The sequence below is a fragment of the Heterocephalus glaber genome, unplaced genomic scaffold (assembly GCF_053883595.1).
Source record: "Heterocephalus glaber isolate CG9 unplaced genomic scaffold, H.glaber_assembly_v1.0 deba00001479, whole genome shotgun sequence".
NCBI classification, from domain to species: domain Eukaryota; kingdom Metazoa; phylum Chordata; class Mammalia; order Rodentia; family Bathyergidae; genus Heterocephalus; species Heterocephalus glaber.
Genome location: NW_028258316.1, coordinates 7,776,720 through 7,895,019, shown reverse-complemented (window position 1 = coordinate 7,895,019; position 118,300 = coordinate 7,776,720). Strand labels below are relative to the sequence as shown.

The window sequence follows — 118,300 nt, the reverse complement described above, 5'->3', positions numbered from 1 at the left end:
GCCCTTGTCTTGAAAAACAACAACAAAAAAAGATAGACAAGAAGAGGGGGCACCAGGTGACAGTGCCAGGGGGAGCAAAGGTGACCCTGTAGGGCCCTGAGAGGCCAGCCACTACTAGGCGGGACAGATAGGAAGGCCCAGAAAAGAGCACCCACAACGGAGTGCTCTTTGTTTTCTCCTTCATTCTGGGAAGATCGTAAAGGTCTTTAAAAGTTTTCAGCTGTGTGCGTTAATAAATCAAGGCCGTTATGGTCTTTGGGTGAGTGTGGGGATGGTTTCTGCTGTTTGCTGCTTTTATTTTTGTGTTGCTGGGATCAAACCCAGGGCCTCACACAGGCCAGTCAAGCACTCTACCCCTGTACTCCACTCCAGCTCTGTTTTGTTTTTTTTTAAGGAAAGAAAAATTAGTATAGTCATCAGCATTTTGAAGAGTTCCAGGAAGTTAGCAGTGAATTTCTCAACTCTACAATGCCTCAGGCCATTTTAATGTTCACCTTTTAGTTTTGAGTCAATTAAAGTCTCTTTCCATACATTTATTGGTTATTTGTGGTTTGTAAAATTAATATCCTCTTCCTGCTTTTCTATTTATTAAAGAGCCCTTTATTGATTTGTAAGCTCTTTTTTCTTTCTTTCTGTGGCTTTTTGAGACAGGGTCTTGTGATGTAGCCCAGGATGGCCTCAAACTTGTGAACCTTCTGCCTCAGGCCCCTGAATGCCAGGATTACAGGTGTGCACCCTCCTAGCCAGCAAGAACTCTTTATAGGCAAGGTTTCTCAGCGCTGCAGAGCAAGGGATAGAGAGATCTCAGTCTCTTCCCAGGACTCCAGATGCTGTCTCTACCCACCAGGTAGAGTGGGGAGAGTGAAAGGGGCCTTCCCTTGGCTGACATGAGGGATGAGGGATCTCGATCAGGTGCTGGGCCTGGCCCCTCCTGAACACAGTGCCACCTACAGCCCCTGAGTCATCAGTCCTTTGTCAGGAAGTGGCTTCTGCCAAGCTGGCTCCCTGAAGGGCTGCCCCACCCTAAAGCACATTTGGAAACAGGACCCAAAGGTGAAGCTGAGTAGCTTTCGTCTTCGAGGCAGGGCCCAGCAGACCTGAGCCCCAGGCTGGACTGAAGCCCAGGGATGGGAAGGGGCTTGACCAAGGCCTTCAGTGGGGCTCAGGCCAAGACCCCTTCAGGTCCCCAGGAAGAAGCAGAGTCCTCCTCGGCCCTCTCCCTCCCAGTTGGCCCTGAGCCCCAGCTCTTCGCTCCCCACAAACCTGTCAGACCTGAAATTGAGCAGGAGAAAGAAAACAAACACCGCCAGTAAACAGCAGGGAGCTGAATGAATCAGGATTTTGTTTTGAAGGAGGATCATCTGTCCACCTCTGTTTACCCCGTTGGCATGGCCTGTTGTGCAGAAGGGACCCTGGCACCCAGCCCAGACCTCCCCTCTTTTTAACTGTTGGGTGGTGGAAGGAGCTGCAGCTCACAGCCTGCCCATCTGTCACCTGGCCCCGAGCTGTAAACTCCCTTCTTGCTCCTTCAATGGCTAAGCTGTCACCTCACAGCTCCAGCCCCAAGTCCAGGGCCCTGGGACTCCTGACCTGCACAACTGACCAGCCCTTCCCTGTCCTCCCGGCTCCAGTTTCCCATGTATTCCTCTCTGGGCAGTTGAATGGGTTGTTCTAACCCACAAATAGCTGTGCCATTCCCTGCCTTGAACCTTCTGTGGCTCCCACTGTCCTCAAGATAAAGTCAGATTTCTAACTGTGACACTGGGGACCCTGCCAGCCTGTGTTCTGTCCCTCTTTCCTTCATCCTTCTCAAGCCACCCTGAACTTTTGCATCTTTGAACTAGACATGGTCCATCCTACGTTGAGGTTTGCCAAATACGGATCCCCTTTCCCCCACCCTGCTCTTCCCAGCATCATTCATCCTTCGCGGATAAAATCACCCCTTGTTGGAGAATCTTTCTTTCCTGACCTGTAGACTAGATCAGGCCCACAATTATTGCTCCCGTAGCACTGTATACTCCTTCACCACAATCAGCTGCCTCAAAATCTTTTATTTGGTTTTTAAATTTCTTACAGTTTTTTGATTTTGGGGACAGGGCCTTGTTATACATTCCAGGCTGGCCTTGAACTCACTATGTAGCCCAGGCTGGCTTCAAACTCATGGCCATCCTCCTGCCTCAGCCCTCATCCCCAGTACTGACCTGGAATTACAGGTGTGCACCACCATGCCCAGCCCATTATCTGTCTAACTAGATCTTCCTCTCTGAGGACCAGGATTGCCCTCCTTCACATGACATCCCTAGTGTCAGATGTACTAGGCGCCAACATACAACTTCAGACCAGTGGGCATGGGGAGCAATTGACCACGAAGGGGCCTCCAGGTGCCGGGACTCACCAAGCTTGTCACAGACCTGGGTATAGTCGTGCCTGCCATGGCCAGGCTCACCTCACTGGGTAGCAAAGTCAGTCCCACAGAGTCTCTGCCACGCACACCTCCAAGAGGGGGCGCTCGCCACCTTCTGAGTCTTGAGTCTGTAGTTGGACCCAACAGCTCTGAAGTCAGGTAGAGGTGCCAAAGAGCCAGCCCACAGGCGGGGTGGGAATAACAACCCACCGGATGATAAAGATAAAGCAGCCTTTGATGTCCCTTACTGCTCTGAAATCTGTCTCACATGATGGCTCTTTGGAGACATGCATCTTATAGGTGACAAAACTGCAGCTCAGGAAGGTTAAGGTGCTTGTCCGAAGTCCCCTTAGTACAAGATGAAGATAGGACCATTGGCAGTGTGTGCTCAGCCTATATGAGGCCCTGAGTCTGACACCAAAAAGGAAAAAAAAAAAGACCCCCATACAGCTCTGCACACTTCCAGGCTACGATGTGCCACACATGTGCCACCATCCTGCCACTCCCCATCTGTACGCTCAGCCATTCCTCAAACCCAGGGCGGCTTCTCTGCTCCACCCACTACTCACCCGTTCTCCCATATCTTTTAGCAATGCCACAGGGAACCCTTCCATGCCCATGAATAGTCATTTACTTCTTTTTTGGTGTTGGTAGTACTGGGGATTGAACCCAGGGCTTCTTGCACTGAGCCACATCCCAGCTCCCTATTTTTTAAGTTTTTTGAGACAGGGCCTTGCTAAGTGGCTAAATTGCCCAACTGTACTCCAACTTGAGTTCCTCCTGCCTCAGCCTCCCAGAATTCTGGGATTACAAGTATGTGCCACCATGCCCAGCTTCATCTACTATTTTTTTTTTTTTTTGGTACGGGGGATCGAACTTGGGACCTTGCGCTTTGGAGGCAGGCGCTGGAACCACTGAGCTAAATCCCTGGCCCCCATCTACTATTTTTTAATGGCCATGTACCAATTATTTTGGGCCTGGAGATGTAGCTCAGTGGTAGAGCACATGTGAGGGCCTGGGTTCAATACCAGAACTGTAAAAACAAAAAGCAAAAAAACCTTCCTATTCTATGACTGAACACATATAATTATTTTCTGAGGATAAATTTCTAGAAGTGAAATTGTGGGGCTAAGCCCTCTATGTGAGGCTTTGATACATGGTGGCACTTTGCCCTGCCAAAGTAATTGTAGCAGCCGACAGACCCCCGAGCCTTTGCCATGTGCCTGTCATATGTCCCTGGTGACGCGTGCACAGGTCTTAGCCCAACCCAGCGAATCATCCTGGTTCCCAGCCCTGGGTGACACTGGACGCCCCCTTCCAGTTCCTCCCAGACCGCCAGCCCTGCCCCCCTCTTCCACTTTCCACTTGGTTTCCTGCCGGGCTGCAGCTGCCCCTCAGCAGCTGGTGACTCAGAGCCTTCCAGGATGGCAGCACCACAGGGCCTGCCCAGCCCTCCTGTGACTAAGCTGGGGGTGAGCTGGGTGGGTCCTACACCCTGGCCTGGCCCTCCTTCCTGTCCCTGAGGATGCACTGAAGTCTGTCCTCTGGGCTTTGTCGAGAGAATGAGGAGAATGCCGGATTCCAAAAATATTCCAAAAATTCCAAAAATATTTCCCGAGTGCCAAGTGTGCCAGGGGTACTGAGTCTTGGTCCCCACCCTCCTGGGGGCTGCAGTCTGGTAGGCAGATGTTGTGTCATGGGGAGGAACAGAAAGAAGCCCAAAGAGGAAGGTGGGAGGGGAAAGGACAGAGATGAGGCTGGCAGAGCCCAGAGTGGGCTCAGGTGGGCACCGCCAGGGTGGCAAGGACTGGCAGGGCATCGGAGCAGGCGGCTGGCATGGGCTGGCTGCCCTTCCCTATTCGGTGGTTCTATGAGAATTGGAAAGTTGGGGCAAAAGTCCGAGGCAATCTTGTGCCAGGGTCCCAGCTGGCTTGGCAAGTTTTGTGTGGGCTGGATTGGGTCCCTGTCATCTACTGCACTGGACGCACTTGTGCAGCGAGCCCTGAGAGAGGAGGTGATGGTGGTACTTCCTCCCCAGGCCGGTGGGAATGCCTACATGGAGGTGTTTTTGTTTGTTTGGTTTTGTTTTGGTACCAGGGATCAAACTTAGGACCTTGCACTTGCGCTTGCGAGGCAGGCATGGTGGCACTGAGCTAAATCCCCGGCCCCCTGGAGGTGTTTTAATTGTCACTGTAGCATCTATGTGGGGAAGGGGGATGCTAATTTATTTATTTATTTATTTATTTTGGTACCAGGGATCGAACTCGGGTCCTTGCCCTTGTGCAGCAGGCGGCGAAACCACTGAGCTAAATCCCTGGCTGGGGATGCTAATTTATAATTGCATCTGAAGGAAAATCTTCTTTAATTTTTTTTTTTTTTCGGAGATAGTGTCTTCTTGATATGTAGTCCAGGCTGGCTTTGAACTTACTATGTAGCCCTGGCTGGCCTCAAACTCTCAACAATCCTGCCTCAGCCTCCCAAGTGCTGGAATTACAGGTGTGCACCCCATCCCTGACTCAAAATCCTTTTGATTCCCCCCACATCCAGGGCCAAGACCCCTGTGCTGCCTAGTTATACTGTGCAGAGGATCATGCCGACCGTGATCTTAGGAGAACCTTCCTAATGTTCTTAGTGCTTGGAAGACACATTGTCTCTATAGACTCAGACCTCCCCTTACCAGGGAGCCAGATGTCTCCCTGGTCATTTGAGGGTTTGCATTGGTCACTTAGAGATAATGATGGAACAAGGATATGACATAGAGCAGCCCCTGGCTGCAGGGACCAGGTGGCCTTTGAATGTTTTATCTTCATGACAGTCCCATGAAGGCTGGGCCATTATTAGTCCCATTCTCCAGATGAGGAACTGAAGCTCAGAGAGGTGAGGTCGGTCATGAGTTGGGAAATCAGACAGCCAGTTTCCCAACCCGGGTCTGCTTCACTCCGGGGCACTTTAAGCCCCTGCTGGTAGGACAGAACTCGGTGCATTTGACAAATGGGGAGAGGGAGGGCCAGACCAAGGTGTCCGAGCCTGTTAATCAACCTCCTCCCATAGCTGGGCGTCTCAGTTACTTCCCTTTTCCTGGGACAAAACACCTGCCACCTGCAACCTAAAGGAGAGGAGGTTTATTTTGGCTCGTGTTTTTAGTCCATAGTTGGCTGGCTCCAGGGCAGAACGGCATGGCACAGAGGCATGGTGGGGAAATAGCTGCTCCTCAGGACATCCAGGAAGTAGAGAGCAGGAAGGAGGACCTAGGGAAGGAGATAAACTCTTTCAGGCCATGCCCCCGGTGATCAGACTGCCCCCCAATAGCCAATCAGCTATAAATCATCATAATCCATCACCTTCAAAAAGCCCTGGGGGCCCAGGGATTTAGCTCAGTGGTGCCACCACTTGCCTCGAAAGCGCAAGGTGCTGAATTTGATCCCCGGTACAAAAAAAAGCCCAAGTCCAAAGTCTGCGCTGAGATTTAAGGTAAACTCTTAGCTATGAGCCTCTGTAAAAATAAAAAAAAAGTTAGACACTGTTGGCCTACAATGGCACAGGGTAAACACTGCCATTCCAACAGGGAGCAGCAGGAAGATAAAAAGGAATGGGACCAAGGCAAGAATGAAACCCAGCAAGGCCGGGGATTTAGCTCAGTGGTTCTGCTGCCTGGTTAGAAAGTGCAAGGACCCGAGTTTGATCCCCGGTACCAAAAAAAAAAAATAATAATGAAACCCAGAAAAGTGAACATTAAATCCTGTACTTTCATGTCCAGCAACCAGGACAAGTTGTGACAAGGAGATGTGAATGCCAAAGGGCTTGGGTGGCCCCGCCCCTATGGCATTGCCACAAGTAAGAGCCCTCATGGTTTCTCTCTTGGGCTGGCTTTCCTCAGATGTTCCACATTCCTGGTTCTCCAAATTCCTGCAGTCTCCAGTGCACTTTCAACTTTACTCTCACAGCTTTACACACTACTTTTTCAGGAGCACACTGCCTGGCCTTTCAGGCTTTCTTCTGAAATCTGGGTGAAGGCTCCCTGATCCCACAACCCTTGCATTATCCAGGCATGTAAAACCAGCACCATACTAATGATGCTTAGATCTGTGGGCAGCTTAAGCAGTACCAAGGCCCCCTTGAATCACAGCTGCAGAGGCCCACAAGTGCCTAAATGGCTGAGGGAGGTGAATTCTAGGGAATAGATGCTCATCTTCTGGGATCCAGGAAGCAGAGAGCATGAAGGAGGATCTGGAAAGGGAGACAAACCCTTCCAGGCCATGTCCCTAGGTACTAGACCCCACCTCCTAACAGCAAGTCAGCTCGAAACCCATAGGATCTAATCACCTTCAAAAAGCCCCATCTATGAGCACATGAGGCTCTTGGGGGAAATCTAGATATAAATCATAACCCCAACATTGTGGCACATTCCTGTATTCCTAGCACTAAAAGAGTCCAAGGCAGGAGAGTCACAAGTTCAAGCCTAACCTGGGCAATTTAGCAAGATGTCTCAAAATAAAAACTAATAACAGGGTTTGAGATGCAGCTCAGTGTGAAGGCCCTTAGTTCAACTCCCAGTACTGAAGAAAAAAGGCTCTTCTCCCTCCACCACTACAACAGGGGTTCATGCTGACCTGTGCTGTTTTCCTGCCCTGGAAAATTATTGGGTAAAGCTTTTATCTTACAGGACCAGTCCCCCTTCCTCCCTGTCAGGTATCTTCTGTGTCTGGCTGCCCTTGGGGTGAGTGGACACTGGGGTAAGCATGTTCGTTAGCCTTCCCGGGGCTATGAGACCTGGGCTTGGCTCTCACAATTCTGGGCCTCAGTTTCTGTAGTGGAGCCAATGATGCCCATCAAACTGGCTGTTATCAGGAGACACTGAAATCACCCATGCAGAGCTCTTGGCTCAGGGCCTGGCATACTCAACCAGTGGCAGCTGCTCTTATGAGTACTGTCAGCACCCAGTGTAGAAGACAGGCAGGGCTACACTGGATTCTGACTCTTTATTTATTTTGGGGATTGAACCCAGAGTCTCCTCATAAGCTGCATCCCAATCCTATATATAGTTTTTTGAGACAGAGTCTCACTCTGTGGTTCAGGCTGGACTTGGGCTTACCATGTAATCCAGGCTGGCCTCAAACTCACAGTGATCCTCCTGCCTCAGCCTCCCCGGTGCTGGGATCACAGGCGTGTGCCACCACATTTGGCTCCTGCTTTTTATTTTTTATTTTGAGACAGAGTCAGTAAATTGCTAAATTGTTCATGTTGGGCTTGAACTTGTGGTCCTCCTGCTTCAACCTCCCAGAGTACTTGGATTATGGGTATGCACCACCATGCTCAGCATTTTATTTTTTTTGTTGCTTTTGAAACAGGATCTCGCTATGTCATTCACGCTAGCCTTGAACTCATCTTGTAGCTCAGACTGGCCTTGAATTTGTGGCAGTCCTCCTGCTTCAGCCTCTCGAGTGCTGGGATTATAGGCGTCTGCCACCATGACTGTCTATTTTATTGTATTCATTGCAGTACCAAGGATAGAAACCTGGTGCTCATGCATGCTAACCACTCCCTCTACCGCTGAGCTACATCCTCAGTCCCACTGGAGTCTAACTCTGGTGAATGGGCCCCATGATAAATGTCCCGAGAGCCAAAGGTCCCGAGAGGCCCAACTGAGACAGTGTGGCTTGAGACAGGAGAGCATCGGCCGGGCGGGGAGATGCAGAAGCAGAACATTCAGGAACATTCAGGGATGGGAAAGAAGCCCCGTGTCCTAGGTGCCTGCTGTGCTTTGGGCGCTGATTGGTGGAGATTCCCCGCGGGAAGGGGCTTCAGGGAGTGAGCAAGAGGAATGGGGAGGGGGCTGGCTGAGGCCGGAAGTGCCCATCCAGAGGTCGAGGGCAGGCACGCGGGCGGGTTTCTTCCTTTTGTTGTTCTTTTGTTTGTTGAAATCTAATTTACACCTAACAAGTGGACAATTCTCAATGAATTTTTAAAATATGTTTTGGTAGGTGGATGGGAACAAAATTGATGGATAACAAACTGCATGTATTTAAAGTGTGTGGTTTGGTGATTTGGGATGTGTGTATGTATGCACCAAATAAGCCCGCAGTCACGCTATCTGATCCATGGCTCCCACAAGCTCATCCTTATAATCCCCGCCTTCTCCCTCCCGACACACATCCCCAGGCAACCACTGATCTGATTTCCATCATTATCGATGAGAGGATGTTTTCTAGAATTTTCTTTTTCTTTTTTTCTGGTACTGGGGATCGAGGCTGGGATGGCACCACTGAGCTGAATCCCTGGCTCTGTTTTCTAGAATTTTATATAAGTGAAATCATCCAGTACTACTCTTTTTTTTTTGGTACTGGGGATCGAACTCAGGTCCCTGCGCTTGTACAGCAGGCGGCGAAACCACTGAGCTAAATCTCCGGCCCCAATCCACTACTACTCTTTATTTTCTTTCTAATATTACTCATTGTGCCTGGCTTTTTTTTATTGTACCAGGGATTGAACTCAGGACCTTGGCCTTTCGAGGCAGGCGCAGTGCCACAGAGCTAAATCCTTGGCCCAATGTGGCTGGCTTTTAAGAAAACAGTATTGGGGCCGGGGATTTAGCTCAGTGGTTTCATCACCTGCTGGGCAAGCACAAGGACCTGAGTTCAATCCCGGTACCAAAAAGAAAAAAAAAAAAAGAGAACACTCAGTATCATTATTTTGAGATTCATCATATTATTCATCATATTATCAGTTCACCAACACTTCTGTTTTGAAACAATTTGGCTCACAAACAAAAGCGCTAGGCACAATTTTGCTTTGGTTCAAAAATTCCACATTGAGGGGCCGGGGATTTAGCTCAGTGGTTCCGCTGCCTGCCTTGCAAGCGGGAGGATCCGAGTTCAATCCCTGGTACCAAAAAAAAAAAAAAAAAAAAAAAAATTCCACATTGAGTGACAAACACGACCATGGCCATCTTCCCCCAAATCGTAAAACAAATTCAGTTGGTAAACTGAGGTACTACTTAACAGCTCATCTTTATTTACTGCTGCACTGTATTATACTGCCTAGAAGTACCAAAGTTTATCCACTTGTCTCCTAATGGGGATCAGAGTTGTTCCCCACTTGGGGTTATTACAAAGGAATGCTGGGGTGGACATGTATGCACAGCTCAGTGGGCTTTTATCTGTGTCTACACAGGTGCAACTATCATCCAAATGAAGATACGGAAACTCCAATACTTCAAAAAATTCTCATGTGCCAGGCCTTATTGCTTCAATAACTGCTGTTTTGACTTTTATCACAGAAAGTTGTGTTTATCCTAGAACATCATATAAATGGAATTAAACAACAATGCAATCTATTTTCTTTTGTGTCTGGCTTCTTTTGCACAACATTATGTGTCTGAAATGAATTCATGTGGTCACCTGTGTTGGTAATGCCTTCCTTTTCACTGCTGTGTAGTACTCCATTCACTGGATATACCGTGAAGTATTTATCCCTTCCCTTGTTGATGGACATTTGGGGTTCTTCTAGTTTGGGGTCATTATGATTAATAATATTATCTTATTAATGGGGCCAGGGATTTAGCTCAGTGGTTTCACTGCCTGCTGCACAAGTGCAAGGACCTGAGTTCCATCCCTGGTAGCAATAATAATAATAATAATAATAATAATAATAATAATGATATCAATATTTGTGTACAAAGCTTTTTGTGGACACATATTTTCATTTGTCTTGGGTCAATATCTAGCAGTGGAATTTCTGGTTCCTAGAGGAAGTATCTTTATTAATAGGAATTGTCAAACATTTTTTCAAAATGCTTGTGCTATTTTACACCCTCACCAACAATGTGTACTCTGAGAGTCCCAGGTGCACCACATTCTCGACAACACTTGGTATCCTCAGGCCTTTTCATTCCTGCTTTTCTGGCAGTGGGCAGTGGTTATGTCTTGGATTTATTTTGCATCTCCCTAATGAGTAATAAGCTGTAGTACTGAGCAGCCTTTCATATGCTTCTTGGATTTTATTTTTATTTAAATGTTGCATCACTTATTAGAACCATAAATTTTATAAAAGAGGAAATTGTGGCAGCAGGGTTCTATGGTCCTTGCTTGTAGGCCCAGCCACTCAGGAGGCTGAGTCAAGATCACCTGAGCCCAAGAGTTCGAGGCCAGACTGGGCCACGTAGACAGATCCCATCATGAAAAAAGAAAACAGAAAAGAGAAAAACAAAATATTTGACATCCAGCTACAGGTGTGTGTAAACTACAACATGAAAAATTTTACCTTCTTCCTCCAGTCTCATTCCCTGACATTAACTACCAATCGCGTAGTTATTAGCTCATCACAGAGCCTTCCATGGATGAAGTTTTTTCCATATATGCATCCTTATTTTTCTATGCCTACAAAAACAAATATATATATATATATATATTTGTGGGGGTTTTTGGTACCGGGAATCGAACTCAGGTCCTTGTGCTTGCACAGCAGGCGTCGAAACCACTGAGCTAAATTTCTGGCTCTCAAAAACAAATATATTTACACCCACAATTTACCTTTTTTTTTTGGTGGTATGAGGAAATTGAACCCAGGGCCTTTGCACTGAGCAACCTCTACAGACAACACCACTTTTTTTGTTGTTAATTTTGAGCCAGTGTCTTGCTAGACCACCCATGCTGGGCTTCAACTTTCCCTCCTGTCTCAGCCTCCTGGAATGCTGTAATTCCAAGTGCACACCACTGTACCCAGCACAATTTTCATTTTTTGGTTTGTTTTTTGTGACAGGGTCTTGCTGTGTAGTTCAGGCTGGCCTTTGACCTCTTGGCAATCCTCCTGCCTCAGCCTGCTGAGTGCTGGGATTTACAGATATGTGTCACCAGGCTGGACTAGAAGAATCTAAAAGGGGAAGACAAGGAAATTCAATGATAAATCCCCAAACCCCAGAGGCTCCCCAGGCCTGGAGCCGTTCCATGGTTCCTCTTCTCTCAGGAGGGAGCCCGGCCTTTCCCCTGCACCCAGCCAGCCTCTGCTGGCTGGAGGATGGAGCTGTCTCACAACCTGGTGTTCCTCGACCAGGTGGCCTGCTCACCCCTCCCATTGCCTCCTCCAGGACCCGGCCTGACTACAACCCCCGTCCTTCCACCACACACCTTTCTTCCTAAGTTAGAACCTACCTAGTGGGAGCCTCAGCTCATCTGTGGCTTTGAAAGACAGGCCCAGGCCCTCATGGGCCAGAGGGATATTTGTTAAGTGAATGAAAGAGCGAGTGAGGCTAAGGTGGTAAGAGGATCGCATCCCAGCTTATCAACTTGGGGTCTTGAAGTCAAAGAGACCAGAGCTCCAGTATAGGCCTTGCCATATATGAGCTGTGAAACCTTAGCAACTCTCTTGTGTGCCCCATCTACCCGCACCCCCTTGCTGGGGATGGTACCCATGTCTTCATGCTACACCCCAGCTTGTTTTTAAATTTTAAAAAAGCTGGCTGTGGTGGTGCACCTATACCTGCATTCAGGAGGCTGAGGCAGGAGGATCTCTGTAAGTTTGAGGCCAGCCTGGGCAACAGTGAGTTCAATTCTAGCCTGAAATACATAGCTCCTGCCTCCAAAAAAAAAATTTGTTTTTTTTCTCTTGAGGCAAAGTGTCACTAAATCTCACAGGTTGGACCTGGAACTTGCATTCCTCCTACTGCACAGCCTTCCGGAGCTCTGGGATTTGTTTTTTTGGTACCGGGGATTGAACTCAGGACTTTGAACTTGCAAGGCAGGCGGCAGAACCACTGAGCTAAACCCCTGGCCCAGTTCTGGGATTTGTTATGCTGCCACACCTCTCTGAGCCCCAACCTCCTCATCCATGTATTACAATTTTGTTTCGGTTCTGGGTGCTGGAGTTTGAACACAGGGCCTTGTGTTTGCTAAGCATGCGCTATTACACGATTACAGTGGTGTGCTGTATGTCAGTTCCTTAACCCATAATGTGCATATAGTGTATGCTCAAGAGGTGTGTGTGTGTGTGTGTGTGTGTTTGTGTCCTCCAGTGCCCTAGGGGCAGCCCCAGGGGTTCCCCACTCAGGCCCCTGCACAGGGTTAGGCAGCCTGGTCCGTCCTGAAGGACTCCATTGCCCCCTGGTGGTGGTTGAGATGAAGCCAGGAGGGACTCAATGGGTGAACCAGGCACAGGGTCAGAGGTCCTGCTGCTCTCTCAGACCCCGACCCCCTATTTCACACACCAGGGCCGCTCCCACACCTTGTGGCTGAAAAAAATTAAAATGTGTAATGAACCTGTACCAACTCCCCCGGAATGAATGTAATCCTTGTGCACTGCAAACGTATAGTGTTTTGGGGTGTTTTTTTTGTGGTACCGGAGATCGAACTCAGGACCCTGCACTTACAAGGCAGGCTCGGTGCCACTGAGCTAAATCCCCGGTCCAAACATGCATAGTATTAATGAAAAAAAGATTAAAATTTTTATTTATTTATTTTTATTTTGTCAGCTTTTTTTGGGGGGGGGGTACCGGAGATTGAACTTGGGTCCTTGTGCTTCCAAGGCAGGCGGCGAAAATTTTTATTTTGAAACAGGCTCTCCCCGGTTTGCCCAATCTGGCCCTGAACTGTGTCATTCCTTCTCGTACTCCTGAGTAGTCAGAATCACAGGCATGTGCTACCGTGCCTGACTTTCAGTATTTTTTCATACATAATCACTCACTCAACACACACTTAGACTGCTGTCGGGAACATTTCTAGTCCTTCCAGTGACTTCTCACTGCTCTTAGGAGAAGATCCATGGCCTACTAAGCCCTCCGTGACCTGACCCCAGACCTCTCATCACTTCCTTCCTCTCCCTTCTTCTCTGGGTTCCATCCACCCCATCTTCTATCTGTTCCACAAACTTATTCCTACCCCAGGGCCTTTGCATTCCCTGCTCCTCTATCTAGAAGTCTTCTCCCTGATCTCCACTCCATAGATCCCTTAGCATTCACATAGCACCTTATGGTGCCCCAGACAGGCTTCCTGGCCACCTGGATTTTCTATCACAGTACACCCTCCTTTAGTTTTGCATTTTCTTATGTGAAATCATCTTATTTGTCTAACTACATGTTTATTATGTGTTCCCCTTTCCAAAACGAAGGCCGCGTGGGGGAGCCATCTTGAGCTGTGTTCCTGCCTACTGTGTCCCCAGTGCCGAGGACAGGTGCTGGCATACACAGGCAAGCGACAGTCTTTGGTGAGTGCACAAACATGGGCTAATGCGTTCCAGAATGGGCTTTGTGTTGGGCAGACCGCAGGTTCCATCACTGCTCTGCTACTGCCAGCTGTGGGACTCAGCCTTGCCCTTCACACACCCAGGTGAAAACCAGAGCCATGCGGCTTGGGAGCTGAGGCTTATGGAAGGCGACTGGTTGAGGCTGGGCACGTGGTAAGAGGCCCCGACTTAGCACCTGAGGCTCAGGTGTGGACAAAGCCAGCAGCCTCTTTCCCTTCTGGGATCCCAGGTGCGGTCTTCTATTGAAGGCTCTTGTCTCTTTCCCTCCCTCCTCCTTCCCTTCCTCCCATGGTTCTGGGGATCAACTCCTGGCCGTGCCCCTGCTGCCAAGTGCCAAGCACCAAGCTGCTGAGCTGCAAGCCCCAGCCCTGTTGTTTGTTAGCGCTCCCCCTCCTTATCCCTGAGATGTGGGGAGGGAAGGAGAGAGGGTGCTCTTGTCTGTGGCCTTAGGGAACAGGAGAGTCCCTTGGAGGTGACAGGGCTGGGCTGGAGAATAAACGAGACTGGGGATGAGGAGTCCAGGTTTTAGGAGTATAAAGTCATGTGAAAGGAGGTGAACAAGATACTCAAAATTCACAGCATGCGAAATTTAAGGGGGTACCCAAACCTTCAGAAACCAAGACAAATAATTTTTTTTTGGTACCGGGAATCGAACTCAGATCCTTATGCTTGTGAGGCAGGCGCTAGAACCACTGAGCTAAATCCCCGGCCCCAGACAAATAATTTTTTAATGCATTACTTTTTATTTATTTATTTATTTAGGTTTTTTGTGACAAGGTCTCACTATGTAGTTCAGGCAGGCCTTGAACTCACCATGTAGCCCAGGCTGGCCTCGAACTCACAGCAATCCTCCTGCTTCGGCCTCCTGAGTGTTGGGATTACAGGCATGCACTACCACACCTGGCTTTTTTTTTTTCCGATGATGGATTGAGCCCCAGGAGTGCTGAGCTACATCCCCAGCCCTTTTTACTTTTTATTTTAAAACAGGGACTCTCTGCCAGGTATGGTGGTGCATGCCTGTAATCCTAGCACTAGGGAGGCTGAGGCAGGAGGATTGCTCTGAGTTCGAGGCCAGCCTGGGCTACATGGTGAGTTCGAGGCCAGCCTGGGCTACATGGTGAGTCCAAGGCCATCCTGAACTACACAGTGAGACCCTGTCTCAAAAAAAAAAAAAAGACAGGGACTCACTAAATTGCCCAGGCTGACCTTAAACTTGCAATTCTTTTGCTGTAGCTAGGATTACAGACATGTGCCACCACGTTTGGCTAATGTAATACTTTTGAAAAATTGAAATTAATGGAAAAAATGCCATGATGAACAAAATATCAAAAATTTAAGATGGAGTCAGGCATGGTGGCATATGGCTGCAATTCCAGCATTTGGGAGGCTGAAGCAGGAAGATTGAGGTGAGTTTGAGGCCAGCCTGGACTGGATTGTGAGACTCTGTCTCAAATTAAAAAACAAAATTAAGGGCCAGGGATTTAGCTCAGTGGTTCTGCCACCTGCCTCGAAAGCGCAAGGTCCCGGGTTCAATCCCCGGTACCAAAAAACAAAAAACAAAATCAAGATAGGAGCCAGACATGGTGGCACGTGTAATCCTAACACTGTGGAGGCTGAGGCAGGAGGATTGCAAGTTAGTGAGATCCTGTTTCAAAATAAACTAACTAAATTTTTAAAAGCCAAGATGTAGTTCAGTGTGAAGGCCCTGGAGTCGGTTCTGAGTACCATGAAAACAAACAACAAAATCACAGCAGGGACCGGGGAGGTAGCTCAGCGATACAGTGTGTGCTTAGAACACTAGAGGCCCTGGGTTCCATCCTCAGCACGCGCGCGCGCGCGCGCGCACACACACACACACACACACACGCACACACACACAATTAACCCAAACCAGGATGAGTAGGGGTGCTACGCTCAGCCACACGGGAGCCTGGTGGATATTGGGCGCTCACCCCTGCTGTTCCTCCCAGCAACCTGCAGGTGGCGGGGTCGGCGTGCTCCTGGGTCTGTGCTCTGCTGGCTCAGCCTTGCAGAGACAGCCTTGGGATAACCTACGCAGGTCTGACTGCACAGCCTTCTGTGATTTTCCACAAGCGCCTCCCCACTCTCAGCCCCAGATTTCCTGTCTGTAAAGGGCTGAACTAGGCACAATGGTGCACGGCTGCAATCCTAGCATTCAGGGGGCTGAGACAGGAAGATCGCTGTGAATTCAAGCCTGGGCTACACAGTGAGTTCAAGGCCAGCCTGATTACATAGTGAGACCCCCATCTCAAAGGAGGGAGTTGAGTTGGCTGAGACCTAAGATTTTATTTCTAGCTGGGACATGCCAGCCTGAGTTCTTAATCATCCCCAATATTCATGTGACATCATTTGGAATGCCATGGTTTCCCATCTACTGTGCAATTGCCATCTCTCTCACGCCAGCCTTCAGTGCACAGAAGAGCTGAGGACAAGAAACCTGCGAGTTTCTGACAGCCAGGAGCTCTAGCATAGGTCCTGTGTAGCTGCCCTACTGTGTGCTGCATGCTCCGGGCACTTACTTGGTGTGATACATGCTGGGGGTGGGGAGCAGAGGGTGCACTTGGCGTGTGCAAGGCCCTGGCTTGATCCCTAGCACCAAAAGACACGTTTATGGGCTGGGGACATAGCTCAGCGGTACAGTACGTGTTTATCACAACACACATGCAGGTGTGCGCATGCACACACAGTATTTTTTCTGGTTATAAAGCTATTCATTTTTTTATTCTTTTTTTTTTTTTTTTAGACAGGGTCTCACTTTGTAGTTCAGGCTGGCCTTGAGCTCACTGTAGCCCAGGCTGGCCTTGAACTCGTGGCAATCCTCCTGCCTCAGCTTCCTGAGTGCTGGGATCACAGCCCAGCAGTTCTATGTGTTTTATTTTTTTTTTTTTTCCAGTACCGGGCATTGAACTCAGGACATTGCACTTTTGAGGCAGACGCGGTGCCACTGAGCTAAATCCCCTGCCCTAGTTCTACATGTTTTTAAAATTTTTATTAGTATATATTTATAGTACAGGGGAGTTGGCACATGTATGTAACAGATATTAATTCTTTCCACTTCTCCTCCCCCCTTCCTCTCTCTGTCCATTTCTAGATTCCCAGCCCCTTTGCAAAAGTCCTGTTTCCTATTACCTAGCTTTTATTTTTCTCTTTATTGGTAATTTGGGTTTCTCATGTGAGAGAAACCATGAAATATTTAAGCTTATGTGTCTGATTTACTTTTCTTATCATTATGATCTTTTTTTTTTTGGTAGCGGGGATCGAACTCGGGTCCTGGCGCTTGTGCAACAGGCAGCGAAACCACTGAGCTAAAGGCCCAGCCCTCATTATAGTCTTAATGTGCTTCCTTTTCCTACAACTGGGCCAGGGATTTAGCTCAGTGGTTCTGCCGCCTGCCTTGAAAGCAGAAGGTTCCAAGTTCAATCCCCAGTACCCCAAAAACAAAAACAAAAACCATTTTCCTACAACTGACTTGAGTTTATCCTTCTTTATGCCAGAGTTGTACTCCACTGTGTGTTGTCACCACATTTTCTTTATCCATTCATCTTTTGATGAACATGCACTCTCCACTTTCAAGATTTAGCAATTATGAATTGTGCTACTATAAACATGTTATGTGGGTATCGCTGGAATATGATGTCCTTAACTTTCAGGGATATATGTAGCAGGGGAATAACTGAGTCAAATGGAATTTCTAGTCTTAGTTTTTTGTTCTTTTTTTTTTTTTGGTACCGGGGATTGAACTTGGGTCCTTGCATTTGGACAGCAAGTGTCGAAACCACTGAGCTAAATCCCTGGCCCTCTAGTCTTAGCTTTTTGTGTAATCTCCATACTGATTTCCACATGATTGTACTAGCTTACCTTCCCATCAACAATCTGGAAGGAGGGTTCCTTCCATCCCCCTGCTCAGCCCAATTTCTGTAGCATTTGTTATTATTTGATTTCTTGATGATGGCCATTCTTTCTAGGATAAGGTGGATTCCCAGTATCGTTTTAACTTGCCTTTCTCTAATGGTCAGTGATATTGAAGATTTTAAAATGTTTTTATTGTCCATTTGTACTTTTTCTGAGAAGTGTCTATTCAGCTGCCCATTTTTTGACTGGGTCTTTTATTTTGAGGAGGTCTTATCTTTTTTCAGTTCTTTATATATTCTAGATGTTAGTCTTTTATCTGAGGAATAGCTGGCAAAATTTTTCCTATTCTGTAAGTTGTCTCTTCATTCTGTTGTTTCCTTTGCTGTGGAGAAACTTTTTTTTTTTCAGTACTGAAGATTGAACTGAAGACCTTGCACTTGCTAGGCAGGTGCGGTGCCACTGAGCTACATCCCTGGATCCCACCAGAAACTTTTTAATTTGACATGATCCCATTTGTTGATTCTTTTTTTTTTTTTTTTTTTTTGTACCAGGGATCAAACTTGGGACCTTGCACTTGCGAGGCAGGCACTGGAACCACTGAGCTAAATTCCCAGCCCTAGTTTTCCCTTCTTAAAAAAAAAAAAGATGAAGCCAAGCATGGTGGCACTTGCTTGTAATCTTAGCGCTCCAGGAGGCTGAAGCAGGAGGATGATAAGTTTAAGCCCAGCATCAAACAATGGAGGCTGAGGCAGGGCTATCCTGGGCTACTTACCAAGACCATGTCTCAAAAAATATTTATTTTTAAGGGCCAGGGATTTAGCTCAGTGGTTCCACCCCCTGCCTCACAAGCGTAAGGATCCGAGTTCTATCCCTGCTACTAAAATAAATTTATTTTTAAAAATGTATTTATTTATTGGCGGCATTGGGGATTGAACCCAGGGAGCACTGAGCACATCTACAATATCTCCAAATTTTATTTTGAGACAGGATCTCACTAAATTGTCCAAGCCAGCCTTGAACTTGTGATGTTCCTGCCCCAGCCTCCAACCACCCCTGGCTGGAACATCTACCCACTGTGCTCCACCGTCAGGAGGAGGGCCCCAGGCTGTAGCTTCTCCAGGCCTTGCTGGGTCTCCTTCTCCTGCTTCACTGAGACCTGTGCCGAGTATGAGTCCATTCTATGGCAAAGAACACGGTGCTCCTGAGGTCACCTGCAGCATCGAGGTCGAAAAGGTTGTTTTTTGTTGTTGTTGTTCCAGAACTGGGGTTTGGATCCAGGTTCTTCACACTGAGCTAAATCCTCAGCCTTCTTTATTTATTTATTTATTTTGGTACCGGGGATTGAAGTCGGGTCCTTGCGCTTTCGAAACAGGCAGCGAAACCACTGAGCTAAATCCCTGGCCCCCTCTTTTTTTATTTTGAGACAGTCTTGCTAAGTTGCCCAGGCAGGACTTGAACTTGTGATCCTCCTGCCTCACTCAGCCTCCCAGAGTGCTGGGATTTTAGGTGTGCACCATCACACCTGGCCTTGTCCTGACCTTGTTCTTCCCCCCACTTCACATCCACCTCTCCTTTCCAGCTGCCAGCAGCTACAGGAGCCTTGTACCATCCAACCCTACACCAATCCCTTATTCTACACCACTCAGAGCGACCCTGCTACCCTGGGTCCAACCCTAACTGATACATACGTGCATGTCCATAAATGTTAAGCATGTTTGCTTGGCTCTTTGAAAGGTAAAATGAAAACATTCAACTACTACTATTACTACTACTACTACTACTACTACTACTACTACTTCTTTTTTTTTTTTTTTTTTGTAGTTTTTTGAGACAGGGTCTCACTATTCCAGGCTGGCCTTGAACTCACTATGTAGCTTCAGACTTCCAGCTGTCCTCATGCCTCAGCCTCCCAAGTACTAGGATTATAAGTTTGTAGCACCATGCTCAGTCCAAACATCCAACTCCTAACTGTATTTTAATTTTTTTCTAACTGTATTTTTAAAAATGCATCTTCTAAGATTTATCATAATCTTTTACAGAAGCTAAATTCCATTATCCTACCCAAGAAAATTGTATTACCTCTCCCAATAGGAACTAGTATAATAATATTATCTTGCACATTGTCTATGTTCAAACTTCCCTAATTGTCTCAATAATGTCCTTTAGTTTAGTTTTTCCTTTTTTTAAACTACAGAATCTAATCAGAAATCCTTCCATGTACTTGGTTGTCATACCTCCTTAATTTTTAAATCTAGAACAGTTCTGCCTTTTCCCTTTCATGATTGTTTTCTCCTCTCTTCCTTCCTTTCTTTCTTCTCTCTCTCTCTCTCCTTCTTTCTTTCTTTCCATATTGGGAATTGAACCCAGGGAGTGCTGAGCAATATCCTGAACCCCTTTTTTATTTTATTTTTTGAGATAAGTTCTAAGTTGCCCACGCTGGCCTGGAACTTACACCACCTTGTCCAGCATTTGTTTCTTTGGTTGGTTATTGAGACAGGGCCTTGCTATGTTGCCCGCACGGTGTTGATTTATGATTAGATTCAGAATGCATTTTTCTTTTGGTCTGTTAATTTTTATTGGCACTGTACAAATTACCATGAACTTTGTGGCTGAAATACAACACAAATGGATTATTTTACAGAAAGTCAGAGGTCCAACTAGGGACTCGCTGGAGGAAGCCAAGGTTCTGGCAGGGCCAGTACTTTCCAGGTGCTTTCAGGGACTGGCTGCTGCCCTGCCTTCCCCAGACTCCGGAAGCCAACATCCCTTGGTTCAGGGCTTCCTCTCTCTGTTGTCACAGCCAACTATGTCATCTCTCTGTTCCTTCTTACATTGTCACGTCTCTCTCTGGCTATACCTGGAAAGCTTTCCCACTCTGAAGGACTCAGGTAGTTAGATAAGACCCACTTCAGTAATCCAAAATGACTTTAACCACATCTGCAGAGATGTTTTCCACAGAAGGTAACAGAGTCACTGACTCTTTGTCTTTAATTTTAATTTTTTTGTTTGTTTTTTTGAGACAGGCTCTCACTAAGTAGCTCATGTGCCTCAACTTTTTTTTTTTTGGTACCGGGGATCGAATTTGGGACCTTGCGCTTTTGAGGCAGCTGTCAGAACCACTGAGCTAAATCCCTGGCCCTCACTATGTAGCTCATGTAGCCATCCTTGAACTCGAAATCCTGCTCAGCCTCCCGAGTGCTGGGATTATAGGTGTGCACCACCTTGCCTGGTCTTTTTTGTGGTCATTGTTAATTTGTGTTGGTGCAGATTTGCAGTGCATAATGATTATATTCTTCATGGGGACTAGGTATGTGTCACTTCTTAATTCTTTTTATATGCCCTTCCCCTCATCCCCCACTTCTTGGTCCCCTCTCTTTTGCAAAAGTCAGAGTGGATGTTTAGAGTTATGATGCTACATAGAAAGCACCTTTTACATCACTTAATGTTTGTACCATTAGCAACCTGGAGACCTGGAAAATACAATCTTTTTTTTCCCCCATTAACTTTATTGGTACATTTTAGGTATACAATACAGTTACATTCATCATTGGGATCTTGTACCATTACATGAGTCTCTTGGATCTTATTTTTTTTCCCCTTCCCTTGCCCTCCCTTCACCCTCTCCACCCTTCCCTATTTGCAAAGACCTTGTTTCCATTTTTTTCCTCTTCTCATATTTTTTCCTTTCCCTTTTTTTCCTTCCCCTACCCCTCCCAATTCCCCTGCTCTTTTAGACCTTTTCTTCCTGTTACACAATATCAATTATACATTTTTAAAATTGCAATATTAAGATCTAGGAGGCATTACCACAGATTTTACAGAATTTAAAAGGATATAGAAAGCATATTACAAAAATCTGTTTTGAAATAAATTTGACAACTTCTAAGAAGTAATTTAGAAGACAAATTAATGAAACTAACTCTGGAGGAAATATAAAATTTGAATAGCACCTATTAAAGAAAGTATATTCCTAGCTTGAAAACCTACCTATATGACAACAGCAGGCTCATAAACATTTTAACTGATAAATTATATCAAACAATTAAAGCAGAAAAAAGAAGGAACTCGTCTCCCCTCATTTTAGGAACTCAACATTGTGCTAATCCTAAAACTGGATAAAGATAATAGAAGAAAAAAGTATGAACATAGATAGAAATTTGTTTCACAAAACAAACTATTTAGAAGTCAGATCTGGCAGGATTTGTAGAAAGTGGTTTTGTTATAGGGATGGCAGTGTTGGTTCAGCCTTGGAAGATCCACCCCCAAAAGTCATCATTTAAACAGAGGAAAGGAAAAAACCATATGATCCTGTCATTAGTTGGAGAAAAAGTATTGGACCAAATTCTACAGCTATTCATGGTAAAAGCTATCAGGAGACTAGAAGTAGAACAGAACCTTCTCAACAGATTAAAGACATGTACTCCATACTTCCAGCGAGAATGCCTTATATGAATGGAGAAGATACAATGCTTTCTCCTTAAGGTGGGGAACAAGGGCAGATATGCCTACTCTTTATCTGTTCATTAAACTTTGAAACCTAGTCCCCACCAAAATAGTCTGGCAATAAAATGACACAACTAGGATAGGATCGGCACAGCAGAAGCAAAATCTTTATATGTAGATGAAATGATCATCTACAGAGAAAATACTAAGAAATCTCCAGGAGCCCCTAGAACTTGTACTTGAATTTAGCAGGATTAGAAAACACAAGGTATATATAAAAATTCAGGTCTATGTATACTTGCTATAAATGAAGAACTGGATATTGAAATTTAAAAGTTATGTAGGAGTACAAAGAACCCAGAAAAGCCAAAAACAAAAACAGTGTTGGAAGACCTTTAGCACCCAATTTTAAGACTTCTTCTAAAGCTACAGTAATCAAGGCAGTGTTGGTGTAAGGAAAGACATATAGATCATTTGACTAAAACAGAGAATCTAGAAATAGAACCATACATATATGGTCCACTGAGTTTTGAAAGATTATTTAACATTAGCATTTTATAGAATATAAACTCGATTCAAGAGCCGAGGAAGAGAGAGTGTCTTCAGAAAACGACACTAGAACACCTGGTATCCGTATATAAAAAGTTAACCTCAACCCTTTATTTCCATACATGAAAACAACTTGAAGGGATCTATGAACCTAAATAAGAAAGCCTAAAAGTATAAAACTTTAAGAAGAAATTATAAAGGAAAATATTTATGAATTCAGGGTAGGCAAGAACCACCTAGGATACAAAAAACATGATGTATAAAAGAAAAAAATTGATAAATGAGATTCCATCAAAATTTAGAACTTTAAATGACATCGTTAAAATGAAAAGTAGTCCTTAAACAGACCATATTTACAATGCATATAACCTATGACCAGAATATACAAAGAATTCTTAGAGCTCATTAATAGACAACCCAATTAAAATGTAGATGTAAGAAGATGATAAATAGCCAGTATAGCACAAGGAATGGTGTGCAACTCTAGAATCAGAAAAATACTAATCAGTACAATAACAAAATTGAACTATACACTCATTAGGGAGATGAAGTTGAAAGTTTTAAAAGCCTCGTCATGACTTTTTCTTTTTGCTGGATTCTCCCCCTTTGCATTTAATTTGTCACACCCAATGGATTCATTCTGCTGGGTTTCCTGGGGTTGTGATCCTCATTGTCTTTTCCTAGGGTATTGTCTAAAATTTTTTGGAGTTCCGGTTTGGTATTCATGAAGTTCCTGAGGTGCTCTTTATCATCAAAGTATCTTATTTCTCCATCAGTTTTGAAAGATAGTTTTGCAGGGTACATCAATCTGGGTTGGAGGCTGTTTTCCTTTAGGGCTTGAAATACATCACTCCAAGCTCTTCTTGCCTTGAGGGTTTGCATTGAGAAGTCTGCTGTGATTCTGATGGGCTTTCCTTTGTATGTGATTTGTTTCTTTTCTCTCACTGCTTGTAGAATTTTGTTCTTCTGTTGGATTTCTGGAATCCTAACTATTATATGCCTATGTGTAGTTTTTTTTTGATTAAGGCTAGCTGGAGTCCTATATGCCTCACTTATCTGTATGTCAAGTTCTTTTCCCCTCCTTGGGAAGTTTTCTGCCATCACTTCTGTGAAGAGATTTTTTTTACGTCATCTGCACTCTCTCCTGTTTCTTCATTGACTCCAATCAGTCTTATGTTATTCTTCTTTGCATCGTCTAGCAGCTGCTGGATTGATTTCTCGTGTTCCCTTATAATTTTAAAGCAATTTTTCTTTTCCTCCTCACTAATTGCAATCTTATCTTCTATATGGGAAATTCTATCCTCACATTGGTTCATTCTGCTGCGCAGACTTATGATGGAGTTTTTAATCTCTTGGAAATCTGTTTGTATCTGTTTTATGGATTCCATTTGTTTCCTATGTTGGGATTCCATCATATTCCTCAGATCCTCTATTTTTTTAATCTGTGTCCTCTCTAGATTTATTAATCATGTCTTGCACCATGAGCAAAATCTTTGCTGTTTTCTGAGTAATTATTTCTGATTTCATTTTTCCCAGATCCTCTTTTGTTGCCAGTTCAGAGAGTTCAGGTGGTTGAGTGTCAGAGTGTTCCAACTCATTTCCCTTTGGGATTGCTGTAGGTGATCCAGAAGTCTGTTTTTGAGGTTTGTTTATGTGTCTTCTCATTTCCACGGTGGGGGGGTGCTTCTGGCGCCCATGCAGCTCACCTTCTCTGCCCTAGGAGCTTGGGATGGCAGTGGGGGAGCTTCCTTCCGGGTGCTGGGACCGGCTGAGCTTCACTGCCTTAGGAGCCTGGGATGGAGGTGGGGAGCTTCCTTCCAGGTGCTGGGACCAGCTGAGCTTCACTGCCTTAGGAGCCTGGGATGGAGGCAGGGAGCTTCCTTCCGGGTGCTGGGATTGGCTCACCCTCTCTGCCCTAGGACGAAAATACAATCTTTTAAAAAATTTAATTTAATTTTTTTTGTGTGCTACAAGGGATTGAATCTAGGCTTTCCCATATGTTTGGCAGGGATTCTATTGAGCTATACCCCAGCCCACTTTTTTTTCTTTTAAAAATAACAAAAATTGGATTTTATCATTTATTAAAGACAATTATAGCTTATAAAAAATATTGCCTTGATATACATAAAAATTTCCTGATAATGGTAATTAAAAACTATTCCTACCCTGCCATGTCCAATATCCAATCTAAATTGGTTTAATCTTAAAGTGTAATCCAATAAGACTGAAGACCAAACACTTCAGGTCCTGGACAAGATAATAAAATACTCTTAAGCCTTCTGGGTCCTTGGACTGATTGACATCAATAAGAGAACCAATTTTTGATGTTGTGAAAGAAATGTGTTCATCTCCAATGACAATTTCAAGCTCCTGCCGGCCTACTCAGTCAGGAGGAGGTCACAAAGCGTCATTCTTTTTGGTAATTTCACTGTCATCAATTCTCTTCAGTTCCTCCATCACACTTTTATGTACATAGGCCTCTTTTCTGATCATAACATCATTTTTGTAATTGCTGTTGTTGGCATATCTCAATTTCCCATCGGGTCGGAATTTGAATTCCAGGAACTCATGACTGAACTTGCCTTTGTGACCCATGTAGTAACACAGATAAAAGTCACTCTCCATAGCTCACAAAGAACATCCGAGACTGAACTTTAGGACCAAACCACACCACTCAGCCTTTTTTATTTTATTTTGAGACAAAGTCTTGCTAAGTTGCCCAGGCTGGTCTAGAACATTCTCCTGCCTCAGGCTCCTGAACAGCTGGAATTCATAGGTGGGTGCCAACACATGTGGTTGAGAATGCAATTTGTCATTTGAATTTCTTCCATGGTTATTCGTCTGTTAAAGTTTTCTATTTCTTAGGCGATTTTGATATTTTATATTTATAGTCATATTTTGCTATGTATAAATTTCTCCTTTTTTTTTTACTTTTTGTTTTTGGTACCAGGGATCAAACGCAGGTCCTTGCACTTGCAAGGCAAGTGGCAGAACCACTCAGCTAAATCCCTGGGCCAATTTCTCCTTTGTTTTAAGAGTAAGGAATATTTATTGAGGGAAAGATAGTTCTTGCCTGAGATGGACAGGAAGGGACACCCAGAAAATGGGTTGCCCCCATCCCTCTTTTTTTTTTTGGTACTGGGGTTCAAACTGTGGACCTTGCGCATGTGAGGCAGGCAGCAGAACAACTGAGCTAAATCCCTGGCCCCTGGCCCTCTTTTTTTTGGTACTGGGGATCGAATTCAGGTCCTTGCGCTTGCACAGCAGGCTGTGAAACCACTGAGCTAAATCCCTGGCCCCCGCTGCCCTCCTTTTTAAGGGTAAGGAATATTCATTGAGGAAATCAATTTCTTTTTGTTATTTCTATTCATTACTAGAAAGTTAAATTATTTTTTATTTCTTTTGGTTTTGGTAGTGCTAGGGGTAGAACTTAGTGTCCAAACATACTAAGCAAGTACTCTACCACTGAACTAATCCCCAACTCCATAGCTTTTAAATAATTTCTTTAACATCTATATCTATGCTTATATTGTCTCCCTCATCCCTGTCTATTTTTGCTTTCTCTTTTGTTGTTGTTGTTTTTGGTTTTTTTGAGACAGTCTCACTATGTAGTTTAGGCTGGCCTTGAACTCACTATGTAGCCCAGGCTGACCTCAAACTCCTGGCAATCCTCCTGCCTTGGCCTCCTGATGCTGGGATTACAGACATGCACCACCATGCCCAGACCTCCTCTTACTTTCTTTTATCAGAGTTTTTTTTTTTTGGTACAGGGGATTGAACTTAGGACTTGTGCTTGTGAGGCAGGGATGATGCCACTGAGCTAAATTCCCGGCCCTATCTGAGTTTCTTTTAGTTAAGATCTTCCCACTGGGAGTGTAGGTCAGTATTTAGCATCCACAAGGTCCTAGGTATGATCCTCAACACCTAAAAAAGAAAATCCCATTTTATTTGCCCTTTCAAAAACTTTACCTATTTTTTGTTGTTGTTGTTACCAGGGATCAAACTCGGAACCTCATGCTTGTGAGGCAGGCAGTGGAACCACTGAGCTAAATCCTCTGTGCACTTTACCTATTCTTTTACTTTTTTTTTTTTTTTTTTTTCGTACCAGAGACGGAACTCAGGACCTTGAGCTTGCAAGGCAGGCGCCAGAACCACTGAGCTAAATCCCCACCCCTTACTTTTTTTTTTTTTTTTTTTTTGGTACTGGGGATCAAACTCGGGTCCTTGCACTTGTGCAGCAGGCGGTGAAACCACTGAGCTAAATCCCCGGCCCTACTATTTTATTTTTATGCATTATGTCAGGTTTTATTTTATTTTTCTCTCTTCTTTCGTGTTATTGCTGTTTTTCTAATTTCTTCGAATATTTGGTTCATTTATTTTTGATCACTTATTAATAATAAAAATATTGAAGATTGTCAGCTTACATCTAAATACAGCTTTAACTGTTTCCATGGATCTTAGTATAAAGAATTCTTCCCATTTCCTTTTTGAGATATCTTTAACAACAAGGGTGTACTATTATTACTTGTGTGATGAAAAATGAAAAAACAAAGGAAAACATAGAAAGCCCTACCTGTAGCTGGATGTGGTGGCTCATGCTTATAATCTGAACACTCCGCAGGCTGAGGCAGGAGGATCACCATGAGTTCAAGGCCAGTTTGGGCTACATAGGAAGACCCTGTATACAAAAAAAAAAAAAGCAAAAACAAAAAACCCCACACAGATACTCTTCTACGACCCAACTTGGCTTTCCCTGCAGCAGTGAGTGAGGAGAAGCACAGTGTTAGGAGTGGGGGTGGGGACAGTGACAGCAGAGGGCTTACTTCTGCCTCTCGGGGAATCTTGGCAGGATGAGGTTCAAAGCTGGGCCAGCAGCAGCAGTAAAGGGGGATTTCATGCAAAGAAGGCAAATGCACCAGCTACTCCTCGGCCAAAGGGTCATATCCAGAATATATAAAGAGCACGAAAATATTAGACCCCCTCAAATAAAAGACCCAGTCAACAGGGCCAGGCATTTAGCTCAGCGGTTCTGCTGCCTGCCTCTCAAGCGCAAGGTCCCGAGTTCAATCCCTGGTACAAATAAATAAATAAATAAATAAATAAAACAAAACAAAAAACCCAGTCAACAAATGAATCAACACGTCTCAGAAGTGGGCAATAAAAACATAAAGAAATGCTCCACATTGCTGGCCATGAGAGAAATGCAAATTAAAACACTGTTTGATTCCATCTTACCCCAGAGAGAATGGCCATCGTCAAGAAATCAAATAATAATAAATGCTGATGAGGCTGTGGGGAAAAAGGAAACTTCTACATTGTTGGTGGGAATGTACACTAGTACAACCACTATGGAAATCAGTATGGAGAGTCCTCAAAACACTAACACTAGAAATTCCACTTGACCCAGGTATTCCCCATCTAGGTATCTTCCCAAAAGAAACAGAGATTATGTTACATGCATACTATGTTTATAGCAGCACAACTCACAACAGTTAAATCTTGGAAGCAACCTATATGTCCATCAACAAATGAATGGATAAAGAAAATGTGGCATTTATACACAGTGAAGTACTGCTTTGCTGACAAGAAGAATAAATTTGAAGCCGGGCACGGTGGTGTATACCTGTAATCTCAGCACTCAGGAGGCTGAGGCAGGAGGGTCACTGTGAGTCTGAGGCCAGCCTGGGCTACACAGTGAGTTCAAGGCCAGCCTGAATTACAGAGTGAGGCCCTGTCTCAAAAATAAATAAATAAATAAAAAATGAGAAAGAGAGAGCGAGAGAGAGAAGGCTTCAGCTTAGTGTGGTAGAACATTTACATCACATGCATGAGGCCCTGGGTTCCATCCCTTAGCACTGGGGGACAGAAAATGAAGAAAACAACCAAGGAAAGAAAACAAGCTGTAACCTAGAGTGCGGCAAGCACTTCTCCTCTCCTCGTCTGTGGGACCCCATCTGCAGGGAGACTCCCCGTTCAGTGAATCAGCAGAGAGAGCTGCTTCTAAATGTGCCGAAGCCAGGCTGGGGGCTGTGCTGTTGCCTCAAAGGCATTTTTAGGCCTTAGGGTGGGATGTTGCAAACAGATGTCTTCGGATGGTTGGGGATCCATTCAACAGAATAACTGCTATTTTTGTTTTGTACATGAAAACATCTGCTCAGATGGCTCTTGCTCAAGGGGGACACAGCCCGGAAGGAAGGCAGGGAGGGACTTGGGGTGGGGATGAGAGGTCAGAGCACCCTGGCATGGAGGCACACGCCCATAACCCCAGTGCTTGGGAGGCCTGTGGGGTGCAGAGAGCCTCGAGTTACAGACTGTGAGGCCAGGGCCCAAAGCCCCCTCCCTTGCTCACCCAGGGACAGGCACCCAAGATGCCGCCAGAGTGGGCAAGGACAGAACCAGGACCCTGCATGCGCTCCCCTGTCTACCTACTTCCTAACTCTGGACAGGTGGAGACACCTGTTGACTCAGCCCAAGGAGCCAGGGGCCCAGGTACGTGTAAATGGGAAACAAGAAACTGCTGCCCACAGGAAAGCAGGAAGTGGCCTGGGTCACCAACGAGGCAGAGCCAGGCCCACGGTGCTGGACTGCTGGTCCCGGAAGCCAAGGGTCCTGCTCAGTCAGCAGGGCTCTGCTGTGGGCAGTGGGTGAGTGGGGAAAGGAGAGTGGGAAGACAGCGGAGGAGAGGAGGGCCACAGAAGAGGCAGGAAGCTCGGGGTACTGGAAGGACAGCCTGTGTTTAATGCTCGGTTGGGAGGGCAGGCACCCTGCTTCTCTCAGGCTGCTGGGAGCTTTCAGGGGCACCAGTGCAGGGGGGCGTGTGGTGAGGGTGCCCTGGGGAGCCCTGTCAGGAGTTGGAGAGAGAGTGTGCCAAGTGTGAAGCTGTTATCTTACCCCACCAGGGTGCCACCGGGATCTGATGAGAGCCCCCATCCCCCCAGCCACCCACCAAGCCAGGGTGGATCCGGAGACATCTTTATTTTTTATTTTATATTTTTATATTTTGCAGTGTATGGGGATTGAATCCAGGGCCTTATGAATGCTAGGCAAGCGCTCCACAACTGAGCTACATCCCCAGCTCTAAACATCTTACAATTCCTCTGCTATTATTTTAGTGGGGTTTTGGGAGGAAGAGGAATCCACCTTATACAACCAGAACTATTTTTCAAAAGCAAAATTGTGAAACAAAAACACAAAAAAAGTAACTGTTCTTTACCCTCAGAAGGGGAGCACAAGAGAATTTGCTTTATTATTTTTTGTTTTGCTTTGGATATTTGCCCTGTGAGGCATCAAACCTAGGGCTCCACCTATACTGGCAACTGTTCTACCGCGCAGCTGCACCCCAGTCCCTACCCTCATTTCTCGTTTCATGTTAATTTTCATCAGTTATTTGCCTCTTTTGCATTCATTCCCAATTTTCAAAGTTACAATGCTAGAGGGCTGGGGATTTAGCTCAGTGGTTCTGCTGCCTGCCTTGCAAGGGGAAGGTCCGGAGTTCGATCCCCAGTACAAAATAAAAAAACCTCCATTGGAAACTTAAAACATCAGGAGATGTCACACTATTTCCATGATTTCTACGGTTGAAACTGCTGGTCATTAGCTGGCTCTGAGTCGAGGGGGGAGGCGGGCATGGGCTCTGCTGTTTGCCACAATTATGGTGTCACTCGGTGGGCCTGGCCCCTGCAGCCCTTAGAGCTTGAGATCCTGGCCTAAGCTTTTTTTTTTTTTGGTACAGGGGATCGAACTTTGGTCCTTGTGCTTGCGCGGCAGGCAGAGAAACCACTGAGCTAAATCCCCAGCCCTTAAGCTTTCTTTTTTTGAGACAAGTTCTCCCTACGTAGTTCAGGCTGGCCTTGCACTCACTGTGTAGTCCAGGATGGCCTCAAACTTGTGGCCATCTGTCTGCCTCAGCCTCCTGATTGCTGGGATTACAGGTGTGTGAGTGTCCTATACCCAGCCTGGCCTAAGCTTTTGAAAACAAAACCTTTTTGACATTGCATCCCACGTGCTCCAGGCCTAGACACCCTCGGCGGGTGTCTATGTGGGGTGGGGGTGACAGTGGTAGAGACATCACTTTTTCACTTCTGACAATGAATCCAGAAGGGGAGTGAGGAGAAAGCAGGCAGAACACTGACTGAATTCTCCACAACTCATACATATTTAGCATATGTGTCTCATACATATTTAGCATACATAACTCATACATATTTAGTTCTGATTTAATTCGGCCTCATGATGTGTCGTTTTTAACAATGATATTAATAGGTAACATTCACTGGATCCTTACCAGGTTCTCAGTATTGAGTAAAGGCCTTATAAATATTATCTTGTTGAAATTGCTCCTAAAACAGCATGGCAGAAGGTAATGGCCCCACCACTAGGAGGAGGGGGTGAGGGGAACGTAGATAATGTAGCTGATGATGCCGCTTAACAGCAGAGTGAGGCAGGTGCGAGCCCGACGTGGTGGGAAAAGGGCCCAGATGTGGGCGGGGCCGATGGAGGACTTGCTGGGCCAGGGACGGGAAATCGGACCGGGTTCCTTCTCTTTTTCTCTGATTTATTCCATTGCGATTTTCCTTGCTCATCTGTTTCCTCATTCTCCGTTTCTCCAGGGAGCTCCCTCAATTTGCCCTCATCCCTCCCTTTCCCTGCTCCTCTCCATATCCATCTGCCCACCTGGCCCGCTCCCCCGTCGTCACGTGACCCGTGCACACATCACAGCGCTGCTGGTCTGCACCGGGCTCTGCAGAGGCTGCAGGCCGCGCATGCCCAGCTGCAGGAGCACCTGAGCGCAGATGGTCCGGGTATGAACTGGGGCCGCAGCGGCGCCTGGTCTCGGTGTAGGGTTGGGGCGGCGGGCAGTGGGCCCTCTTGGGTCCGCACCCCGCAGGAGTTTGGCCTGTGTTGCGGATACCTTCCAAGGCTGTCCAAAGAGTCCAACCTCTCCATAGGTCAGGGCCTTGGGGTTGGGCCTTGGGCATCCGGAAATCAGTTTAGTCATCCATCTGCGCTTAGAGCCCTATGACTTTGTCTAGGTCACTTGACCTCTGCGCCCCAGGACAAAATGATAGTAACAGCTCCGACCTCGCAGGGCTGGAGAATCAGTGGAATTCCCTGAAAGTTCTTAGCGCGGTGCCAGGAGTGCATCAGACTCGCAGCAAATCCAAATACAGGATCAGAGCAAAGGCTGGTATTGTGCGACAGCTACCAGGGCTTTACTTTTTCCTGTTGGTCATCTTGCTGGCTCCCCAGAGCCACTCTGGGAAACGGGCCTGCAAGTTATATTGTCCTTGTTTCACAGATGGGGAAATCAAGGCTCGGAGACAGCAAGTAGTCTTGAGCCGGGTGTTGAAATCCACATCCAGAGTGACTCCAGTGTGACACTCTGGGGTCAGGGGTTACCAGGTGAGTTTACGGCCTCCCTCGCACTTACTCTTGGAACCATTTAGTTGAAAATAACGTCCCTTCTGAGTTTGGCCACTCCAGTGAACATCTCAGGTACACATCTGCAGGGGACGGTTTCTTTCTTTTCTTTTCCTTGGTACCAGGGATCGAACTCAGGTCCTTGCGCTTATGCAGCAGGTGGCAAAACCACTGAGCTAAATCCCCGGCCCTGTGATTTCTTTTTTGTTGCTGTTGTTTTTCTTTCTACAGAAAACAAGGAGCAACTGTGTTTGATTTGCTGCGCTCTGTGGCACAGACCCCAGGTCACCCAGAAGTCCTGGAATCCTATGGCCAGGGCCACCCCTAGGGCTCTTCCTCCCACTCTGCTCTCAGGCTGTCTCCTCCTCTGTGTTCCTGGAAGAACCAAACTCCTTCCTGCCTGGCACTAGGTCTTTGCACCTCTGTTGTTTGCCCAGACACTCTCTCATCCCCTCTTTCTATCTTTTTTTTGGAGATAGGGCCTCGCTATGTAGCTCAGGCTGGCCTTGAGTCCTGCCTCAGCCTCCCGAATGCTGGGATTACAGGTGTGTGCCCCTCTTGCTAGCTTTTACTGGGCTCAGGCAGCCTGCTCTGACTGCAGCCCAGCTAGTATACTGCATTGGATGCCCTGCCACTCACTGTCACAGACCCGTCTTGCTCCAGCACTTTCCAGAGTGGAAACTCCTTGCTGTACATGACCCCTTGACTTCCATCTGTCTCCCCAGCTAGAACACAGAAATGTCTCCATCCTACCCACCAAATGGCCTGGACCTTGGGCACACTCCCTAAGTCCTCATTGACCCACTGCCTGGCTGAGTAACAAGAGGTGCCCTCACTATCCATATTCTTTTTTTTTGGTACCAGGGATCGAACTCAGGACCTTTGATTTTGAGGCAGGTGCGGTGCCATTGAGCTAAATCCCTGGCCCCTCACTATCCATATTCTTCAGCTCCTCAAGACCTTTCCAGCTTCTAATTTATATTTTCATGGCAGATGCAGACACTGTGCAGTCTCAGCTGACACATGCCAGCTGGCTAAGGAAGGGGCATGTGGTGCCACAAGAGCACCCTAGGTCTCCTCACCTGTACGAACTCTCTCCTTCTCCAGATGTGCCCAGAGGACTCCATATGTTCAGGGGGCAAAGGCAGAAAGAGGTGACACATGAGCACTTTCTTTCTCTAGGAAGTCATGTTGGGGCTCTGGTGGGGTATGGAGGTGAGAAGATGGTCAGATCTGCTTGCTAGTGGGTGAACTACAACACCTGGCATTTTGTTCAGGCTCAGCCACCACTCACTTCATGACTTTGGAAAATTCCTCCTTAGGCCTCTGCTTCTTTTCTTGTTCAGTATAAAATAATAGCTCAGAATCCGGATTCCAGAGTTGGATCATTGCTTTGTTACTTACTGCCCAAACACTTATTCTTTCTGAATCTTAACATCCTCACCTGTAAAATACTATGCTTTTTTAAAATTATGAAGAAAAGGACCTAGATTGTGAGGGTGTTCCAAATATTTAATGAGTTCACTGATTTTTACTACTAAGAGCTCTCCTGTGATTTTTGGTTTGTAATTGGCTCTTCTTGTTTTTCTTTGAGGCCAAAAGTGAGCCCTGTTATTCCTCATCCCCACCCTACCAGGGCTTTAAATCTACAGCCTCCAACATGCTAGGTAAGCACTCCACCACTGAGCTACCCTCCCTTTTCAATCCCTGTTCCCTATTTCAAAGAAAGTTCACTTTGGTAAATGTGGACTCCAGGAACTAGACATTGATTCCAGAGTTGATCTCACAGTATATTCCAATCAGATTTGGAAACGTCTAGATTCCAAACTCTGATGGAGTGTCTTGTCCATGGTTGTAGCTCCAGGGCCCAGAATAGCAGTTTATAGATAATAATAGAACAGAAAATACTTGTTAATGAATGATAGATACATGTTCTCACAGTAAGTCTACCGCTTTTTCTACACGGGTGGGTGCCACAAGCCTACATAATATGAGCACGGAGGAAAAAAAATAATATATGTACGGAAGGAGGCTGAGGCAGGAAGGTTGCAAATCCCAGTACTGCCTAGGTAACTGATGGAGACTGTCTCAAAATAAAGAGGGCTGGGGATGTAGCTCGGTGGTACAGAGCACCTGGGTTAGATCCTCTGTGTGTGTGTGTGTGTGTGTGTGTGTGTGTGTGTGTGTGTGTGTGTTTAAGGGGAGCCTAATTATGGAGGATTTAATGAGATGACGCCTTTAAGGCCCTTTGGCACGCAGCATGACACATAAAAAGAGCTCAGTGAATGGTGGATATATGGATATAGATAGATGTCCAGGGAGCTAGGGATGGTATCAGTGTATCCTGGATTATGCTGTGGATGGGAAGTGCTAATAAAGAGATTAACTTTCAGAGTTCCTTCGGTGCAGGGAAAAGTGGAAGGATCCCAGAAAGAGCAAAGACAGGACTGTAACGGGCTTTTAGGAAGATGCCTGTTGCCAGGGATTCCAGTGCAGAGGAGGCACAGGGGACTTTAGGACCCTGCGCCTCGAGCGCGCGCGGCTGCCCGGGCGCGCGCGGCGCGTGAGGTGAGGGGGAGGGCGCGGCTCTCTCACCAGCTAGGGGCCGCCTCGAGCTCAGCCGCATCCTGGCGGGCGGGGCCGAGCGTCCGGGCCGCGGTGTGATTGGCGGAGGCGCTTGGGAGACGCTGACGGCTGGCGCGGGGTCCCGCCCCTTATCGGCCCGCCCCTGCTCGCGCGCCGGCGTCCGGGCAGCCTCGCTCTGGCTCGCGCCGCGCCTCCGCGCCGAGTCCGCGCGTCAGTCGGTCCAGAGCGCAGCTGCGGGGCGGTAGGCTGCAGCCAAGGTAGCGCGCCGGCCTCGGAGGCGGCGGTGACTGGGGCGTCGCGGGAGGAGGCTCGGAGCCAAGACTTGACCAGCGTCATGGCCCCTATTGGCCTCAAAGCCGTGGTCGGGGAGAGTAAGTGGCGGGAGCTGGGGTCCCCCTCAGGCGGGGCCGGGGCCGCCCGGAAACCGGCGCCGCACCTGGCTGCCCGCCCACCCGGCCCGGGGCTCCAGGCTCTGGTCCCCCGGCGACGTCCTCCCCGGAGGGACGTCGCCCCGCCTCCTGCGGCCCGGCCGGCACCCTCCGCTCCCCCTGCTCCAGCTTTGCCCCATCCGGCTCCCTCACCTCCATCACCCACTCCTGCGTCCATCTTCTCCCCCTTCGCGCCATCCTGCCGCCATCACCCCCTTCTCCGTCAACATGCCTCTCCTCATCTCCCTCGTTCACCCCTCACGCCATCCCTCCCCCCTTCTCTCTGCACCCCTGGGCCTATCCCGTCTCTCTTCATCCCCAGCCCACTGCCCTCCCGTGCAGCGCAGCATCACCCCCTGCACCCCAATTAATTCTTCACTCGTGTCCCCCCACTTCTTTCGCCTTTTTTTATCCCCCGATTCCACTCTTTTTTCTCTCTCCAGTCCCTCCCTCCTTCCCACCCTCCCTCGTGAATCGTGACTAACGAGATCCCGGCCCGCGTCCCCCCCCCCCCCCCCCCGGGCCCAGCCGCTGTCCCCGGCTGCAGCGACCCACCTGGGCCACTCCTGCAGCTGGGGAGGGGACGCCCGCGTGCCCCAGGCCTAGGGTTGCTGGGCTGAGCTGCCGCGCGCCTCCCCCGCTTCCCGGTCTTAGCGTCAAGGGCGGGGTCTTCTCGGGGTCGCGAGCCATCTTCGGTCCAGGGGAGACGGGGACAGCTCCCGCGTGCGGCGGGAGGAGCGGCCCTGCCGAGCACCGCAGTCAGTAGCCTCTCAGTTTGCAGGAATCGGCGCTGGCTGAGCGGAACAGCCCCGGGCAGCTCAGGCAGCTGCGACTGCGGCTGCTGGAGGAAATGGTTGTTTATGGATTGGGATGAAAGGCAGAGCAGACGTGGATTTTTACCAATGGGTGGTGGAGTGCGCCGGCCCCGGCCGAGGGAGGCCGGTGGTGGGGAATATTAGGGAAACGCATTCGCAGCTCCAAATAAGATGGGGTGATATGTGTGGGAAAATAGCGCCTCTTCAATGTTTTGGCATTTCCTTATAACAAAAAGATGTGTGAGCATGGCTGTGGCTTTTGCTACTTTTAAGAGAAAATTAAAGCTGGGTTTTTCTGTGTAGGAGAGGATAAATAAGAATGAAAATGGTGGAAATTTAGTTTTCTTTCAGTGATTCTCTCCCAAGATAATGATAAATTAGCCTCCTCCCCTTTCTCTTTCTCCCCCCTCCTATCGAATGCTTTTGGCTGTACTGTGTACGGTTCAAAAAAGAACCGTTTCCCCCTCCTTACTCTATTCACTGGTAATAGGAAATATTCCTACTGAGAAATCTTGCTGTGTGATCTTACCTGACCTATTACATCAGAAGAAAATTGTTTTTAAAAACTCCAAATGAACACTTGTTTTTGTTTTTTGAGACAGGCTCCCACTGTTTGGTTCAGGCTGGCCTTGAACTCACTGTGCAGCTCAGGCTGGCCTCGAACTCGGGGCAGTCCTCCTGTCTCACACTCCCTAGTGCTGGAAGCACAGGTGTGCGCCACCACACCCGGCTCCAAATGAACATTTAAAAAAATACTCACTATGACACCCTCGTTACTCCTGCTGTAAAGGTTCTGATACTCCTAAGGTCAGTCTTCTGAGGTGAATCAAAGTGTTTAAGGCTGGGGGATCCTTAGGGACCCTCTAATGTCAGCATCCTCACTTTACCCATGAGAAAGAAATGGAGTCTTGGAACAGTAAATAACTTGCTAAAATCATTGTTAATTTTTTAAAAACCTGATATCCATTTCCTTGCAACTTTAGTAAAAAATAACTTATTTTATGTATACCATTTCAAAGAGTATTAGAATATTGGAATATTACATTCTCTCAGATGTTATACTGAATACTACCCATTGAAGATAAAATGCCCGAGTGCTATAGAAATCAAATTGTTGCCTCCAGTAGTCAGGACCCTTGTTTAAGCAGATGGCTCCTTGGTCCTCCCTGGTTGCCCTTTTTAGAAGCAAGCATAAAGGTTTTAAAAATGCAATATAAGCAAATTTTCTTTTCTGAAATAAAGTAAAAACTACTGTGTACAAAAATAAAACCAAACCAATTTTACATAAAATCGATGGGTGGGTATGCTGGGTGTGGTGGCGCACACCTGTAATCCCAGAACTCACGAAACAGGCAGGTGGATTGAGGCCAGCTTGGACTACATAGAAAGACTGTCTCACCTCCTCTCCTCAAAAAAAAAAAAAAGTGAATAGTGAAAAAAAAAAACAGTGAATGCATGATCAGGGTTCAGTTCCTGTAACAACTGAATTAGATGTGAATTCTTAAGTATATTAAGCAATATTTTATTTTATTTATTTTGGTACCATGGATCGAACCAGGACCTTGTGGTTGCAAGACAGGTGTGGGTCCACTGAGCTAAATCCCTGCCCACAATATTTTAAATTAAATTGTAAATACCTTATTTAAATCTTTTGTCAGTGGCACAGGATAATTCTGGCTCCTAATTATAGATGGAGTTTTTAGCTTTGCCTTCTCTGAAAAATAAAAGTAAAATAAGGATATTTTCTAACCAGTGTATAGCAGTTTGTCATCTTCATAGCCTGGTCTTCCTAATTAGAATTATCCCATAGTCACTATTTATCATTTTCCATAATTAATGAAAGTCCTTATTTTCTCCATAGCAATTAAGATGATCTGAAATGATCTTGTTCAGTTTTGGTTGTTGTTTGGATTTATTTTTCGGAGACGGAGAGTACTTGTTTGATTCACCAGAATGTTACTTCCACCAGAGGAACTCTTTATTTGATACGTTCCAGTACCAGGAACAGTGGCTTGAATGTAGTGGGCAGTTAACATTTGTTGGGTGAATAAATGTTATTTAGGATATGAAGTGGGGAGCAAAAGAAATGTAGTTTTTAGTCCCTTGTGCCTTATTTCTCTTGGTCCTGGGGATGGAAGCCAGGGCCTTGAGCATCCTAGGCACATTCTGTACCACACAGTCACCCCCTTCCCCTTCCAAGTTGAGCTCTATTGAGTAGCTAGTCAGGGCACATACAACAAACATAGGGGAAATGGGTTAACTTTAGCTATTCATTCATTCAACAAACATTTGTTCAGTGCTTGCTAGGAACTATGGGGTTTACAAAGCTGAGTAAAACATGAGACTCATACTATTGTGATAAACGGGCCATTGTAGGAGATTTTCCTGGACACTTCCCCAACACATTTAGGAACTTCTCAGTGTATTGCACTTAGGTATGTTGGTCTTGCCCAACTAGAGTGTAAGTTTCTTTTTCCTTCCAGCTCTCTTTGCTTTTGTTTCTGCTTTTCTTTTTTTTCCTGTGTGTGGGTGAAACCTAGGACCTCCTCTATTCTATCCAAGCTCTCTACCACTGAATTACACCCAACCCCGTAGTGTAAAGTTTTTTGTGAGAGAGTAGGACTTTGGCTTCTTATGCCTGTCCTCAGTGCATGACTGGTGCCTGGTGCTCAGTTGATGTTGGATGAATGACTAAAGTCTAACAGTTAAAAGAATGGACTCTGGAATTCTCTGGAGATAAAATTCAGACCCATTTTTGCCTCAGTTTCTTCATCTATAACATGGGCAATAGCCTGGGTGTGGTGAAGCACACCTGTGATCCCAGCACTTGAGAGGCTGAGGCAGGAGGATGACTGCAAATTCCAGGCCAGCCTGGGCCACATAGTGAGTTAACATCGCGAGACCCTGTCTAAAAAGATAAAAAATGGGTAATAGCATCTGTCTTGGGTTTTATGTGTATTAAATGAGGGAATGCTATGTAGCATTTAGCACACAGTAAACTCAGTATTATCATTATGAACAGATCCACAAAGGTCAGTAAAAGTGTCAAGGGATTTGGGAAGAGACAGACTACCTCTGTCCAGTGGGACCCCACTTTTAGCAGAGAAGGTAGAGTGGGTAAAGTTCTTGGAGGAAGTGCAAATGAATTGGAAAATGGAAGAATCAGACTGAAGAACATATAGACAAATTGATAGTCAGACCCTAACTTCTGTTTCTGTTTTTATTTATTTATTTTATTTCTGTTTCTGTTTGTAGAACTGACTTTTTTTGGGGAGGTGGCTTTTTGAGACAGGGTCTCTATGTAGTCCAGGCTAGCCTTGAACTCACTATGTAGCCCAGGCTGGTCTCAAACTCACAGTGATCCTCCTGCCTCAGCCTCCCAAGTTCTGGGATTACTAGCGTGTGCCACCACAGTGGGCTTCTACTCATTTCTTTTGATTCCGATTTTTTTCCTCTGTATAGTGTCATTTTCTTTCTCTATTTCACAGAGATTGTAAGAGAAAGGAGAATTCTGTTTTGGGGGCACCCGTGTGTATTACTGTACTATATGATTCAATCATGTAAATCCATGCTGTAGGATTTACCAGAGTTTATTCTTGTCCACTGAAGTTTTGTCAGTGTGTTACAGACACTCAGGGATTCCAAGATACACTGTGTTGGCTTTTCTTGTTCTTTCCTAGCCATTACCAATTTTTCCTCATGTTCTTTCTACGTGAAATGGGGACATGAATCTTAAAATGTATTGTTGCAAGTTGAGAAATCATCTAGATTGAAGCAATCTTTCTTTTTTTATTGAGACAAGTTCTTACTGTGTAGTGAAGGGTAGTCTCAAACGCAGTCCTACCTCAGACTCCCGTAAGTGCCAGCTAAAGCACTCCATTTGTTCTTGTGCTTTTTTTCTTTTTCATTACTGGGGATTGAACCATGGTCCTCACACATGTCTTTAGGGGCTGGCAGAGAGGAGCTCCTGGGTTTTCCTTCAACCCAGGGCCTTCACACTAAGCTATGTTTCCCCCCTCTTTCTTTTTTTGGTACCGGGGATCGAACTCAGGACCCTGCGCTTGTGAGGCAGGCGGCAGAACCACTGAGCTAAATCTCCAGCCCCTCCCGCCTCCTTTTAAAATTTCAAGATAGGGTCTCCTTAATTCTCTTAAATTGCCCCGGCTGGCTCAAACTTGCAGTACTCCTGTCTCAGCCTCCCAGTGTGCTGGGATCACTGAAATTCTTTTAAAACAGTGGAACCTTTTTCCATTTTTAAAATTAAGGTATAATTTGCATACTGTACAGTTCATCCCTTTTAGTGAATAGTTCTTCAAATTTCAGCTGATACATAATATCATTATCGCCACCACCATAATCAAAATAGAGAACAGTGCCTATCCCCTCCCCATTCCTTCACACTGTCCTTAGGGCCGATCCGTCCTCCCACCCCCAGCAACCACTGAGCTGTTTGCTCTCTCTATAGTTTTGGTTTTTCCAGAATGCCTTGTCAATGGAATCATGGAGCATTAGCTTTTCTTTCTTTTTCTCTCTTCCTTCTTCCCTCCCTCCTTCCTCCCTTCCTCCCTCCCCCTTTTTCCCTTTCTCTCTTTCTCTCTTTCTTTCTTTTGACAAAGTCTTGCTATGTAGTCCAGGCTGGCCTTGAACTCATGGCAATCTCCCTGCCTCAGCCTTCTGAGTACACAACATTAGCTTTTAGAATATGACTCCTACTTAGTATGCTGCATTTGAGGTTCATCCATGTTGTATCTTGCTGTTTGTTCGTTTTCATTACTGACTACTATTCTATTGTGTGGACATACTATAGGTTTGTTTATCTACCCTCCAGCTGAAGAACATTTGATTCTTTTTTTTTTTAACTCCCAGTGCTAGGGCTTGAACCCTGGACAGACATGCCAGCCTCTCTATACCACTGAGCTGCTATATCCCCAGCTCTTGAATATTCGAGTTGTTTCCAGTTTGGAGAAATTATTATTGTTATTACTTATTTATTTTTGGTTTCTCGAGACAGGGTCTCACTATAGTTAGAGTTAGCCTTAAACTCACTGTGTACCCAGGCTGGTCTTGAACTCATGGCAATCCTCCTGTTCCAGTGTCTCAATTGTTGAGGTTATAGGTGTATGCCACTGTGCCCCTCCAGTTTTGGGAAATTATGAATAAAATCTTCACAGATATTAGGCTGTATAAATGCCTAGGGTTGGGATTAACGGTTCATATAAGTGCATGTTTAACTTTATAAGAAGCTTCCAAATGTTTTTTCCAAAGTGGCAACACTTATTATTTTGGTACTGGGGATTGAACTCGGGTCCTTGCGCTTGCGCAGCAGGCAACAAAACCACTGAGCTAAATCCCCAGCCAACACTTACTGTTTTATATTCCCACCATCAGAGGTTGAGATTTTCATCCTTGTTAGCCCTTGCCATTGTTGTTTTTACAACTGTAGCCATTCTGGTAGGTGGTAGTATCTAGTGTCTAATGGTTTTAATTTGTGCTTGTACTTGTTAAGCGTTTTTTCACATATGTTTATATATCTTTGGTAAGGTCTCCAAATCTATTAATTGTGGTAGTTGTCTTCCTATTACTGAGTTTTAAGAGGTCTTCAAATATTGGACTGGGGATTTAGCAAGGTCCCAAGTTCGATTCCCGGTACCAAAAAGAAAAGAAAAGTAAATCTGCTAATTTGATAACAAATATTTATCAAAATGTGATTTGCAAATATTTCCTCATAGTATGTGGCTTTATCTTTTCATCCTCAATATTTTTTTTTTTTTGATACTGGGGATGGAACTCGGGACGTTGCACTTGTGCAGCAGGCAGTGGAACCACTGAGCTAAATCCCCAGCCCCTCATTCTCAATATTTTTTAAAGAGTAGAAGTTCTTAATTTTGAAGAAATATAATTTGTCAATTTGTGTGTGTGTGTGTGTGTGTGTGTGTGTAGACTGCAGTTTTGGTATCTAAGAAGAAAAAATATGTTTGGTGGCTAGGGTGTGAACCCAGCGTCTCACACCTGCTACACAAGCATTCTACCATTAAGCTATGTCTTTATACCTATCTGAAAAATCTTTTTTGTCTAATCCAGGTTTACAAAGATTTTTCTCCTAATTTTTCTTCTTGAAGTTCTACAATTTTAGATTTTACTTTTTAATTTTGAATTAATTTTTGGGTATCATGTGAGGTATGATCCAGGTTTTTTTTCTTTTGAGTTTCAATATTCAGTTGCTCCCCACCCCTCCTGTCAGTACTGGGGATTAAATCCTGAGCCTTTGAACTGAGCTTTGAACCAGTTCTTTTTTTGTTTTTTTATTTTGAGACAGTGTGTCACTAAGTCACTAAATTGCCCAGGCAGTTTACAGACTTGCAATCTTCCTGCCTCAGCCTCCCAGAGTGCTTCTATTAGAGGCATGTGCTACCATGCCTAGCCTTGTTCTTTTTTTCCATAATTATTTTGATTCATTTGTTTTTTGGGGGGAGTACTGGGTTTGAACTCATGACCTTATGCTTGTGAGGCAGGCGTGGTACCACTGAGCTAAATCCTCGGTCCATGATTCATTTGTTTATATAAATTTTGGAATCAACTTGTTGATTTCTTTTTAAAAATCTGGGATTTTGATTGGAATTGTGTTGAATCTACAGATCAATTTGGGGAGGATTGACATCTGACATCTTAAACTTATTTATTTATTTATTTATTTATTTATTTATTGGTACCGGGATCAAACTCGGGTCCTTGCACTTGCAAGGCAGGCGGCAGAACCACTGAGCTAAATCCCTGGCCCTTAAATGTACTTTTAGTATTTTACTTTCTTTGCTGTATTGCAACATGAATATCCTAATTCTTTGTTTCACAAATAAGCAACCCTATGATAAAGAGAATTGTACATAGTTTATCAAGGTTGTAGAATACAAGGTAAATTTAGAAAAGTTGTATTTCTGTGTACCAGCAGTGAGCAATTAGAATGTGGGATTTATGGGCTGGGGATTTAGCTCAGTGGTTCTGCTGCCTGCCTCAAGCTCAACGTCCTGAGTTCGATCCCTGGTATGAAAAAAAAAAAAGGAAGGTGGGATTTATTTTGTTTTGTTTTTTTGAGACAGAGTCTTGCTATGTAGTCCAGGTTGGCCTTGAATTTGCTATGTAGCTGAGGGTGGCCTCGAACTTGTGGCGATCCTCCTATCTCAGCCTCTTGAGTGCTGGGATTACAGATGTGCGCCAACACGCCCAGGTAGAAAATGAAATTTAAAATAGTACCATTTACAGGGCTGGAGATGTAGCTTAATGGTAGAGAACTTGCCTAGCATGTGCAAGGCCCTGGGTTTCATCCAGCACCTTAAAAAAAAAAAATGAAAAAAATGAAATACTTAGGTATATCTTCCATTTTGAAAACTACAAAACCCTGACAAAGGAAATCAAAGAAAGAATAAATTGAGTGATTATACTGTGTTCATGGGTTGAAATAATGCTATGTTCATTTTTACTTTTTTGTAATATGTCTTTTCAGCTCTCTTGAATTTCACAACTTCCTCACCAACACTTAGTATTGTTGTTTCTTTATATATATATATAAATAATTTATTTTTTGGTACTGGATTGAACTCAGGACCTTGCACTTGCCAGGCAGGCACTGTAGGGTATATATGTGTGTGTATGTGTGTGTGTATATATATACACACACACACACACAATTTTTTTTAAAAGGTGCTGTTATTTTTATAAAAATAGAGATCATTGTAAATTTTCTAAAAAGAAGATACAGCAGTGTAGAAGGTAAAGGTGCATAATTTCATTGCTATAGTCTTTCTCCCTTCCCTGCTGCTTCTAGCCCCGTTCTAGGAGCTCGTTTATGTCCTGAAATGTCTTCAGTGTTCCTGCCTCTGCTATTTAGCCCCCGGCCCGTCCCCTCCCACAGAGTGATGATGTGTCAACTCCCCGTTGTGAGCAGCCCAGAGGCACTGGCAGGCCCCTGTGGCAGGGGACTGAGGTAGCCAGCAGTCGTTGAGAAAATCCAGACTGCCAGCAATAGCAGTGGGTTCTTCAGCTCTGATCTTGAGATAGTTGTAGCCTGGGTGGCTTGACAGTGACCTCACATGAGACCCTGAGCCACGACCACCCAGCCATGCTGCTCTGGATTGCTAATCCTCAGAATTTCTGAGAGAATAACTGTTAGCTGTTTTAAATTGGTAAGTTTTTGTGTGATCTGTTATGCAGCAGTAGATAATTAGCATATGTCTTTTTTTTTTTCTTTTTCTATTTAGTCTTTTAAAAACTTAAAATTGAACCCAAGGCCTTCTCATACCCTGAGGTACTTCCATATCCTTTTTTATTTTTTATTTTTAGACAGGATCTTGCTAAGTCACTAAGTTGCCCAGGCTGGGCTTGAACTTGGCGATCTTGCCTCAGCTTCACAGAGTTCTAGGATTGCAGGCATGCATCACCACCACACCCAGCTCTTTGGTTTTTAAAAGATGGATTCAAAGAAGCTTTTTACAGATCTGTAGGTAGGCAGATAGGTAGCTAAATAGACAAATATTGGCCCTTTGGTATATGTTGCAGGTATTTTTCAAGTTTATTTGTCTTTAAATATGTTTTTCTTATATTTTGAGAAGTACTCATATCTGTCATTCTTTCCCTTAATGTTTTCTAATAATGTTTAGAAAACTTCCCCCTTATAAGGAAAAGTACCTGTTACTTTCTCCTATCTTCAGCATTTTATTTATTTCTTTGATCCCTATGGAGTTTGTTTGTGAATCTGTGAAGTATAGAAATAAATTTTATTTTCCCAACTAAAATTAGCCAGTTGTCTGAATATCATCTGTGGAGTTTTCTTTCCCCATTGATTTAAAATGCTACCTTTAGGGCCAGGGATTTAGCTCAGTGGTTCTGCCGCCGCCTGCCTCACAAGCACAAGGACCTGAGTTTGATCCCCGGTACCAAAAAAAAAAAAGCTACTTTTATCGTATAAAAATGAAAGTTTTGCTAGGCATGGTGGCACACACCTGTAATTCTAGCACTTGGGAGGCTGAAGCAGGAGGATTATTGTGAGTTTGAGGCCAGCCTGGACTACATAGTGAGACCCTATCTTAAAAAACCAAAAAAAAAAAAAAGAAAGAAAGAAAGAAAGAAAAAGTTCCCCTAGAATTCATTATTTCCTTACCATGCTGAATTGTCACTTGTCACTATCTGGTATTTTATAAATACCCATTTGTTTATCTGTAGCATTTATAGAGTACTGGTGCACAACAGGCACTCAGGTGTTTGGAATGAGCAAATTGAATGCTATTTAGATATTCTGTCTCTTTTTAAAATCTTTTTCAGGTCTTCTATATAAAAATTTTTCTCTCACTAAATGAATTGGGAAGTTTTCTGTACTTTTCTTGTTCCAGAATACATTATATAACATAAAAATTCTTTTCCTTAGTTGTTAGAATGATTTACACATGAAACTATTTGAACCTGTTGCTTTCTTAGGGAAAAGGATAAATCTTTGACAATCTTTTAAATTTATTAACTCTGTGTATGCAGGCTTTCTACTTTTTGAGTCAATTCTGGCAACTTATATTTCCTTATAAAACGTGCCTTTCAATATAAAAATTTAAAATCTATTGACTTTTATTGAAATTTCTAGAATTTTTTAAAAGGTCCTGTGGCTATAATTGTGATTGTCTATCTTTTGTTTATTTTCCAGTACCAGGAATCAAACTCAGGGCCTTGTGCTTGCGAGGCAGGTGCAGCACCACTGACCTACATCCACAGCCCTCTCATTCTATTTTGTCTGTGTTATTTTGATGGAAATACTTGCTAGAAATTTACTAATTTTATTTGCCTTTACAAGTTATTAATTTCTTCTGTGAGGTGTGTGTTCTAATTTCTTGACTTGAATAATTGTTTAATTAATTAATCAATTAATTTTTATTTATTTATTTTTTGAGACAAGGTTTCAATAAATAGCCCAGGCTGGCCTCAAATTTGAGATCCTCCTGCATTAACCTCCTGAGTGCTGGGATTACAGGCATGCACCACCATGCCCAATTTGGTTGGTTGGTTGGTTGGTTATTTGGTTGATTTTTTTTTTTTTTTTTTTTTTTTGAGACAGTTATTATGCAGTACATGCTGGCCTGGAGCTCTCAGGAGGGAGCTTTTTTTTTGGTACCAGGGATCAGACTCAGGACCTTGCGCTTTTGAGGCAGCTGTGGTGCCACTGAGCTACATCCCTGGCTGGAACTCTCTTATACAGCCTAGGCTGGCCTTGGACTCACAGCAGTCCTCCTGCCTGACTCCCAAGTGCTGGGATTCTAGGTGTGCCTCACCATGCCCAGCTGTTTTTAAAGATTTTTGTCACTGGGGGTATAGCTCAGTGGTAGAGCACTTGATAGGATTCACATGTGAGGCCCGTTGTTTGAGCCCCAGCACTGCAAAACAAAAAAACAAAACCTCAAAAGTCTTTGTTTTTTTGGTACCAGGGATCGAACTCGGGAAGGGAGACAGGCGCCGGAACCACTCAGCTAAATCCCCAGCCCAAGTCTTTGTGGTTTTTTTTGTTTGTTCGTTTGGGTTTTTTTGGTACTGGGGATTGAACTTGAGTCCTTGAGCTTGCACAGCAGGCGGCCAAACCACTGAGCCTAAATCCCCAGCCAAGTCTTTGTTTTTTAATGAAAGCTTCTAAGATATGGAATTTTATCTGAGTACATCTTTGGGTGAACATACTGGATTTTTTTCCCCTCTATAATTTTTATTTTTATTTTTTATTTATTTTTTTAAAAATTTTTTTGGTACTGGGGATTGAACTCGGGTCCTTGCACTTACAAGGCAGGCACTGGAACCACTGAGCTAAATCCCTGGCCCCCCCTCTATAATTTTTTTGTTTGTTTTGTTTTGTTTCTTTTGGTACTGGGGATCAAACTCGGGTCCTTGCGCCTGCAAGGCAGGTGGCAGAACCACTGAGCTAAATCCCCGGCCCTCCCCTCTATAATTTTTAATATGCAGTATTCTTACCATTTATTTCTAAAAATTGTCCTCTTTTTTTTTTAAGGTAAACACTTTATTTTGCCTTTTAGTAATACAACATAGTGCAAATTAAGTACAGTATCTACCGAATAGAAATTATTTTTTGAAGAATCAAACAGGAAAATGTGGGTAAGAATATACCATTCAGTAGCTGGGCATGGTGGCGCACATGTTTAGTTGCTCTGGGGGTCTGTTAGGAGAATCACAAATTCAAGTCTAGCTTTGGCAACTTAACTGACCTAGTTAAATTTTCAAAATAAAATTTTTAAAGGCTAGGGATGAAGATCAGTACAAAGGCCCTGGGTTCAATCTCCAGAACTACCAAACAATTTAAAAAGTTTTTTTCATTGTACTAAGGAAAATATTAGAATTTTCATGACCACAAGAAGGGAAATTTTTGTAGTCTAGTCTTTATTAGCTCCACTAATGAAAAACTTTTGTTTGAATATAAGTGAAAAATGTCATATTTTCTTACTTTTCATTTAAGTAGCTTTTATGGCAAATGACTATATTTTCCTAGTTCAGATGTCACATTGAAGAGGATAAGTAAAAATATCATTGAAATTGGATAGTAAAATAGTCTAAAGGACAGAAGAAACTTGTCAAGTATGTTCACGTTGTTAACCTCTGAACAAAGACTAAATAAAAAAAATACTTTTTAGTGGCATAATGTATATTATGCTATTGAGTAGTAAAGTATAATTTTTTTTTTTTTTGGTACTGGGGATTGAACTCGGGTCCTTGCGCTTGTACAGCAGGTGGCAAAACCACTGAGCTAAATCCCTGGCCAGTAAAGTATAATTTTGTGGGGGGGGGGGGGTTTGGTACCGGGGATTGAACTCGGGACCTTGTGCTTGTGAGGCAGGCGCCGGAACCACTGAGCTAAATCCCCAGCCCCAGTAAAGTATAATTTTAATAGTATGATGATTATAACAATTTTCCATTCCCAGTTTGTTTTCTAGATTAAAATTACAAGATTTTTAAGATAAGCTGGGTATGGTTGTCCTCTTCTGTTTTGAACTACGTGTCACTTATTTTTCTTTTTTTCATCAGTACTGGGCATTGAACACCCAGGGCCTTTGCACTAATCTTCATCCTCAGCCTTCTAAAAATTGTTTTGAAATAGGGTCTCTGTAGATCACTAAGGTGCCCAGGCTGGGCTTGAACTTGCAGTCCTAGAGTGCACCACCACACCTGGCTTAGGTGTCACTCTTAAAATGGAGTCATGAGTTAAACTGGAGCAGAATTTCGCAGGTGGTGGTTTTGGGCCCAAGTGTTGCATCCTGGGTTACCCATCAGATGTGAGGGCTGTGCGTCTTTCCAAGCACCCAACAGAGGCTGACTGTGTGCACGGAAAGGTTTTCCCTCTGGCTTTCTGGTGCATGGCATCCCTGAGACAGGTGTTTGGCAGCTAGTGAAGTCTCATCTTTAGCGGAGCGGTCAGGCCGAATTTTATCTCTAGCAGCTCAGCAGAGTAACTTTTGAGCCACATTCGAGTGCTTGTTATAGGCAAGGTGCGCTGGTCCCCTGCCTCTGCCCCCTTACTTAATTCCCTTCTGCTGTATCTGTGAGGGGCTGTGGTAAAGCTGGAGTCTGAGATTCCACTTTGTTGTAACAATTAGAAGTTTTATTTTGTTCCTTTTTTTTTTTAGTCTTTTGATACAGGGTCTCACTCTGTAGTTCAGGCTGCCCTTGAACTCATGGCAATCCTTCTGCCTCAGCCTCCCAAGAGCTGGGATTATACCTGGCTGTTCAATTTTTTTAAATTAAAAAGAGGGGGGGGGTGCTTTTAAATCAGTGAGGAGCAGTATTGGGTACTAGAAAAAGTTCTGAACTTGAGGTCCAGACACCCAGCCGATAGTCTCGGTTCTAACTCTTTTTTTTTTTGTACTGGGGATCAAACTCAGGACCTTGTGCTTTCGAGGCAGGCGCTGGAACCACTGAGCTAAATCCCCGGCCTCTAACTCTTGAGTGCTGGGTGACATGGATGTGTTATGCAACTTCTTTTTAAATGGGGAATTCTAGTCCCAGCGTCCAGAGAATTCCTTTGAGGCTCACATTATATAAAAAGTTGCTTGGGAAACACTAAAGACCCAATATAAAGGAGTATTATTATTATAGTGCAGATAAAATTATAGAGAGGAGCTTACCTGCTCAGGATTACTGAATGAATAAATCATTAGAAGAGCAAAGGAAATGAATTCCTTGTGCTTTTTTTTTTTTGGTACCGGGGATCAAACTCGGGTCCTTGTGCTTGCGCAGCAGCAGTGAAACCACTGAGTTAAATCTCTGGCCCATCCCTTGTACTTCTGATAGTGATATGATCTGGTTACTAGACAACAGCCAGCTGCTGCCCACTCCAGTGCACATTTGGGAAAGTCTGCAGTAGTTAACTGAGAGCAATTTGCCTTTGATGGATGCTGATCTCATCTCGATGCACATCTCTGAGGCCCTGAAGGAAGAGTAACTACCGATGGCGCAAATCACAAATCACTCACTTCATGGTGCAGATTACCAGCACTTACCTCTTTCTGTTTCTTGTACGCCATTGATATTTCGCTCGAAATGTCTACTGATTATTTGTTCTAAGAGCTGATCATGTAAGAAGTGAATCTGCTATTAAATATTTATCATGCTAGGAAAGACCTTTTTATATTAGGGAAGAAAAAAAGTTAGAGAAGGAAAAGAGTAGTGAAAAACAGATTTTTTAAAAACCCATTAGAGCATGACTGTGAAAGTGCTGATCTGAATCAGAGTGTCCAGTAGTTGCTTCTATTTGGTGGACTTGGGAGATATTAGAGACCTGCAGGACCACAGAGTGTGGCTGGTTTCCACCCCAGCATGGCAGCAGATTTGCGGTTGGCTAAGTAGACCTGGTCCTTGTGGGTTCCAAACAGGCAGCGGAAACAATGAGGACTTACTATGTTAGTCAGCTTTGCATTGCTGTAACAACCTGAGATAGCTTCGACAGAGGAAAAGTTAGCTGTGCATGGTGCATGCCTGTAATCCTAACAGTCTCAGAGGCCGAGGCAGTAGGGCCACAAGTTCAAGCCCAGCTGGGCAGTTTAGCAACTTAATGAGACCCTGGCTCAAAATAAAAAAGGGGCTGGAACAGAGCTCAGTATGAAGGCCCTGGATTCAGTTCACAGGATCAGGGGAAAAAAAAAAAGGAAAGACGTATTTTGGGTGACAGTTGTAGAGGTTTTACTCCCAGGCTGATTGGCCCCCTTGTTTTGGGCCTGTGATGAGGCAGCACCTCATGGCAGCCAGGATGCAAGAAAGGGGCTGAGATCCCAGTATCCCCTTCAAGAGCTCACCCCTAATAACTTAATGTCCGCTCCTAGGCCTCTCCTCTGAAAGGTTCCATCACTTTCCAGTAGGAAAAGGCTGCCACAGGCCGAGAACCAAGCTTTAACACATAGGCCTTGGGAGGATTTAAGCTTCAGGCTACATACACCACCCATGTCAGGGATGGAGCAGGAGGTGGGGAGGATGCAGACTGGAAGGAGCCTTACAAAGTCTAAGGGTCAGTTCAAGGCCATTTTTGTTGTATCGATTACCTTTCTCTGGGAAAAATACCTGAGAAAAATAACATAATGGAAGAAAGGTTTATTTTGCTTCACAGTGGCAGTAGTTTCAGTCCATGGTCAGCCAGCTCCATGGCTTTTAGGCCTGTGGTGAGGCAGAAACATCATGGTGGAAGGGCATGACAGAAGAAAACTGCTCACCTCATGGCAGTCAGGAAGCAGAGAGAAAGGCAAAGAGCCAGAGAGGAAGGGGCTGGGGACCAGATGCAGTCACCAGGGTTGCGCCCCCTTGATCCATTCCCTTCAGTTAGGCCCCCACACCCAATAATGGCATTAAATTATGGTCTCATCAATGGACTGTTCCAGTTTATGAAGATAGAGATCTCATAATCCAGTCACTTTCCTCCAAAGCCTGTCAGCTGGCAACCAAGACTTTAGCAGTGGACTTTGGGGGGCATTTTAAATACAAATCATAACATGTGAAAGATGAGGAGTGAGGAAGGAGTTGGGAAAGAGTCCCAGTTTTCTGTCTTGGGCAGCCAGCCTGAAGGTCATGCTATTCCCTGGAAGACAAAGGGCAGGAAAAGAAACAGGATTGCCGGGGAAAATTAGGTTCTCTAGGTCTTGAGTTTCAGGCGCCTTGGACTGTCTAAGGGGAGATGCTAAGAGGCAGTATGCAGGCGTGCAAGGCAGGCAGAGGGCGGGCTGGAGGTTTGGGGTGGGAGTCTTGAGATGACTGAAGCTGTACGGGTGGCCAGGCAGATGAGAGGGTGGAGAATGAGGAGGAAAGAGAGGGTCGCTGACCTGGACTGGCCGGATGGGCCCCGTAAGGCAGCCAGCAAGCTTGAGAGTCCTAATGGGAAGGCAGATGTAGCAGACAGTATATGATTTTGTGACTCACAGACCCCCTCAGATTGACTCAAAGTGACCTTGAGCCAGCCAGGAGTCTACAGCTAAGGATGAGAACCTCCACTCTCTGGGTCAGGAGGCTCTGCAACTGGAAACTTGTCAGTTTCCTCTCATGGTGATTCTCTGCGTCTTTTTTTGGTGGTATTGGATTGATCCTGGAGCCTTCACACTAAGCTACATCCCCAGTCCTTTTTAATTTTTAAATTTTGAGACAGGGCCTTACTAAGTTGCCAAGGCTGGGCTCAAACTTTCTATCCTATTGCCTCAGCCTCCCTGAGTGCTGTGTGTGCCACCACTGTGTCGGCTTCCCTGTGTGTTAAAATCAGTAGGCTGCCTAAATTAACTTCATTGCTCATGATTGTTTGGGAGAGGAAATGCAGAAATGTCACAGTCAAAATGCACAACTCCAAGCATTGGGAGTTGTGCTGTGTTCAGGTGGTATCTAATTCTAGAGTTCTGCTTTTGGAGGGGATCTTAGCAGCCCGTCTGGACTGTCATCCAGAGCAGGAATTCTGTTGGATGAATCACCTTGGTAGATTTTTTTTCCCTTCCTTCTCTGTGGGTATTGGGAACCGACAGCATGATTCTCATGTTTCCTGGCAGAGTATTCACAATGACAAGTGTAAACCACAAGGAGAGTTGAGATAGTAAGGCATGTTTGGAGGTGGCTAGGATTTTCTAGTTGAATGGAATCCAGTCACAGGTGATCCATACAAACTTCTTTAATGGGAAGAGGAACAAAGCTGCTTCAGGTTGGGAGCCCAGGCTAGGTTGAGGCCATGGCAGTGCCTACACACTAGGAGAAACCCCATGATCCCAGCCCTCTTGATCTCTTCTCAGTTTCTTTTGAACTTTGTGTTTCCAGGAAAGCATCCAAAGACAAGCCTGACCCCTGGTCTCTGGACACATCTGTGTTGCTGGCACCAGTTGCTAGAGACTTGAGGAAAATAAAACAGGGAGTTGGTCAAGAGTCTCCCCCTGCTCTGTGTTAATTTCATACTGTGGGGTTTAAACAACAGACGACTGTGAGGCAAATCCCTTAAACTCACTCAGCCTATAGGCTCATTGTGTTGGGGAGGGAGAGAGGTAGGAGAGCCCAGAGTGTGGCTGTCATGTGGCCCTGAGAGCGTTTTCCCGTTAGCTTTCTCTTGGTCTTAGGGTAGATAACTTGCTGGGAGAAGTTCTTAAATACAGTAACTTGGTGAAGATTTCCTCCTGTCACCCTTCTCTTTATGGAATTCTTGCTGTTTGAATGTTGCACTTCATGGACTGGTTCTCTAATTTTCTTGTCTTTTTCTCTTCAACTATCTACCTTTCAGTTTGTTTTTTGGTACCAGGGATCAAACTTAGGACCTTGTGCTTGCCAGGCAGGCGCTGTGCCATTGAGCTAAATCCCCAGTCCCTACCTTTCAGTTTTGGTTGTGTTTTCTGGGAGATTTCATGAATTTTTCTTCTATCTTTGTAGTTAATTTTTCACTTTTGTTGTCATGTTCTGTAAAAATTGTTAGAAGCTCTTTTTAATTTTCTTTTTTATAGCCCCATTTTTGCTTTATCAATGCAGTATATCCTTCTCTGTCTCTCTCTCCCTCTGTCCCCCTCTCCCCCGTCCCCCTCTCTCCCCCTCTCTCCCTTTCTCCACCCCTCCTCCACTTCTGCCACTAATCTATACCCCCAGTACTTTTTATTTGAAACAAAGTCTTTCTAAGTTGCCCAGGCTGGTCTTCAACTTGCAATCCTCCTGCCTCAGCCTTTTGAGTAGCTGGTATTACAGGCATGTGCCACAATCTTTCTCTTAAAAAAAAAAAAAAAATCTCTACATAGTCTTGGTTTTTTAGGTTTTTTGTTTTGTTTTGTTTAAGTCTTTATTTTTCATGTAGGAACTTTCTTAGGCTATGTAGCAAACTGTGCTTGTCTCCTTGTGTTTAAAAATTAAGAGCAGGAGACTAGAAGCTGAAGGGGAGTCTTGGCTTGTGGATGAGCCTGATCTGGGTGGGCTATTTGCTGAGGGTACCTCCCCTCCACCTGATATCAGTGTCTTCAGATTTTTCTTCTTGGGTTCAGATTTCCCCAGAAGTTTCCTCTCTCTCCTGCCTGGGAGATAATGATCTGGTGGCCAGAATTCTGGACACTGAGTGGGTGAAGAGGCTGGTGTGGGAAGGGTAGTTCTTGACAAGCCATGTGCATGTGATCATTTAGCTTTTCTGTTTGTGGTCTTAGACCCATACTTTCATGGTGCCTTGGATCTGTCAGGCGTGGGGAAACCCCAGTGTTCTGCCACCTGTGAGGGAAGGCCCATTACCCAGTGACGGCCCATTACCCAGTGACGACAGCTGTGGAAGGGGTCCAGGGTATAACTGCTTCTCAGTACTGCCCGCCAGCATGCCTCATGCCCTCCCTCCCTTTTAAGTTCTAGACGTTCCTGGTGCTGCCAGTTTCTTTTTTTCTTTTTTTGGTACCGGGGATCAAACTCAGGTCCTTGCGCTTGCACAGCAGGCAGCGAAACCACTGAGCTAAAACCCCTGCCCTTGGTGCTGCCAGTTTCTAAAACTTGAGGGTTCTGCTGTGTATGTTTGATTGGTTTTCACTGTTTCCCACTGCTGGATTAGAATTCCATTTATGACGGATTCAACTTTTGTGGATCTGCTACACTAAGCCAGTTGGCACACATCTGTTGTAGAAAATAAGACCACAGACTCAGAATGTAAAAACAGGCTTTATCAGTCATAGGAACCACATTCCAGGAAGGAAGGAGCTGGGGACCACTACACCCTCATTTCCTAACATAGCAAGTGACTGGCTCTTCCCATTTTTTTCTTTTTCACTGAGAGAGCTTCTGTGGTCTGGGGCTTGCTCTCTGGGCAGCAATCAACAGTCTGACTGAATAGAGACAGAAAGTTAAAAACAAATAGTTACACTACACCCAGCCCAGTTTCTCACCACCCTAGCTCATCAGCTTACTCTGAGCAGGAAGTCAAGGGAAGCCAAAGGTTGTTCTTCTTACTGGGTTCTTCACACCCTCCCAGACTCCAGTCCACGTCCTCAACAGAGTGGTCTCAAGGCTAGAACTTTTAGCTCAACTACAGCATGGAGAGACAGACACTGCCAGTCATTTTCTACCACCCACCTGTCCCACAGCTGAGGAGTGACAGCCAGGTCTGTTATCCCAGCCCAGAGCCTTCACCTGTATTCTGCAGAATGTTCAGATAGTGCCCAGGAACACGGGAGTGAGTAGAGGGAGCCTGCCCACAGCCACAGGGAACTGTGTCTGGTCTAGGTGACCCTACGTGGAGAAGAAAGAGAACAGTTTACATGGGAGCTTTGTAAGTTTTATAGGGAAAAAAGAGAAACATGGCAAAGGCTCAAGTGAAGAATTTACCATACAGATAAAACCATTTTAAGCTTTTTTCTTTTGTACTGGGGATCGAACTCAGGACCTTGCGCTTGTGAGGCAGGTGCGGTGCCACTGAGCTAAATCCCTGGCCACAGATAAAGCAATTTTAATCACTCTCAAACATCAAGTTATGAATGTCCCAAATGGGACATAATGTGAAATGACAGAATTAGGTAGAAAATGGGCCAGCTGAGCTAAGGAAATAGGAGACAGGGACTAACAGCATTGCAGAACTAAGATGTCAGTTTTTCTTATTGATTTTTATTTACTTTGTGCAGTACTGGGGACCAAACCCAGGGCTTCACACGTGCTAGGCCAGTGTTCTGCCATTGAGTTATGCGCCTAGTGGTTAAGAAACAAATTTTAAAACAAGAGGCAAATGTTTTCTATGGAGTCTGGGAGACTGGCTTGAGAAAAATCCCCAGCCTGCGTATTCAGTGAAGGTTAGTACCTCGGCCCTTCCCTGGATTGTTAGCTTTCTTCCCTTCCTGGGGCTCCACCTCCTTCCTGTGCTTCATCCTGGGCCCAAGTTGAAACAGGATGTTTTCTTTTCCTGGTATCTTATTGTAACCTATTATGTGGATTTGGGGAAAGGAAATAGCCCTCCTGAAACTCTGTGTGTGTGTGTGTGTGTGTGTGTGTGTGTGTGTGTGTGTGTGTGTTAGGGTTAGGGGGACATTTCCTACCTTCTGGAAGCTTCCCTGAGGCTTATGTCTTATACCAATTTGACTCCTGTAGAACGGCTGTATTGAAGGCTCTGCTGAGGGAGGGAGGTGCTGAAACTGGCCTTGTCATGCTGTATGACTCTAAGCATTTTGTAATATTTCAGACCTGGAGCCCTAAAGTAGGTTAAATCTTGTAGAATTGGGGTGATTAGAATTTTAGACTTGAAAAATATGTTGATTCACACCACCACCGTTGTGGACAGTCATTTGGTATCTCTTGGGTTCCGTTTCTTTATCAAATGGACTAGACTGGGGCTTCTTGCCCATGGCACTATTGATATTTTGGGACAGATGAGCTTCACATTGTAGGATGTCTAGCAACCTCCCTGGTCCTCAGCCCATTAGATACCTGTAACACCCCCTAGCATTCAAAATTGTCTCAAGCATTTGTCCCTTGGGGACAAATTCACTCCCTGTTGAGAACTACTAGACTAGATATTTTGTGGCTTCTGTCTGCTCTGGGTTTCTGGGATTGTATAAAATACTCCATTTTTTCCTTTCTCTTTAAAGTGCATTTCCCCTAATCCTTTAGTCCTTGGGGAAATTCCCATTCAAGATAAGAAATGTGATTTGGAACCATTAGATACCGCATCTGCCAATTTAAGATGCTGCATCTACCAATTTAAGATGCTGGCCACATCTTGGGTTCCTGCTAAGACTGAGTTGCCTATGGTGGGTTTTGCAGCTTAAGGAGGAATTACTGTAGTCATCATAGGGTGTGTGGTAGAGCACCAGCTCCTTGTAGAGGAACACATATAGGCAGGAGACCAAATAGGGCATTAGCAGATGGCACTGCTGCTATTGGCAACGTAAAAGGGCAGTGTCTTTTCTGTTTCTTTAGCAAATGTAAAATGATTCCCAGATAACTAAATGTCAGTGTCACTATGTTGTATAAAAATACCCGCATTCTTCAGTTCTCTTTAAAAGCTGTCTTATTTGATGATGTATATAGAATAATAGTAGTGCCTTTTATCCTGGAAGGTTAATTGCCATTTCACAATTTCTTGTTTTTCTTTGGTCCAAAAAGGTTCAAAATATCAGCGTAACTGATATTGACTAATACCAGCTATTGACTTTAAGACGATATTAATTATGTTGGTTTTCATTTTTTACTAATTTTTTCCATTTGTGTATATTTTGTAACTTCACAGTTCCTTTTATTCAAGGAATGTTATATTTTAGGCAATCTTAGGAAGAAAAAAATAGCTATACTTTATTTTATTTTGGTGCTGGGGACTGAACTCAGGACCTAGCACGTACTAAATACATGGTATAGTCTACGTGCCCAGTGCCAGAATAGCTCTTTTTTAGAACTGAAATGAGGTGTCTGTTGTTCTCACGGATGCCTACAAACTCCTGTTTCTCATCACCATGGTGCTGTTTGAGATTTCCCTTTTATAATCAAAGTTCCAAGGCCCATGGAATTTCGCTGTGAGATTTTTCTAGCTCCTTAACCTTTTGGCTTTAAACCTTATGAAACAGGAGAAAATAATGTCAGAAGTTAGAATCTCCCCTTGAAGAGAAAGGGAAGTCATTTCTGTAACTTTACCAGTATCTTCATGGTCTAAGATTAGGGTTTTGTTTCTCATGTATCAGGCATTTACCGTCAGTGTGCTCCTCTCAGATACTGGCAGCAGCAGTTTTGGATGTTATGACCTTGACATTTGAGTCTTATGCAACCCCTCAATATCCTTACTAGGACAATGTAACCAAGCCATTGTTAAAGCTGGTGACAGCTCCAAACTATCTGGTCCCATTTTTTTCTCCCACTCCCCACCACTCAAATCAAAGCTAAACAAGAATGTCCTCAGATTATAACTGGACTGAACAATGGTCTCTCAACAGTTAGAGAGAGTGGTAACCTTGTTCTTGTCCTGGGCTGATATTTGGTCTCTCTCAGATACAAATACATAATAAATTATAATTTTAAATAACATATTTTATAGGGGTAAGCAAGGATACCTCTCTTCAGATGAAAGCACTATGGAATAGTTTCATATTAAGCAAACTGTATTTGTATTTTGAGTTTGAATTTGAAGATTTTTTGTTTGTTTGTATGGGGGATTGAATCTAAGGCTTTCAGGCTGAGCTATATCCTTAGCCCTTTTTTATTTATTATTTTATTTTATTTTATTTTTTGGTACCGGGGATCGAACTCGGGTCCTTGGGCTTGCATAGCAGGCGTCAAAACCACTGAGCTAAATCCCTGGCCCCCTTTTTTATTTTTTATTTTGAGGGAGTGTCTTAGTTTCTTTTCTTGTTGCTGGAACAAAATACCCAACATCCAAAGTTAAAGGAGGAAAGGTTTATTTCAGCTCACAGTTTATAGAGTTTTCAGTCCATAATTGGCTGGCTCCAAGGCAGGGCAGAATGTCAGAGGGGCATCGCAGAGGACAAACAGACCATGGCAGAGCAGGCAGGAGGCAGCAAGAGGCTAGCAGCTAGCAGCAGCAGCAGCCAGCCTCCCTTTCCCTTTTATCCCATCGAGGGTATAAACCTTTTGGGTGGTGCCAGCCACATCCAGGATGAGGGTTCCATTATTCACACCCACATGGATGCTAAACCAATTTAGTTATCACACACCCTTTGTTATGGCTTGTATCTAGATGTCTTCCTAAAGCCTCATGCAGTCATAGGTGTGGCTTTTTGGAGGTGGCTGGATCTAGTGTGTGTGATGCTGGGATCAAGGATGTGATGCTAGGATTAAGGGCATAAGTGCTACCTGTCCTAAGGGTGTGTAGGCTGGATAAAACAAAAGGGACAGAAAGGGTTGTTGCTTGCTGCTCGGGTGCTTTTTGCTGCCTTTGGCCTACTATAAACTGTTTCTCCTCTCCAATGCTCCTCTGACATGCCACTCTGCCTTAGAGCCAGCCAACTATGGACTGACACCTCTATAAACTGTGAGCTGAAATAAACCTTCCTTCCTTTAACTTTGAGTGTTGGGTATTTTGTCTTGGCAACAGAAAAGTAACTAAAACAGTCTTAATCCCAGTATTGCATACCCTAATCCAGCATCACACACCCATGACCCAGCCACCTCCCAAAAGCCCAATCTATGAGCATGTGAGGCTTTGTGGCAGGGGGACATCTAGATACAAACCATAACAGGCAGAGTCTCACTAAGTTGCCCAGGCTAGCCTCAAACTTTCAGTCTTCCTGCCTCAGCCTCCTAAAGTGCTGGGATTACAGGCATGGGCCACCACATCTAGCTGAATTTGAAGTTTTTATCTAAAATTGTAATTTTCTGGGCCGGGAGATTTAGCTCAGTGGTTCCTCGCCCTGCCTCTCAAGCGCAAGGACCCGAGTGCCCGAGTTCAATCCCCAGTACCAAAAAAAAAAAAACCATGTGGTAAAATTATAATTTTCTAATGACTTTTTCTAGGCAGCTTTATTGAGATAAAATTCACATTACATACCATTCATCCATTCAATGTATACAGTTCAGGGGCTTTTAATATATCTGTAAAATGATACATCCATTATCACAATTTTTTGAACACTTTCATTATCCACAAAAAAAACCCAGTTTTTTTTGTTTGTTTGTTTGGTTTGTTTTTTTTTGGTACTGGGGATCAAACTCAGGTCTTTGCCCTTACACAGCAGACGACAAAACCACTGAGCTAAATCCCAGGACCCCAATTTGTTTTTTGAGACAGAATCTCACAATGTAATTGACGCTGGCCTCGAACTCACTATGCACTCCAGGCTGCATGATCCTCCTGCCTTAGAAACCAAATATTCCTTAGATGTCATCCCTAAAACCCCATCTGTCTTGCCTAGGCAACTACTGACCTACTTTCTATAGATTTGCCTATTCTAGACATTTCATATAAGTGAAATCACATAATGTATGTGTGGTCCCTTGTGACTATCTTCTTTGACTTAGCTTTTTTTTTTTGGTACTGTGGATTGAACTCAGGACCTCGTACTTGTGAGGCAGGCACAGTGCCACTGAGCTAAATCCCCAGCCCAGGCTTAGCATGTTTTAAAGGTTCATCTGTTATAACATGTCAGTACTCCACTCCTTTTCATGACTGAATAATAGTCCATTTTATGGATATACTACATTTATTTAGCCATTCATGAGCTGGAATGGACTTTTGGGTTGTTATGATTAATACTGTTTGAAAATTTCCTGTACGGGCTGGGGATTTAGCTCAGTGGTTCCGGCACCTGTCTTGCAAGTGCAAGGTCCCGAGTTCAATCCCCGGTACCAAAAAAAAAAAAAGAAAAAGAAAATTTCCTGTACAACTTTTCGTTTTAACTTTCTTTGGCTGTATACTTAGGAATTGCTGTATCACGTGTAACTCTATTCTTGACCTTGTGAGGATCTACCAGTCTGGTTCCCAGAGCATCTCGTTGTTTTACATCCTGGCAGCAGTGCCCAAGACTTGTAATGACTTCTTGCCTTATGATACTTCAGGTGTTATGTCTTGATTCCCCTCCCAGACTGTAAGTTCTTTGAGCTAAATGATCCATCTATCTATCTATATCTATATATTTTGTTTGCTTGTTTTTTTGGTACCAGGGATCGAACTCAGGACCTTGCACTTGCGAGGCGGGGTGGGGGGGGCAACACTGAGCTAAATCCGCGGCCTGCCTCCCCCCCCCCGCCCATATATTTTTTTTTGTACCAGGGATTGAATTTGGGTCCTTGCACTTGTGCAGCAGGTGGTGAAACCACTGAGCTAAATCCTCAGCCTCTATATATTTTTTTGAGACAGGGTCTCACTATGTAGTTCAGGTTGGCCTTGAACTCACTGTGTAGTCCATGCTGGCTTTGAACTTGCGATGATCCTCCTGCCAGAGAGTATAGGAATGAGGTGCAGCCTGCCACAGAAGTTGTCACATTTGAAGGTAAATGGAGATTAGCGTTCAGGAGCAGAGAATAGCCAGTGACCCATGGGAGTCCTCAGCAAGTCCTCCCTGCTGAGAGACCTGGATCTCCAAGGGCATCCTGAATCATTCTCTCCCTCTGGGGAGCTGCTGAGTCACACCAGGCTCACTCTCTCAGTTCCTTGACTGGCCTGTCCTTGATCCTGCTCTTCCGGGGCCTGGAAAACTCTTCCCAAGATCCTCAAGGGCTGGCCCCTCCCTTCCACCTCCTCAGGGAACCTTCTTCCAAATCTCATCATGCTCAGTTCTTTTAGACTTGTTAATTTCCTTTAGCACTAGTCGCCCTCTGAGGCCATCTTCCTTATTCCTTTGAGTTTGCTGGCTCTCTTCCCCGCTTTGCATCAGAGGGTAACACCTTAAGAGCAAATGTTTTCTTCAGCTTTTTCATTATTGGCTCTCCAGTGCTTAAAATGTTGGGCACACAGCAGGTGTTCCATAAACATTGTTGCATGTTTGACAAATTGTATGCAAAGAAAAACTGGTAAACTGGGAGACATATATTAGAACTGGATGGAGAAGCAATAATAAACCAGTTGGAAATCACTAGATCCTTGTTAGGAAGGACAAAGTAGCATTTTAAATAAATGATAATGGAGATGGTAACAAGCAAAGTGTTAAATACAATTGTGGGCACTGAGCTAAGTGCGTCCCTCACTTTAACTTATTTAATCCTCACAGCATAAGATACATGTGATCATTCCCCTTTTACAGATGGGGAAACTGTAACACATAGAGAGTTCCTAACTTTCCCTAAGTCCTAGCTGATAGGCAGAGAAGCAGGGATTTGAGCTTTGACTGTCTGACAAAAAAATCCGTTTGAATCACTTTGGTTTATGTGCCAAGGTGATCATAGCACTGTAATGGAGAAAAGGATACCTGAGTTCAATTTCAGAGTTTAGTCCACGCTAGTGCCAGAGAGGATGTACAGTGGGAAGAGTACTTGGAGGGGTGTTTAGGGAGTAGCTTCTGCCGATTCTGGAGTGACCACTTAGTGGCTCTACAGGTGTCTTTGTCCTCAGGGTGTATCTCATTGCCCACACAGGGCCTTGGATCCTGGTTTATGATCTCTTAGGTTCTTCCCAGTATAACAGTTCTTGAGCCCCAAAAGAGAATCTTTCCTTTTTTTTTTTTTTTGTACTGGGGATCGAACTGGGGACCTTGCGCTTTCGAGGCAGGTGCTGGAATCACTGAACTAAATCCCCAGCCCAGGAAAATCAGTGAAAGTTACTTCACTGAAATTTGCTTCCTAAATCAAAATATTTTACTAACCAACTTCTTGTGTTAGTGTTTAAGCTTACAGTACTATCCTTATGAAAGTGATTGAAATAAGTCAACAGGGCTTCAAATAGAGGCTGTCTTATGAATATATTGTAAGAGGCTTGTACAGTTTACTGTATGTCTGTATCCTATATTGAGTGGGAAGTGTAATTGGAGAACAGTGTGTCTAATATCCCAACAAGGAGTATAAGTATGCATGCATGCCTTCCCACTCTTGCTTGCGTACCCTTGGAAAAGGTGCACCCCAACCAGCTAGTAGGAGTGAGGAGGGGAATTTCACTTTCTATGTTTCTCTAAATTTTTTCAGCAAGAATGTGTTACTTTTATATTATTAAAACTACATAAGGGTCAGGCGTGGTGGTACACGCCCAATCCCAGCACTGGGGAGGCAAGGAAGGAGGACTGCTACAAGTTCGAGGCCCACCTGCGCTGCCTAGTGAGTTCAATCCCAGCCTGAACTGCATAGTGAGACCCTGCCTCAAAAAAATAAAACAAAGCAAAACAAAAAAAACCTACATAAAGGCCAGAAATTAGAGTGATTTAGGGGTTAGGGATGTGGCTCAGCAGTGCCATGCCTGCCTGCTAGTGCAAGGTCTGAGTTCGATCCCCATTACTGAAAAAAAAAAGTGGTTTATAATTAAGTTACCAGTAGTTTCTTTCTTGGTATTGGAGGTTGAACCCAGGTGCTTTGCACTGAGCTACATCCCCAGCCCCTTTTTCATTTATTATTATTAATTAATTAATTAATTTTCAATACTGAGGATCATACTCAGGACCTTGCACTTGCGGTGCCAATGAGCTAAATCCCTGGCCCTTCTTTTCTCCTTTTTTATTTTTGAGTCAGGGTCCTCCAAGTTGATAGGTTACCCAGGGTGGGCGGGGTCAAACTTGACATCCTCCTGCCTCAACCTCTCAGAGTGCTGAAATTCTAAGCATGTACCTCCACACCCAGCTGGGTTATCATGTTTCTTGGGGCCTGGATGTTTCTAGGGAAAGTCATGGAGTACTTGGAGAGCTTGTCAAGTTATTGGACCATTTCCTGCCCTCTTGTTGAACACTGACTTCCACCACATGGGAAGACTCTTCCACCCAGCATGAGAAATTCAGAGTTGCAGTTGCTGTCTTTAGAAGTCTGAGTGCTGTCAGAGAGAAGAGACACAGAGTAGATGACAGATGGGAGAGCCAGCTGCTGACCCTGGTGAACTGGGTGTGGCAGAGCTGTCCTGACGGGATCCGAGTATTGTAGCCATGTAACAGTCCTCTCTGGTTTCACATACTTATTTTCTTTTTGCCACCTTACTATACATTTAAAATTTTCCAATATCTTTGATTTCTGTAAGTGGATATTTTAAATCCTTCGTATCCATATTATGACTTTTTGTTTTCCCATTTTGAGTGAAATTTTGGAACAGTATTAACAACATAGTTCCTGTGTCTGTCTGATGACTGAATATCTTTTACTTTCTGTGGGCTTTGATTCAGTGTAAAAACATCCTTTCTAGATGGCCTGAGGCCACTCTGTCTCTTCAGAGGAGGATGAGGGTCCTTATGTTCAACTATATATTTACATTTAGAATTTATATGCATTGGTACTATTGTGACATTATTCCAAAGTGTATTCACATTTATTGATGGTTAGAGAAGTTTTGAAGTTTGTGGTGAAATACCCATGTAATTTTTCAGAATATTTTAAATAATTTTTAATATTGATTTCCTTACCACTTGTTTCTTTTCTTAGTCCTCTTCAGTATCCCCACCTCCCTTATTGATTTCTTTGTTTTTTTTGTACCAGGATTGAACTTGGGTGCTTGCACTTTCGGGGCAGGCAGCAGAACCACTGAGCTAAATCTCCAGCCCTGATTTCCTTTTAAGAAGAGTTATACATTATGTTGAAAATCTTTATTGGTGGAAGTAATTTTTGTTTGTTGTTTTGCTTTGTTTTCATGATACTATAGATTAAACCCAAGGCCTCCCTCATTCTAGACAATTGCTCTACCACTGAACTGTATCCATAGCCCTTATTTCTTTGTCTATATGAGATATAATTTTATAGCAGCATTATAATAGTTTTTGTTGTTTTGGTTTTGAAACCGGGTCTTTCTAAGTAGCCTAGGCTGTACTTAAACTTTTTTTTTTTTTGTACCAGGGATTGAACTCAGGACCTTGCACTTGCTAGGCTGTATGATATGAAGAATCTACTTTCCTACCTACGTGGCCAAGAGGGAAGCAGGGTCCACCAGGGCCTTGGTCCTCCATATTATGGGGAGATCAAAGCTGCCCCTGGTCTTTTGAAAACATCTACATAGGCTAGGTGGGCAGTAGAGCAGATGCATAGAAATGAGGCTTCCTGCTTGGACCAGCTCCAGAACGTTCTGTTGTCTTTCTTCACATACAGAGGACCTCAAAAGAAGGAAGGTTATAGCCAAGGATTATATGTGAGAAAGTAGCCTAGGATACTTGATTCTTACGCTAAGATGGGCTCTAATCCTTGTTTCCTTTTTGGTATTGGATTAAAAAATGTAGGGCAGGGTTGGAATTGGCTGTTAACAATACCTAGGACAGATACATGCTCTGAGAATCTTGGAAAGGAAATAACTTCGTAGCAAGGATTGCAGCTGCAGCAGTTATTTATGTCTTTTAACCCTTGTGATACTTCGTTTGATTTTCTAGTTATATTTCTGCCTTCCCCAGCTAAAAGGTGTTGTAAGCAAGATATTTTTTAGGGCATTTAGATTAATTTACAGTAGCAAAAAATATTAATTCTCAGTAATACAATAAGCTCAAATAAAGACAGTGAATTACACTGTTTTCTGCTATCACAGAAGCAAAGATTAAAATAAGCCTTAAGGTATTATTTTATCGGGTAGTATGTTAATTTGCAGAGTCATACAGTATTGGCAAGAGTGTATTATGTTTTTGGAAAATAATTTAGCTGATGAGGCCAGGGATTTAGCTCAGTGCTTCACCACCTGCCTCGCAAGTGCAAGGTCCCGAGTTCCATCCCCAGTACTACAAAAACAAAAAATAAATTCAGCTAAGTTTATCAAAAGCCCAGAACACTTATACATTTTAATCTATTCATTTCATACCCAGAAACTTCTTTTATCAGAATGGCCTTGGGCACAACAGTGTTCATTAATCTATTATTATTATCATTTCATTTTTTGACTCCAAGTATTAAACTCATGGCTTCATGCATGCTAGCTCTATCATTAAGCTACAACTCCAACACATTTTTTTTCTGAGCTTTTGTTTTTTTCTATGCAGAAAGCTTGGAACAACTTTGCCAGGTGTGGTGGTACATGCCTGTAATCCCAGCACTTGGGAGGCTGAGGCAGGAGGATTGCCATGAGTTTGAGACCAGTCTGGGCTACATAGCAAGACCCTGTCTAAAAAAAAAAAGAAAAGAAAGCTTGACAACTTTGGAGGTCATAAATTGACAAAGATCAATCATAATTTTAACCTCACAAAAATAACGTTTTGGTGTACATTTTTCTAATTTTCCTATGCTCATTTGCTTTCAAAAAATGGTTGTTAACTGGATATGGTGACACATACGTGTTATCCCAACAGCAGGAGCATGGCAAGGTTAAGGCCAAACTGGGCTAGATAGAAAGTTCAAGGCCAGTCTAGACTACAGAGTGAGACTACTAAAAACAAAACAAACAAACAAACAAAAGGATGCACCGTGCATTTTTCCCTTGTAGCCTCCCCCCAACCCCCATACTAGGTGTGGAACCCAGGGCCTTCACACTGAACTATATTGCTAGCCCTTTTTATTTTTTATTTTGAGACAAAGTCTTGCTAAGTCACAGAGTTGTCTAGGCTGGGCTCCAATTTGTGATCTTCCTGCCTCAGCTTTCTAAAGTGGTGGAATGTCACATATGTGCCACCATGCTTGGTGTCCCCAACGCCTTATACAGTATTTGGGATATTTGTTCCCCCAGTTCTATTCACCTAAGACACCTCTAACCTTAGTGGAAACCAGTCTTGTAACTCCAGCTGTGTATGTTTGAACATTGTTGGAAACCATGCACGTGCGTGTGTGCGCACATACACAAATTAAGCTGCCTGGTTTCATTTTAAAGCATGTTCATGGGCTTTAAATGAGCTCTTAGAACTGCCCAGGATTGCCAGACATTATAAATTCATTTTCCCCAGTCTCTGGGAGGATATGTGAAACCTCCTTTCTTCAACCTTTTCCCCTCCCCTCCCTATTAACCATGACTTCATCTCAGCCAGGAACCCCCCACCACCACCACATCTCCAAGCCCATGTACAAGTGTTCTTCCTCCCTCCTCCTGATTGAGATCCAGCATGATGCTCTGCCGCCTGCTGGGGTCAGGCTGTCCTGTGTCTCAGATCCAACTGCTTCTTCCTCCTCAGGAGCCTCAGTTTTTCAACTGTCCATCTTTTCTTATGCATCCTGCCTTCATCATTAAATGTTCTAACCCTCACATCTCTAAAAACGAATAAAACCCTGCTTTGCTTTCATACCTCTGTCTCTCCTGTTAGTTTTCATGTTTTCTTTCTGCTGCCTTTTTCAGCGAAAGTTCTGAAAAACCTTGTTAAGAATCTTTCTTTTTCTCCTCTTCCCCTTTAGTCTGGCTTTATCTTTGTTGTTTCACTGAAAGGTATGTCAAAGTCAAGAAAGACCATGTTTCTATCCTCACTTTACTGATCCTATCAGAGCTAGGGATTTTCTCCCACTTGCCTCCTGTTTCTGTTTGATGATGACTTCCCAAGTTTTGATGGCAGCTAAGGCCATTCTTCTAAGCTCCAGAGTCACCTCTACTACCTACCCAGCATCACCCCTTGAATGTCCCTTAGCTATCTCCATCTTAAAGTAGCCCAAATAGAACTACTGTTCTCCTACTGATCACTTCTTTTCCCTCTACATGTCTCAAAATGTGTCTTCATCCATTTCTTTGCTGAAACTCCATATCTAAGAGTCTTCCATATTTCTTTCCTTTTCTCCTCATCCAGCTCATCAGCTTGCCCTTTGGTTTTACCTCCAATGTATTCATCTCATCTGCCTATGTCTTGCCACTAGTCGTGCTCGGACTGTCGCTATGGCCCCTGGACTCTACTCCCTGCTTGTTCTCGTCTCTCCACAGCACATCAGATCACCCCCCTGCCTTCTGTGCCTTTGCAGTGCCCTTCAGATAAAATCACGTCCCTTGCCAGGCATGGCAGCACACACCTATGGTCCCAGTACTCTGGGAAGCTGAGTCAGAGTTGCCAGATTTGAGCCCAGCCTGGGCTACATAGCCACTTAGTAAGACTCTGTCTCAAAATAAAAAGACTGGGGATGTAGCTCAGTGTGAAGGCCCAGGATTTAATTCTTAGTACAATATAGAATATATATATATATTCCTTGCCAAGGGCCACAAGGTCCTGTATGATCTGGCCTCCATCCTCAGCCTGTACCATCTTATGTTCTAAAAAATGTCAAGGAAGCACATTTCCCTTTATTGAATGAAAGAGTAAATGCATGAGTACATATTTTCCCATGACATTATTTCTAATAGGTACATAGTATTCTGTTGTACAAATGTGACCTAATTGACTTAATCATTGCTGTCTTATGCCATTTATTTGGTTTTTTTTCACCACCAAAACATGAGAAATAATCTAATGGCTATTGGGACTATTCTTAACTAAACTATGGACTATTATACAAGCATATACAATCCAAGGAAGCATTTTTATTAACATAGGGAAATATTTATCCATTCATGTGTTTTGTTTTGTTTTGTTTTGTTTTTGGTACCAGAGATTGAACTTGGGACCTTGTGGTTGCAAGGCAGGCAATGGAACCACTGAGCTAAATCCCTGGCCCAACATAGGGAAATATTAAGTGAAAAAAAGCATGGTACAAAATCATATATACAATATGATTCTAACTTTGTAAAAGTACATAGAAATTCTAGTAGGAAATAAACTAAGATGTTAATTATGCATTTCATGTTGGCAAGATCTTTTGGGTTTTTTGTGGGGGTTTTGGGGGATTTTTTTGGTACCAGGGATCGAACTCGGGACCTTGCGCTTGCGAGGCAGGCGGCAGAACCACTGAGCTAAATCCCCGGTCCTTGTTTTTTGTTGTTGTTGTTGTTTTTTTTCCGGTACCGGGTATCAAACTTGGGTCCTTGCACTTGCGCAGCAGGCAGTGAAACCACTGAGCTAAATCCCTGGCCCTCCTTGTTTTGTTTTTTGAGACAAGTCTTGCTATGTAGTCCAGGCTAGCCTTGAGTTCACTGTGAAGTTACTAAAGAACTCAGATCAGTTCTGTGACACATCAGATTATTGATGGTAGTCAAAAGCAGAGTTAGGGAGCCATGCTTGGCAGTGCACACCTGTAATTCTAGCACGCAGGAGGCTGAGGGAGGAGGACCTTGAATTTGAGGGCAGCTTAGGCTACATAGTGAGATCCTGTCTCGAAAAAAAGAAAAAACAAAAAAACAAAACCAGAGTTAGGAACCATGAGGCTCTAGAGAGTAGTCTAAACATTTGAAATGCACTTGCTGATGACAGCTGTAGGCCTTTGGGTGACCTGGGCTTTGAGAGTAGCTAGGATCACATTTCTTGTGAAGCCTCTGAGGCTGTTAGACACTGGGGCTGCCAAAGTGGTGAGTAGGGGAGGAGACTGTGCCACAGATGTGCCCAGAGCTGGTGATACCTCAGAACTGCTCCTCACATCTGGTTTTGGAGCTGGAGGGAACTCCTGTGGTCTGAGACATTGTCACGAACTTCTATTCATTAAGGCAGTGGTTCTCAAATCCAACACCCTTCTGGGGGTTCATGAGGCCAAAACTATCAGACTAAGATGTCATTTGCCTTTTAGTTCTCATCCTCTTACGAGTGGAGATTTCCAGATGCCGCATGATTCCCAGCAGATTGGCTACAGAAGCAGATAAGGGAAGCCAGCATTTTCTGTAAAGCCAGACATTAAGGAAGATTACAAAAATGTAAAGCACTGCCAACATTTTCCCTAAGATTTCTTATTATGGAAAATAGTTATTTTTCATTAAGATACTATTTGTGTTAATATATACTGGGTTTATTTTTTATTTTAGATAAATCAATTTTTTAAAATTTCAGTTTAATGAGTCAGGGTCTCGCTGGGTGGTTCAGGCTGACTTCAAACTCAAGGCGATCCTCCTGCCTTAGTCTCCCAAGTGCTAGGATTATGAGTGTGTGCCACTATGCCTAGCTAATTTTTTTTTTTTCTTTTTTTTGGTACTGAGGATCGAACTCGGGGCCTTGCGCTTTCAAGGCAGGTGGCGGAACCACTGAGCTAAATCCCCAGCCCTCCCAGATAATTTTTAATATTGCAAATACTAATAAATACTAATAGATATTTACCCATTTAAATCAACCTCCTTTGGATCCTCAATTTTTTTTTTTTTTTTTTTTTTTTTTTTTTTTGGGTACCGAAGATTGAACTTGGGACCTTCCACCTGCGAGGCAGGCAGTGGAACCACTGAGCTAAATCCCCTGCCCTGGATCCTCAAATTTTAAGCGTAAAAAGAAGTCCTGAGACCAAAAAGTTTGAGAACTACTGAATTGAGGTGGCAGGAAGAGGATTATCTTTATGGTGGGTTGTTTGGGACTCAGTCAATAGATTGTTGAATTGCTTGACCCGAGAACAAGGCCTAAAGGAAAATGACCTAGTGTAATAGACAGGTGTGGAAGTCCTTAAATACATAAATTCTCTCTCTCCTTCACCCTCCTTTTTTAGAAATCATGCATGATGTGATCAAGAAGGTCAAGAAGAAGGGGGAATGGAAGGTAAGTAAAAGAATGCAATAAGGGCCCTGAGGATGAGTACATGTGGGAAAAATAAGAATGGGGCAGAGCTGGATGGAAGGAGTCATGCAGGAATGAGGGCTTTTGCTGTGACCAGAGACACAAAAATCTCATGGATTGGAGAAGGCAGTCTCTACTGCCTTTTGTTTTATAGGATCTTGGTTCAGAGGTCTCTTGGTCATGTTAAGACAAAACAAAACAAAGAGGCTTGTTTATTCACAAAATATCTGTCACTTTTACCTACAACATCTGGAGCAGTACTAGAAACTATAACATGCATAAAACAAGTATTTAAGCCAGCGGATTGAAGATAGCCTTAGGTTCCTGGATTGGCTGACACAGAATGGCCCATGCTGCCCTCCACAAGTGTTGTCAGCATTTTAAGAGTCGCCCTGTTGCCCAGGGCTGGTGTCATGCTGGCCAGATTTTATGTGAAAGTCCCCATGTGGTGTAGAAGGGATTATACCAGCCATTCTTGCCCTCACATTTTCAGTTGCAAGGTCACTGGGCCTGGGAACAACAGAGCTGATTGGTGCAAGGGCATTTTGAAGCCTCACTCAGGCCCTGTGAGATTCTGTTTGGGTCAGCACATCCATCTTCATTACCCAGAAGGCGAGGCCATCTGGTGGGAACTCTTTATACAGGTCTTTTTCTGGTGCCCTCCCATCATAAATGGATTTATAGGCACAGGAATGTTAACTTGTTCTTGAGGAAGCTGCCTCATGAAATGAAACTAATTAGCCCTGGTACTGCAGCAGAAAGCTTTCTGTCCACACCGTCTGCCCAGATATGTCTGGTGGCCATTGCCTCCTTCTTGGTATGTCTTTAAAGGACAAGGGACAGCCTTGCGTTAACTGCTGCCTTCCTCTCTACCAGTGGGCTGAATGGGGATAGGAAGGTTCACTGAACGGGGCAGGTGTGAGGTTTGAGGCCAGGAGCATTCATGTTCTTCCAGTCTGCACAGTGCTATAGCATAATGCCAGAAACTGTGTGTGCCAGAGAAAGTAGGACTCCTCAAGACACTGGATCAGGTCCTTAGGTGGCATACCTTATGTATGGACACCTCTCTTTCTTTTAAAAACAAATGTTGTTTGTTTGTGGTACTGGGGATTGGACCCAGGGCCTTTGCACTGAGCTACATCCGCAGACCTTTTTTATTTTTAGTTTAAAACAAGGTCTTGATAAACTACTCAGTAGTACAGGCTGGGCTCAAACTTGTGATCTTCCTGCCTCTCGCAGAGTGCTGGGATTACAGGCATACGTCACCACACCCTGCTACCACACCCAGGTAAAAACAAGTTTTTCCCTGAAAACATACTCACTAATGTGATTATCTCTCAGTGTTGATGCTACAAATGATTTTCCCTTCATTTTGCATTTTTATGAGTACTTACTTTTTCAGAATCATGCAATGAAAATGATTTTTTTAAATTTTTTGAGACAGGGTCTCACTGTGTAGTTCAGGCTGGCCTTAAACTCAGTAGGACCAAGTGTGGTGGCGCCTGCCTATAATCCCAGGACTTGGGAGGCTGAGGCAGAAGGATCACCACAAGTTCAAGGCCAGCTACAGCAAGTTCAAGGCTACATAGGAAGACCCTGTCTCAAACAAGCAAACACACAAAAAAACCTCACTGTATAGCCCAGGCTAGCCTCAAACTCAGGGCGATCGCCTCCCAACTGCTGGGATTATAGGTGTGGGCTCCAAGGCTGGCGAAAACTTTCTTTGAAGTTTATGAAATTGAGTCAAGTCAAGAAGAACAAATACTAACTCCTAGAAGGTTAGGTTTGGGTGTGGGAGGTAAAAGCAAGGTGTGTCTGGACCATAGGAAATGTGGTTCATCCCACAGTCTGCATTTCTGGTGCTTTCTGATGCTGATGTAGTAGCCTGATGGGAGAATCAGCAGGTACCATGTAGCTCATGAGCTTTCTCTCCTTCCAGGTGCTGGTGGTGGACCAGCTAAGCATGAGGATGCTCTCTTCCTGCTGCAAGATGACAGACATCATGACCGAGGGGATAACAAGTGAGCACAACTCTGCCTTGGGCCAGGGCGGGCTTCACTCTCCTAGTCATTATTCTCACTTGACTTTAGACAGTGCTGACACTCCTGAGGGGGATCCAGGTTGCCTGTTCATCACTGCATCCTCGAAGCTAAGGCAGTGGTATCAGTTAGTGTTGAAAGAAAGGTTATATCAAGGCAAGAAGGCAGACTACCCGATAGCAGAGACCCAAGAAGACACTTAATATGGGAAGAAACCCAAATGGCCAATACATATATGAAAAGTCCCCACCCCATTAGTGATCAGGGACTCCCATTCAAACCAGAGTGAGCCACCGCTACAGACTCACCAGATGGCGAAGACGCAGAAAAACAGGAACTCCTCCTGTCAGCTGCAGTAGCAGCTGGTGCAGCTACTCTGAAAACCCTTGGCAGAGTCTATTAAAGCTGTAGGTATGTGTGGCCTGAGAGCCGATGGGGCTGTGATGTGTGTGCCCTGTACACACGGGTAGGAGTTCACAGAACGTTGGCATAGGGGTCCCAAATGGGAAATAGCTGTCGAGGATAGAATGGTTACATGCACAAGGCTGTGGGTTCCATCTCCAGTAACACACACACACACACACACACACACACACACACACAGAGTGATTCATTAAATTGTGGTACAGTAGTTACACAGCAGAATATTTTACACTTGATCTTAGCCAAAAGGCCGAGAAGCAATACAGCAGAATATTTTAAAACAATGAAAATAGAATGAGGCTGGGTATGGTGGTACAGACCTCTAATCCTAGCACTCAGGTGGGCGACTGAGGCAGGAGGATCACTGAGCATTTAAGGCCAGCCTGAGCTACAATGGAGACCTTGTCTTCAAAAAGAAAAAAATAGTCCTTAAATTGTGATGATACTGTATTGTAGTTTTAATATTGATTGTGGGACCACATCATTTTTGGAGTGATTTTTGTGTCATCAGTGTTCCCAGTCACTTGTTTGAGTGTTTTGATTTTGGTGTTTTGAGACAGGGTCTCACTATATAGTTTAGGCTGGTCTTGAACTCACTATGTAACCCTGGCTGGCCTCAAACTTGCTGGGATTACAGGTGTGCACCACAAGGCCCAGGTTTCAAGTTAGTTTTTTTTTTTGGTACCGGGGATCGAACTCAGGACCTTGTGCTTGCAAGGCAGGCACAGGAACCACTGAGCTAAATCCCTGGCCTTCCAAGTTAGTTTTTTGACGAGGCTTGCCCCTATTCTGAGCTTATAAAGTTATTGTCCTCACTGAATGTGTGTGTGTGTGTGTGTGTGTGTGTGTGTGTGTGTGTGTGTGTGTTTTACTGGTCCTCACATATATTAGATAAGCGCTCTTACCACTGAGTTATACCTTAACTCTTTATTTTTCTGAGACTGGGTCTCACTAAGTTGCCTGTGAAGGTCTTGAAGTCTCCTGAATAACTGGGATTACAAATGTGCACCATGACATCTGACTTTTCTGGCTGAATTTTTAAATTTTTTTTCACGTGGATGCAGTGGTACGTACCTATAGTCCCAGCTACTCAGAAAGCTGAGGCAGAAGGATGGCTTGAGCCCAGGAGCTCAAGATCAGCCTCGGCAGCATAATGAGACCTCCTCAAGCAAATAAGCCAATCCTGTTTGTCTCTATCAAAGAAAAAAATTCAGAGAAAGGGGAAAAAGCCAAATGGAATTAATAAGCTTAACACTCTGTCCTCATCCTCTAGGGTCCATTGTCCTGGAGCAGCCACCTTGTTCTTCCTTTGTTTCTCATATATATATATATATATATATATATTTTTTTTTTTTTTTTTTTTTCTAAATAAATGCTTATACTATTATCTCTCAATTCATCTATGTTAGACATTACCCTGACTTCCTCTGATAGCTTGGCACCTACCACCACACACAATTCTTTGAAACCCCAAAGGCAGATTTCAAAATATGTCCTCTCTTAGCAAAATTAAAAAGTTCACAACTATATGCTGAGGCCCCAAAACATTTTGGGGAAAGCATTAGTAGACTATAAGATTTAAAACTCTTACAACTACTGGTAAAGAAGATGGTTAGGGGATTAATTTGAGCATTATTTGGGGTGAGAGTTTTTATAAATGTTATAAGGAACACTTCTAAAATGATGCCTTTTTATATAAAACATCTGTATAGAAGAATAATCCATGGCTGTACACTCTTGAGTGTGCCAGAGGACAGTGTGGTATAGGTCACGCATCCTAAACGTTATCTGGTGACTAGTGAGATAAGAAAGCTTTCAAAGCTATTTTGCTCAGGTGAAGTAGTTGATATGGTCATAAAGGAAATTCTGCAGTCCAAAGCCTGTGGCTTGCTGTAACAAAACAGAATTTTTCATCTTTGAACTCTTAAGAGGAGCAATATTACATGAAGGATATGTTTGGAATCTCTTCATTTGATGTACGGAGAAAAATGATAAAACTATGATAAACAAATTGTTGATAAATAAACCCAGCATAGAAATTCTAAAGAAATTGAGGTTATTTAGGACAGATAAGGAAAAGCTAAAGAAAGAGACATCTTGACAGGATGAGCCAGCCATTGCCATTTTCTCTTACAACAAAGAAATTTACTTAAACTGAAATGGGAACTATCTAGTGTGATAAGAGTTCAGGTTTTCTGGGAGTCTGAGGCAAGAGGACTGTAAGTTTGAGCCCAGTTTGGACAGTTTAGAAACTTAGCTAGACCCTGTCTCAAGGAAAATAATCCGGTTTTCTAACATCTTGGTCATAACAAAACAGTGGAGCTCACACCCAAGGAGTATGGGAACTTTAAGGAGGGGTGAGGGTTCTTTCTCTCCCTCCTTATTATAGCCTTTGACCTGCCAGTCTTGGGGTGGCTTGTCTGTATTGCTTCTAGTTTTATTGTCCTGAGTCAGGTTTTCATATTCACTGTGGGCTGTTTTGTCCTTTAGTTGTGGAAGACATCAACAAGCGCAGAGAACCGCTCCCCAGCCTGGAGGCCGTGTATCTTATCACTCCATCCGAGAAGGTAAATCCTCCAGAGAAGGTAAATCCTCCAGAAGAGAAGAGCTCAGGCTAGCTTACACATGCTGGCTTGGGATCTCTGGTGCATAGCACCCCGTGTTTCTAGGTTAAGCACGCATTTAACACACTGCTTTGTTTAAGCATGCGATCCACAGACGAGACGTGGAGGGAGGGTTGTGCAATGGGAAGTGAAGAGTATATTAAACCTTTTATATTAAGCAACTATGCAGAAAGTCAGAGCTGGTGTCCCCTGGATCATTAGTTTTCCCTCTAGCAGTCCTCTCCACCTCCAGGCTTTGGTATTTTGATTTCAAATTTATTTCATCAATAGCCAGTTAGTATTCCTGTTTACCTGTCTTATAATTTTGAGGGATTGGTTAAAGTCAGAATCCAGACAAGGCCTATGTCCTTACTTTGGTTAGTAGTTGTCTTAGGTCTCTTAGTCAGTTTTTTGAGACAGAGTCTTGCTGTATAGTTCAGGCTGGCCTTGAACTCACTATGTAGCCCAGGCTAGTCTTGAACTTGCAACGGTCCTCATGCATCAGCCTCCTGAGTCCTGAGACATTACATTATATATTTTAACCTATATCAAAAAAATTTCCCTGAGCCAGACATGATATTTGCTTCATGTCTATAGTCCCAGCTATTTGGTAGGCTGAGGCAGGAGAATTCCAATTCCATCCCAACTGGGCAGTTGAGCTAGACTCTGTCACAAACCAGTATCTCTGATTTTCACACTTTCTTATCACTTTTGAAAACTGACTTACGTATGAGTTCCTGCAGATGCAATTAAATTCCCAGAGCTTCATCAATATGAATCTTCCCAAGGTTTCTGCTCAGTTTTGTGGATCAGGAACTCAAGTATCATGACCCTCATACTGTCATTCTGGAATGGGCTAAACTCTGAAATAACCCTAATTTTAAGTCCTGAAAACCCTGACTATGGCGGAATATGAGTGTCAGAATTATATGTCAAAAAACCCTTCCTTATTTTGTGCAGGTAGCCTGACCCAGCTTGGATGTCACTCAGTTCAGCTCTCAGTCCTATTTGCATCTGTAATTGCCCTTAGCGCCCTCTTTTGTTTCTGTCCACAGTCTGTCCACTCTCTCATCAGTGACTTTAAGGACCCACCGACTGCTAAATACCGGGCTGCACACGTCTTCTTCACTGACTGTAAGTAGCTGTGAGCTGTGCTCGTCTGGCCACGTTCGCATTTCTGACCCGCTCTGCTGAACTCACACTGGGTCAGATCAACAGGGAAGAAACAGGTTGTTGCTGTAGTTGTCCTGATCTTTTATTTTCTTTTCAGAAAGTGAATTCCTAAGAGACAGAAATAAACACACACCCATACAAGCCTCCTAGATCATGCAGTTCTTCCTGAGGAGAAAGCTCACCAGGTTTCTCTTCTAAGGACAGAGGCTTCCGGCAGAGAAGCTTTTTCCTGCTGCTGCCTTAGGGTTTCCTGGCACAGACTTACAGCCAGCACTCTAACCTGTAGTGCGTTTCCTTCGGGTTTTCAATACAGTGACGTCCATCCAGTGGTCTTTGTATCAGTAGAACCTACATCACCATCCTGGAGTTGGTTTTTGTATTTTGAGTGGGTTGTTCATGGATCCTAGAAAAGAACCTGTGAGAGATGAGAAGCTGCAGAGTAGACAGTATTAGGCTTCACCCCATCAAGTCACCACTGAGGAAATGGAAAGGGCTTAGTGCAGAATAATCAAAGCATTTGAGTGGGAGTAACAAAGGGAGGAGTAGGGACAGTCAGCTAGGAATGCATTTCTGGACACCTGAAGCCTCTGGCCTAGGACAGTCGCTGGAGGTCATGGTCCTCGCCAGCGGGGCCTCTGTGCAACTGGCTCCTTAGAGGCTCAGGGAAGTGTGGGTGCCTGCATCACATTTCCCACTGACTTCATTTTTCCTTCTTTTGCTTATTATAAGTTAAATGAGTGGTGCTTGGTTATACTACAGGCCTTTCTTTATCCCTTCTTAATCACTTCTGTTTCTTTTTATTTTATGAAAAAATAAAATTTCATAATCAAACAATAAGAGAATAATAATAGTTATTACATTGTGTATTGTAATCTTCAAAGTGGAATACAAAATATAAACCAAAAAGATTCTTATAAAAAAGCACAAAATAGATAATAACACAAATCTTTCTTTTCGGTGACTTAAGAAAACTAATAGTAGGGCTGGGGATTTAGCCCAATGGTTCCGCCGCCTGCCTTGCAAGCACAAGGACCCGAGTTTGATCCTCGGTAACAAAAAAAAAAGAAAACTAATAGTATAAATGAACCCAATTAACATGCATATTGAAACATTTTTTATTTATTTATTTTTTAGTGCCAGGGATCGAACTCAGGACCTTGCACTTGCAAGGCAGGTGCTGGAACCACTAAACTAAATCCCCAGCCCTATTGAAATTTTTTTTGGTACTGAGGATCGAACTCGGGTCCTTGCACTTACGCAGCAGCAGGTGGCGAAACCACTGAGCTAAATCCCCGGCCCCCTATTGAAATATTTTTAAAACAATGGAATTTGTATTTGGGGAAGTATTTGAACTTCTTATTTCCTATGTATCTCTCTTCTGTTTTGTTGTGTTTCTCATATAAGAGAAACCATGGGGTATTTGAGTTTGTTTGTCTGACTTTTTTCACTTAATATTGTGTTCTCAATTTGCATCCATTTGCCCACAAATGCCTCAAGTTTATGGCAGCATAGTACTCCATTGGGTATACATACCACATTTTCCTTGTCCATTCATCTGTTGATGAACATATACAGTACGCTGTATCTGAGATTTAGCTATTATGAATTGTGCTGCTATAAACATGGATATGTATGTGTCCCTGTAATATGATTTTAACTCTTTTGGGAAGATTCCTAGAAGGGGTATAGCTGAGTCTAATGGAATTTCTATTTTTAGTTGTTTGAGGAATCTCCACACTGATTTTCATAGAGATTGTACTAAGTTACCTTCCTACCAACAATGTAGTAGAGTTCCTTTTCCCCACATCACTTCTGTTTTTTTTTTTTGTTTTGTTTTGTTTTTCATACCGGGGATCAAACTCAGGTTCTTGCGCTTCTGTTTTTTTTTTTAACTCCCTTCTTTTCCTTGGAATCAGATAATAGTTTTTATTAGCCCTTAATATCTCAATCTGTTGCTTTTTGTTTCTCTGTGGCTTGTTGAGGGCCTTCCAAGTGGTTTGCCATTCCTCTTATACCCTAAAGGTGTTGGATATTTTAGGATAGGATAAACTTTCAACTTGCCTTTTTAAAATCTGAATAATAAGGTATAGGCATGGTGCATGCCTATAATCTCAGCACTTGGGAGGCTGGGGCAAGTGATCAATCGCTGGGAGAGGCCAGCCTGAACTACATAGCAAGGTCCTGTCTCAAAAAGAATAAAGTAAAAATCTGCATAATAAAGAATCCATTGGATGTGTGTAGCTGTTAAATGAACCAGCAAGGAGACAGGAAACTGACTCTTTTCTTTTTTTTTGGTGCTGGGGATGGAACTCAGGTCCTTCCTCTTTCAAGCCAGGAGGCAGAACCACTGAGCTAAATCCCTGGCCCAGGAAACTGACTCTTTTGTCCTTCTTGTAGCTTGTCCAGATGCCCTGTTTAATGAGCTGGTAAAATCTCGAGCAGCCAAAGTTATCAAAACACTGACGGAAATCAACATTGCATTTCTCCCGTATGAATCCCAGGTGAGGCTGGGCAGGGACTGCATGCACCCTCATTGTCCTCGTGATCCTACCTGATGCTCTGAGAGGGTAGGGCAGTAAAAAAAGCAGGGTAGGGTAGTTCTGAGTTCTGAATTGGCTAAATGGCATGTTATATGTGGGTGTTTGTTTAATGGAAATGGTTTTTCGTGATGTCTTCCCAGTGCCTTCATCTAACTTGCCCAGTGTTTCTGATTTTATAGCAGCCACTGTTCCTTTCTTCATGTGCACATCATCATTGCTCAGTGTTCACTGCTCTTGGCTGACTCCTTGGATAACCAAAAGTAGCCAATCTAAAATCAGAGGAGGGGAGGGCATCAGAGGATCCCATCTGCCTCAGAGGAGATCGTTTTTTATTGGAGATAACCTTGTATTGTCACGTGTTAAAAGAACAGATGGTCGTCGCTGTCATTAACTGTTAACAATTCACGCACCAAAGGCCATGGCAGCAAATTTCTCCCCTTGGAAAAAACCAAAATTGTTAAACCAGTAAAGGTGAAGTGCTTGTGAGAGAATATACTAAATTTATCTTAGTATTTTTAAGGCTTTTAAAAATATCTTCTAACAAATAAAGAATAAAAATACCACAGGACTTTAATGCATTTTGTGGTGGTAAAAGATGATTGTGGCATATTGGATGTTTATGGATCAGCTTCTAGAACCAGAGAGCAACCTATTCTTAGAAAAGAAGGGGTGGAAAAGATGCAGCGTGAACATTTAGAGATGTCTCATTCCCTTCTCACTTGGCTTACAGCCTCTTTCCTGCTTGAGAGCAGGAAATTTTTTCCTCTATGTGAGTCCTGTGACCACCTGGGTTGAACAAAATCCAGCTTTAGCAGATCCAACCATCCTCTAGTCCTAGTCCAGTGATGACAAACCTTTTAGAGACCGAGTGCCCAAACTGCAACCCAAAACCCACTTATTTATCACAAAGTGCCAACACTGCAATTAAATCTGAATATCTAATGCTTGGATGCTGGGATGACTTGGCTTCCATGCTGACAAAAAAGGCTCTGTGTGCCCACTGAGGCATGTGTGCCATAAGTTGGCCACCACTATCCTAGTCCTTATTTATTTATAGACAAGATCTCACTAAATTGTCCTGGCTGGCATGAATTTGGGATCCTCCTACCCTAGCTTCCTGAGTAGCTGGAATTACAGCCATGTACCACCATGCCAGCAATATTTCAGAAATTTTAAGAAATAATAAATGTTTCTTAAAAATTACTTTTTCAAGAGATAAAAGTAGTTTATATAAAGGAGAACTTTAGCTGTGTGTAGTGGTACATGCCTGTAATCCAGGCATTCTGGGGAGCTGAGGCAGAAGGATTATAAATTTGAGGCCAGACTGGGCAGTTTATTGATTGGATGAGACCTTGTCTCAAAGTAAAAAATAAAAAGGGCTGGGCATACAGATTAGTGTGAAGGCCCTGGCTTCAATCCTCAGGACCAAAATAAAATAATAAAAACAAGAACCTGAGACATTACAGGTAGCTGATAGACTCAGTAGCTTAAGAGAGAATTTTAAACTTCTAGGACCCTGAGAGAGAGAAAGAGGAAGAAAGAGGAGAAGGAGAAGGGGATAAGAAGACGAATAGGGGAGAAGAACAAGGAGAAAGTGGAGGAGGAGTGAAGGGAAGAATATGTAGAACACGTAGAACATTTTACTGAGGACAGGATATTATTAAATCTATAAAAAGCCCCTTATCTGCCTACAGTTGTGTTACAGTTTCCAGCTCATTCCCTTTTTATTGAAACCAAACTCATAATGGCCTGTGTGATCTTACACCAACCTCCTCTTTTCTCCACCTGGCTTCTTTATTGTCTGTCTGACACCCTAGGCTCACATTTGCCCTCGTTGGTCCTTGGCTTGTGCACACATGCGCACACACAGTTCCCTCCCAGAGGTCCCCGGTTGGTGGCAAACACCTCACCTCAGATGTCGCTTCTGCATGAGTCCCAGTGTCCTCCGTGCCAGCCCTCCTGGGCGCTCTTTCCCTGCTGTATTATTTTCTCACATATTTACAAGTTCTCAATACCATACAACTTACTTTTCATCCTATTTATTATCTGCCTTCCCTACTATATTACAGACCTTTTTGGGGACAGGATGTTTTGGTCACTAACAGTTCCCAAGTGTTCAGTGCAGGCCTGGCACTGGAATAAATGGAAGCACGTCCCATAGTTCCACTACCAGGGTAGAGATGACTCTGACCACCCACCATTCTGGACCACACACCATGTTTATTTTTTCTCCTCAGGTGTATTCTTTGGACTCTGCTGACTCTTTCCAAAGCTTCTACAGTCCCCACAAGGCTCAGATGAAGAACCCTATCCTGGAGCGGCTGGCAGAGCAGATCGCAACCCTGTGTGCCACCCTGAAGGAGTACCCAGCTGTGCGGTATCGGGGGTAAGGCAGCACAGTCTACTGTGAGCGGCAACCCATGTGTCCCCAAGAGAGGAGCTGTCCCTGTATCTTGATAACTGTCAAGAGAGTCAAGATTTAAGGATCTTGATTTGGGGTGGTGGTGTACATCTAATCCCAGCATTCTAGGAGGCTGAGGCAGGAGGATTGCAAATTCAAGGCTAACCTGGGGAATTGAGTGACTTAGTAATACGCTATCTTAAAAAAATGAAAATGGGGGCTGGGGCTGTAGCTAAGTGCAAAGGCTCTGGGTTCAATCCCAGTACTAAAAAAAACAAACAAAAAAAACTTTAGAGTCTCTCAGTTACTATTATTCTTCAAAGGCTGGGGACACAGCTCAATGGTAGAGCAAACTTGCCTAGCTCATGCGGAGCCCTGGGTTCCATCTATCCCCAGCACCACACATACACACAAAAATCTTTCAATCTTCATTTATTTAAAAGATAAGTTGTAAATTTTATTGTGAATATAATAGAATATTCAGAAAAGAGCATAATTTAAACCCCCATGTAACTAGAGCCCAAATTTCCTATTTTTTAATCTCTGTCTAACCTTTAAAAACAAGTATCATTTTTGCAGAGGTTTTTGAGAGTAAGGTATGGTGTGGCGAGTATAAGCCCTAGGGCATGGTTGTCTGACTTTCAGAAGCCATTCAGTTCCTGCTCACTGCTGTGTGCTGAGTGCTGTGTGCCGAGTAAAGCTGAAGGTGCAGCCTGTCCTCAGAAGCCCCAGATCTGGTAGGGTTGGGAAAGTGTGGATGTTAACGTGTTTGAGGTGTACATATCTGCAGTACTGTGCAGTTGCCTCCAGACACCGAGGGTGGGCAGAGGATGAAGAAGAGCTTTAAGCTAGAGGTGATGTCTGAGCTGGGACTTGAAAGACAGGTTCTGATCTCAATAGACAGATGAAGAGGACGTTGAGGGCATTTTGTGTGGACAGCTGGCTTGCCATTGCTATATGCAAAGCTTGGAGCTGCAAAAGCAAAGGGCAAGTTTGGGGAGGATCAGTAGCCCAGCACCACATAGGGCACAGAGCTGGATGCAGCCACTTCTGGAGGCTTGAATGGCCAGACTTGGGATTCTATCCTTCAGTGGCTTTGCTGGGAAGCGTCTAGGGGATTGAACCCAGTGCTGTAGGCTCACGGAGCCAGGATTGGGAGCAGGAGGCAAGGTGAGGAAAAGTGGGAGCTACTGCCAGAGGAGCCAAAGAGGAGGGAAGGATGGAGTCTGGCGGACTCTGCAGCCCAGGCACTCCAGACTCCATGGGCTGGCTGCCAAGGAATTGAGCTGCAGGACCCAGAGCCCAGTGGTTCCGGGGATCATGTGCTGTGCCTGTCCTCATTGCCTGCTGACACTGAGGGCTCTAGAAAAGCTCCTGTTCATGGCTGCGCTGACACCAGCTTGCCCCCATTGTTGGCACTCTGTGGCAAGAGCCTGATGGCCTTGCCATCTCCCCTCATGGAGCAGTGGGAACTTAGACTGTATGGCACTGAGGCTGTTGAGAGAGAGGTTGGGCACCAACCTCATTCCATGTCCAAAGCCAGGTGAAGTCCAGGAAGCATTGTCAGACTCCGCCAAGGGGAGAGCTTCCTAGGCTCTCACTTCTGTTGGTCTGGTGTTGTGGACAGAAATGTCACTAGCCAGCAAGACAGAGCAAGACCTAAGGGAATCTGAATCAAGAGAAGTGAGAATCACACAGGTCAGGGTCAGACTTCTGATCACAGGAAAAAGATGAGTGGTCAGGGCCAGCTGTTGAAATGTGATTGTTTATCTGAAGCTGCTGGAAAGACTACTGCTTTCATTTAGATTGTTTTTAAAAGAGAAGGATCAAGAAAATCATTTATGTTCCAGCACTGAGCTAAGTATTTTCTTTTTTAAGATACATGTGATATATGAATATATTCTTTTTCTTTATGAATATATTCTCACTATAAAACAAACAGTACAGGCAACGCTTATGTCTCCTAACCCTCCCTGCACTGTCCTGCATCTTCCTGGGACAGTCCATGTATCATTTGGGTACACGGCCGTTCACCCCATCATTCCTCCTTTGTCAGGGAATACAAGGACAACGCCTTGCTGGCTCAGCTAATCCAGGACAAGCTTGATGCCTATAAAGCTGATGACCCAACAATGGGGGAGGTAAGTACAGGCTGGGACCACGAGGTTCTTACCAAGTGACCACAGTGTTTAGGGACAGTCCCTGGGGAAATGCAGGTCTGTTGCCCACAGAGCCTGTGTGAGGCTGCTATTCCTGTGACTGCCTAGAGCCCTGGGTCAGCATGAGCCAGGTATGTTCAGAGCAACCATGGGGACCAATCTGTTGCTGTTTGCCAGGACTTTCCCAGTTTAGCACTGAATCCACCTCATCCAAGGAAACCCCCTGTGATACAATAGCAAAGACAGTTGACATTGGTACCATTTCCAGACCTCATTCAGATTTCACTAATCTCTGCATGTACCTGGTGTGCGTGCAGTTTTGTACAGTTTTAACACAGGCATAGATTTGTGCAACCACCACTCCAATCAACACGGGGAGCTGGGGCCTGGGGGTGTAGCTCAGTGGTAGAGCACAGGCTTAGCATGTGTGAGGCCCTGGGTTGAATCCCTAGCACCACCCCTCCCCAAAAAAGAGAGAAGGGACAATAAAAAGGAAAAAAGAGATGCAGAGCTATTCCATTGCTACCTTGCATTTAGAATTGAGAGTCCGAGGTCTTGGGAACGTCTTGGTCCCCCACACAACAGATGGTTGATCACCTCCTTTGTAGCTGAACCTGGGCAGTCCTCCTACATAAGCTCCCTTTGGCCCCCAGCCACTCTCAGATCTGCTTCAAAGAGCCCTCACTAGGTAACAGAAACAGTAGTCTCGCATGGAATTTACTGGTCCTGTTGTCAAGCATAAACCTACTACTCAGTGCTGTTTTAGTAGGTTTGCTTCCTGTTGCCCTTTCACGAGAGGAGAGGGGCTCCACTAGTTGGAGAGGTTGAATTGGGTGGGTGCCCATTGAAGCATCTCTGTTTCCCCCCAGGGCCCAGACAAGGCACGCTCTCAGCTCCTGATCCTGGACCGAGGCTTTGACCCCAGTTCACCTGTGCTCCACGAACTGACTTTTCAGGCTATGAGTTATGATCTGCTGCCTATTGAAAATGACGTTTACAAGTAAGTAGTGTTACAGACTCCAGAATGACTGGGGCTTTGCAGATGAATTGAGAATGTCTCTAAGAAAAGGAAGGGTTTTTTTAATCCCAAAAAGTATATACATTGATACAGTCTCTCCAATATGGCTGTAAGCTTTGCTGTGGGCTCCCTGAATCCAAATACCCTTTCTAGGAGGGGATTCATACCCCTTTCCAGGGAGGTCAGGAATGTCCTCACCTGAACACAGTTTCTACCTGCTTGGGTAGGTTATTAGGTTGATTTCATGTGTTGAGTATATTTATCTTACTCAGAATTGAAAGTTCTCAATTATAGATCACAAAATGTGACAACAGAATACATTAACTAGGAGTTTTCTCTGTAGTGGAACCATTTTCTTCATTATAAAAATATTTTGGGGGCTGGGGATTTAGCTCAGTGGCACTGCACCTGCCTCACAAGTGCAAGGTCCTGAGTTCATTCCCTAGTACCAAAAACAACCAAACAACAACTTTATAAAAATACTTTTTGATCAAAAACTGAGTTTCTAAAAACCAATTTTAGGGGCTGGAGATTTAGCTCAGTGGTGCCGCTGCCTGCCTCGCAAGTACAAGGTCCTGAGTTTGATCCCCGGTACAAAAACAAAAACACCCCAATTTTTGTCTTTATGGAAGCAGGTTGTATGGCTTTAGTGTCATTTATCCTGTAGCATTGAGTGACTCTCAGCTCCTCTGCCTTTCAGTCCCTACAATTCTGCTTCCTCCCGCAGTTCCTGATTTCACATGTAACACTGAGCTGCAGGCCTGCTGTAGGGAGATGTTACAAGCCATATTGGCACCACACATTTGGGGATGATGTCCCAGCCCTTTCCCTCTCTGGGAAAGGGAGCCTTGCCGTTCCCCTCCTCATAACTCCACAGCCACATATCACCCGACTTCATGCCCTGGACATGGTGGCTCAGGCTAGGGAGTGGGGGCCTCTCAGATCAGCTGACCTTCAAGTATTAACCAAGTTGTTGACTTGGAGTAGAATGCCAAGTCTCTCCTGGGGTTCGAGCTGCCACAGCTGACCTGACCAGCACATCAGGAACCATTCACTTGGTCACCTGGCAGCTGAGGACTAGGGTGCTGTCGTGATAAACCAGAAGGGGGTCCAGTGAATGCTGTGACGGGGGGCTCCCCCTGAGTCTGTCTCCTCCCTAGGTATGAGACCAGCGGCATCGGAGAGGCGCGGGTGAAGGAAGTGCTCCTGGATGAGGATGATGACCTGTGGATAGCACTACGCCACAAGCACATCGCAGAGGTGTCCCAGTAAGACTTGCGCAAACTCCGCCCTCTCCACTGTTTGCATCTCATCTGGGTCTGTGGGTGATACCTATGCTCTAGGCACCTTCGGGAGTCAGTTCCTTCCCTGGCCAAGCCATCAGCATGTTCCCAAAAATGACACATCCCTTCTCTGAATTTGAGCTGTTCCATCCTCATTAAGTTAGGAAATCCATTCTGCATTAGGTGGTTTTAGGATTCTTGGGAAGCATTTGTAGCTCTCCCAGAACAGTGCTTTATAAACATCATCTTAGTTTCTTTCCTCTTTGCTGGGACAAAATGCCTGATGCCGACAACTTAAGGGAGAAGTTTATTTCAGCTCATAGTTAAGTCCATAGTCAGCTGGCTCCAAAACATGACAGCCTGGTAGGGGGGCACGGTGGACAGGAAGCTGAGAGGGAAAGGCAAAGCTGGAGATTGAGATAAACCTTTCCAGGCTGTGTGCCTACTGACCATCTGCTCCAACAGCGCCGGCCTCCCGACAGCAAGCCGGCTACACTGCCCCATATTCCAATCACCTTCCAGACGCATTAAGCTTTGGAGTCCCAAACACGTGTTTTAAAGCCAGTTCATTGCTTTGAAAGATTCAGACATACTGTGTACTGCTGTGTCTTTGATAGAGGGGGTGTGCAGTCCTACCTCCCTGCCTGCAGTTTCTACCTCCTGAACTGTGCCTTGCTCTGTAAATGCTGCATAATGTTTCTAAAAATTAGACATTGTTATAAGCCCTTTCAGCTGTAGGTAACTGTTCTGTTTTTTCAGAAAGACACATTCTGTTACATTGAGTTGATGATACCCTCAGGAAATTCAGGAGGAAAAAAACAGTACATTCTTGGGTAGTTCTGTTGTTTAGAGAAATGATCTCCAAATCTTTTTAATCACTCAACCTTAAAAAATACTGACCCACATACTTTTCTAATGATTAAATATATTTATGGGTTAATTATATGCCTTATTGCACTAATATATATATTTCAGGGTTAAGAATGTAGTTTGATGGTAGGATGTATGCTTAAGGTGTACAAAGCCCGAGGTTAATCCCAGCACCCCCAAAAAAGTATATTTCTTTATTTGAAAAGGATGAGTTAAAAGGAACACAAATAGATTTTCTTCTCTTTGTCTCTGGAATCATCTGGTATGCCCTACTCTGGAATCCACTGGTTTAGAATATTAGTTAGAAAACAGTGTATTTCACTTCTCTTAGAAAGTCACTTTGCACACATACCTCTGTGGTGGGAGAGATGCCACAGCAGCCTCAGGAAAGCTAGTGCATGACTTCTGCAGCATTCACAGAGAGCCCTTGGTGTGGTTGTGAAGCTTACCTGCCTTCTTCCATTTTCCAGGGAAGTCACCCGGTCTCTGAAAGATTTTTCTTCCAGCAAGAGAATGAATACGGGAGAGAAGGTAAACACTTGTCAGTGCTCAAATGGCCTGAAAATTTGTGTCAGCTGACACTCAAGGTGGAGGAAGATGCCGCCCAGAATAAACTAGAATCACATTTCTGTCTTCATTTAATGTTGCATTTATTCTGAATTCATTCTGGCGTGGGCTGTGGGGATTTAGCTCAGTGGTTCTGGTGCCTGCCTTGCAAGCACAAGGTCCTGAGTTCGATCTCCGGTACCAAAAAGAAAAAAAAAAAGATTCATTCTGGCGGTCCCTTATTTTGATATTAATAGGAAGCTGACATTTGTTATTTAGAGGATTGATATTTACTGTTTGAGATCCTGATTCCCCCGACCCCAGTACTGGGGATTGAACCCAAGGCTTTTGTACTGAGCTGCATACCCAGCCCTTTATGTTTTCTTAGTTGTTACTTTTGAGACAGGGTCTCACTAAGTTGCCCAGAGTGCCTTAAACTTGGCATCCTCCTGCCTCAGCCTTCCAAAGTACTGGGATTACAGGCACATACCACCACACTTGGCTCAGGAGTCATTTTAAGCCAGAAAGCCATGAGACTTTTTATCTTGTGATAGAATTAGAATTCATAGCCTGATTTACCAAAGCCTCTCCTTAACCTGACTACCTGTCACTTCAGTCAAGGGGAGTGGACTTAGCAAATCAGCTCTGGTCATGTTACCATCTTCCTTAAAACCATTTAGTGTCTTTTGGTTCTCCTCAGAATCCAGCTTCTTCTATCTGCAAACAGCCCCTCCCAAGCCAAGACATCAGGCTGTGTCCTCTCTGCCACCCCCCTCCTCGTCCCCAGCTCCTTACTCCAGCCAGCCGAGTGCTCTCACCTCAGGCCTTACCTGGGCGCTTTGCTCAGCCATGGTTTCCTTGGGGATATCTAGCCTCTGTCTAGACCAGTGAGGTGTGAGTTATTCGCACCCACGCTACACACTGAGTCTGCTCCAAAGCCCAGATCCACTCTACTGCCATGGCTTATTTGGTGTCTCTGCTAAGGGTTAAGATCCGAGAAGCAGAAATTCTTTTAAAAAAATTTTTTTTCTTTCACCCTTGTATATCCAGTGCTTCCTAGTGCCTGAGGTGCACTAGTATCCAGTAGATTTTCACTGGAAGGGTTAGGTGGGTCACACAGTCAGAAAATAAACAGCCCTCTCTGACTTCCCTGTTCCCCGCCTGTCTACCTGCAGCCTTCTGCTGGGGAGAAGTGCACAGCTGATGCCAGAAGCAGTGTAAAGAAGGGAAAAAAATTGGGGGACAAGAATTATGCTCTCAATAACTCCCTAATCCAGTGGAATAAAACTGTTAGACTTCAGGGGTTAGTGCTCCCCTGGAAGATAACTGTGACATTTATAAAGATCAGTAAGTTTTTGAGCCAGAGGCGTGGAAATCTGAACACACTTGATCTTGTGTTGAAGAGCTTCATCTTGAGAGCTCCAGAGCAGCTCTTAGGGAGCCCAGTGTGGCCGCTATCCGTCTGGGCCTTGCAAGGCGTGTTAGGTCAAGGCCAGTAGAGCAACACTATTGCTTTATCTTTCCTTTTCCTTAGACCACCATGCGGGACCTGTCTCAGATGCTGAAGAAGATGCCTCAGTACCAGAAAGAGCTCAGCAAGGTGTGTTAATTGTGAATGGTATACTTGAATCATGTGTAAATAGCTGCAAAAAGACTTTGTAGAGCCCTCCTATTCTAATTGGAATCCACAAATTTTTAGTCCTCTTTAAAACTTTTATTAGAAAGAAAAGGAAAAGTCTAGGAAAGACAACTTGTTTCCCATTCCTATTTTCTCCCCTACACCTTTCTCTTCCTTTGTCCTTTGCATTCCCTCACTGTGGGTGGGAGGCCCCAGCTCCCCCACACAGGCCTTTCCATGTGCCTGGATGTCCTTACCGCATGACCTCTGGCTTCCCCACAGTGAGTGATCTGAGAGAGGGCCAGGAGGATGTCCTGATCTCAGATATCACATGCCCTTGCTTCTGTCCGCCCGATGTGAGTGAGAAGTGGTGGCTAAATCGAGCCTCACTCGAGGAGAAGGAAACGAAGCTTCCTCTCCTGGAGAAAGATGCAGCAAAAAATCTGTGGACACCTTGTAAAACCTGCACACCCTTGACCCTCTCTCCTGACATGGAGTATTTTCTTCCTTGTGTTTGTATACTCACTTGCACAGATTTTCTGTCCTCATGAGGCTAGACGTGACAGTGCCCAACAGTGCTATACGTAGCAGATGTTCACCTGATGCTGCACGAGGCAATGATTAGTTCCTTAATCAATTCTCCCGTGGTTTTTCCTAGTATTCGACCCACCTGCACCTTGCCGAGGACTGCATGAAGCATTACCAAGGCACCGTAGATAAACTCTGCCGAGTGGAGCAGGTAGAACTTTTTTCCCCTTTCTGTATGGCAGGGCTTCTGCCATGCCCTTTCACCCAGCTGAATTTTAATATCTGACCTTGAACATCCTGCAGAATCATAGGAAATAGACATGGGAGAGCCTGTGACCTCACGTTGTCTCAGCCCTGGAGCTGGTCTGGTTCCTCTCTCAATGGTAGGGATAGACTGATCTGGAGTGCCGTGCCATTTGGATTTGCATGTCTGGCTCTTTCTAAAGGCTCTGTTTTCCCTGGAATGGCTAAAGAGAAACATAGGGAGTTCCAAGTCGTATTTCAACAGGTTGAATTTTATGTTCTCAATGTGTTCCCCTGGTGCTGTTGGCCCACCAGCTTTGGAGACACAGAAGCCGAGAGCAGGCAGGGCAGTAGTAGGTCAAGAATCCTCCTAAGCCTCATTGGTCAAATTTCATCCTGGAAATTAAAAGGGTGGGATTTGAGTTCTGTCTCTGTCACTAATATATACATAATTTAAATGTGCCTATTTCTCTTTTTAGTTTCCTCATCTCCAAAAGGGAATTCACAGAACTGACACATTTTTTAGGGGTATTGTATAGAGTCCCTTAACCTGGCCCTCCTTTCTTACTACTATTTTTTTTTTTTTTAGTACCGGAGATCGAACTCAGGTCCTTGCACTTGCACAGCAGGCAGCAGAAACCACTGAGCTAAATCCCGGGCCCCAAGGCCCTCCTTTCTTCAAACGTGACAATGTTACTATGTGTCAATTTTTTTTTTTTGATAGTGCTAGGGATAGAACCCAGGTCTTTGCACATGCTAAGCACATGCCGTACCACTGAGCTCCCCCCAGCCCCTGTATGTCAACTTGTGAGGAAAGAGAGAATGTGACATTAAAAGATTGTGAAAAGTCTGTTTTCACAGTAAAATGCCAACTCAAGTTCTCAGTGTAAAGCTTAAGATTTAAGTCCTCTGAGTTGGTGAGATAGCCCAGCCTAGGTTTCCAAGCCCCATCCCATGTTGTTGGCTATTTTATAAGGGGCAAAATCCATCCACTTCTCCCGTGAGCTTGCCAAGCAGGTGTCCTTTCCGAAGGAGCTTGACCATCCCAAAAGCAGGTTGTTCTTAAGCCAATAAAAACACAGTTTGGGACTAATCTTTGGAAGCTTAAACTTCTCAAAGATATTGTCAAACTCATTGCATTTAACTAGGCTTGCAGAGAGGGGTGGTCAGGTCCTGCAGAGTCAGGGCTAGGAGAGCTAAGAGGGGCCGGGAGGAGGAAGGGCTGCCCTGCCTTCCTCTAATCCGATCCAGCATGGAAAGCAGCTATAATTCGAGATCGTGATTTGTGTGGACTCCTGGGGTCGTGAGAGAAAAAAGGAAGCCTCCAGACAGCCTCCAAAGAGCTACAAAGGAAGCTGCGACTGAGGATCTCTGGGAACGACAGCAAGTGACCCTTGGTTTGCAGAGAGCAGCGCACTGCCCTCTGCATCCAAGGTGTACAGTGGGGCAAGGAACTGTGTTCCCTCTGGTCCCTTTCATCCCCAGTTCTTTGGGGATTGAACTTGGGTCCTTGTGCTTGCGCAGCAGGCGCTGAAACCACTGAGCTAAATCCCTGGCCATCCCCATTTCTTTTGTCAGCCCTTCTCTCCTTCATCTCCCAGGCCTTGAATTTGCAGGTTTGGAAAACCCCCTCATTTTTTTTCCTCACCCTTGAAACGTGGTGGGAAGATTAAAAACAGGTTAAAACCCTAGAATAGTCAAAACTCAAAAAGCTTGTCCTTCTGTGCAAGGGTAAGCAGAATGGAAAGAATCCAACTATGCAGGGGCCACTTGAACTGCCAGAGCTCTCCTGGACAGGGAGTGCATCCATTCCAGCTCTGATACCTTGGCAGGCCTAGGAATTGGCACAGGCACTCTCAGGCGCACCCACCTAGGTGATAACTTACCTTACACGAAGTGGCAGGCCCTGGGCTTTCTCATTTGGAGATTACACTTAGGGCCTGCCGTGCACTCTCACTGACGCTGTCTAAAGCAGTGCTGATGACACTAACGCTGACATTGCATGTTGTGAGAGGAGAAGCCCTGTTAACGACCTGACCTCACCATGCTGCACAGCCCAGGCATTCATGGGCCGCAAACTTCTAAGTGCTTCCACCCGTGCAGACTGTCACCGGAAGTAGAGCCAGCAAGGTATGTTTTCTACAGGACCTGGCAATGGGTACAGATGCAGAAGGGGAGAAGATCAAGGACCCCATGAGAGCCATTGTCCCCATCCTGCTGGATGCGAATGTCAGCACTTACGACAAAATCCGCATCATCCTTCTCTACATCTTTTTGAAGAATGGTAAGAAAGGGAGGGTATACAGAGGGGATAAGCTGAGAGAGAAAACAGCAGAAACATGGTTTATGAGAGACAGAAAGGGGAAGGAGTGTAGGTTCTAGGGGCTCTTCATGTTTGGGGAAATGCAGTGTAGTCAGATCAGTCACAAGCAGAGGCTGAGTAGCCTTTCATAATTCTGAGTTAGGAAGCATCGTGGATAGTGGAGAGGAGGATGGGGCTAGAGAGAAGGAAGAACTGACCGGCTTCGAGACAGTTTACCAGAGCTCTTCCTGCCATGGGTTTTTTTGGTTTTTTGGTGTTTTTCTGCCATGGGTTTTTAACTTGCATCACATTTGTAATCTCTACCTTTTATCAAAGAACTGACTTTTACCCACAACATAGTTGCCCAGAGTGTCCACGTTGCAGAAGATGGGTAGTAAGACTCCCTTGTCCAGTTTGACTTTGGTGGGCAGGGATTACTAAAAAGCAGGACAGCTGGAAACAGACCTCGAAGGGCAGCTGCTGAAGGTCATCACTTGGGACTGAGTGACTGGTGGAAAGGGAGTTAGAGTCCAGTTGCTGTGGTACCAGGAGAAGGGAAGTGGGTCATGGTGGCAGTCGCTGGGTGTGCTGATGGCCCTCTTGTGCCCACAGGCATCACTGAGGAGAACCTGAACAAGCTGATCCAGCATGCTCAGATCCCCCCAGAGGACAGCGAGATCATCACCAACATGGCGCACCTTGGGGTGCCCATCGTCACGGATGTGAGGGCCCTTCACGGGGCGGGGGGGGGGGGCATGTCCTGTCTGCTATGTACTAAGGGACAGTGTCTCATGACGCACCGGTGCACCACACTGACTGCCCAGGAGAGGCAGATAAAGTCGGAGGTGAAGGAGGTCACAGTCAGGAAGCAGACGTGCACCTCCTGGTGTTGCAGTTGCCACAGCTGAGCTGCTGCGTCTCTGAGCTGAACTCAAACAGGTCACTCACTTTCACCCTTCATATTTTGAGGTTGGGCTGACTTTACCTCTGGACGCCTCAGACTCAGCGTCTGACCTGAGGAAGTGAAGGCCACACTTTGAGGCAGGCTGCCTTGCCACTTCTGAGTGTTGGGCAGAGATTGAGCAGATCATCTGGAGCCCCACCCGGTGTGCTCTGGGCAGGGCCCTACAGGACCTTTAAGAACACGTTCCACCTACAGGCAGGGAGCCCATGGAGCAGAACTAACAGAGCTGCAGGTGAGCCAGAATCTTAAAGACCCAGGCTCTGTGCCACGGCCACCACCACCGGGCAGTCTGCCACTGGCAGGATTTGGTGTTCATATACCCTTGTTCACCAGAGAGATCAAAATAGTAGTAGAGGTGATTCATTTAGTACAACCTATGCTGTTGAAATGAAATAAAAACTAAGTCATACTCAAAATAGTATTTCCTTCTATCATAGGCAGCAAGCTTTTTTTTTCCTTGAGGTACTGGGGATTAAACCTAGGACCTTGCACATGCCAGGCAAGTGCTGTACTTCTGAACTACAAACCTGACCCTTTTCAAATTTTTTTTATTTTGAGACAGGATCTTGCTAAGTTGCCAAGGCTGGCCTTGAACTTGCAATCCTCCTGCCTCAGCCTCCAGAGTAGCTGGAATTATAGGCAGGCCACCAGGTTCAGTGATGGCAAAAAATTTTTTTTAATTACCTGATTTTTTTTTAATGGCACTTACATATTTGACTTACATTTGTCATCTTTCATGACTTTAAAGAACCAAATTTGCTCCAGTCCTAAAAGGGGCACATTTTGTACTATTCTGGGGAAAACCTCCCCTCTTATTATTCTTTGCCAACACTGACTTTGAATTCCCAGAGGCCATTAAGGCACAGGGGGCCCCTGATCAGATTCTGACCTCATGTATGCTTGCCTGCAGTCCACGTTGCGCCGCAGGAGCAAGCCGGAGCGGAAGGAGCGCATCAGTGAGCAGACTTACCAGCTCTCACGGTGGACCCCGATCATTAAGGACATCATGGAGGTCAGTGGCTGGCTGTGGGGAGGGGAGCCAGGTGCTTCCAGCCTTACCTGCTCTCTGGTGGCCATGATACCCTGTGGTCTCACTTCTGTGAGGGAGTAAATGCACTTTATTCCAAGGGCTCATTAAGAGTTGTGACGAAGCCCCCAGGAGCCATCTGTTTGCTGCTTTTGTTATTGGGGATTTGGCCCTGTGCTTTGGGGCGCTCAAATGTTTTGATGTCTAAAGGAGCCATGGCCATGGCAGCATGTCAGAGATCACATGAACAAGGTACTGGTTGTGGAAGGCTCTTAGCAAGGTGACGCAGCCTGGCCTGCCACTCCTCCTGCTGTTCCCCTCCCTGATCACCTCCATACCGAGAGACCAGGCCTCTGGTCTCCTTCACATGGGTCCCTTTCCTAGAATGTTCTGACCCTTCCCTCAGTCCTGCTTTCCCTCAGAGTCTGTAAGGTCACATAGCACCTGTAGGCTGCCCCACTTACCTGACTACCGGCATGGGGAGGCCTCCTCTGCTCCTGAAGCAGTGTCGGGTGCTCTTACATGCATGTGTACTGCTTACAGGTGGGTCATCTTCTGCAGTGATCCTGTCCTTGGCTGCCTGTCCTCTGGCACAGAGCCTTGCGCAGAGCAGGTGCTCTGCATCTGTTGGCTGCAGGATGATAAAGGTGGGGCATCACAGTGGCTCTGGTGTTTCTGCTGTGTCCCAGCCTCTCTTCTTTAGCGAGAAGAATCTGCATAGTCCTGCACGGCCAGATCCTTGGGATTGGCCTCAAGATAACTTGTTCCACTTCCACACTTGGCAAGCGAGCAAAACTAGGCTCCAGGGAAGGAAAGGACTTGCCCTTAGTTTGTAGCAGCCCAGGGGTGCCTTACTAAATCATATGTTAAAATAAATGTATTTTAAATAGATAGGATGAGTCAGCTTTCTATTTTTAAAGCACAAAACTGAAAGGATGGGTGGACGAGAAGTGTGCAGAAACCTGGTGGAACAGATAGAGCCAGCCTCTGTGTCTCATTCCCTCCTTTGCTCTCTCATCTTCTTGCTCTCTGGGCCCCCAAGGACATATGTGTCACATCGTGGCTCTTGCAAGGAGTGTGGATTTCCAGGCAGCAGGAGGTGGCAGAACCCACCCACTAGACTATCAAGCCCCTCGAAAGGCTGCAGGAGAGATTCTGCCCCTGGCAGTTTCCACCAGGCTGATGGCAAGTGTCAGGAATTTATGGGCAGAACACAACGTGTGTAACAGATTTTTTTTTTTTTTTTGGTACGGGGGATCAAACTCAGGACCTTGCTCTTGCGAGGTCAGTGGCGGAACCACTGAGCTAAATCCCTGGCCCAGACAGATTATTTTTAAAAAGGAAATTGGAAGAGAAACAAGGAAAATTTATTTTTTATACTTAAAGAGTAGACTTACTGACCCTTGGCAGTGTAACAGCCAGTTGGCTCTGTGAGCACTGGGCCGGGCCTTTGCCCTGGTGAGAGAGCTCAGGCTGTTGCAAACCTGGTCTCAGTTTTGCTGCCTGCCTTGCTCTTAGCATCATCTTGCTTTGGTTCCCTTTTCACATGGATGGCAGGCCTGACCTCTGTCTTTTTTCTCTGCAGGATACTATCGAGGACAAACTTGATACCAAGCACTACCCATATATCTCCACCCGCTCCTCCGCCTCCTTCAGTACCACTGCTGTCAGGTGGGTACACATGGGGTAGGCAAAGAGGTGGGGGTCCGACTGGATGGCAGCTACGTGGTTGTCTTGCTGTGAGATGATGAGACCCACAAGAGCCCTTCACCGCTCCCCACCACAGCCAGGATGCAGCCAAGTCCCTACCGTGGCCCGCACAGCTTCACCCCAGCTTCTCGTTCCTCACTCCGCCCCTTCACATACTCTGCTTGTGCCACACCAGTCCCCTTGCCAGGCCAACTTGTGCCTTAGGTCCTTTGCACTTCTGTTTCCCTTTGCCTGAAATGATCTGTCACCAGAGGTACCTGTACAGCCTACCACTTACCTCCTTCAGATCTTTAGCCAGGTGTTACCTCTGCTGCTCCCTAACCACTGTTTAAGTCCTGGTACACTGTGTTCACAGGGGCTGTCTGTCACAGCCCCAGTGTGGAAACAACATCAACATTCACTGACTGAAATAAGTAAACAAAATGCTGTGTATCCATACAGTGGCTCCTGAGAACAGTTGGGGCTGAGCAAATGAGCAAGGGACTCCAAGAAGGTGACTGCTGGCACCAGTAACTGCAGTTCCCAGGGTTGACAGTCCAGAACACGCCCCTCTGTCCCTCTTCCCCTGCTTTTCCACCTTTCTTCTCCTCTTTCTGTTTTCATTATTACCCTTCCCTGGGCCAGGGCCAGGGCCAAAGGCCCCTGGTGACATCTGTGCACTGGTGTTCCCTCTGATCTAGCACATGTGAAATGTTCATTGCCAAACTTGGAATAAAAGACAAGATCCCAAGGAGGGCTATAGCCAGACTGCTCAGAGGCAGCAAGGAGAGACCAAGCCTTGGATGCATCTAGGTTGGGAAGCAGCTGTAATGCTGTCCTAAGCCAGAAAGAACGCTTCAGTGTCCAGAGGAGATGTGTTGCCTTCCATTCATTTCTTCCTGCTTTCCCAGCCCAAACGCAACTCTTTTCTCCCTGCTCTGAAGGAGGTGCAGGGACTCAGGGAGGCCCCACGCTGCGGGGCCGCTCACCCCTGCTTCTCAGGAGGCAGCCTGGCGGTGGTGCCAGACCCGGCTGTACCCTCTGCCTGTCCCCAGGGTGCTAAGCTCTCCTCCATCACAGCACAGTTCAGACCTGCTTCTCTCACTCACCCACTCTCTGAACTTTGACCTCTTGGGGGGTCAGTGCCTGTCTCTCCCTGGGGACACAGTGCTAAGAGGCCCAACCTACCTGAGGCCTCTAGGGGACCCGTGAGGACCCGGCCTATCCTCATGGCTTAGTGCCCCAGGCCAGCTCAGGGTCATGTACAATCTGGAGCAGACACCTTACTGAGCACAATGCCAGGAAAGCTGCTGAATGTGACCCATCCAATGCTAGGGCTGGCTGAACCTGTCGCCCGCACACTTCTAGAGAGTGACAGGGTCACAGCACAGGTGTTCATGTGGCTTGGAATTGCGTTGGACTTCAACTCACCCAACCCTTGCGAGCATCTGCTCTATTTGGGGGCCAGGTGTACAGAGCTGTGGCATAGACAGCCACCTCGATCTGAAGCATAGGATACTCTAAATACAGACAGACGTCATTCTCTCCTTCTCTTCTTAGCGCTCGCTATGGGCATTGGCACAAGAATAAGGCCCCGGGGGAGTACCGCAGTGGCCCCCGCCTCATTATTTTCATCCTTGGGGGCGTGAGCCTGAACGAGATGCGCTGTGCTTACGAGGTGACCCAAGCCAACGGCAAGTGGGAGGTACTGATAGGTGAGTCCTGCATGCCTTCCGGAGGAAGGAGCTACCTCATTGCTCAGACACCATCCCATGCTTTGATGTCACATTGTGTCTTGGGTTCTCCATCGACCCGGTGAAACCCAGTCCTATTCACCTGGGTAGCAGAAACTAAGGGCAAAGGGGTCCCTTCTGTCTGTCCTTGCCGAAAGGCAGTACCACGAGGTGGAAAGTGCCTGATCATAGAGTCCAGCAGCTCAGGTTGAAACCTGTTGTTCGCCACTGCCAAGTGGGCTCACCTTGAACAGGTGACTTAACCTCTCCGAGGAGCCGTTGCCCTTACCCAATAAAGCCAGCTTTATAACACCCCCTTGCAGCCTTGAGCTAGTCCTGAGTTGAGCGCTGCAAGTTCCCAGCACCAGGCCCGCACTGTGGGCGCTCCCCAGATGGTAGGGAGTTATTAAGCTCCCCCTCCACCCACCAGTTCGAGAGGGATGGACAGTTCATGCGGAGATAGCATCCGGACCCTGCCAGCCTGACTGTCGCACTCTGTTAAGGCTCCACCCTCTACGGGAACATACTCATGCCAAGGAAAGCATGAGGCCGGGGCCTTAGTGTCCCTTGGAAGGGATGTGCTGTGCTCCACCCTATGGATGCACCCTGTGCGTCCTCTCTGGGGCCTAAGGATAGCTTCACAGGCCATTTACGTGTCCTCCCGAGCTGTCCCCTACCCATAGGTACCCACTGCTGGCCTTGATCCCAGGTAATCATCACCTCAGTAACAAGTGTTTTATACCTCCTTTGGGGTGACCAAGTCACAGCACCCCCCAAGCTATCCAAGTGTGCAGGCTCCATAGACCAGTCATGTGGCCACCCGGGTCCACCGATAGACTTGAGGCCATCAGTGCTTCTCAGTACCACCATCTGCGTCTGGTGGGAAGAGTGTGCTCCCCATTCCAGGCCCCAGGGCCTCCCATGTCTGATCGCCAGTTCCCCCTATAACCATTCTCCTTTCTGTGGTTAGGCCCCAGTGATGCAGCTGTGTCCCCTGCTTGCATACATGTTGCATGAATGTGTTGAATAACCTAAAGCACAAACACAGCATTCCTGGACAGAAGCTGTCACAGCCAGGCTTTGGGTGTAAATCTTCTTCCCCTTTGGACTTGCCTTAAGGTTCCATGATGGGAGGTGGGAAGCCGAGGGTAGAAAGCTGCCCGTGCAGGTTCGTGGAGGGATCTCGCACAGACAGCTGATGTCCACTGTGTGTCCTCATCCGCTTCGTGCATGCCTGCTGCCTTGCTGCCCGTGGCCCTGTGTGTGTGCGTTCATGCATGTCTGTGCGTCAAGCTTCCTCACACCTCATTGGCTGCGGACAACGTAGGCCTAAGTTGGCATGTTCCTGTGACCTACCTTTGTTCAAGCAGTCAGCTGGCCTCTGTTCTCCCACAGGTTCTACTCATATTCTTACTCCCACCAAATTTCTCATGGACCTGAGACACCCCGACTTCAGGGAGTCCTCTAGGGTATCTTTTGAGGATCAGGCTCCAACAGTGGAGTGAGAGCCAAAGAAACAAAGTAAAAGCAGCTTATTACAGAAAAGAAACTCTTCCACTCTGAAGGGTTTTCTTTGATTATTCCGTCACTCTTTTTTCTTTGTTTTTCCCTTTTTGGTTTCTTATTTTTTTAATTTTCTTTTAACAAGAAAATGCTTGCAGTTCTTAACACCGATTGAAAATGTGTCCAGTGCTGCCTTCCTACCCTGCCCTGCCCCCCTCTGGGCTCCAACCTGCCAGCTCACTCATGTCTTGGGCCACATGCTGCTCAGGCAGGCAGCAGCAGCCACTGGGTTAAACCAGGGCAGTAAAACCGAGCCTCGTGAGCAGTCCTCAGAGAGGTAGCCAGAAGTTGAGGTATGCCTGAGGCGTGGTGGTGCCTTTGCCTGCTGCCCAGGGCTGCACTGTGGGCTCCCACAGGGAATGTAAGTGTCTTGGTGGTAGTGTGGCTTGGGCGCTTGAGCGTGAAGCCATCTGGAAAAGGCCATTTCTAAAAGGCAGCGTCCAGGGTCTCACCTGTGGGTGTCCAGATGAGGAAGGCTTGGGGAAGCGACAGAAGAGGCCTCAGTCAGGGTAGATAGGTGAATACCTTCTCCCAGCACAGCCACTTCCCCAGGAGACAGGTGCTAAGTGTGACTGGCACAAGCCACCATGGGCTCAGTGAGAAGCGCTTTTGTCCAACGTTGCTCGCCAGAAAATGGCATGTGGAAGCCATCAGCTCTCTAAGAACTTGCTTTTATTTTCGTCCTCCTGTGAACCTTCCAAGAGTCGAGTGATGACACACTGTCTCCCTCTGGGGTTTCCTGGTGAAGCCTGAAGCCTTTCTGGGGAAATCTGGTCTTGATGCTTTGTGTATTACCAGATTGTCCTCTCTGCTGTGCCCCAAGCTTGCTACCCAGGAACCTCTTTTCTGTGTGGTACATGATCCAAATTGTGTTTTTCCACATCGTCCTCTTTCCTTCCTCTCCCTCCATTCTTCACAAGTGTGAGCACTTCCTGTAATGTGTTTAAGTGGCTGACTGATCTGTACCAGCGTAATTCCTCCACTTTGTTACGGAACCCGAGATCGGGGCCACCTTTTGTGCACCTGACCTCAGATGCACTGCTGAGGATGGACCCTGAAAACGCCCCTTCACCCTGAGCTGAGATGTGGCCTGGTGAGCCACAGAGCTTGAGCCACCTGTAAGCAGTCAGGGGAACCTGGGCTCTGGGCCAGGAGGACTGGACTCCAGCCCTGCTCCTCCATGAATGCAGTGGCTTAGGAAGTCTCCCTACTCCTGAAGCTGGATCAGGACACCTGAGGCTCCTTGGAGCTCTCACGTGTGTAACTCAGTACCTCAGATGTGTGGCTCAAACCACACAGATCCACCCACACTCTCTTTCTGAGGAATTGCAGAGGAATGATACAGCAGAACCTTGGCTAGATAACATCAGAAGCTTGCTCCTTTCTCTAAATAAAGTGATCCAGCCGGGTGTGGTGGCACACACCTGTCATCCCAGGACTCGGGAGGTTGAGGCAGGAGGATTGCTGTGAACTCGAGGCCAGCCTGGGCTACATAGTCAATTAAAGGCCAGCCTGAACTACAGAGTGAGATTCTGTCTCAATAAAAAAAGAAAAGAAAGAGATTGTGCATCCAGAAGGGAGGAACAAGAAGCTGCGCCATTTACCTCCTCTCCTGGCGCTGGCAGAGGAATGGCATGCTCCAAGGTAGCCATGAGCTACAGAGGAGCTAGTGATGGCCCTGGGTCTCGGCCTAGGTTCATCTTCCTCTAGAAAGCAAGGCCAGTGGGTGGGAACCAGAGGGAGGTGTTAAAAATAAATCATTCCCTAGAAGCACCCTGATCGGGTGTTAACCAGAGACATCTAGTTCTGAGCACAGTTGGCAGGTAGGTGAGCAGCATCTGCTGCAGGCTGTGTTGAGGACCCCTAGAGGACTTGCCAACTGCAGGACGGCAGACCACTTGCAGGATACGAAGGGATGACAAACCTGTACCCAGGGCTCCTGCTAGCATTAATGCTGGGGTTCCTGGCTTCCAAAGACAAGGCTCCTTTGAGGGTTTCCCTTATTTTCTATTTGATCAGCTGCAGCTCTGCTGCTGTCAAGAGAGAGTGCAAGCTCTGCTTGTGCACACTTGGCCTCTAAAATAGTTTACTGGCAATGTTGGATTTTACAGGGCTTAGTTAGGACATTGAAGCACAAAGCCCTGACACCAGAGAGCAGATTACAATCTGACTTCGGGCTGGGGATTTAGCTTGGTGGAAGAGCACTTGACCTAGCATATTTGAGGAGACCTGGGTTCAATTCCCAGCATGGGCGGGGGGCGACCCCAAGTGACCAAAGGGCAAAACAATGCAGATTGTTGGAGAACCTGAGTTTTCTCCTTGAATATCAGTTCTGTGGCAATGTATTTTTTAAGAGGTGAGTCTTCTTGGGGCTGAGGATTTAGCTCAGTGGTTCCGCTGCTTGCCTTGCAAGCACAAGGTCCTGAGTTTGATCCTCGGTACCAAAAAAAAAGGAGAGAGAAGAGTCTTCCTGCCCAGCAGTGAGTGTCCCCAAGACATCCTGCATGGGTAACAGTGCCTTCCTCTCTTCTCGCTGAGGCAGCTTCCCCAGGTCTGGGTCTCAGGATACTGTTGTGGACAGGTGAGGTGCACAGATTCCACCAACCCTCATCCTAGACCCTGCCATCATCCCTCCAAATCGTCCACAAAGTGGCACCTTTTAAGTTTCCACCCCTTCAGTCTGGTTGATTTGGGCCAACTACCAATCGTGAGGGAATGCCCAAGAGGCTGCCAGCAGCAAATGAAAAACTAGAGTCTGGATTAGACCTCTTGTGCCGCACATAGCACTTGGGAGAAAGTTTTTGCATTTTCATTTTTCATATTGTTGCTTTGGCCCAGACTGGAGTCAGGTAAGTTTCCTTCTCAGTGGGACTCAGGTTTGGACCTGCATTCAGAGCCCAGCTGCTAAGCATCACTCGCATCCCCTCCCCTCCCAGGAGGTCCCCGAAGCCTAGGATTGAGAGGAGAGAGAGACTTCTGTGCCTCCAGCTCACCCTGAGCAAGCAGCCTCCGCTCTGGCCTCCTGTCTTCCCGCCCTTGGGCTGAGGGAGGGGCCTGACCTCTGCGCCCCAGCCAACCCCGGTTATCATGCTCGTCCCTCCTCTCCGGGTCTCCCAGGGTCTGTAGGTCTGGGCCAGCCTGTGCTGGGTGATTGGCCAGTCTCAGAACTCTTGCTGTCTAGCTGATGTCAGTGTAGAGGAAGGATTTGTCCTGTCAGAGTTTGCTGTGTTGCCCATGGCCTTGAAAACGTTGGACAGGTGCCCACTCGGTTTCATCATCATCGAGTTAGGTGAAGTAGACCCACAAAGCAGGGGAATCCCCAGCTGCTCTTTTTGGGAAGGCTGACATGTCAGCCACATTTGGATTCAAAATGAGGACATTTGTAGTGTGCCTTATGGACTCACCCAGCTCAATTTGCAGTGTTTATAATGCAGAAAAGCTCAATCAACATTATTGAAGTGATACAGACTAGTAGGTATCAAAAATTGGCTTTGAGGTGATTTAGCTTAATACTGATTGGTCTGTCCCTTTAAAGAGACCAGGTAAGAGAAAGCCCAGGAATGTAGCTGGTTGTCACCAATGCTCTGCCCTAAAATTGTTCCTCGGTCAAGACAGGGAACTTCAGATGGTTTAGGATCAGATAGTATCCAAGAATTCTAGAGGATGGATTCAGTAACCTTCTTATGGCCTCCCCCAGATGCTGGATTTGCATGTAAGCAGGGGGAGGGGCAATTAGGGATAGGCATCTGACCAGAGGAGCCCTTGGGGTTTGGGTTCATCCTCAGAACCGAATCTGCCTTCTTGCTTCCTGGAATGCAGCGGGATGGCCAAGGAGCAGCGAGTTAGGGATGGTTTTCCCTGGCAGGTGTGCTCCCTGTTGTTGGCTTTAGGGAACCCCAGCTACCCCCACATTCCATATCCAGGGACGTCTCTCTGTGTCCAGACATGCGGGCTACATCGAGTTGAAGTTTGGAAGGCCTCTTGCTGGCAATGCTTCACACTTCAGAATTTGGGGCGAGCTGCTTTCATGTTTATGTCTTTTGCCCTCATTTGTCCAACAGCCTTTGACTTCCTCTAGGACTAGTGGGAAGAGTGATAAATTCACAGAATTGACTGTGCTTCAGGGTAAAGGGGCACTCAACACCAGGGACACACACTCCTGACACCTGCGTCACATCTGCTGATGGAGCCTCAGATCTGCAGCATGATGAGTCAGCTAGAGAGAGTCCAGGGCCCCAGACAGGCCGTTTGCTCAGGGCATCCACTCAGCATCCCCTGGGAAGTAGCCCAGGGCCGGCTCCTGACTCAGAGCAGTGAGCAGGGTCTGGGGGTCGACTAGCAGAGGGTGGAATGTTGACAGATGCTTCTCACAACGGGAAGGATATTATATATTTTCTGCTGGTCTGCACCGACCAGGAAGATAGCCCGAGCCAGCAGTCTTAATCAGCTGAGCAAGCAGTGATCAGAGGCATAGGGGCCCTGGTGTCGGAATCACACCCAACATGCCAGCCAAAGCTTTCTTCTGCCTGCCTTCGAGGGATATCTGGCATCTGGGGTTTCTACTCCCTTACTCCCACAAAGGCCCATCCCTCCCTAGGTCTCCAGGGAGGCACATTTTCAAGCACGGATCTCTTTTGTTTAGTTCTTCCTTCCCACCAGGATCTTTCTTTGAAGTCCACTGCTGCATGCGTGCAGGCCTCATGCTCACACGCCACCAGTCACTTCCTTTCTGTTTGATTGAGTCCATGTCCAAACCACACGATCCATGCATCATTTTTTACTGCACTTACTAGATCTCTCTCTCCTTATGAAAGAGGCCTTCATTTTTTAATTTGTATTTTTTTACTTTTGCGCTAGAAGTCTATCTGATTCCATTAGCTTAAACTTTGGCAAGCATTTCTAATCTTACAATGCACGGTCTCTGCAAGGTAAGGCCTCAGGTCCCTGCCCTTTCCCTCTCACACCTGAGGTCCCCCGCCACGGCAGAACCAGTCAGCCGGCTCCTGGAGCTCAGTGGCTTCCCCAGGGGCTTTGCCCGCCCTCCTCCTCCCTCCCAGGCACCCTGCTTTCCACACACGGTCCCCTACCGGCCCCAGTCCTGTTCTCACCCTTCTCCCCTGACCATGCTGTTTGGAATTGCTCTCCTTGGCCTCGTCTTGAGTTCAGAGAGAATGAGAAAAGCAGCCGCCCCATTGCCAGGCAGATGCCACTGGGCTCTGGTGGACCGGGCCTTGTTCCTTGGTATAGCCTGAGACCCTGCCTGAGCCGGATGATATGTTTTGTTTAAGCACAGTCCCTAAACATCTCCCAGGCCTACTGTGACAAGGGCCAGACCCCACCCCCAAGGCCCTCCCTGCTTTCCCTGGACCCATACCAGGGTGGGGGAGGAGAACGGGCGCAGGTCTGGGAGTGGAGAAGCGCAGGAAAAGACAAGCACTTGAGGCTAGAACAGGCACACTTACTGTCTTCTCTGCCTCCCCCAGGATCCACGCACATTCTCACCCCACAGAAACTGCTGGACACGCTGAAGAAACTGAATAAAACAGATGAAGAAATAAGCAGTTAAAAAAAATAAGCCACCCCTCCAAACCACAACCCCCTTCCCACAGTGCTCCTCAGCTCCCTAGCGCGACGCCTCGGTTACTTTGCTGCCTCCCAGCCCTGCACGCCCTGGCCGGCCCTGTCGCGCTGCTTTCTTGTGTTTCATGATGCCCTCTTCTCGTTTGGAGCAAAAGAGAATAATGCATTGTGTTTTTTAAAAAAAGAGTATCTTACATATGTATCCTACAAGGAGAAGTTCACCTGCAAGTGCTGTGCTGCGGAAGTGTGTGAACTCTAGAATGAATGGACTCCTCCCTGTTATTTATGATTCTGTGACCTTGTACATAGCCCCAGCGACATGTGCAAATTGCTTGAGTATGCAAAGGTAGAAGTTTGGGTGTTGTTATGGTCTTGTTTGGGGTTGTTCCTGTTCTTGTTGGGATTCACAGAGGTGTCTGTGTTCTCAAAGTATTTCACACTGAGGATGAATCTGTTCTCTTCACTCCAGTTCCTCCCCTTGGTGCCTGTTCTCATCCAGAGCAGCTGCGAAGTGACAATCGGGACAGACACGTTGTGAGGCTGGAGGTTCTTCCCCCACTCGCTCGTGCTCTCGGTGGTATGGCTACGGGTGGGGGTTGGGGGTGTCACACAAAGCCAGGCTGGGCGTTTGCTGGCGTCTTCTCCACAGCTGGCACTGCCCTCCCTGACCTGTGTCCGCAGAGGTGTGACCCTGAGGGGAGTCCTTCTCCAGCCTGAGTCACCGCGGCCAGACGTGTGAAGAGCATTTGCTCACTGGGACCTCTGGGGAAACTGTTAGGCCTGCCCACTTGACCAGACCCCTTCCTGCCCTGGCAGCGTCCGTAACAGCTCCTTTTCACGGGCAGGGTCAGTCTGGTCTGGCTCGAGCGTCAGGAAGCCCTGGTCAGGGGACCCTTTGCTGGAGGAAGAGCCATGGACCTGAAGAACAGGGCCCCTCTGTCCTCTCTTACTGGATTGAGGCTGAACCTGTCCCTGTCTTGCAAGCAACATTTGTTAGATTATCCTCAGTTTAAAATACTTACAATTCTTTATTTTGTGTATTGTGCAGTCATATGTCATTGTGGTCGTAAGAGAAAATGATCATTTTATTCTCTGTATAAAAATGTAGCTGTAAAGCAGAAATTAAACAGATGCTGGAAGGATGTCTCCTCATCCTCAGGACTCAGCAGTTCCCCAGTGCCTGGGAGTGAGCACATCGCTTGTTCTGCTGCTGTTGTCAGGAAATATGACAGTGGAAGTCACAAAAAACGTCCCTGCCCAGTCCCCGCCTCCCTCTCCCTCCCGCAGACTGTGTGTATCTTACTGTGTCTTGTGATGTCGTTGCAAATGTGGCGTATGCTAATTCAGCACAGCCTCCACCTTCCTTTGACAGTATGTTCCTCACCCGCCGGTTAGATGCATTGTGGTGTGAAATCCCCCTCTGCACAGATTAGTTTTCAGGTCACCTCCTGGTCGTCCCCTCCCCTTAAGAGATCTTATTTCCTTAGGACAGAACTGTAGGGCCTTGCATTGGTTTGTTTCTTATCCGTGCCGCTTCTTTTGTCCCCTCCCTCCGACCAAGCAATGCTTCAGGACCTTGTTTGTCAAACATGTTGGTTTTCCTTTCTCTGTTATTTATATAAAAATAATTTATCAAAAGGATATTTTAAAAAAAAAAAAGCTAGTTTGTCTTGAACCTTGTTTACCTTTAAATTATCAGAATCTCAGTGTTTGAAAGTATTGAAGCACAAACATGTATCATCTCTGTACCGTTCTGTACTAAAGCACTCAAGTCTAATAAATAAATCAGTGCCCGTTCGCATTGTCCAGGGCAACTGCAGGCTGGTTTTACTTCGCAGAGTGGAAGGAGGAGGCCGGCCACCGGCAGCGGTCGCTTCACCTGGATCCAGGTCACTGTCCTTGCACTAGGTCTGAGGCTGTCTCACATTTGAGGATGATCTGGGCCGGGGATTTCCCTCAGTGGTGCTGCCACCTGCCTCAAAAGCTCAAGGTCCTGAGTTCAATCCCCGGTACAAAAAAACCCCCACATATGAGGATGATCCATGAACCTTGTCTTGGGCCCCAAGTAGCAATGGGGCATTACCTAGAGTTGAGGTGGGCCTTCTGTACTTGTTTCTCTCCCTCTCTGGGGTGCCTCTGCCTCGGACACTCCAAGGCCTTGTCTGCAGAAGCCCCCGCTTGAGCATGTGGTGCTGCTGTATTTGGGGGACACAGTGGGCTGGGTCCCTTCATCAGCACCACCGCCCCTCCTCTCTTCCCACCCACATATGTAACAATTTCCAGATTGGAATCTGGTACATGTCCTGCTTCTGAAACCTGTCCGGGACCTTGGGGTAGACCCCGAAGCAGGGGTCAAGGTCACACAGGGCATCTACTGGAATACTAGGCTCGGGGCAATAGAGCTCCCTTTGGACAAACTTGTTCACCTCATTAAATCCTGTTCTCCAGCCGGGATTTGGAAATGGCTTGAGTATATTCCCCAAGGGCCTGGGCTTTGGTGGCATAGTCTTTAGAGAGGCGGTGCTGGGAGGTGACAGAACCTTCAGGAGATGGGGCTAAGTGGGAAATAATCATATCACTGAGGGTGCTGCCCTTGGAAGAAACTGATGATCCTATTAGTTCTCCCAAGAGGGTTATTAGAAAAGACCAAGCCTGGCCTCTCCCAGTCTTCGGGTTCGTCTTGTCCTGTGATTGCTGTCTCATATGCTTCCACCATGATGCCAACAGCCATGAGATCCTCACCAGAGCCATCCCGATGCCAGTGCCATGCCCTTGACATCCAACAGGATGAGCTAAATAAACCTTTTCTTTATATGCTACCTAGCCTCAAGTATTTTGTTACAGTAACAGTAAATGGACTAAGTTCAAATGTTGGAATCTGCACTACTGCAACCCCCGTGAGACTTGCATTGCAAAGAAGTGATGATGATGATAATAACCATTCCTGACCATGCCAGGCATGTCTGTTCAGTGGGTCCTCTCTAAGTTTACAAATGAGGAAGCCGAGGCACAGGATATGCAGTGATTCATGAAGCTCACTCAGAGAGTGTCCAGACTCCTGTGGTCATATGTCAGTAGCCTTTTCATGTTAACCAGATTGCCTTGGAGTGAGATCCAAGATTGGAAGTTTAAAGTTCTAAAAATTGTTCTAGGCTGAATTTACATGAAAGCAAAGTAAGACATGGCTTCTTCTAAGGTCATCCTTCACTGCAGGCCTATGGAAATTGCTCTCTAGTTGTTTTTTTTTTTTGGTCCTGGGGATAGAACTCGGGACCTTGAGCTTATGAGTCAGGCAGTGGAACCACTGAGCTAAATCCCTGGCTCTCTAGTTTTTTTGTTGTTGTTTTTTTTCTTGGTACTGGGGATCGAATCTCTAGTTGTTTTTGACATCCTTTAGCCAAGGCTTTCTGTCACCTCTCTGTCATGAAGCACAGATGGAGCCCAGAGCTCCAAGTCTTCGGTGGGCCCGGGATTTAGCTCAGTGGCACCACACCTGTCTTACAAGTGCAAGGTCCTGAGTTCAATCCCCGGTACCACAAAAAAAAAAAAAAAAAAAATCTTAGAGGGGAAGGAGTTCTGAAGCAAACTAGAACTCATCCAAAACATTCATCTCTGATGAGCAATCCTAAAATGAGCTGGTGCTGGTCACTTGACCTTTCCGGAGACCTAGGTCCACACCGGGACATTCAGCAGAGTCTGCTACCAGGCCAGAAACCCAGCTTGGTGTGACACCACTCACCTGTCCCTGGGGAGGCTGAGTGACAGTGGCTAGGAGCACAGACCTGGTGGGATCCACTCTGGGCCTCTCTCCACATGGCCTTGATGAGAAACCCTGCTCCAGGATGATTCCTGTGGAGAAGCTGAACCTGGCTGGCTGTAAGCATTTTAAGCATTGGTCACTGGTGAGGTGACTCCCAGTGCAGCCTGGGGAAAAGGAACCCACAAGCCCATGTGTTCATCACCCAGACAGGGGACACATTGTGCATTCACCTGGAATACTCGGAGCACCCCTGGTTGCATCAATTAATTGAATAAATCTCAGACTCAATGTTGAGTGAAAAGCAAGTGTGGAAGGAGCCATGCAGAACAATGCACTTATAGAAAGTGTTCAAATAAAAAGCACTGGAGGGTCAGGGTGCAGCTCAGTGGAAATCACATGCTTGGCATGCACAGGACCCTGGGTTCAGTCCCCAGTGCCAAAGGGGGAAAAGCACTGTGTATTGCTCAGGGATATGTATGTGCCAAGTATGTAAAAACACATGGGAATGATAAACACCAAAGTCAGGGTAGTGGCCACCCCTGGGAAAGGATGATTATTATCCTGTTACCTCAGTTCACTAATCCCAAAAGAATCAGTGGCTGAAAATGCTTCATTGGCCAGACGTGAAGGCCCACACCTAAAACCCCAGGGCTCAGGAGGCTGAAGCAGGAGATCCCCACGTGTTCGAGGCTAGCCTGGGCTGTATAGTGAGTTCAAGGCCAGCCTGGACGGCAGAGCAAGACCCTGTCTCTCACACTCACACACACACAGTACTTCATTGCCCAGGTGTGGTGGTACACACATGTAATTCCAGCTCTTGGGAGGCTGAGGCAGGACCATTGGCATGAGTTTGAGGCCTGCCAGAACCACAAAGCCAGACCCTGTCTCAAAAAAAACAAAAAGCAAAAAGTGCTGCATTGAACAACAACAACAAAAAACAAAGATAATCACTCTAACTGTGGCTAACGTATATTGAGCGCTTGTGTGCCAGGCACTGTGCACTCTGTATGTGTCCTGCTAAGTCTTCTCACCTTCAAGAAGTAGTGTCATCAGCCCGCCTTGCACAGGAGGAAGCAAAAGCACAGAGACAAAAAAAAAAAAAACCCACAGAGACAGACTCACGTGGCCAGTGCCCTCCTGCTGGTGCACAGCAACCTGGCAAGAGCCTGTCGGTATAAGCAGGTGGCAGGATGATGATGTGAATAGATTGTGAATCTGTAAGGGCTGGAGCAAAGAACTCAGTGAGGATGATGGTTTTATTTAGGGAAACCAAAGAAGAAAAGACAAAGGGGAAGAATAAAAATTGAATTTTCTTGAGCCAGGGAGCTACTTTCCTGGTCCCCTCATGCATTATCTATTTGCAAGAAAAAAAAAAAACAAAAGGAACTCTTAAAGCTCAACAACAACAAAAATAAAATGACCTGGTTAGAAAGTAAGCAAAGGGGGCCGGGGATTTAGCTCAGTGGTTTTGCTGCCTGCTGTGCAAGCGCAAGGACCTGAGTTTGATCCCCGGTACCAAAAAAAAAAACAGAAAGTAAGCAAAGGACTTGAAAAGACATTTCTTGAAAAAGATGTTCAAATGGCAAACAAGCACATGAGAAGATGCTCAATTTCACTAAATATTAGGGAAATGAAGATCAAAACCACAGCAAGGAGGCTCAGGCAGGAGGATTGCTATGCTTTCAAGGCGAGCCTGGACTACCTAGGGAGACCCTGTCTTCAAAAATAAAACCCAAAACAAAGCCACAACAAGATACCATCTCATACCCACTAGGATGGCTAACATTTAAAAACACACACCAAAAATAACAAGTTGGTGAGGTGTGGAGAAATTGAAACCTTTGTACACGATGCAGTATAGGTGGAGATGTAGAATTGTGTGGCTGCTGTGGAAGGCAATATGGCAGTTTTCAAAAAATTAAAAGCAGAATTGCCATATGATCCAGTAATTCCACTTCTAGATAAACCCAAAAGAGTTGACAAAAGGGGGCTTGAAGAGATGTTTATACAACTGTGCTCAAAGCAGCATTATTCGCAATAACCAAAAGGTTGAAGCGACTCGAGTGTATGTTGATCGATGAACAGATAAAATATGATACACACGGGCTGGGGATTTAGCCCAGTGGTTCCGGCACCTGCCTCACAAGCACAAGGTCCCAAGTTCAATCCCCGGTACCAAAAAAAAAAAAAAAAAAATATATATATATATATATATATATATATATATATATATATATGATACACACATACGTACACGGGACTATTATTCAGCCTTAAGAAGAAGGAATTTTTTTTTTTTTTTTTTTTTGGTACCAGAGATCGAACTTGGGTCCTTGTGCTTGTGAGACAGGCACTGGAACCACTGAGCTAAATCCCTGGGCCAAGGAAGGAAATTTTGATACATGTACAGCAAGGATGAAGTTGGAAGACACTGTGCTGATAAAGTGAGTCAGTCAGAAAAGCATAAAATACTCTATGATCTCCTTTCGCTGAGGAACCTGGAGCAGTCAGACTGCTCGAGACAGACAATAGAACCAGGGCTCCTTGGAGTGAGCTTTCAGCTTTCAGGACGGAAGTCTGGAGCTGGATGGTAGTGATGGTTGCATACAGTGAGAATGTGCTTAAATGCCACAGCACTGGGCACAAGCACAGTGAAGATGATGAATGCTATTTTTGTTTTATATTAATTAAAAATGAACTGTAAAGTTCCACGTTCACAATTGGTTTTCCAGTGAGGGGGCTCCCTTTGTTGGAACCCAGGGCTACGAGTTCCTGTGCTGAAAGGCCCTGGATCCAAGAGCAGCGGGGAGGGCCTGGTTGCAGGAGCACAGCTGGCTGCCCCAATCCCAGACACCCACCCACGTGTTGCCCAGGACCCAGACCCTGAGGGTGGGCTCCAGGAAGGAATATGCATTGTGGCTGCCACCCCCTGGGCAATTTCCTCAGTCCGAAGGACTCTGCACACCAAGTGTGCTGCTCCTGACTGAAGGGGCTCCATAAAGTGGTTTATCTCCAGGATTTGGGGTGGTTTGACCCTGTCACTCCTGAGCCAGAATATGCTTTTAGTTAAGCCATATTCTAAAACAACACCAAATCCTGGAACAAAAATACCAAAAACTCAGGGCAGGGGATTTAGCTCAGTGGTTTCATTGCCTGCTGTGCAAGGGCAAGGACCGGAGTTAGATCCCTGGTACCAAAAAAAAAAAAACAAAAACCCAAAAACTCTACAGCTGAAGTCCGCCCAGAGTAGGTCCAGATAGGCAGGTGGCAAAAGGAGCCACATACTTCACCGCTCCTCCCATTTGCTCTGGGCTGCCTGGTGACTTCCTTTGAGCCAGGTGGCAAGAGTGAGCTTGTGCCACCCCAGGCCTGGATCTCAGCAGGCATCAAAGCTTCTGCTCTTGTGACTCTGACACTGCCAATGGACCAAGCTGAGCCAGTCTGGTTGGTGACTAGAAGCAGTCCCTCCACTGCCCCGGCCAAGGGGGACCTGCCTTACACATATGAGGACCACCTAGCCCTGCAGTGCACTCACCAGCTGAGTACAGGTACATGGGTGAGCACAGCTGAGATCAGAGCAGGATGGGCCACACCAGAAGAATCCCCAGTGATCCAGAGCTAATTCAGTGGATGTCATCTGAAGCCACTAAATGGTGAAGTGATTTGTTATGCAGCAAAGATTACTGATACAAAGGTGTTGACTTGCAGCTACCTTTCAGCTTTGAGTGTGTGATGTGTATTAACAACCTAATGTGTGACAGAACAGACCTCATTTCAGTAAAGACCTGATCATTGTCATGGATGTTAGATCTGAGTATCACAATCTCTCTGACACTTGCTGCCATTTCCATGACTAAAAATGTTCCGGTTCAGTAAAGAAAAAAACAACACAGAATGACCTGGCCGGCTACTGAAGCCACATGACAACTCTGCCTTGAGTGAATGGATGCAAAGAGTACCTGCCCTGTCTGTGATGGAAACTATTCTTTTTTTTTTTTCACTGGAGATCAAACTTGGGACCTTGCACTTGCAAGGGGGCGGAACCACTGAGCTAAATCCCCGGCTCAGGAAACTATTCTTTTTGATGAATCTTCCAAATGTATACAGAGCACTGTGTGCCCACTGCCTGTTAGTAGACTCCAGTTACCACTGAAGTAGGGAGACTGGTTGCCCAGCCAACAGCTGCCTCTCCTGTTGGGGACCAGCCATGATATGTATGGATTGGTGGGGGCCAAACTACAGGCCCTGCAGTCACAAGGCAGACGGTGACTTGCTTCAGAAATAGGGAAGTCTTTGGGAAGGGTCCAGGCTTCCTGGCTGAGTGGAATGTCATCCCATAAGCCCAGCCCTCCTGAGGCAAGATAACATCTGATGAGGACAGCACAAAGAAAGCAATTATCCAGATATAGGGAAAGATCTTACCTTGTTTCTTTTTTTTTTTTCCGGTACCGGGGATTGAACTCAGGTCCTTGCACTTACGAGGCAGGTGGCAGAAGCACTGAACTAAATCCCCAGCCTTTAACCTCATTTCTTTTTGATGCTAAACTTGTTCCTCATTCTACTAGCATGCTTACTGCAGTCTCTGTTCTAGAAGAGTACACTACCCCTCCCCCTGCGCTTCTCACTGGCTAATAAAACTGGGCCAGCCCAAGAGGTCTTGTCTTTTTTGCCCAATCTGAGGCAGTGACCTCCCAGCCCCCTGTATCTGCAAATTTGTCTTGGTCTTTATTTTTCCCTCACCAAACCCTCTGAGCAGGCACCAGAGGGTCTGATCAGTGCTCAGTACTCTCCTCCTTCCCTGTTAGCAGGACTGGGTGCTGTTCAGGCAGCCACTTCCTCAAGCTGATTCCTCTCATTCCTGCCCCTGGCCAGTGGTTGATGGGCTTGGTGAGAATGAGAAAGCCAGAAAGGCTGGGAATGATGCCCCCCTTGTCTTCTGCAAGCCATAACCCAGCCTCCCTGGGATGCTCAGAGCTGAGCAGGCTTCTTGGGCCCTCTAAGAGCCAGGCTAACACCCATTGACAGAAGGGATGGGTTAGCTGGGGGTGGTGGCACATGCCTGTGATCCCAGCACTCAGGAGGGGAGGCTGAGGCAGGAAGATCGCCACAAGTTCAAAGCCAGCCTGGGCTGCACAGAGAGTTCAAGGATGTTTCAACTACATAGCAAGACCTTATCTCAAAAGAAAAATAAAAGGATGGGTTAAAGGTGCAGAAATAGCCACTGCTGGAGCTGTCCCTGCTCCCATCAGTGGCTTCCCATAGGATGAAACGTGTCTCACAGAAGCCAAAATGCCAGAGAAGCTTCCAATAGATAGGGGTCTGGCCACTCCCTAAGGAAAGTGGCTGGGGAGAAAACCAGGCTTCATCAAAGTGGAACAGATGCTGACGGTGCAGTATGTGGGGCTTGGAAGGCATGCGCCTCCCTGATAGGTTTCTGGGGAGCCCAGGGCTTCAGGGATTGGTAGACTTCTAAAGGCAACTCTTTGCAGGCCTCTGGGGTGGAGGTGGGATTTACTGGAATAAGACAGCTTCTGATTGGCTGGATTTCCAGGGGTTGTTCATTGATAACCAGTGTTCACAACTGGTTTTATAACACAAACTTAGGGGCTGGTTCTGCAGATACTCAGTGGGTAATTTAAAAGCAGAATAGGGCCAGGGATTTAGCTCAGTGGTACCGCACCTCCCTGGCAATCACAATGTCCTGAGTTTGATTCCTGGTACAAAAAAAAAAGAGCAGGATGAAACTTGAGATCTGCCTTCATTTTATATGTCTGCCTTATTACCTTAAACCTGGGTCAGGGGCCCAGGGATTTAGCTCAGTGGTTTCTGGCACCTGCCTCAAAAGCGCAAGGTCCCAAGTTCAATTCCTGGAACCAAAAATATTGCCACCTGCCTCGCAAGTGCAAGGACCCGAGTTCGATCCCCGTACCAAAACAAAACAAAACTGGGTCAGATCTCTACTGAGCTCTGAGCATGTGTGTTAGTCACTTAAGAAGTATCTGAATTAGAAGGTGTATTAGCATTTACCTTAGTCTATCCCATCCCCCTTCAAGACTGAGGACACCAAGACAAGAGTTACTGATTTTCAGGGACGTCTAATTGTCAGCTTTTACAATTTCCAGTTCCAGGTCCTCTGGAGCAGTGCCTAGAAGTCTCAAGTCATTGAGGCTCTCAAAAAACAAAACAGAACAAGAACAGTTCCAGTGCTTGGCTACCAGTTACCATGGTCACAGAACATTGGGTCTCTTGGAGAACTGGCAGTTTTAATTCGCAGTGTTTATTGCAGAATGGTTCCCACAGTGGCTTTCTTTTTTCTTTTGAGACAGGGTCTTGCTATGTAGTTGAGGCTGGCCTTGAACTCACTGTGTAGCCCATGCTAGCTTTGAACTTGTGGCAATCCTCCTGCCTCAGCCTCCCAAGTGCTGGGATTACAGGTGTGCGCCACCATGCCTTCCTCAGAGTGGCTTTCAGGGAGGCCTCTGACTTCCCTGTGGGGTTGGAGGCATCACTCTCAATTTTCACATCAATACCTTTGGAATAATGTCTTCCACATGGTACTGCTGTGAGTGACACAGGGGTGGTATAGGAGATGAGATAGGACTGCCAAATGATGTAAGGGAAATACTTTAATTCCCAACCTGTTAGATGCCTCATTTGCTGAGTTTGTGTTCTCTAAAATTGAAGAATGATGGGCTGGGGATTTAGCTCAGTGGTTCCGCTGCCTGCCTCACAAGCATAAGGTCCCAAGTTCGATCCCCAGTACCAAAAAATAAAAATAAATTAAAAAATAAAATTGAAGAATGAATTCTAGGAACAGTGGAGGTTAAGAGTAGGAAATATTGGGGCCGGGGATTTAGCTCAGTGGTTTCAACGCCTGCTACGCAAGCGCAAGGACCTGAGTTCAATCCCCGGTACCAAAAAAAAAAAAAGAGTAGGAAATATTGGGCCAGGGATTTAGCTCAGTGGTGCCACCGCCTGCCTTGCAAGCACAAGGTCCCAAGTTTGATCCCTGGTACCCCTCCCCCCCAAAAAAGAGTAGGAAATATTTATTGAGAGGATAGCTCCTGAGAGGCAGGATCGGTCCTAAATGGGGACCCCGCTTTGCAGGGAAGTTTTACAGAGCAAAAACCATGTGGGTACAACGTGGGTTAAAGCTGTGATCAACCAATAAAGTTACAAGTACAGTCACTTGGGTAATAGTGATCCAATGGGGAAACAAGTCACGTAGCAAGTGTGCATGGAAAGAACAAAGACTTTATCTAGGAAGCATGGGTCAGGAGGTCTTGGTCACCACCAGGGTGATTGATCTCTAGACTTCCTTAGGCCAAGTGTTACCACTTATCTTGTCCTTTGGGAAAGAATGTAGGCCTGGTCAATTCATCTTTATCTTGAGGCCTGGTCTCCAATGGATGCATCTCCTGCCACAATTGTGATGCGTTTTACCTTTGTCCTTACTTTCTTAAGGACCCAGCCCTATCTGACTGCTTATAATACTTCTGCCTAACTTAGCTGTCTCTAATATAAGGATTAAATATGCTCATCTGTGTAGAGCCCTTAAGATAATGTTTAGCAGATAGTAAAGCTGACAATTGTCACTCCAGAGTGGCCACCTTGGCCTCCTAACAAGTTCATCCTCACAGCGCTCCAATCCTTCTCCTCATGCAACTGGGGAGATCTTTCAAACGCAGCATGGAACCTGTATGGCCATTGCTGATTGGGTCACAGAAATGCTCCTTTGAAGTCTAGGAGGTTTGTGGGATCCAGCCCTGCTGTCCCCTGGCCTCCCTGTCACCTTCTTTCTCAGTATCTTTGAGCTGCAGCCTCTCTGGTCTTCATCAAGCTTGAGCTGCTTTGCCCTGCCTCAGGACCTTTGCACTGCCTTCCCACCTCCCACCCACACTCTTTCGCCAGGTAAATGTGCTTCTCCAGCCTAGTGCTTCTGTGATGGACTCCATGTTGGAAGCTGTTCCTGAGCTCCTTCCCATGCTCTGTAGCTCTAAACACCTTCCCTCACAGCGCCAAATCGCAGGTTGTAATTGTGCTATTAGTGTGTACATTAGATGAATACCTCCCCCAACACACAGGCCCACCCAGCTTACTAAGGGCAAGGAGCAGGGTGCTATTAGTTGAACAAAAAAGGAAATGAATGAATGAATGCACTTAGTGAAGAGTGGATGTTTCCAAGTCAGCCAGCCTTCTGCCCAGGGATCAGGAGCGTCCACCCTGCTGAGAAGGGGGCGGGCTCTTTATGGCAGAACCAAGGAACCTGAATGCTCCACTCATTTCCCCCCGAAAGGGCCCAATGTATTTGGATTCTTCAAAATCTGTCTCACATCTTTGTCCAAATTGCCAAACCATCACCATGACGACTATCCCAGCAGCACCAGTTGCTGTGAACTCGTCAGGTGCCAGGCGCTGGACTTTGCAGGTGCACAGGTTCCCGTTTGGTCACTCTGAGGCAGCACCATTGAAGCCACTGCCCCAGGCTCCCATGCTGGTAAGAGGTGGCTGAGATTCAGATGCAGTGTATGTGTCGCCTCCGTGCTGATTAAGGACAGCGTGATTAGGGTATTTTCCTATAGGACCGGGGATTTAGCTCAGTGGTTTCGCTGCCTGCTGTGCAAGTGCAAAGACCCGAGTTCAATCCCCGGTACCAAAAAAAAAAAGGTATTTTCCTATACCTGCAATTCCTCTTCGTAAAGTGTGCAATTCAGCAATTTGTAATATATTCCCACAGTTGTGGGACCATCTCCACATCTAATCTGAAAACATTTTTGTCAACCCCAAAAGCAACTTCCTACCCTTTAGTGGGTACTTTCTACTTTCCCTTACCCACTTTCAGCAAGAACTAACCTATTTTTTGTTTGATTGTTTGTTTTTTGTTTTTTGAGACAGGGTCTCACTATATAGTCTAGACTGGGTTGAACTTACTATGTAGCCCGGGATGGCCCTGAATTTGTGGTGGTCCTCCTGCCACTGGAATTATAAGCATGTGCTTTGTCTCTTTAGATTAGCCTCTCTGGACATCTTGTATCAGAGACCTCTGCAGTAGGTTCTGATCTTCTGCTCAGTGCTACAGCACGAGGCTGACAAAAAAACCTAAAAGACAGAACTAAAAAGACAGAGAAACCAGGGAGCCAGGATGGCCAATGCTACTTAATGAGCAAAGGCACTGGTCAGTCTAAGCCACTGAGTTTTACTGGTAATTAATTGGGGTAAAGGCAAGCTGCATGCGAAGACATGCAGTCGTGCAGTTTCTATGGAAACTAATGCAAGCAAGGCATGTAAAAGAAAAAGAGAACACTTGAATTAGGAACAAAATAAAATATATGATTGTAATTAGAACATTGTCCTTCTACTTAAGTTTTAATTGTGGAAACGGAATTTGGGTGTGAGTTACTCTGACCTCAGCATGTAGGCTTCAGACTCACTTCTCAAAACAAGCCAGTTGAGGGGTTTACAGCAGGCTTTACAGCCTACACTGCTTACAGTCAATATTGTGGTCCCCTCCAATTTTGTATGATTTAAATCATATTAAATATGGATGTTTGAGTTTGCCCTACTTGGGTTCTACGAGTTAATTAGGCAGGCAGACTTACATTTTCCATCAAATGTGGGGAGAGTTCAGCCATTGCATTTTCAAATATTCTTTCTTTCTGAGTAGCTGTCTCTGTTCTGAGATTTCCACTCTGGGCTCTTTGGTACATTTAATGGTATCTCAAATGTTTCTGAGATTTGGCTCACTTTTCTCTCTCTCTCCCCCTCTTCCCAGACTGGATAGTCTCAATTCATCTATCCTCAGGTTCCCTGATGCTTTCTCCTGCCCATTCAAAATGCTGTTGACTCTCTCTCAATTGTTATTATACTTTTAATTCTTTTTTTTTTTTTGGTACCGGGGATTGAACTCTGATCCTTGTGCTTGCACAGCAGGCGGCAAAACCACTGAGCTAAATCCCTGGCCCTGTTATTATACTTTTATTTGCATTTATTTTATGCTGAATCGATTCCTATTTCATAAGGGGTGTTTTTGTTTTGTTTTGTTTTTGCAGTCCTGGGGATTGAACCCAGGGCCTTCACACTGAGCTACATCCCCAGCCCTTTTTGTTTGTTTCATTTGAAACAGAGTCTCACTAAGATTCTAAGTTGCCCAGGTTGAGCTCAAACTTGTGACCTTCCTGCCTCAGCGTCCCAGAGGGCCAAGATTACAGGTGGGCACCACCACACCTGGCCCTGTGCCATGAGTTTTGTTTCTTCTGGGGTATCTCTCGGTAAGGATCATCTCCACGTGGCAGGGGAGCCCACGTATAGGTTAATCCAACATGAGCTCAACAAGTGCTCAGTGCATTTTGGGAGCTTTGTTTCCCCTGGACTTGTTTGATGACCAGAAGTTCAACACCTAAGCCCTTAAAGTCAGCATCACTCTCCACGTTTCCAAGTGTGTGCAGCACACCATCAACTCAAGTCCAGCCCTACTCAAGTAGCAAGCCCACACTGAAACACCCGAATGGCACACATCACTTCTTCAAGGTGACATCTTTCTGACACTTGGTGGCTTTTTAGATATGCACACCCTTGATGGCATGGGCAGTTTCCTGAGTATGCATTCCCAAAGTGGCCACAAAGATTCAAAGCTCTTGATTTGCATGGTTCGAATGTCAGATGTGGGAGGTCAAGAGAATAGTGAAGGATTTTCAGGGTCTCACTGTGCAGTTCAGGATGGCCTCAAACTCATGACAATCCTCTTGCCTCAGCCTCCTGCTGAGGATACAGGTGTGTGCCACCTGTGTGCTCAGCTGTGTTTTTTGTTTTTATCTTTTCCTTTCTTGTGTTTGGACCATGACGTTCCCTGGGAGGTGACGGTTGATTGCTCATTTAGTTACATGATTGTTTCATTATTTAGCTGAAGCCTTTTTCTGTGTGTGTGTAGCTTCTGATGTCCCTGCCCAGATTTT

At 45.6% G+C, this 118,300-nt stretch overlaps 1 protein-coding gene and 1 pseudogene across 2 annotated transcripts; one reads left to right on the top strand and one right to left on the bottom strand.

Moving 5' to 3' along the window:
- Window positions 1-24,618: 24,618 nt before the first annotated feature.
- Window positions 24,619-25,193, bottom strand: LOC101696500 (protein mago nashi homolog pseudogene; annotated as a pseudogene).
- Window positions 25,194-34,667: 9,474 nt separating this feature from the next.
- On the top strand, window positions 34,668-105,394 carry Stxbp1 (syntaxin binding protein 1). Of its 2 annotated transcripts, XM_013073751.3 has the most exons (20): window positions 34,668-34,878; window positions 69,219-69,268; window positions 71,226-71,307; window positions 74,239-74,315; window positions 75,407-75,485; window positions 77,922-78,025; window positions 80,302-80,450; window positions 82,522-82,606; window positions 83,494-83,624; window positions 84,803-84,910; window positions 86,266-86,326; window positions 87,876-87,941; window positions 88,618-88,698; window positions 90,876-91,014; window positions 91,645-91,754; window positions 92,907-93,008; window positions 94,609-94,694; window positions 96,273-96,427; window positions 97,841-97,966; window positions 103,492-105,394. In XM_013073751.3, exons 1-19 carry the CDS (start codon window positions 34,842-34,844, stop codon window positions 97,948-97,950), a joined length of 1,812 nt encoding a protein of 603 aa, XP_012929205.1. In that variant the 5' UTR covers window positions 34,668-34,841; the 3' UTR covers window positions 97,951-97,966; window positions 103,492-105,394.
- Window positions 105,395-118,300: the final 12,906 nt, after the last annotated feature.

Excerpts from the sequence above, each read along its gene's own strand:
- Stxbp1 (XM_013073751.3), top strand. The coding sequence starts at position 34,842 with ATGGCCCCTATTGGCCTCAAAGCCGTGGTCGGGGAGA. Across the intron at positions 82,607-83,493 it reads ATGACCCAACAATGGGGGAG|GGCCCAGACAAGGCACGCTC; the intron begins GTAAGTACAGGC and ends GTTTCCCCCCAG. Across the intron at positions 91,015-91,644 it reads CTACATCTTTTTGAAGAATG|GCATCACTGAGGAGAACCTG; the intron begins GTAAGAAAGGGA and ends TTGTGCCCACAG.